Source organism: Wyeomyia smithii, chromosome 1 (genome assembly GCF_029784165.1).
Source record: "Wyeomyia smithii strain HCP4-BCI-WySm-NY-G18 chromosome 1, ASM2978416v1, whole genome shotgun sequence".
In the NCBI taxonomy this organism is placed as follows: domain Eukaryota; kingdom Metazoa; phylum Arthropoda; class Insecta; order Diptera; family Culicidae; genus Wyeomyia; species Wyeomyia smithii.
The window spans coordinates 151,886,640-152,030,818 of NC_073694.1; the positions used below are offsets into that span (position 1 = coordinate 151,886,640).

The 144,179-nt window shown below is 38.9% G+C and overlaps 4 protein-coding genes across 15 annotated transcripts; 1 reads left to right on the forward strand and 3 right to left on the reverse strand.

Moving 5' to 3' along the window:
• Window positions 1–4,616: 4,616 nt before the first annotated feature.
• LOC129729508 (translation initiation factor eIF-2B subunit alpha) lies at window positions 4,617–5,983 on the forward strand. 2 transcript variants are annotated; one of them, XM_055688165.1, is made up of 5 exons: window positions 4,617–4,776; window positions 4,833–4,934; window positions 5,023–5,392; window positions 5,462–5,732; window positions 5,797–5,983. In XM_055688165.1, the coding sequence occupies exons 1-5, from the start codon at window positions 4,752–4,754 to the stop codon at window positions 5,941–5,943; spliced, it is 915 nt and encodes a 304-aa protein (XP_055544140.1). In that variant the 5' UTR covers window positions 4,617–4,751; the 3' UTR covers window positions 5,944–5,983. The 2 variants fall into 2 exon arrangements, with proteins under 2 accessions (XP_055544140.1, XP_055544220.1); XM_055688245.1 differs by having other exon boundaries at window positions 4,639–4,776; window positions 4,844–4,934.
• An 842-nt stretch (window positions 5,984–6,825) lies between these two features.
• On the reverse strand, window positions 6,826–109,623 carry LOC129728740 (tyrosine-protein kinase Fer). Of its 11 annotated transcripts, none has more exons than XM_055687369.1 (15): window positions 109,483–109,623; window positions 105,309–105,386; window positions 104,445–104,885; window positions 91,528–91,718; window positions 31,775–31,868; window positions 31,448–31,643; window positions 30,727–31,185; window positions 29,759–29,936; window positions 19,143–21,209; window positions 17,732–17,758; window positions 9,511–9,708; window positions 9,275–9,451; window positions 8,914–9,217; window positions 8,726–8,854; window positions 6,826–8,656 (listed from the first exon to the last, which is right to left on the reverse strand). In XM_055687369.1, exons 3-15 carry the CDS (start codon window positions 104,638–104,640, stop codon window positions 8,328–8,330), a joined length of 4,545 nt encoding a protein of 1,514 aa, XP_055543344.1. In that variant the 5' UTR covers window positions 104,641–104,885; window positions 105,309–105,386; window positions 109,483–109,623; the 3' UTR covers window positions 6,826–8,327. The 11 variants fall into 11 exon arrangements, with proteins under 11 accessions (XP_055543344.1, XP_055543293.1, XP_055543195.1 ...); XM_055687318.1 differs by having other exon boundaries at window positions 105,298–105,386; XM_055687220.1 differs by having other exon boundaries at window positions 105,083–105,386.
• A 6,878-nt stretch (window positions 109,624–116,501) lies between these two features.
• LOC129717279 (uncharacterized) lies at window positions 116,502–118,528 on the reverse strand. The gene is made up of 5 exons (XM_055667140.1): window positions 118,301–118,528; window positions 118,023–118,223; window positions 116,927–117,969; window positions 116,697–116,861; window positions 116,502–116,634 (listed from the first exon to the last, which is right to left on the reverse strand). Exons 1-5 carry the CDS (start codon window positions 118,325–118,327, stop codon window positions 116,502–116,504), a joined length of 1,569 nt encoding a protein of 522 aa, XP_055523115.1. The 5' UTR covers window positions 118,328–118,528.
• Window positions 118,529–125,640: 7,112 nt separating this feature from the next.
• LOC129733929 (phosphopantothenate--cysteine ligase) lies at window positions 125,641–130,048 on the reverse strand. The gene is made up of 3 exons (XM_055695556.1): window positions 129,669–130,048; window positions 129,271–129,499; window positions 125,641–129,216 (listed from the first exon to the last, which is right to left on the reverse strand). The coding sequence occupies exons 1-3, from the start codon at window positions 129,801–129,803 to the stop codon at window positions 128,591–128,593; spliced, it is 990 nt and encodes a 329-aa protein (XP_055551531.1). The 5' UTR covers window positions 129,804–130,048; the 3' UTR covers window positions 125,641–128,590.
• Window positions 130,049–144,179: the final 14,131 nt, after the last annotated feature.

Below are 144,179 nucleotides of genomic sequence, written 5' to 3' on the forward strand. Positions count from 1 at the left end.
GTTTGCGCTGGTAAAAATATAAATTTACAGAGAACGAAAAAAAAACAATAGATACCTACAATACAAGTTTGATCTTCTTACATCCTGTTCTAAAATATGTAATATGAACATTAGGGTGGGGAATCGTTATATGGAAAAAACGAAACTTGATAGCAGAAAGCCAGAACCAAGTTTTTTTTGTTATATTTGGGGCCCCAAACAATCCTAAATTTATCGGAAGTCGATTGGTTTGTCTTCGCTTGGCGCATTGCATTTCAATTTTATATGGAGATTTGTATGGAAAATCCAACTTTTTGCATTTTCCATTCTAAAGAGCTCAAAATGGCCAAAATCATAGGTTTCATGACTTCAAATGGTAGGTTTTTTGATGTCTAACAACTTGACCGAAGACACTAAAGAGCTGGGGTGTCCCAAAAAAATACTAGAGCTGTTCAAGTTGATTTTGTCGAAATTTATGTTGCAAATCATTTTTTCTGCCAACACTGCCAGTGTCCCAACGTCAGTCAGATTTCCATCAGAAGTAACCTCTGAAACGCGTTGTAGATTCTACCTACGCCTAGAATATTGACCTAAATTTGGTTGCTTGATCCAGCTGAGTGTATAAACTCGTTACGACAGGTTACTTCTGACGGGAATCCTACTGACACCAGTGCGTTGGTAATGTTGGCAGAGAAGAAGATTTTCTGCATTTGAATCGAGATACTCAACTTTGAACAGCTATAGCTCTTTTGAGGAACATCCTAGTTCTTCAGTGTCTTTTGCAAAGATATGAGGCATCTTAAATACTATACTTTAACATAATGTAGTGCATTATTAGAGCATTATTGACCTTTCTAGAAAGGTAACTGCAAAAAAGTGGGTTTTCCCATAAAAATTTTCATACAAATTCGAAATGCAATGCGCCAAGCGGAGACAAAACCAATCGACTCCCGGTAAGTTTAGGGTTGTGTGGGGCCCCAAAAGGAACAAAAAAAAACTTGGTTCTGGAAAATCGATCACTTTTCCCCACCCTGATAAACATATTTGATTAGCATAGTCATTGTCAGATTAGCTAATATTTTATCTTTCTGCTAGAAAGGTACAGTAACAACTGCAAAAACCGAACTTTGGAATGAGCATCAATATTTTATTCTTCCTTGTAAATGTTAAGTAAAACTAGAGAAAACCAAACTAAGAGTGATAAAAAATAACCAGATCAAAACCGAGACAACCTCCAATGGAGCTGTTGGCATATGCGTGACAAGCAAGGATCAGATCTACGTAATAAATTATTTTGCACGGGATTAAAAAAAAATATTTTCACTCTTTCAAAGTGATTCTTTACCAGCGAAACAAACAAGCTTGATAACAACAGTCTGATTCAGTCTCACTGGCCATATCATAAGGACTGGGACTGATATGCGATTATTTCAGTTCATTATATCAGTCCCACGGTAATATATTCCACTGTGATTGTTAAGAACTGATTTTTAAACATGCTTTCATTTGAGGTAAATTTATATGACATTAAATATACTTTTAAGGGCAATATTACAGGTAACGTGTAAGCATTAGAAGATAGCATTTTACTAGCACTTTCCTAATACCAAATAGCTCTGTACCAGTTAGCCTAATGCGTATTAACTTTATTTGAGCATTACTAATGTTTACCAACATTATGGCAAACTAGCATTACTGAGAGCAAAATATGCGCTTTTAGCGCTACCGTGAGCGATAAAATGCGATGTTTGAATGCATTTGGAAAACACTTTGAAATTTTTCGTGTTTAAGTCTCAAAAACAAGCTTAAAACGAGCGGAGATTCTTAAAGTACGGGTATTCTCTGCTCATTCACATACTCCAGAAGCGACCGAAACCGAATTTTATTTGCTATTATTTTGAACATCAAAATAATTAATGTTTTTTTTTGTTTTTTTTTTTTCTCTCAAAGCAATTATCGAGAAGTGACAACTCGAGATTGCTCCAAATCTAGGCTCCAAATAAGCAATTATGATGCATATCGATGCTTGCCACCTGCAGCACTTTATTGGCTCGCGCTTACGTTTAAAACGACGGTTTCAAGTTTTTACACATTCTTTGATAATGAAATGAACGTCTGTTCTCTGTGATTTTATCGCAATCTAGAGAAGTGACACCCAGAATTTCTGCCCTGGGTCTCACCCAGTCATGCTACGCCACTGTATTTTTATGAACAATTTGTACAATAATCAATCAGATCGACTATTCGTTTTTGATCAATAATTGGATTGTTTAGCTAGAGTAAGGAACGGCTTAAGCAGCAGCGCCTATTTTAATCAGTCGAAGAAAACAGGCCTGAAACTCCTGCATTTCGATCAATATCGACTATTTCAATAATGGAAACGAAAACTTTGATTGTCTAGCTGTCTTACGAATATAAAAAATACCGTTAATCACAAAGAAATCTGTGAACAAAGATCATTTGAAACAAATCGACCTATATTACAGCCATTCAGGAGCCACTTCGGGTGCTGAAGAAAAAACGCCTGCAAAACAGATGAAAACTGCGTTCGGGGTGATTGGAATAGTGTCCCTCGATTGGTAACTTTAATTGATTATTGTTGAAGTTTGCTAACTTAGTTTTACAATCTGAAAACGAATTCTGGCAGACAAAACGATAGAGAACATATTGATATAATATTGTTTGAATTTCACCCAACACATTTCGGGTATTTCGTCTGAATACACAGGCGGTTCCTAAAGTTGCTTAGAATATGTTCCCTATCCTATATCAGTTTTTTATATCATCTGAAAGAGATGCATTTTTAAGCAAAACGTGATTTTAAAAAATTTTCTATCGTTGTTCTTCGATTTTTAAATCACAAATTAAAACTGCTCGAAATCTGCTCGAAATCGCTACAATGACAGTTGGTATCACATACATAAGACATACGTAACACGGGCGTTTTTTCTGGTACACGTTGCCCCATAGTACTCCGTACCCCTTCCTGTCAAACTGCTCGATAAATAATGAACGAAATGAATTTTCTTTTTCTCAGCTTTATCGGACCCCAAAGAAAATCCCATATGAAACTGTCAAAAAGTTATTCACAAAATCAATGCAGCACTATTCGAGTAGGAGCGAGACAAATGCAGGGCTGCGCAGGTACACTGCCTTCAAAAACAACTCAAACAGTGATTTTATTCAGAGTGTGGTACCATTCGAGTAGTTCATTTTGTACCAACTTTTTTGTAAGATTTCTTCCTGAGTGTTACGTATGTCTTATGTATGTGGTTGGTATATGGGCGAACTGTCATTGTAGCGATTCAGAGTGATTTTTCAATATACATTTGAAAATCGAAGGACAATGATAAAAAAAGAATTAAAAATCACGTTTTGCTCAGAAAATTATACTCTTTCAGCTGATATATAAAAATCAGAAATCCGTGAATAGCTAAGCAACCCAATTGGTTTTTTGATATGCCGCAGGCTAGGTCTCGGAACCATTCCTAGAACCGATTTCCGGGATTCGGCCAGTAGTGGCCAAAACACGCTCAAGTGGCCAAATACCGATCGCCTATAGTGTTGCTTTGCAAAAACTTAAGCCTGTATTACACTCTTTGACCGAGCGTCAAATATTTGTCACTTTTTGACAGATAAAAATTTGGTCAAATATAATTGTTTGTCACTCACCAATTTTAACATGGGGCAAACAACAACCATGATGTCAAATGAATTTGACCATTATGTCAGAAGGTCAAATATATGACCATTAGACAAAGAGTGTACTTCAAAGTTTGATATGTCGCAAGCAGAGTTTCGCTACCGTTTTTAACGAGCCTTTGGCATCCCTATACCGAGTAACAGTGAATGGCAATGAACTCATGTCCTGGGCTCAAATTAATTTGTGCCCACTGTCAACAGTAAGATAAAGATGTATGAAAAGAAGCGGTGATATGCTATCTCGTTTACACATATGTTGAGATGTTAGCCCTTGAAACATGGCGTGATGCCAAAGGGGTGGTTTTTAATCTAGGCTGTGTCCAGCGTTGCCAGGTCATTTTTTCAAAAATCTGGAAAAGGCAAAATAAAAATCTGGAAAAAATCTGGCAGTCATTTCGTGGGGTGAAAGGTTTATTTTTCGAATAAAAGTCTTGGGGTACGCAAAATTTGAGGTGACAAAATTGCAAAATTTCGCGCTAAAATTGAAGTGATGACCTTTTTGCGGAACAAAGAAAATAAAATCTGGATAAAATCTGGATCATCCATGAAAAATCTGGATAATTGAACATCAAAGCTGTCTACCTGGATACATGTTCAAAAATCTGGATAATCCAGCTAAATCTGGATACCTGGCAACGCTGGCTGTGTCTCTGGAAGGGTACCTACCCCACGGTTCCCCTCGATAAATCCGGAACAACGGAAAATTTCGAAATGTCCCCTACTGTCCCAAAACCTATGATAAATTTGTGATCTTTTGAAAAAGGTTTGATCAAAAACGGTGCTGATCTTGCGGAATGGCAGGTAAAAGAATTTTCATTTTTTTCGGCTTCGGAGGGGTCGGGTACGCAAGTGATAATGCAAGTTTAAAATCTACCTATTACTCAGTTTAGAGTAAAAATGAAAGAGCGTGTACGCGAAGATAGTGACGTTTAGGAACGTCAATCGTTTTCAGTTCTGTTTTCGTTTTGAAGGAGTTCGTATTGTTGTGAATTTTGTGACTCTTGCGTTGTGTTTCCCAAGTTGTAACGTGTGAAACAATATCTAGTGATTTATTTTGTTCATTCTCAAACATGAATCACACAGACGATAAATTCGGTGAGTAATTTCTTCTTTTTTTGCATTCTGAAACTATGAATATTTCTCTGACTTAGATGTTGAGCAGTACTTCTTGGGTATTTTGGATAGCGATGATAGCCTTTCGTCTGGAATTGCCGCTATCAAAACGCTGCTAATGGTTCTGGAGAAGACTAAATGTAGGTAGAATCTTTGATTAGACAAATCAAAAAGTCTGTATTGAATAGTGCTTTAAAGTTGATTCATACACTCAAATCTCAATTACAGTTGACACGGTTCAGGAGCTGCATTCGACTATTCAGGCGGCGGTGCAAACAATGAGAAAGACGGACAAACCAATGACGTCGGTTGTGTCTGGAAGTGAGCTATTTTCCCGATTTATCACGTTAGCCAAATTTGACGATAAAACCATGGACGAGGTGCGGCAAATCATGTTGAGCAGAGGAAAATTGTTCTTGGACAACCTACTGGAAAGTCGGCACATTATTGCAAAGCAGGCTACCAGCTTCATCAGCGACGGATGTCGAATTCTTACCCATGCGCGTTCACGAACAGTACGTGATACGCTTATCTTAGCAGCCAAGATGAACAAACGTTTCCAGGTTTACTGCACCCAGAGTTTCCCAGATAACCAAGGGTATGAGATTTGTGTGTTTTAGATTTGCTGTTCTGAATTAAGCTTCATTGTTGAATAATATATCCACAGTGAACAAATGCGTCGCGAGCTACAAGCCGAAGGAATTGAATGTACGCTTATCCTGGACTCTGCTGTTGGTTATGTGATGGAAACCGTTGATCTGGTGTTTGTCGGCGCGGAGGGAGTCGTAGAAAGCGGCGGTATTGTTAATCGAGTCGGTACCTTTACGATGGCAATGTGCGCCCGAGAAATGAAAAAACCTTTCTACGTGCTAGTCGAAAGTTTTAAATTCAATCGGATGTATCCGTTGAACCAACGGGATTTACCAAACGATTATAAGGTGAGCCAATTAAATGGTATATCATAAGAGGAAAAGAGGTTGCATCTATGTTTTATTTCTGCAGTATTCCAAAAACAGCCTTACAGACATTGCCAGAGCGCATCCACTCGTAGATTACACACCACCCCTCTACATTACGTTACTTTTCACTGATTTGGGAATTCTGACACCATCAGCTGTTAGTGATGAGTTGATAAAACTGTATTTGTAAAATTTACGAAGCTATGTTATATATTTTGATAGTGAAATAATGTGTGTTTTGTAATTGAAAGAACGAACTAGAAGTTATGTGATCTTCCAGTAAAGTATGGTTTTCTCTTTGTTAGTTACCCTTGCATTTGTTTGCATTGCAAAAATGTGTAACGATTGTATGAACATTTTTCGTTTACAACTATACCGAAACCCAATTGCCTCGAAAATATTTTCCAGATCTACATTTTTGAATTTTTCTATACAATATTATTGAACTCCCTAGAATATTTGAAGTTCAATACATTACAGAAATGCTGGAAAAGGTTCACGAAGAGCTCCTGCTTCATATTCTTATGTTCGACAAATTTGGGAAAATTAGAGAACGGGCCAAAAAGCCCATGAACTAGACAAATAACACGGGGTTTATAAAAATATAATAGTTTAGGCTTCACTGCACAGTCTTTTCATTTAAAAAGTCTAACTGCAACCAACGTTTAAAAATTTTTGCATTTGATAAACGTTTTTTCAACAAACTTTTTTTTCGTGAAACATGTTGTATACATTTTCATTTATAAGTTTTCAATGGTTTTGCAATGTACCTGCCCCTTATGGCGATAAACTGGCACTCTCTTTTCCTGTTAATGCGCCAGGTTATTTGTGCACGATTCCTAGTGTATGTTATGGGTGGTACAACCGAGAAAACAAATCTCGGGAAAATGTAACAATCGGGAAAACAGAGTCGGAAAAATGGTACAAGAAAAGTAGTTTATTTAGAAAAATGTTTGAGAAACGGGAGGTGAAGACACGGTTTTCGGGCAATGTTACACCTTAACGCTCTATGTTTTGAGTGTTAAAATATGGTGCACGTGAGATAATCACACAGTGAAAATAAGTCTTAAGATTTGAATATTTGTCATTATATTAAATAGTATTGTAAATAAAATTAAAAAAGTTTTTATTGTTAGTCAAACTAAATTCACGTTCAAGATGCGTTCGTTGAAGAGCTGCTTTTTCGTTTCTTTTGCGATCGGAATATAATGAATACTTATTTTAGTTCGATTATATTAACATTGTGTGATTGTTGTTTGCCAATAATTTCCCAAAAAAAGTGAGTCACTTTCGTTTAACGTTCACTGGAAACCTTTCAAGCTTACTTTATTATTGTTTACTGCTGATGAATAAGTCCTATGAATAGTATATCTAGTGTGCGCTTTTTGTTATCGTTTATTATCTTTATGTGTTTATTTATTAGTGAAAATATCAACAGGCCTTTTGTGTCGATCGCTTTACTGAGACATTTTACTGGTTCGTAGCTTTTGAGCGTTGCAGAAAGATGTGTTAAAAACTCCAATAAAAAATCCTATCGAGCAGATAAATTTCTAAACATAAACATAAAAACTCTATCTTATCACAAAATACTTCTATTTTTTCTATCTACAGTATCAATTCCGTACATTGTTGGCCACATTCGAATCAGTGATTCACTTCCTAAAACCTAGCATTAACTGCTCTAATCTATCGATCAAAATCTCGACTTTCAGCACTTACATAAAATCATCGTTGCAGTATGTTATTAACAACTAAAATCTTTCGAAGCGTTTATGCTAAATTAAACATAATTAATCTAAACGATAAATTGAAAATTGAATGCACGCATAATAAAAAAGAATGCAAATGTGTCATAATGCCACATGCTCAAGTGTTCGCAAAGACTTGAAGAAGAAAAGTATTAGACTTCCGTTCGCACAGGAAGAAGTAAATTCATTGCAGACCATACAAAACATTAACAGTCTTTTTCGGCGAATTTCAAACCCTTGTTCGTATTGTCGGTGTTACAGTTTCCAATGAAAGTAAATTCGTCATTTTCAATTAATATTTGTGTAAAATTCTTTGCTTATTGTAGGAATAGAATTTCAGATACGCGAAATCAGATCTACAATATTTTAACAGATTTTCAGTTTTTTTTGCGACGTATGAAACACAGTCCGTTCAAAATTATCGTCGTTGTAATAACTATTATTATCATGTAGCACGTAAAACCTGGATTGAAAAGGAAGTTCAATTCGAGAATAAACATTTATCATCTGGATAATAATCTACATAAGCAAACACATGTGTTATGTAATACGAGCACATTTTTGATTTTTTCTCATACTGTACAACTATTTAAAATTGAATATAGCTTCATACAGTCAAATCGTTACGCCTTTAAGCTTTTGCAGTAAGCAGCACCACCGACAGGGGAAAATACCGGGCATTGGCAGTCGCGTCCGGTGTTGCTTTCTGCCATCGCCTGTTCCGGCCACTGCGACTTGATGGCTGCAACACTCTGTTGCACGAAAGACAGTGTGTTGACCGATTCCTTTGGGGGTTCGCTCTGTGCCGAAAGATTTTCGCTGTTTGCTAGTCCTTGGCGCACAGCATCAGAGCATCCACTACGGTGAAAATTTCATCGAAATGGGGACGGTTTTCTGGTTCGTATGACCAACACTTCAGCATTAGCCGGTACATTTCTGGAGGAGTATTCTCCGGTGCCGGCATTCGGTAACCTTCGTCAATGCGTTCCCGGGCACGAGAATTACTTAGACCCGAGTACGGGGTGTCTCCTCTGCTGAATATTTCCCACACTAAGATACCGTACGACCACACATCGCACAATGAGGTGTATTTACCGAAGTTGAGTGCCTCCGGTGCGGTCCATTTTATCGGGATTTGTTTCATTCCACCGGATACTAAAAATAAATACCAATCAATGTTGATCGCTCGACGATGGTTCGTTTAGAAATAAAAAAAAACCTTACCGATATACTCTTCTTCTTCACGAGACATTCCGAAATCGGAAATTTTAACGATATTTTCATTACCAATCAAACAGTTCCGGGCGGCCAAATCTCGATGGATACAGTTTTTAGACTCAAGATAACGCATTCCTAGAATTGAAAACAAAAATGAATCAACTTTTTTAAAGAAAATAGGACATTCAACCAACCCGCCGCAGCATCCCGACACATGGCCATCAATTGCTTTTGAGTAAGTGTGGCAGCATTTTTACGAAGAAACATCAACAACGACCCGCCAGACACCAACTCCATCACGATCATAATTGGTTGCTTTTGAACGCATATTCCGATAAGTTTCACGATGTTTGGATGATCGTATTGCTTTAGAATGCGACCCTCCTGTAAAAACTTCCGCTTTTGCTCTTCGGGCAGCGTCATTCGACAGGTTTTTACCGCTACAAGTGTGTTCTTCGAGGACTTCAGCTTGGCCTTGTACACATCGCCAAAGTTACCCTATCAAAAGAAATATTGAATGAAACAAATCTACATGTTGGCTTGTTAGCGACTAACTCGTCCAATTTTATCAAGAAGTATCACATCGTCATTGCTGAGTTCCCACCGTTCTCTGAATACTGGCTTGCGGAGTACTGCGCCGGAACGACCTGTAACTGGCAGTTCCGATTGGTACTGATGTATGATTAATTCCTGTATGCTGGGAAATGCTGGACCTTCGAAGCGGAAGTGACCCTGAAAGGTAGAACACAAAGTGAGTTTGGCATAGTGTAGAGTACTTTGATATGAACTACCTCCGCTGTCGTTTGTACGATGAAGTGCTTGTGTCCGTTCCAGCAAACACTGAGTACGGTTTGGCTCTCGTCGTTCCTGGTGGTCTCGCGGACCAGAAAGTCACCCTCGTTTCGCAGCAATCGGACCACCTCCTCGCGTGGTAACACCCCGTGGAACCATTCTTCTTCGTACAGGGGCCGGTTCGTGGAAAGTGTCATCTGTCATGTGGTTAGGAATGCAAAAGAAAGAATCATACATGCAGTGTCATTAGCCTAGTTCAAATGTCGATAAACTTGTGGATTGCCGACGACGGGTCGATCGAAAGGTCAGGTGCGGTTTTCTTGAATGACAAGCCATACATTCAGCGAAACATTTGCGGTTTGGCAGGAAGATGCTCAGGAGCAGCTGTTTTTCTTATGTGAGGGAAGACAACATGCAGGGTGGTGGGCAAGCTGGGTCTCAATAGCGTCATTTTGCGTGCATAGAGTGGGTTATTTTTAAATCATGCATTAACGTTTACACACGCAATCGCCATGAATGCGACAGAAAGAGTTTCGCTTTAGGGTGATTGTGGATTTGTGGATGATTTGATTCAATATCGCTTGGCAATGGATGAATGAATAGGCCTGTGTGCTGGTAATCTTTCAAGATTCGATTAGTAATTATCGTGCTTGAGTGAAGTTTGACATTTACAATGTAAAAAGACATAAAAGTAAGAGAGCTGGTGTTTGGCAGTTTGCCTGTAGACGACGAATAAGACGATTGAGAACGGTAATACCTTTACATTATAATTCTAAATCGTCATTAAATAACTGATACTGTCAATGAATCAGGAATGCCATAAATCCTGAGTTGAAAGCAAGCTTTGGAATCGTAATTGAAGGTCCACCAAATGAGGTATGACAAGAGGTTTGCATAGATTTATTACTGTAAGTCACAACTTTGAAATTTACAGAGTATCTCATAGTACTGTTTTTACAGCGACTTTACACTGCGGAGATCTTTGTTTCATGTAACGGTAATGCTTCCTTTTTTGCAGACCAACGTCTCTTAATGTAGTTTCATTTAACGAGAACTTGATTGCGCTGGTCATATAGGTAAAAACGTTTTGGTTTCTTTTCAATTTTAAACAGTGCCTACCGTTTCAAGTATAGTTGTCCTATGTTCTACACAAACTATATGCACGCTGGGACAACTATGCTTGAAATGGCAGTACAGTCATGTTGAAACATAAATAGTTGTCCTATTTTTTACCGTATAATTAGTCTTACATTATGAGAGAGAAGTACAAAAAAATCTAAACGTTAAGATTGTCACGAAATTGTCAAATTCAAAATGCTTGCAATTTTAAAAAAAAAGGCGAGTGTGTTCCCTGATCTATTGCAAGAAATATTTTGACATGAGACAATTTGTCGTAATTCCACGTTAATCTTGCGGTCGTGCCTCATACACAACCTCTCCCACTTATTTGTTACAATCATGCTTAACATTGCTGTAGTTGTTTTTGATTGAAAAATTTTGGGCCAGTATTTTTTGTTTGACCTTTACGGTGAACTTTTTGAAAGTTCAAAAAAACGTTGTAGTTTAAAAGATTCTACATATTTTCAAAATCTTGTTACTATTGAGTTACTGTTACAATTTTACGCCGACTAATGGAAGGTAGTAGGCCTCTCTTGAGCTTGAGCATGAGCTCAAAAGACTGCACATTTTGTAGTTGCTCCTCTGTGATGGATCTAAGCTAGTGAAGTTGTACAAAGGACTACCGTAAGATGGCTAATTTCGGATTTAGTTATCATCTTTAATGTACAACGTTACAGACGTAAAGTCGTTCAGAGGACCAAATGTTTAAGCGGATTACTATCTCGTGGTATCCAAGATCCGCGCCCGGTTATCCACAAGTCACATGTTGGCTACGGCTGTGACACCCCAGAGCGTAAGGAGATATTGAGCAGCTACAGCCGCTGAAAAAAAGAGACTATCGCTGGAAGAAACGTCAGCATTGGGAGCGTGTTCTTGGGAAGGCGGAGGACTGTCTCTATAAGCACGAAACGTGTCTGCTCCTGTCATGTGCAACGACAGGGAGGGGAACCTGATTAACGATAAATCAGAGGTGGCTAGGCGTTGCAAATAATATTTTAGTGTGCTATTGAACGGCGAGGAAGACAGGGGCGTCGAAAGGAGCAGAATTGATATTGAGAATGATTGAAAAACTATGGAAGAAGGCAGTTAAAGAGCTGAAGAACTGCAAGGAAGCTGGAAAAGACGGCATTTTCGTCGAGTTTCTCAATGTCGGGAGCGAACAGCTGCATCGTGCCATTTATCAGATCATGCTGAAAGTGTGGGCTGATGAGAATTGCCCTCAAACTAGTTGGAGGGTCTCATATGCCCGACTGTAGTACTTATCCAGGCATAACTCTTCTAAAAAGCAAAGCAACGCTACATTACGATTCGGAACTCGACCTTCTGTTTGTTATACACAGACTTCTTAATACGAAATTCTCTCCCGAATCCTGTACCATCGACTGAGACAGTTGAAGGAAACCCGGAGAAGCATGCGATCCGCCATAGACAGCACTGCTGTAGCGCTACTAGATACAATGGCTCCGAATCATAGAAATGACTGGTTTGAGGGCGATTGCAAACAGTCGAGGAGGAGAAAGCAGCAGAAACGAGAATGCTGCAACACCAAATGAGAACAAAAATGAATCGCTACCGACGGGCACAGAACACCCAAAACTCAGTCCATCGAAGGAAGAAGCGCCAGGAAGGGGACCGACATCGCGTAGCGATGGAAGAGCTGTACCAAGCAAACGACACTCGGAAGATCTACGAGAAGCTGAACAGCTCCCGTGTCGCAAGTCGATACTTGCAAGAGTTTAGACGGCAACCTTCTTACAGACGAGTGTGACGTGATTGATACGTGGAAGCAGCACTTCGATGAGCATCTGCACGGCGATGCAGGAGAGCGCGAGGACGGTATGACGAGGATTCTGGTGCACGAGCAGAATACAAAAGGATTTCAGCCCCCGATCTCCTCGAGGTGGAGGAGGAGATTGGCCGGTTGAAAAACAATGAAGCTGCCAGAGTGGACGAACTTTCCGGCGAGCTGATGAAATATGGAGAAACACAGGCTAGAGCCGTGTATGGGTCAAGATTAGGGAGAAAGAACGAGTACGCGAGGAGTGGATGGAAGGTATTGTGTGTCCCATCTACAAAATGGGGCGACAAGCCTTTGCACCATTTGCGAAGCAGTTCGTGGGAATTCATGGATGCTCGCACCATCACGGATCAAATATTCGCGGTTCGGCAGGTTATCCGAAATGCCGCGAATTTAACGTGCCCACACACCATCGATCGAGACTAGCTATTGCAAATTATGCACGACTACGGATTTCTGGACAAACTAACGCGGTTGGACAAACCGACCATGGATCGAGTGATGTGTGTAGTTCGAATATCGGAGGCACTCTCCAGCCCCTTCGAAACTCGAAGAGGTTTAAGGCAATGTGATAGTGTCTCGTGCCTACTGTTTAATGTTGCCCTGGAAGATGTCATTGCCCTGGAGGGATTAACACGAGCGGCATTATATTCCAGAGTCGGTTCAACAATTCGGCTCGACGCATTATGGCAGGTAATAGCACATACCATGGTCTCCGGAAGACGCTTCGATCGAATAGAATTCGCCGCCGCACCTAGTTGACCATCTACATGACCCTGATCAGTCCTTTACGACCATGAGACATGGACTATGCTTGTGGACGCGTTGGTCTACGAGCGACAGGGGTTTGCGTACCATCTTCGGTGAAACACAAATGGAGAACGGAGCGTGGAGAAGGTGACTGAGCCGCGAACTTCAGGAGCTGCTTGGGGAGCCATCTTTTGTCTACAGCGTCAAGATTGGTAGGTTGCGGTGGGCTGGGTATGTTATAAGGATGTCAGACGACTACCCGGTAGAGAAGGTTCTTGAAACCAATATGTCATGGACGAGACGGAGAGGTACACAGCGGGTAAGATGGATCGATCAGGTGGAAGGCGACCTTCGGACTCTACGCAGGCTGCAGAGCTGGCGAACTGCTGCTATGGACCGAGTGGAATGAGGACGACTCTTACGTACAGCAGATGCCACACCACGGCTTGAGACTGTTTGGTAAGGTAAATATCGACATCATTGGTTTTGACCATAGAGTGTAGGAAGATGCCCTTGAATCTCTCAATAGAGAAGCTGCAAGAATTGGGCTTGTCATAAACTCTACCAAAACGACCGGCACATGGTGGCTGGTAGAGAGCGTGGTAGATTGTAGCTGAAGAAGTCGACGAATTTATTTATCTGGGTACATCAGTGACGTGCGACAATGAGGTTAGCCGTGAGATAAAAGGGCGGATAGCGGCCGTCTACGGATTGCCTGACCAGCTGAGGTCCCACTCGCACAAAACTAGCACTCTATAAAACATAGGTTCTGCCGGTGGCCCTGTATGGCCATGAAGCATGGACACTGAAAGAGGCTGATCGGTGAGCTGTTGGTGTTTTTGAGAGTAGAATCTTGCGGTCAATCCTTGTCGGAATACTGGAAAATGGTGTTTGGCGCAGAAACATGAAGTGTACCAGGCATGCAATTCGGCGGATATTGCCAAGCGTATAAAACACGGCAGGCTACAGTGGGCTGGGCGTGTAACTAGAATGCCGGAGAAGCAAAGCAAAGCCTTGGTGCTACATTCCGATTCGGAACTTGACCTTCTGTTTGTTATACACACAGACAACTGTTGGATGTACAGGACAATTGCGGGGCTAGCGCTACGATCCTATTCACACTAACTGTTAGGCCAGCATCGTACCTCGAAACCAACTGGAATGCCGGAAAAATGATCAGCAAAAATTATATTTAGCAGAAATCCCGACAGACACCGTCGACTTCGAGGTAGACCCCGCACTCGTTGGATGTGTGCTGACGACGAGGATGCCCGCATAATAGGTGTTAGAGATGACTGGAGGAAAGCAACCTGAGACTGAGAGATATGGCGACGTAAAGTAAAAGTAAGTAATGTACAACGGTTCAATAGCTTCCGCTTTGTCGGTTGGGTAGCGATGGAAAAATGGAAGTTTACCAATCGCTGTTACCAGAGACCAAGTTTGACGACTATGACGGAAAGGAAGGTTACTTTGTCACGAGTGGTGGATTTTTGTACTTCTACGCTTATATATAGACTCTACTGCTATTCTTTAGCGAGCCTAGTATAACTACGTAAAGAGGTATTCGTTCAACTGGGTGTGACTTTTTTCTGGAATTCAGCATAAGAGAAGAGTCAAATAGGGGGACGGAAGGGAGCTTCAGAAATAAAACATTAGAATAATTTAAATTGTTTGGACCATCACTGAAAGAAATGTAGACAAAAACTGATTTTAAAGAGGGGTATTCCACGAAAAACTCTATTTTGTCGTGTCCAACGTACATACATACATCGCAGTATTCGTTTTCTTTTCTTTAAATTTTTTTTACAAATTCGCTGAAGTAAGCAATCTGGTCTACATTGGAAATTAGAAAAAAAAAATCATATTTGAGTTGATCGAATAACCGAAGGCTTCAAAAGCAAGGTTTTTTTTATGAAACAAATTTGCTTAAAACACTGGGCACACAATTTTTCACAGTCAAATCTAAAACGATCACGATTTTGCGTGTTTAGTTTAGATCACTGTGCAAGTGTGCACTGTGAAATTTTCAAATAAATCTTTGCACCAATTTTAAATACCATGAAGTATAATGCTTTGGATGTGCAGAAACATTTTGAAAGCTATTTCATGAAATGATGGTTGAAAAAATTTTTGAAATTTTGACCAGAGATTCAGTACGTCATAACGAATCGAACCGTGCGACTCCATCAAGTATTTTAGTTACCAAGCGCTTCCATTGAAAAAGGTGTGTGGAACAATATCAAGCGAAAGAAACTTCTGAGTCTTGAACCCCTAAAACGGCAAACTATGGTTTGTAACCATTTTTTGGCATAGGTATTGTCATTTAAAGTACAGTTCTTAATTTTTCCTTAAATTAGACGGCGTAAAATTGAAAATTGGTCAAATGCACAGTGTTTTATTTTGCCGTTTTCGTGCGATTAATTAAATAGCGTTTCAAATGTTGATTATAGCTATAATGTATGTTCGGAAAAACTTTGAAAAACAGGCGAAAAGGCTACTTACATACTCTTACATACCAAAGTGTGTACCTTTAATTGAAAGTCTGAAGATAGTTATTTCATCGTATGAAACTGCCACGTGCGTAAAATTGCGTAATTATGAGATGGTTGAGGTGAAAGTTTTCCCAAAAATATCGAAATATGTCAAATAACTTTTTTATTTTAGGAGATAAAAAATAACGAAATTCGGAAAAATCTGAGAAAAAAGTTATAACGAAAATTGTGATTTTCAGTACCTCTTCATGGAAAACATTATGTTGCTCGTAATATATAAGAGATAGAAACATGATGTCTTCGGCAAAGTTTCGTGGTTTGAGATCACCTAAAATTTTGCCGAAGACACCATGCGTCTATCTCAAGCCGATAAAAAAGTAAATTTTCTATCTCACTTTTAGGTGGATTGATCACTCATCTTCCTACATATAAAGATGTATTTTCGAATATCTTGAAACTTCTCCGAACATACATTGTGGCTATAATCAACATTTTAAACGCTATTTAATTAATCGCACGAAAACAGCAAAATGAAACACTGTGAAATGGTTCAACAGTAATAAACTTAAAAAATTGGAACCTTCTGAAAAAAGTCGAATAAAAAAATATTGGTCCAAAATTTTTCGATAAAGGAAAACTATAGCCATTTTGAGCAATATAGGAGCAAAACAAAGCGGATAAAGCTTTTTTTGCAAAGGATTGCTATATTACTTTGTGATTCATATCGTAAGACGTTTGACGTATGAATACAACTTAATTATGACATGGATGGATGAAATATTTTTTCACAGTGTTCCAATTCAAGTGAAAAACTGAGTTTTTGCCGGAAACAGTATTAAAAAAACACAAATTACATAATTTGGATCCTGAAATAAAATATGGGAGCTTGTTTATTTTTTTATTAATTTTTTCCCAAAAATATCTACACTGAAGAAAATTATAACCGATTGAATTCATCACACATTACTTTTTCAAAACTAACTAACATTAAGGGTGCTTCGAAACTCTCATTTTATTTTAATACACGAGGAAATATAAAAGTTGGCTTCCGGCAAATGTGTCATGTTTTTTTTGTGTGGTACAAGGACTTTTATGTTATTTTTTGGATTGTACATAAGAAAAATCCAGAAATTTAAAATAAATATCGTGCAATTATATAAAAAACAGGTAATCGTTTCATTCGACCGTTATTGGTCGGACATTTCGGAACATTGCGTAGTTGAGCAGTTCCACAAAAAATGTCCAAGTTCTAATTTTTTTGAAATCGCCATTTTTGATTTGGCTGAAACTTTGCATAGACGTTTCTATAGGCAAAAGATGCTATTTTGTGCTCCTGGTTTATTTTTTTGAAACACGACTTATTTTTGAGAAGCTATTGAAAAATGCTATTTCGGGAAGGTATTGATGATTACAAATATTTGAAGAGTCAAAACGGTTTGTTTTATCGGTGTGACGATGAAAATTTAAGAAAACTACAAAAGGATAGTTAAACATTGATGGTTGTCTGATCATGTAGAAATGAGAAAAAAGTTGGGATTTACTAAAAAAAATAAAACCAGAACGATTTGTTTAATTGATGTGATGACTTCGGTAAAGTTGTAGAGAGTGACTTTGTCCCTCCATATTCAACTATACACCTTGAGACAAAGAAAATGAGAAAAAAAATGTTAAGGGTGGCGAAAACCAGTAAAATCGGAGAATGTCAGGGACCTCATTTTTAAAACTTTTTTGTCACTCTGATTTAATTTCTGATTAAATAGAATAAAAAGTTTTTAGAAACCGACTTTTTTAAATCCTGATTTTTTTCTTAATGTAAGCTAAACATTGATAGTTTTTTAGAATAGTTGTTTGAACTAAAAAGAGCTTTTCCAATTCACGTGTAACCGAACTTTTCAAACGTCATGTGTCAATTGTTTCGTGTTTTGTGAACCATGAATTACGGCCTTAAGCAAGCAAAATACATTTAAATGTTGTCGAGGATTGATTCAACTTTGGGTCTAACAAAAACGTGGTAGCATTCTTCAAACTGTTTTGCAACAAACGCAAGCATTAATCGCTTACCAACGATTTAGTTGCCTGGCTTATTTTCTATACGATTCAGCAATTCGTCCGAGACGATAAATTTTCGGTAGAAAGTAAGAAAAAAACACATAGATGAGAAGTAAATATGAAACAGTCCGTTATATACACAAGGTTAGCGTAACACTCAACGTTGTTAAACTTTGAAGTACATATTGATTTTGTGAAAAACCGAAAAAAATATTTATAGTTTTTTTTTAAACTTTCATAGATCACAAATCGCTGGCGGCAATGCTTGCGTGCAAAATGTTGTCATTATTTTACCATCAGCATGGTCATGATTCGTTTCTTCCGTACGGGTGCTCTTGGTTGGTAGTTGCTGTAGTGGCTATCCGTATCGTATGACGAAGATGTACTCGATGCCGTCGTGCTAATTTCTGTGGTACCCATTGGCCTTCTTGCTTGTGAATTTTCACCTATTTTTTTGTTAGTTTCGCACTTTGCTATTATTGCATCACAATCAGGCACGGGTGTGGACCAATTTTACACTCCCACTCGTATTGGGTTTAGCATGAGGTGTAATTTACCGCGACGAAAATGCTGCAAGATAAATGTCTTATGACGAAAAACCTGATATTACTGATCGCGAACGTAAAATATTTCACGGTGGAATTTATTCCGTCAGAAATGTTTCTGTTGCCCAAAATCAAGGGCAAGCATAACAAGACAGCACTTTGCGGCACGGCCGAACTATGCTAGCATCGAAAGGGAAATTCTCAGCTAGATTAGCACGAGGCAAAAACTTAACTTGCAATATTTTAAACCGCGAGCTGAAAGTGCTAGGTCAAAACTAAACGTAAGGAAGAAATTACGATCGTAGCAGAACATGAGAAACTCGTACTACTACAACAATCGGCTCTCTTACGCGCACACTTAAGTAATACGCGAATGTTTATTGCGCTTCTGTTGCTCATTTATATTTACAAGTGATGACAGACAGAGCTTCCGTTGCCTAGCGTTGGCTATTCTGAAATGTGTCCATATTATATTCGTACGTAAATATAGAGTGGAATATAATATTCCCCTGTTCCTATACCTATTATAGGTACCTTTCATTCGGACCGAAGTTAAGTACGTTTGGACCTAGAAAGATGCATGTTGGTAACATTCTCATTCAGCACCTACTCGAAATGATTGGTGCAGTTTCTACTGTACAGGTGCACTGAATTATTGACAAGCGTCGTTAATCAAAGCTAGTATATATATATTATATTAAAGATCAGTTGGTAGTGATTACGAGCTATCAAAAGCGTTAAATTTAAAATTAAAAACTGAACTACAGTATAGTTTATCAAATGGAGACGCCATGTCACCACTAGCGGCGATGTTACACTGCGTCTCCATTCGATGCTAGAAGCATGCAAAACTACAACACAGCTGTATCAATACTCACACCATCGCCATCGTTATCATCACTAGCAGTAGAGGTGGTAGTAGTAGAAGTAGTAGTAGTAGTAGCGTCATGGGTCTTAATGGTAATAACATCAATTTCCTCATAATCAAGATTTACCAGCTCCGATACACACCAGCGTTCGTCATATCCGTTCCCCGGCATTGCACCCTCCCCCTCCAAATCATCCCCTTCTCCACCGTGGCTGCGGCAGAAGCGTCCCCCGTTGGGAAACTCTTTGGTAAAATCCAGTACCGTCTTACTCGGGTGTAATCGCTGGAAATGACGAGTACAGGCACGGCAGAGCCTTGTGTTCTCTATAATCCTTCCGGCTGGAACATCGGGGCTGGGTGGCGGAGTGTTGGCTAAAAGTTTTGGCATTTTCTGGTGCAGCTTCGTAAACCGAGTTTTCAAATTGTGTTTATTAAACAGCGAGGAAAGCTTCGATGCTGGTGCTTGCTGTATCGTTAGTGCGCCTTTAGTGCTGCAATCGGTGTCGGTAGTATCGAAACATCGACCGTCACTTTCGATCGGTAACGAGTAATGTGATTCCTGCATTTCACTAATGGTTTTTCCGTTGGACCGAAGGTGTTCCGGTGTTGCAGGAGCTGACCCGGAATCCTGTCGGTTATCGGAGAATATAAATTTGATGGTAGTTAGCCTGTTGGCGTCTTTGGCGCTAATTAGGTCTAGCTTTTCCTCTTTCCCAACTGTTTGCTGACGTAGGGCTATGTTCAGTGAGGAATCCTTAACTTTATTAGTGGAGTGCATTATCTCTCGGAAGGTCGACATTACTGTGCTCGAAAAGGAAGGAACTTTAGAAGCGTCTTCATCTGTAGAAGCGCTTGCTGGTGGACTGGACATTTCATTTAGTTTAAATTCGTCCGTGTCCTCCGCAAGGAGCTCATCTTCCGAGAATGTATGATTGCGATTTTTACTGCGCTTCTTTTTCTTTTTCTTCTTTTTCTCATCTTGGGTATCTTGGGGAGTTCCCACCAGTCCGGTTTCGTTCTTCATCAGTTTGAACTGATCATTGTCGTGCTTTTTCAAATTGGTTACTTTACTTCGGAATCTATTTGCAAAACTGTTTCCCTGTTCATCTACTTCATCTAACTTTGGCTCTTTTTCAGCTTCGGAAGCAGAGCTTTTAATTTTGATTTTCTTCTTTATCTTATCACGAAAACTGGATTTCTCAGGGTTTTTACCATTTTTGGGTGTTAAAAATATTTCTGAATCGTCTACGTTTGCTGGAACATTGATGTAGTCGTTTTCTTCATTCTTTTTCTGGAGTAACTTTTGATCCAGCTTATTGTTCAACTCGTCGATACTATCCAAATGAGCGTCAATTGATGATTTCAAGTGTCTTCTGGGCTCTTCATAGGAGTCTTCTTGAAGTAAATTATTTTTTGAGTCGTTCATTTCGTTGGCATATAACTCATCCGAAGTGGACTGATTTTCCGGGGAATTTAGGGAATTCAATAGCATAAGTTCACTTTCCTCATTTCCTTTTAAACGCTTGTAGCTACCTACGGCATCCTCGCAGCCTATTAGCTGCTGATGCGGAAAGTTATCGCTTTCGAACATTAGTCTCATCAAACAGTTAGTATTACCGCTAGCTGCAAATGTAGTGGTAGTGGCAGTACTAGGAATAGTATTAATGGTAGTAGAAGCACACTCAAACTCAGTCTGCAATAGGTTAGCTTCCATATCGACATAGGTGTTAGTGGACACACGGTTCTCCTCATTGGAATGGTTAGTATCTTCTGGCGTCACCGACGGGGGATCGACAGGTTCAAAGTACAAATTCTCAACACACTGCTCGGAGGGCACATCACAATGAGTGCTATTTACCGTAGAAAAACCCTCGCTTGGATCGGTTTCGTTTTGCTGCCGATGCCCACTGCGTGGTGTCGCTACCGGTGTAACGGCGGAATCTTTTATCGCTAGTAGTGAGGAGGCCGATGCGGGCCCAGATTTGCGCCGAAATTGATCCCGGATTAGGGAAATCACCCCACCGGCCGGTCCTTTGGATGAAAAAAACGGTACGGTGGAGGCGTTGTGCGAATCCTCCTTTGTTGCGATTGAATTTTTTGGTTTTTTATGATTGTTTGATTGCAACCAAGCACCAAGTGAATTTAGGGAGAGAAAGACAAAAAGAAAGATACATAAACCATCACCAGCTATTACCCAAATATTGAAGCGTTGAAAGCATTGGGATCGAGGTAGTGCATTGTTGGACCTGAGTGTTTCATGGTCATCAACTTTTTTATACAGATTTTTTATTCGTGAAAATATTTAGAAGCAGTCTATTGTTACCGAAAGTAAAAAAGTGTGTGAAAAATTCGATCTTTAATTTTTTTTTATCTTCAATGTTTTTGCTTAAAGTCATTTTTCATTATTATAGCGATAGGATTGGTACTATTTAGTTTGAGGTTTTTTAATCAACAGAAATCTTACTAGCTTTCCTGGAATAGTTTGCAGTATTTTTATGTAGGTATTTTTGTGTTATGATATCAGTACAATTTTTTCGTTATTGCTACCATTTTTTATTAGCTGGCAGAAAGTTACACGGACCAACATTCGCATACATCGAATCGCGGAAAAACGCTGTAGAAGATTTTCTATTTTGGTAATCTCTATTGAAAATTTGGGTAAAAGTAGTATAGAGTGTATTATAGTATAGAGTGTATGTGAGTTTACACTGTATTTTTATTGCTGTTTGTTTCTTGAAAATTGGAAAAAAATGGCGTCATCCGAAAAGCAAAGTCACGTGTTGATTCTGTACCTGGAAAACCCTCAACTGTCTCATCGGAACTTAGGTAAACAACTCAGAGTCATGCAGTCAACGGTGAGTCGTATATTTGAACGTTACTATGAAACCCTGAGCATCGAACGGAATGAGAAATGCGGTCAGAATGGAATGCGAATTCTTCCGTCAGGAATGTGGCCAAAACGTTGAATCTGTCCAAGGCTTTCGTTCGTTCAGAGAACCTAGGACCGGGAGGGAGGGCAAACGTACAAACTGCAGAAGGCTCCAAATCGTTACGAACTGCAAAATACGGTGAGAAAGCCACGTGTCCGCAGGCTGTACACCCAGATGCTGACGAAGCCTTATTGTCTCATAATGGATGATGAGACTTACGTCAAGGCGGATTTCTGGCAGCTTCTGGAGCTACTGTTCTTCAGTAGTTTAGTAGTTCTTGGCCAGTCCATCTAAGCACTGAAGCGCCAAGTCAGCGCCTTACTTACGACTTACCGAACTGGTAGTCAACCAACAAGAGTAAATTCAACTCCTCAAGCGAACCGGTCAAGCCAGCCAACCGGGAAGCGAGAAGATCATCGAATCGTTGGCCATGCAAATTGACGATTTTTGCTACGATCTTGGCGGTGGAGTGTTTTTCGCCACATGGTTTGCTCGCTACGAAATTTCTTTAAGGTCGACGGTAAGAATCCAGCGAAGGTGAGGCTACTCTTGAGAAAAATCGGCACCCAGTTCCACGAGCGGTACGTAAATAGTATCCTGCAAAAGCATCCCCGCGATTTTGGCCTGGACGAAAAAGACGTTAAGAATGAAGCAGACGATTTTTCGAGTTATGCTGCCTCTGTGAACAAGCATTGCGAAGCATCCAGCTCACCAAGCTCACTGACGACCAACTCAAGGCGCTACGTTTTGTTTGCGGTCTACAATCTCCCCGGGATGCAGACATCCGAACTCGATTGGTCGATAAATTAGAGCCTGAAGAGAATGCTCCGCCAGCAGACGGCACAAAGCCCACCTTGGAAAATCTCGCCGGGGAGTGTTATCGGTTCAACAGTCTGAAGTAGGACACCAAGATGGTAGAGAAGCCCGTTCCGGAAAAATCCGTCATCAACGCCGTTTTTACCAAGCCTGCTAAGAAAAAGCAACAAGTGCAAACGAAAGGGGCATAAAAAATATTACTGGTCATCCGCTGAATCAAAAACAAAACCAGCAAAGAAGTTCGAAAAACAAAAGTACAAGGCATTTATGAAGTCAAAAGGGATTTCAGTGAAACGCATCGATCTTCAAGTGAAGAGGAAATACGTTACCGTTGGAATCAATGGCAAAGAAGCTGTCCTTTAGTTAGATTGCGCTTCTGATATCATCAATATTTCTACGCAAACCTGGAAGGCGATCGGTAAACCAGACATAAAAAAGCAAAGCCGTGGTGCTACATTCCATATCGGAATTCGACCTTCTGTGTTACTATACACAGACTTCGCAGCCGACTGTTAAATGTACAGGACAATTGCGGGGCTAGCGCTACGGTCCTACTGACACTAACAGTCTCTCTCGAGCCGGGACTCGAACATACGACGACTGGCTTGTTAGGTAACCAGACATCAGCGAAACTAAAATAACCGCCATCAGCGCTTCCGGAGACAAGATCGACATAACTGGTGAGTTCCTTGCAAACATAACCATCCGAAGGGTGACAAAAACTGGCATTGTCTATGTGTCGTCAAGCCCGGATTTTAATGTCCTCGAAATTGAACGGAGAATTACGGCTGATAGAGAAAGAAGCTTTGGCACTGGTTTTTGCTGTGACACGATTCCATAAGATGTTATTCGGCCGAAAGTTTACCTTCCAGACTGATCACCAACCACTTCTTAACGTGTTCGGGAGTGTAAAAGGAATACCGGTATACACGGCTAACCGGCTCCAACGTTGAGCGCTTACGTTGATGCTGTACGATTTTGACATCCAGTCTGTGCGCACTGAAGACTTTGGACACGCTGATCTCCTTTCACGAGTAATGAAATGCTATTCAACAACTGACGAAGAGTATGTCATTGCTTCTGTCCGAATGGAAGCTGATGTCAACACCGTTCTCAGTGATTCTACTTCAAGTCTTTCTGTAACATCTGAAATGATTGCTACTGAAACATCAAATGATCCTGTTCTCCAGTCGGTGGTGTTCCATATCAATGAAGGTTGGCCCAATCATTCCAAAGCAATTAATGATCCAGTTGTCCAACAATTCTTTATTCGCCGAGACAGTCTGCTGATCGTCCAAGGTTGCATTATGTTCGGCGATAGAGTCGTTGTGCCAAACGGCTTCCGCAAACGCATTCTGCGGCAACTACGTCGAGGCCATCCGGATATGGAGCGAATGAAATCCCTAGCATAAAGTTTCGTGTACTGGCCTAACATCGGTGATGCCGTCGAAAGATATGTTCGATGCTGCAGACCCTGTGTTAAAGCTGCTAAATCACCACGCAAGACGGAGCTGGAGTCGTGGCCCATTCCATCGAAGCAGTGGGAACGAGTCCATATCGATTATGCTGGCCCGATTAATGGATACTACTACTTTCTGGTAATTGACGCATATTTAAAATGGCCAGAAATCTACCGCACTCAAAGTAAAAACACAAAGAAAACGTTGGAAATGCTAGACGAGTTTTATTCAAGGTTCGGCAATCCTAACAATTCTCGTTTCGGATAATGGTTCGCAATTTGTTAGCGCCCGGTTCAAGCAATTCTGTGAAGAAGCTGGAGTCACCCTCTTAACAATTGCGCCCTAGCATTCACAGTCTAGTGGACAGGCTGAGCGCTTTGTGGACACTTTGAGAAGAGGACCCAAGAAGTTACGAGAGGGATGAAATCCAGCAAATTTCTGACATCCTCAACCTTTTTTTCCGTTTACTGGTCCATGCCCAATCGAAGTGCTCCTAATCATAAGTCACCTGCAGAGCTTTTTCTAGATAGACCCCTCACCACTACACTGGATCTGCTTAAACCTCGAAAATCGAGCACATCAGCTATAAACAGTAAGCAGAATAACCAGTTCAATCAACGCCATGGTACCGTCCAGAGAGAGCTTTCTGTATGTATGCTGTACTTCTGGACACCGGTCGTCTCATCCGTTATCATACGAATCAGCTACGACAGCGTCATCTGGAATCTAGTAGTAAAGCTACTGAGTTAAATTTACCATGGACCGTGCTGCTTGAGGAATTTGGAATGCAAAATCTGTGTACTCCATGTCCTGATGAAACTGCCGATCCTGATTCCGCCTGAAATGCTGCCCGCAGTGCCACACTCAATTCAACAGTTGCTTGAAGTATTGCATTCTGCCGAACCAACATTGGGCCAAGGAAGCACCAGAAGTCGTTGAAGGCATCATTCCGCAGTGCTCTAATCAACCCGTTCGTAACCGAAGGCTTTCGGCATGGCTCGGATCTTACGATCTCTTATAAGGGGGAGATGTTCCACCGCAATCACACTCGAAGACATTGACCTTAGAAGCCTATGAATTATTAAGCTGGTTGACAGCACAACTTTTTCTGATCTTATTTGTTCCAACCTCCAAAGAATATAGACGTTAAAGCTACAACCAAGTCTTTTATCTGTTAGAGCCTACAACATATATGAACAATAATATAATTGCAATCATTTCGAAGACAGCTATGCTTTACTGGACCACTGTGCGTTCCTCAGTGATGGTTTCGTTCGGTTTCGACAGCTCATAATAATTAACCCCTTGACTTGATCCTACTAAATACACAGCATACCCTTCGCAGCGTGTATATTTCGCCAAACCGACGACGTAGCAAATGACCGGGTAGTTCCCATGGAGTAGTTGTTCACAGGCGAAAACTCGCCGCTCACCGTCCTATGGCTTCAAATCATAAGGAACCCAAGATCCTTGTTTCTGAATCATTCCCAAAGGATACCCAATCAGAAAGGCAAAACAAAAATGTAACAGAAGCTGTTAGTTTGTTTTGACAAAAACTATTAAAATTGGGTTTTCAATTTGATCTCGTTAGGTGTTAAAATAACAGAAATTATAACAAAAATGATTTTACTTGTATCAAACCTCTATCAAACTTTGTTACTAACATATCAGCTATTTAACAACATAAGATATAATGCAGAACAGTGGAATACCAACCATTGTTAGAAACAACAGATGTTGATAGGGACAAAAAATTAGTTAACTTGTTTCAGAACAACTCATTTCAGGATCTGTTATTATAATTCATTCAGGTCCTTTTTTTTTTTCAAGAGCATATGGTAAAATACAAAACCGTATTAAAATAAATCATTTGTATCTGTTATTAATAAAATTTTGTAATTTTCTAGTTATGCACTTCTGATCGGGTACAATCGCTTGGAAATGGCAGGGCGGGTACCTCCTCATACTCATACGCACTTGCTGCGTTCTTAGACTTAGAGGGAGCCGAAGATGTTGTGATTCTTTTGAGGGGGAAATTCGACAGTAAAATATAGGAAAGAATGCGTACCATACTTTAAAATGGTGTAGACAAGATGGGCTGACCATTAACCCCTCTAAAACAACCATTATTCCAAGGTACCTTCCTAAAGAGCCTGAAATTGGGTGAGACTACCTTGGAAAAGTTTTGGATCAGAAACTCAACCGGAATGCACATATTGAATTTGGGCGTGTAGCAAAGCTTTTGGGGATTTGGGGATTAAGGCCAAGTAAGATTTACTGGTTCATCAGGCAATAATAAGACCAAGAATAACGTATGCCTCGCTAGTGTGATGATCTAAAACTAAAGAAAAGTCAACGCAGAACAAGTTTAGCAAGTTGCAAAAGCTAATTTGTAATGAATAATTTAACCGGAGTAGGTTTGAATACTTGTTATTCGGATACCGTTTGGCCGAAATATTTGCAATATATGAATATGCACCAGTCTGTTTGGCTAGGAAATATAGGCATGCTAACATATGCATTGGGACTTCCGGTGGTGTTGGTGCTGAAGTGGAGATTGATGGGGAACGGTTTGAAGTGGTTGATGAATTTGTTTATGTTGGTACGCTTGTGACATGTAACAACGATATAAGCCGCGAAGTGAAACGACGAGTTGCAGCTGCGAACACGGCCTTCTACGGACTGCGTAATCAGCTAAGGTCTCGTAGTTTGCAAACTCGCACAAAACTAGCGCTGTTTAGGACACTGATCCTCCCGGTTGCCCTTTACGGACATGAAGCATGGACGTGAAAGAAGGCTTATCAAAGAGTGCTTAGAGTATTTGAGCGTAAGTTCTACCATCAATTAGAAATTGGAAAATGGAGTGTGGCGCAGACGCATGAATCACGAGTGGTACCAGGTATACAAACATGCAAACAGATACGCCGAAATTATATTCAGCAAAGAACCAGGAAGAGGCCGTCGACTCCGTGGTTGGCCTCGCACTCGGTGGATGTGCGCGGTGGAAGAAGATCGTGGATGTGCGCGGTGGATGAAGAAGATCTGCTGGTATACGAGGTGAGTGAAGAACAGCTGCCCGAAACAAAAGAAGCTGGACATCTCTAATACGTTCGGTCTTTGACCGGTAAACGGTCAACGATAGCCAAGCATCATTCAACGCACTTTTCTCGACTCAGCACTGGGGCACGGTGTATCGTTTTACTCATCATATAACATACTAAATGTGCCAAAAACAATATCGATAACGAATTCTCTCAACAAATCTAGTTGCTAGCGTGCGATATTGTTTGTTTTTACTTAAGCTAGTATGGGACTGCATCTTTTCACTGAAACAACTGGCATAAAGGAACCAAGTCTGGATATACTGGGTTGCTGTTCACTGCGGAGTGGATGGTTAGCCAGACTTGACCCAGAACCGTCCTGTGGGCTGTCATCAAGCGCCCAGAAAGCAGAACTGAAAAGCTGGGAACATCAAAGGTAATATATTTCATACGAAATCCATTAATAGTGATATGTCTGCCACGAGTGCCTAGACTAAAGAAGAGGTATACCACAAAAGATCAAAATAATGGTCGCAGTGGTTCAAATTTTACAAAAAAAACTCCTCATACTGAAGCAAGCTGTCTCTACGTTTAACATGAATACTCATTGAGTTCAGCGTCTTCAAAGGTTTTTGGCCTGCCTTCACGTGGATAGTCGTCAACAACGAAATAACCATCTTTAAAGCGAAGGAACCAATCACGGCACGTTGTAGAGGAGCATTTCCGAAACTTATTTCAACTCTCGATTCAGCCATTGTTTTCTTTGAATAAAATAGGAAAAGCAATACTTCCCGCAAATGCGGAGGAGAATCAGACGTTTTTAGACACAGCTTAACCGTTATGTACTCGGCAGGGTACCCAGGTACCTTTTTAGTTTTTATTGCTTTAAAACAAGGATAACCTCAACTCAGCCAGCTGAAACTTATAGAATGCTCCCAACTAGTGGAAATAAACCATTTTCCATCATCAGATTGCTTATAGCAGCAGAGTAGGCCGAAGGGGGGGACTTCGAATTTTTTTACCCCATAAGTACTCGGCAGGGTCCCGGGTATCCACAAAATGGAATGCCTCTTGATTTTTCATTTCTTGTCCGATTTTCGATCTTGATCCGTCAAAAGATAGGATCCGGGACCGACATGAACCTGTGATTAATCCGGATCTTCGGGAGCATGTCTCGATGAGACAAAGTAGTACAATTGTCAATAAAACCGAACAAAATTGGTATCAAAGTTCATGAAATCATTCCAGGAGTTGATCTTCATTCATTTTGAGTCCATCTGATAAGTTGTCCGAAATTGTCATTTCGGATCGGATTCCCGATCTTGAACATGGTCCCGAAGTTCCGGATTTACGGGAACCATATGGGACCAATGGCTCTTTAGGTCCCGTATATTAAAAATAGACAAATTTTCCAATCTTTTGACGGGTTAAGATCGAAAATCGGCCAAGAATTGAAGAAGTAAGAAGCGTTTCATTTTGGTGGGTACCCGGGTACCCTGCCGAGTACTTACGTGTGTTAAAATTGCCGAGTACATAACGGTTAAAATCACTAACGTGTCGGAGTGTTTTTTAACATACGTCTCAGTTTGGTTCATCACGGTTTTTATATATCAAAATCAACCAACACTTACTGCTGGTGCCATCTATTGTCAAATAGCGAAAGCTTAGTTGCACATCTAATGAATGTAATCATATTGTTGTCCTGTGTAGTTGCTTTATTTTTTTTATTTTGTTTAAGATTAAAAAACATATTTGTCTTTTTGATACTTTAGATAGATGTATTAAAATATTCTTTCTACTTTTTTCTTATGCTGTGACTTTGCTTTGATTACCATTGTTTACGTCAACGCCAGATCTAGTGCTGTCACTTTACTGACATCTGACTGACAGCGGTCGCAGATAACCCTTATGTTCGAAGATCAGTGTTACAATACTATAGATTATTTTTAATTGTCATACATATAGTTACTATTCTTGGATCCGTTTCTAAATTCAATTAGAGTACTGATGATATTGAAAATGAAAACAAAATTAGAACAATAGACTGCTTCACACACCTTTAACACCGGCTTACCTTTTTAACGCAAATACCCAAGAAATATTCGAAATGATTACAACCATATTAGAACAATCCATATGGAGATTGAAACTACGCAAAATTCTCCTAAGGTGCAAAATTCTTGTTTCAGCAAAACATATTCTGCCTATCTATTTTCTGTAGATTTATAATTCCAAAGTACAGTTTCGACTGTCGAATTCGTAAACAAGGAATGCTTAGAATTTTAGTTTGTGTTCTTCAACATGATTTTGAGTAGTTTCAACCTGCATACTATACAGTCTGTTTACGGTATTCCGTGCAAAGTTGAAGCAAACACTTACCGATAGGTCCTGACTGGCGGTCTTTTTGTTCTCAATTAGATGCTCCATCGACGAAATGTCGTCACATCCGGAGGGAAGCTCCTCGCAGCCAACATCGTTTAACGCCGCTCGGATCATCTCGACCTGTTTCTGCATCTGCCGTTCGTGGCATCGAAGGGCGACTAGTTCCTTGGAATTCCTATGTTGAAAGAGAGTATAAAACTTAGACTCTTTTCGTGGGTTGTACTAGGGCAGGATGTTTCAACTGGCTTCTCTGTTCCCAGTTCTTTTTTATTCTATCATCACCAAATGCTAACGAATTTAAAAATTGTTTTTCTTCTGTAAAAAATATTTGTGCCGAGAAATTGTATGGTGCTACCTTTATAGTGTAAATTTTGAACCTTCCAGTTAGTCTCGGGGTTCAACAAGCTAGTCATATGTTCGAACATCGGTTTGATAATGGCTGTTAGTAGAATCGTAGCATTAGCCTCGCAATTGTCCTGTACACTTAACAGTTGGTTGCGAAGGTATATGTCCAATAAACAGAACTGCACGAGCTCCCTCGGCTCTAGTTCTTGATAAGAAGAAGTAGGTGAATTTTAAAAACAGTAGTTATGAAATTTGTGATTGTTCTCTAATATTAAAAAGTCCTTCAAAAATGTATAACAAATCACGAGTTTATCAGCACCGTGTAGAGAAACAGTGATGACGAAACAAAACCTATTTGTATCACGGTCATTTGTACTACGGGCTTACACTTCGAGTAAAAGTTGACTGACACACTCGGAACCTAACTGCACCTTTCCCTAGATGCTGCGTTTTTCACAGGTGTGATTTTGCTAGATAGAATTTGTTTACATTTCAAAGTGAACTAAAATTAAAACGATTATTGGCTCGAAACTCTCAAAAGAGCCTAACAGAAAAAAAAACTTCAGCAGATGTCCAGTTGTTACGCCCCATCCTATTGCTGAAAGAACTTGAATACTCACTTAGAACTGCTGTCTTTGATGGCGTTCCCATTAGATCCGTTCAGGATAGGAGTAGATGGTATACTGCCACTTCCACCACTGCTTCCATTTGTACTCGCAGTACCATTGCCAGTGTTTCCATTAGTGATACCATTTTCCTGGCAAAGTTTACTTTGCACTTCCTGTAGATCCTTGATCGACGCTTCCAGCTCTGTTTGTCGCGTTTTGAGCCAATCCACTGTCAGATTGTCAACTGTCAGGGTGTTGGCTTGTAGCTTTCCCAGACTGTCTTCAACCAGGGATTCGTCAAACTGAAACTGCACAGGTGCGGTAGGAGTCGTCTTATGCTTTTCCGTGAATTCTCGGTACTCCTCGGCTGGAGTGATGCTGCTGATGTTGGACTCTATTCGTTTTTGGATTTCAACAAATTTGTCGGACGTGTTATCACCTAGTCGGGAAATTTCTTGCAGCAGATTGCGCCTGGAAGCAAGAACGAAGTGTGTAATGCGGAAGAGTAAAATTGTAAAGTTATGCGTGATTGGTTGGATGATGATGCGTTTTATGCCCTGCCGGATGTGATTGATCAAGTTTCTATTTCGTCTAACAATGATTCATTTGTAAACGACGAAGTAAAAATAGCATCGAAAACATGTAAGTGGGAAACAATGTATTGAATTTAATTTCCTGTTTGTGAGATTGTCTACTAAAACTATTGCGTTTTAGAAAATTGTATTCAACTCACCACGTTAGAATGAAACCTTCCTGCTGGGACTGCTGGTGCTCTAACAAACCCGGCAGAAGTATCGTTCGGATGTCCTTCTCGATTTCGGCTGCTTCACTTAGCAGCAGTACGTACTCATTGTGCGCCAGGTGAAGCTTGCGGCAGGCCTTCTGGTACTTATCGATGACGTCGTCTAATTTGCGACCGGATCTACCGGCTAAAAGTAGTATAAATTATGGTAAGGATGACTTGTGGGAAATGTTACTGCACGAATTAGCGAATAAATAAGCAACGTCATCAAAACTAATCAAATAATGCGCCGTGCTTGCTAACGCCGTGTAAACTTACATTTGATGATCTCCTCGAATCGCCCCCTCAGCAGCTTGTAGTATTCTAAATGCTTCTGATATTCCGTCTTTTTCCTGGCAACATCCTCTGTTATCTGGAAGCGAAAATAAAATTGATAAAAATAGCTGTTAAAATAGGTGATTCGAAAAACGACTACTTCAGATTAATAAATAAGGTTTACAATTCGCCACTCTGCGCAAATGTAAAGCAACATTGTAGTAGTTGTCGGATTAAATATCTCATTAATATAATGATCACCGTTTTTACGCTTCGATGGTTATGGTTCGACTAAAACTAAATTATATTGCTGATACGCAGCTGGCATAAATATCCCATTGACAGGACTTTTGAACCGTTCGATGTCGTGCGTGTTGCACAACATAGCGTAACAACAAAGGTTTGCGTTATAGAGCGTTATTGTTCGCGTATTGCCCAACTGAACAATTGGTCGGTTAACGGTCTACGAGGATATGCAGCCTAAACCATATTCACTCGGAAATAAACGGGAAATACATAGCTGTGTTGGTCGCCATTTTTATTTATGTCTGGTACCTGTTAGTACAGGAGAGTTAGCCCTTTATGAGATTAAGTTAGCGATTATTGTTACCGGCAGGGGTACTGTGAAAGGACTGACTTCGTTTTTGGTTCTATCTATATTTACAGCCTCATTATTTTAGCTCGTGTATGTTCTTATGTATTTCTCTGCTGCTAAAATCATGATATTATAGTGCGGCAGACACGGACATACCCAACATATTTACTGTTGTTTATTATGTTTTTATCGCCATAATTCTTTCGTTGTAATTTATGTCACATGTAAATGTTGCCATATTTGGAATTTCGTAGGTGCATTCCCTTTGCGCGACAAGCAAAATAGGTGATTGATAGTGATGCCCCGAGAGACTGATATGTAGTCCACGCGATAAAAAACTAACGAATATTCAATCTATCAATTTACGCGAACAAAATATCAGATCTTCAAATACTATAGACTGTTCCGAAAATTATAAATACATCTTCTTTCTTGAATAAAACAAAAAATACAGGATTTTTCGGGTCATTTTATTCTGAAATATAGATAATAAGTGTTTTCTTTCCAGTTTCAATTCAAGTTGGGATTATTTTTCGCAGGATACGCGAGTTCTCTAACTTTTCTCTTAACACTACTCATAAGCTTTTGCACAGTGTGTTCTCCGACCATTTTTACCACTTTAAGCCAATCTTTTTTAAATTTTTCAACATTGTCCGCTGATTTGACATATTTCCTCAGCTTTGCCTTGGTCAAAGCCCAAAAAGTTTTAATAAGGCGAATTTCAGGGCAGTTTGGAGGATTCATCTCCTTTGGGACACATGTGACATTATTTGTTTCATACCACCCTAGTGCATCCTTAGAGTAATGGCAGGAAGCAAAATCGGGCCAAAAGATTGGAGGATTGTTATGCTGCTTAACCATGGGTAACAACCTTTTCTGCAAACACTCTTTCACGTAAATTTTACCATTCATTGTGTCATTCGTAATGAATGGACGAGATATTTTCCCACATTCACAAATGGCCTGCCAAACCATTACCTTCTTGCCGAATTTTTCGGTGTAAATGGCTTTCACTGGTCCAGGGACATCCTTTTACTTCGGTGATGTATAAAATTGCGGTCCTGGCCTTATAGTCTTATAGTCTTATAGTCCAATTTTATGTAGGTTTCGTCATCCATGATAACACACCCCATTTTTTGGTCAGAAGTTTGTCATAAAGCTTCCGAGCTCTCGGTTTCACAGATTCAGCTTGTTTTGGATTTCGTTTTGGCTGCTTCTGCTTCCGACGGGTCTGCAGACCCATTCTTCCCTTGGCACGCATAACGTTACTCGCCGAGGTTCCAAGCTTTCTCGCCACATCTCGTACTGATACTGAAGGATGCCGCTTGTAGTACCTTTTTGTCCATTGTGGGATCAACAGGCCCGGGTTTTCTACTACGTCTTGGGGTATCAGTAAATGTGCACTCTTCACAATACTTCCGCAATGCGGTTTGAACTGCTCCGACACTTATAATTTCTTCTCTGGCTAATTTTCTTATAGAAAGACCACTCACGGTGCCCCATTTGTGCACAATTCGCCACGCACACACGCGCACACGCCAATTCGCCACAATGCAACGCATTTTCAAAATTTCGCACTAAATGTTAGAAAAAATGACAGCATATGTTTCTTTTGGATGTAAACAACAGGACGCAGCCAACGTTTGGTTGAATACTGCACGTTATTTGAAATGACGGTTGATTCGTAAGTGTATCGGAACGGTCTATATTGTATTGATTCTCAAAATAAGAAAGAGAGAGAGACATAAATTTGTATCGCGTGATTTTTGGAGTCCTGTTGTTTTTCAAAGTCTACACTCAAACAGATAGAATAGAATTCTACAGTTTGCTCTCAAAAGTAGGGTGTCATAATTTTTTGAACACACAAATTTTTACAACATAAAATTGGCCGAAATTTATTAGCTCAATATGTGGCTCAGCTTTAGTATATGCTTATAAGAATGGCAGCGAAAAAAGGTCATGTTAAATTTCCAAAATCGACCATGTACATTTTGTTTATTGGCTCAAAAAATCATCTGTGTAAAATTTCAGCTCAATCGGACATAATTCAGTTGTGATTTTTCGATCCTCGAAAATCTACCAAGTAGGGAAGTACATGAAATTTGGAAAATTGATTTTTTTTCCATACCAAATGACTTAAAAATGCAAAAACCGTCAAGATCTGTAGTTATTTTGAAAAAAATTTTTGACCGAAAATCGATCTTCTGGGACTCAGTCGTTTACTGGGCACCCGAAGGCTTTATATGGAGTAATTTCTAAATGACTTCTAAAATGACTCACAACTGGTTCCAAAACAGATGAAAATTATTTTAATGTTCATAAGGTATCTCATACTTGATCATAATTAGGATGGTTCCAAACACAATTAAAATTCAATTTGAAGTGGTTTAGTAAGAAAAATGCTCATTTTTTTTCCTTCTTGACATTTTATAGTTTACCTACTACAAAGATGGACCAACTAGTTTCCGTAAGGGTGATGGTAACTACGAAAACCATGAAACTTTATGATATTTGAAGAAAAAGTGAAACTTAACCTCTCTACCCTTACACGCGCTGTTATGTTTTGTAAAAAACTCTTTGTAATTTCTTATTTGAAAAATATTGCTAGTCATGACGCGAATAACGCCATGGTAATGACAGATGATGACAGATGATACTATGATTGCTGTTTCCTATTCAATAACAAGAAAATACATTTTAATTGTTTTTGAAACCACCCTGGTAAAAAATGAATGAACAACCCTAATAAAAATTAAGTTTAAGATACCTAATTAACATTAAAATAATTTACATCCGGTTTGCAACGAGTTGTGGAAATTATCAGAAGTTAGTTTTAGAATGTTCCATATTTAGCCTTCGGTTGACCTAAAAACGGCTAAGTTCCAGATGGTCAATTTTTGATCAATTTTTTTTCGAGATAACACCAGATCTTGATGTTTTAAGCATTTTTATGTCATTTAGCACCGAAAAAATAGGTTCGATTTCCTCAATTTCATGTACTTTCCTCCTTGGTAGATTTTCGAGGGTCGAAAAATCACAACTTTGAGCGCTTTGAGGCATCCCTATATCATGTCCGATTGAATTTTTGAAATTCAATGAGATGAAATTTTTTCGATACAGTCATTGCCGCCCCAATGTATATTATTTTACAATGCAGTTTAAAATTTATCATTCGTAGGCGAGATTAGCGAGTATCTAATAGCATCGCCATCGAGAGTCCTGATCGGACGGTTACGGACATTTTGCTCGTTTTTTTGCTCTACATTACTACACATAAGTAGTTTTTTATTTATTTGTGTTGAAATTTTGTTGGTCGGCGTGATAATAGTCCATGATAATTAAACTTTGATTGTGATTGTTTCAGCATTCTATGAATAAACATAGAACTATGTTTTGTTTCATATCCATATATGCATTTAACTGAATTTTTGGGTTTTGAACGCATGGAACTTTGTCAGTTTTTATATTCAGTAGGTATCGTAGCTTATTCATTTGACAAATAAGAGAAAATCGGTGCGGATTGTCGTGTCCCTGCGTGTCTGCGTCGGTAGGAAGGAATACAGCGGTCGTGCATAATGTTCTGGTGTAAACGCGTCTTCGGCCCGGGTGAATTCTGCTCATCTAAGGGGTTTCCGAGTGTAGTGACTTTGCGAGGTGTAACCGTTCATTTGTTCATGTCTCACGGTGACCATTCAACTCGTACGTTGCTTTTTTATAAGCAAATCGCAAATCGGAGTAGGTTTCGTTCAGTCGATGAATATCGTAATTAATCTAATGATTACGCGATGTATACCTTTTTTTCCCTTGTAGAAGACTGAACCACTGCGACCATTGTTTGATCTATTGTGGTATGCTTCACCTTACTCTAAGTGCGTACGAGCAGGTACATCACTGTTTGGCGAGTTGATGTCCTTGCTACATTGCACATTTATCCCAGTTGGGCAACGCACTTCGTATGAAGTTTATTACCTCACCAGGACTTTCCCTCCAAATTTCGGTAGGTTCTATGTGTCCCTTACCGAAGATACGCAATCTGCGTTGTATTAATACTCGGCATTCGCAGAGTAGATGTTCTGAAGTTTCGCTTTCGATGCCACACAGGCGACATTTATCATCATCAAGTTTGCCTATCTTCTTGAGATGATACTTACTCGGACAAAGCAAAGCAAAGCCTTGGTGCTACATTCCGATTCGGAACTCGACCTTCTGTTTTATTATACACAGACTTCGTAGCCAACTGTAAAGTATACAGGACAATTGCGGGGCTAGCGCTACGATCCTACTGACACTAACAGTCTCTCCCGAGTCGAGACTCGAACCTACGACGACTGGCTTGTTAGGCCAGCATCGTACCTCGAGACCAGCTGGGAGGGTCCTTACTCGGACAGTGCCCTGTAATAAGACCTGTGAATGTCCTCAAGTCTTTCTTATTTAATCTGAGCAGCACGAGGCTCTTCTCGCGATTTGGCTCTATGAATCTTTTCGATTGTCGTAATCCACTTATGACATCCCAGTTTGCTTTGATGGTCGCTTTTTCCCATTCACCGAGTTCAGCTTTTAGAGCGCTCGGGGAGATTCCACAGAAAGGTTCTGGGCCAACAAAGTTAGTAGATGACCCTTGTCTGGCTAGTAAGTCGGCCTTCTCGTTTCCTTCGATTCCACAATGACCAGGAACCCAGTATAAGTTCACCTGGTTTTTCATAGCTAACTTTCGGAGCGACAGGATGCATTCCCACACTAGTTTAGAGTGGCAGAAAGGAGAATTCAGGGCTTTAAGTGCTGCCTGACTATCACAGAAAATGCATATATTTGCGTGTCGATAATTTCTTTCCAGACACGTATTCGTGCATTCTATTATCGCGTATATTTCCGCCTGGAATACTTTTGGCCAGTGTCCCATGGGAAAAAATTTATTAATTCCTGGTCCTGTGAATCCTATGAATTGTGGGTCCACCTTGTTGCCAACTTTCTCGTTCTATCTCTACTGTTCTGTAAGGAATTCCGAAATTTGGTTTACTCTCCAGCCAATCCTCCTTACTTTGTATTAGATTATTTATTTGGAATGTATACCTTTCAAAGAACCGCATCTGTGTTTGCTTTCTGAAAGGTATTCAGCATTGGTAATAGATAATTATTTGAATGTAATTAGGGTTCATCCACGAATTACGTAAGGGTTTAGGGGAGGAGGGGGGTATTCAAATTTCTTGCGAATGCTTATCAAAGTTTCAAGAAAAGTCCTTACGTGATTCGTGAATGACACTTTAGATGCTCCGAGTGGTGGATGATTTTTACCCACGTCCTGCGCATAACATCGCCGTGTTTGACAAAAAAAAACTCAATGTTCACGCGCAGCATCGTTCGAATCCCTCATTTATCACGGAGACATACTAGCACACCTTTCCGCCGCAGTCGTGGAAATGCATAGATAAACTCAATTTCGGACTAACCTTTCAACCGGAGATTGCTCGCGCGTTGCTTTTATAGATGTGTCGCAAATCGAAGTAGTCGATAAATATTAATCTAAAGACTAAGCCATGGCTACCTTTCAATGAACCGCGTCTGCCGAAGTGCATTTGCTTTCCCGAGGGCATTCGGAATTGTTAAGCGAAAATTATTTAAATACTTGGATGTTTCGGGTGACGGATGATTTTCGTTCGCGCCGCTCGCAAAAAAAATCGCGGTGTTTAAAAAGAAAGGTATCCATCGTTCGTCTTTGTAATGAGTTAATTCGCGCGTAACATTGTGCGTTTCCGACCTTTACCACGGTGACACAACCCTTTCTTTTCGTTGCAGTCGTGGAGATGCAGAGATAAACTCGGTCTCTGACAACAACGACTGTTACACTTTCTTACCCTTAGGATCATGAGAACGCACAGTGCAGCGTGCCGTAGAGAAAATGCTACAAGGTATACAGCCCTAGGGGTTGTGTAAAATGGTGACGTAGGACAAATATAAATATTGATTTTAAGTCTCATTTATTATATTTCACTACGCCTGTTATACACCGTGTATCTCACACAGGTATAAAACACCTTCGATATTACTGAGTGGTTTTCATAAGCACCAAACGAAAGTTTGTGCTTTGCCGATGCGAGAATTACTCTGGTTCTTAGATTAACTACTTTGCGTTATTGATATTTGACCGATAACGGTTTTCGAGTGGTCTCAAAGGAACAATTACTCAATTTGGCAGTGAAACTTCTTGAATTGAGGGTTATATCTTGCTGCGATAAACTTCATAGGAAACACTGCCGTTTATCTTTGATGCCCTGGTCGATATTGTAAAAATGATTATTGAGAAATACATGACTACATGAAAATTTCACACTAGTAGTAGTTGCCAAAATTCTCATAACTCTTATCTTGAAGTATTTATAGTTCTGAAAAGAACCGATTCCATAATTTTCAGCTAGAAAGGCGTGCTACATAACGTTGGTGATCGCACCACCGGTAGCATTGAATATTTTGCTCTTCGCTGTGCCCTCTGGTAGCTGTGTCAGCAAAATATCCTGCATCATACGATGGTGCCTGTTGCTGCCGTATGCAAAATAAAGGTAAGGTGTTCCGCAGTGCCTGGAGTTGACTTGTAAGCAGCTCTCGTTTCCTATTGTCGCGTACCTCTAACAGCCTCCTCTCGCTACTGTGTGACAAACTAGAATGAAGTTGAATTTTCTATACGCAGTCTTTTGTATCGAGTTCAGCATAGATTTTTGCATTGAAGGCGTGGCCACGCAGTCTCGAGAAAGAGAAACGAAACAAAACACTTTCGATTGAAGACTGTTGTTTTTGCAGCTTTTTGCAGCTTTTCCCTATGAAAAAGTTGAAAGATTGCCCAAGGTATGTTCGGCAGAATGATGTATTTATTAAATATGGAAAAATGTCTAGAGCATTGCAGGTCTCTAAAATCACATCAGAAATTTTTTTATGGTATTTTTCGATTTTTAAAAATTTTAAGAATGTCTGTGTATAAAACTACCTGTATGTGGTCGATTTTCAAGACATTGAACCAGAGTGTTTTCAGCAAAGTTTTTCTACATAAGATTGTGCTGAAGACTTTATTTTGATTTGATTAGTAATAAAAAAAATAAAGTTTTCATCTCACTTTCAAATGAATTCATCAAAGATTTATTTATTCGTTGAATACAATATACCATTTGAATGGCATTTTTTTTTTGAGTAAAAAGCTAACGATTAAGTTTTTCGTGTTTTGAACCACTGTACAGCGGTCATAATTTTAAAGACGGAAGTTGTGAAACGTTACAAGTGAGCATCCAGACCGAAGTACACAGCGAAGGAGGTGCAGGGTATCCCGCAGAAGTGCTTTCAGCTGCGCTGAACGTATGGGTAAAAATATATGTGAAAATGATAATCCGTCAAACATGCTTGGCCAATTGAGTCGTTTTGGGTCTAGTGCTGGGACTTTTAACCGGATATATTCGTGATCCGGTAATCCGAAGCTCGGATTACGGATGTGTAAACGAATACTATTCGGATGTCCGGATATCCGGATACCGATAATCGAATAGTCGGATATCCGGATATACTATCCGGATATCCGGATTTTTTTTTCTAGCTTTTAGGCCCGTTCGAATGAAATGTAACGCGAAAAATGGCTTTTCCACAATCCCCCATCCCCTCGTAAGTATTTATTTACATTATTCTCATTAAACTATGTCCGGATACATTATCCGGATATCCGGATATCCGACTATCCGAAAATCCGGATATCCTGTCGGACAATATCCGGATATCCGATTAATCCGTATTTTGAATATTTGTCCGATATCCGAGGTAGAATATCCGGATATTTTAATCCGGATAATCCCAGCACTAATTGGGTCATACTGTTCCAGTTGGTGTATGAAAATAGAAGCTACCTCAGCTCCAAATGTACCGAGAAACCAGGGTTTTTAAGCGAGGGCCACTGTCTAACTGTCTTTTACTTCAAACGCATGTTGTATGAACTTGTGAAAATGCATTAAAGAATAAAATATAAAGAAAATAAACCGTTGTTATCGAACGTGCTTTTCTTCAGTCTCACGCGTTAGTTATTAAACGATGACTCATCCGTTAGTTACTAAACCAGATCGAAGAATCTCAACTAGGGATCAGAAAATATTATGCTTTAGAGCACTTCAATTTTCCGAATCAAACATGGTTCCGTATGGTTCATTGTCTCGGTTGTGTACTCTTTCTTCGAGTGAGTTAATTGAGTTCTGTCTGGCCTATTTCGAAAATGTCTTCCAGATAAGGCTGACAAATCCTAAAGCTCACGGGCGAAATTTATGTCCCATAATGTACACTACATGCGATGACAAGACATCCATGCACCAAAACCACATACAACATCCTGCTGTGCTTTCTACTCCGGAGAAAACAAACTATACGTATATGGGTAAAGATTCCGCAATTGTGTGGTTGGTTTTTGGTTGGTTCATAGGGTCGCCATGAAGTGCAGGCTGAAGTAATTCATATGCCTATCCGTAAATCACACATAAATCCCTTTGTTGTATTGTTATACGAGCATAGTTTTGTCGCTATATAGAGGCGAATATTTTTTTTGCATTAGATATATCAATCAATCCTGTAAGCTATTGTTGTTCAAAATTAAATATAATTTTGATAGAGTAACTATGTGATTATTTTAATATGCAAAATTGGTGTGAAGTAATTCAAATCTCTTATTGACTTTTTAGCCCATTGGCCATCTGCAAACAACAAAACAACCATTTCTATACTAATCAATTGCGAAATGGTTCGAAAATTACAATCAATCTTTTTTAATTTCCACTTACAATGAACGCAGCACCCTTTCAGATATACTAGATTTTCATCCTTGTAACAAGCTGTCATACTCTGATGAAATATTTCACTCGTACCGTTCGTGGTCACGCAATGAAATTTGCTGAAAATTCAACCAAATGATCTTCATCGTTTTTTTGATAAAACGAAAATGAAAATCCCCAACAAGCGTTATCAAAATAGGTGAAATGCAGAAATTTATCCAACAGCGGACTTTCCTAAGCCGGTTTCTTTCAGGGTAGTAATTTTTTCATCCATCATAAGCCGCAGAATACCACTGTACGGTACACAACCAGGATTTACAAAATTACAGTTCACACAACAAAATTCATATGTTTAAATTTCCAGAAAATTTGAATTAAACGAATATATTTTCACTGCTATTTTTTACGAATAACCAAAACACGAAGGAAGAGAGAATGAACATGAACAATGGTGAATTATTTCCTTGTCATGGTGGGTGGCTATTTGTCACTTTCATGAAAAAGTGCTAACAAATATCCACTCTGAACCTTGGTATTATGTACTAAGGGATTCTCTCCACGTCTTCTTGATCGAATAGATATGGAAACACTAACCAAACTAAAACTTTTCGTTTCACATGCTTGCAATCAACCTTTTCGAGCACGAACTAATAAATAATTTAATTCACACTTTGCATTTGTTGAAAACCGCGTAAAGGCAAATTGAAAATTAATATCTCGATTTACTGGGAATGAAATAACGCTGTAAGCGCCAGTTGCATTTGCCGTGTTTTTTTCCTAGCAAAGACGGGGCGAGGCGAGGATTGCAATAATTGAATTTAAACCCATTCACATCAAAAGGCGATTCACGGTGGAAAAGTGTATTTTGTTTGTTTTTCCTCGTGTTATTTCGCATAGTTATAATAAAGTTACAATGGTTACATTTATGACAGGTGCAAGAAAGCCATAATCAATTTTTGGAACTGCTGGTGAAACAATGATAGGCAAACCAACTGAGATCACAGAAAAAGATTGGTTTTATAAGTGAAGTAATAATATTTTGTCCCAATGTGTGTTACTTGGGATTAAAAAGACATCGGGTACGCACGGAAATAGTATCATTCTGTTAACACCTTTGGTTAAGACTGTCATCTTTTTGTTAGCATGGATAATTATATGTAGGTGGCAGTAAAGTACCACCACAGACTCGCCTCGCATTTGATTATTTTTCTTGTTAGTCAGACATATCCTGCCTGTCTTTACAAGTACCGTGGTGGCTGCCTCAAATACCCACATCTGCAATTCCAGGTCAGTCTACTATCAATCGTTAACCAACTTGGGTTGCAAAACATTTGCTAAGCCTATTAAGTCAGCCTGAATCTGCGGGCCGTGGCGCGATATGATCCCTCATCACACAGCCATGCCAGCCGTGCTGTTGACGTGACATCATCTCTGTGCCATGATCTTTAAATCTTGCTCACACGAGGCAGCAGCCAGCGTACCGCCGGTTCATATTAATTGACCTATTTGAAAACGGATCGCATCACATTCGCTAACGCTTCTAGTAGACGGTGCGTTTTTTCCCTTCATTCTTTCATTTGATTTGTGTTAACAACCACCTTTCAGCCGAAGTAGTGATGAAATATCGAAACAAGGGAAAAATTCGCTCTTCTCTTGGGAATTCCCATGTTCGGTTGTTATCAAGTAGCGAATGCGATGCCAGAAGACGAAGGCTGATTTTCGCTAATTGTTGGATGTGCACTAGTTTGCGAAGAAGAGGCGCGGCCATTGTTTCTTTAAACTGGATGTTATGTTTTATAAGAATTGTATTGCTCAATGAGCAATTTTCATTGTTACTCAATCATGTGATGGTCTTCGTTTTGGCTACTGGTAAAACAAACAAGCGGTATTAATTTATTATATATACGTAGAGAAGCGTTTCTCGCTATATAATAGGTAGTCAAATAACAGGCTTTAAGATTGATTTTTTCTTATGAAATACATTTTAAAAAGCATATTCGATGACCTGTATGTTGGCTGCGATTGATCGCTGGCATTGCAAGAAGAACCGTTTAAATGAACGGAGCAGTCGAGGGTAGCGAAACACAATAAATTTTCCAGTGATCGATAACTGACCAAGCCTAATTCATTTACACTTAATTTGCTATGCCTGGAACAAACCGTAAGACACTTTCGAAAGCCTCTGTGCGTGTACTTAGTAGAATTGAAATTTCACATAGTCACGTAGCACTTAGAACCACTTAAAACTAGTCACTGTTGGATTGCAGGTTATCTGCTATCTTTTTTTTGAACCAAAACTTTTCTGGGGAGTCTCATCGAGCGCTATAAAAATTTGGTGAGTGGAAAATGACGGCAATTAAAGCTAACTGCCATGTCGTAAGCGGATTACAACAATCGAAATGACTAATAAAACCAAATCGTGAGAAAAGCCTCGCACTTTTTAGATTCAATAACAGAAACTTATGAACGATCACAGGTTTACGCATTGGGCACTGTCCGAGCAAGTATCAGCTCAAGAAGCTAGACAAGCTTTTTGATGATAACTGCCGGTTTTGTGATCTTGAAAGTGAAACCTCGAAACAGTTATTCGGTGAACGCAAGGGGACAAATAGTGTAGATTTCTGTTAATTTCATATTAGTTATTAGTTATTAGTTTATTTATCCATCTAACATAAAGTCTTTATAAATGTGAATATATCATTGTCGTCAACGTTATAATGTAAAACAAGCAGATCTTGCTACTCTACTCGAGAAACAACTGGAACGCTCACCAAATTCGAATAAATCTTCAGCAGAAGTAAATGCACGTATCATAGAAGACATAGGCTCATTAAATCCATACGCTGTGCGATGAAACCATATTCGGAGGAGAGTAGAAGTCCTTAGAGCACGCGATGGGACACGAATTTCAAGTAATGATAGCAGTCTGGGACAGTCTACTTCGTTGTTCAGAAGCTTAGCGACAAATATTGCCTGCTAAAACTTCCGTCGTCGAGCTAGGGTGTCAAGATTGATAAGTGTGCACCGATAATCGTATGGAGGTGAATTCTGTGGGTCATGCAATGACAAATTTCTTAAAGCAATTCGGACAAATCGTTTTTGAGCTTTTTCGATTCGTAAACTCCATGTCAGTTGATGTGGAAGCCAAATTAGTGAAGGATTCACTAAGATGGGTCGCACTAAAGAGCAATACAAAGCTTTCAAGCAATACGGATCATAAAAATCTTTGGCTATTTTGTTTATAAACCCCAGCTGGCGATTAGCCTTAGCAATGGCGGCCGATCGATTATTAGCAAAGGAGAGTTTTTTATCCATCACTCATCTCTTCAATCCTATTGAGCACGACTATATCGATGTGGTAGTTGAACATTATAGGCTGCGAGTTCCGATGAAATGTAATTACAAAGCATTCAGGGATGCTGACAATCAGCTTATTACGATAGCACCATTTTACACACATATCCAGTAACTGCTGGAAACGGTGACAATCTTCTATGCACTTCACGACGAAATATAGTTTTAGGTCATCCGCCGATATAAGTTTACATCACCAAGCAAAATACTAACATCATTTAAAAATATTTTAAAAAGAAACGGTCCCAAGTTACTTATTTGAGGTACACCACTCAAGTTAACGAACGGAGTTGAGATGCACACTCCTAATTCCACCCGAAGTGAGCGATCGCACAGGTATGAACTAAGCCATGCAACTAAGCTGTCATAGACAGACACTTAACATGATACTATAAAATGATTTCAAGTTCAAGAGAAGATAGTGCTAATCTCCCATCTCGACAATCTACATGGACTATGCTTATGGAGCTCTTGTGATCTTCGAGTATAAAGTGTTGTGTACCGTCTTCGGTGAGCTGCAGATAGAATGAACCACAAACTGCAACTGAAAGCTGCTTAGGGAGCCATCTATGCAGGAGCAGGTTGCGGTGGACATGTCTCAAACATGTCGGACAAGCCTGGTAAAGATGGTTCTTAAAGCCAATCTATCAGGAACGGGTTTATGTTCAGAATAACGTTTGCGGTAAAAAATGGACAAAAAATGCCGATTTTTCATGGGTTTACCTTTAATCGCACTGACGAAACTACTCATGCATCATCATAGTAACCCATGAGTGAGCAAAAAAAAAACAAATTGACAGCTCTATCGGTCAAACTCTAACTGTGATGGCGAAAAAAGTAAAGCTACTTCCTTCAGAGGTGTGCGCGTTAAAAGAACGGTACCCCGCCGCATCAAAAACGGACATCGTGCGGCACTTTGTGGACGCCGGGTATGCCCGTTCTGACATCTACAACATGTTGACACTTTTGGAAAACGATCAGAGCATCGAACGAAAGCCCGGTTCCGGACGGCCAACGATCCTGAGCGACAAGAAGCTTCAAAGGATGCTGAAGAGGAAGACCGAGGCAAAAGTGGCTATCGCTGAGCGCACTTGGCCTGGAGGTTGGTGCATGCGGTAAAACAGTGAAAAAGTATCTGGTGAACATGGACATAGATGTCAGGAAGCGGCAGTCCCGTCCACTGGTCTCGGAGCTGCAGGCAATGACGCAGCGACAGCGGTTGAATAAGATGGCCAGGACGACGAGACCTATCTTACACTGGATGGCAACGACTGGCAGGGTACTTCGTATTTCACTTCTCCACGAAGGAAGTGAGCTTCGAGGCGATATTTATTTCACACACCAAGTTCCCCAAGAAGGTGCTGCTGTTGCTGACTATCAGCGAGAAGGGGATGTCAAAGCCGCTCTTCTTTCGCTCCGAACTGGCCGTGAACGGGGAAATTTATAGTACGAAGTGCCTGCCAGAAGTTGCGTCGTTCATCAAAAAATACCATAAGGGCGAAGACACGGTGTTTTGGCCAGATTTGGCGTCGGCCCACTACTCGAAACGATCGTTGGAGAAATGGAGCGGCTGAATATCGATGTGGTACCGAAGTCGGCGAATCCGCCCAACGTCCCCCAGCTGCGTCCCATCGAGAATTTCTGGGCAAACTTGAAGCGCAAGATCTATTCCAACAATGTTGTCGCGAAAACAAGGAGGAATTAATAAAAATAACGAAAAAGGACCTTAAAAACATGCCTACACGCATGTTTTCATCCGCAATGGCGAATGTTCCGGTTAACTGCCAGAAGGCCGCTCGCATGGGCGTAGATTTTGCAAATAAGATAATATAATTACCATTAATGAGAAATTTATCCAACTCAATTATCTGACTGTCGCCTGTTGGTTTTCTGATAGGTAGTCATAGAAACAGCTTCGTACGAGATAAAAGTTCGTATAGGCATTTTTAAAACATACGAGTGAAATAAAAAAAACTGGCTACACTGTATGAACTTGCAATATTATAACTTCAGCTAATCACACATGTGAACACAAACTATCCCCTTAAAGAGACGTTTTGTTGTAGCTGTTTTGGTCTGATTTCCGGAGTTTCTGAAAATTACAATTATACCTGTTCGAAAACTACAGTTACTCAGTGATAACATAACCTAAGAAACTCTTTAGAATCTAAGAAATCCGTAACTTGAATTCGAAATACATGTGGTTACTCCTAGGATCCGATGGTAACTCGTAGTAAAATTATCGTTGGAAGATTATGATTTGGGAAAAGTAATGGCTAAAAAGAAAGAATTACAGCAAGAACAACGAAAAAGATGATTTACTTCGTTCATAGGTTGCCACTAATTCTCTATTCATCCAGTGCGAACTTTTTCCCCACATGCGAAGCAAAAATTTGCACTTGAGTATTTTTCCTAAAAAATGAAATTCTCATACTACAAACAAAAATTCGAAAAATCCTTGTAATGCGTTTGATAATCGTTCCAGTCATTTTTTGGCCGCTCTATTGACATCCCTATACCGAGTTACAGTGAATGACAATGAATTCATGTCCTGGGCTCAAACTTATTTTCGTTTATTTTTTTTTCGTCAATCATATGTAGACTGGTTACATTATTTTCTTAACTGTAGGGTAGGTGAGCCAGTTATGGCAAGTGCACCAGTTATGACTATATCGCATAAGCGTAATGGTACCAATTATGGCAATACTCCATTTAAACTCCATAGGCCATAATTGGTTCATGCTATTACTAGTACATTTTTCAGGGATTGCCATAACTCCTCCCCTGCATAAATATAAAACAAATTAATTTTGTGGGACATCGCAAAGTCAATGGCTTCGTAGTGTCGATTATAAGAATTCAACATACTATTTATAGGTCCATTTTTTGCATATTCCGTACGATGATGTTAAAAGTAAATAAGCTACGGTGTCGAAGTTGCCGAATGTGTACATAAAAGTTCAATTTAGAAAGTAGTACTGATGAGTCAACGTGCTGCGAAACGATATCGTTTTCAAATGAAGCCATCGCGTACTCTCGCCATTCTTTTAATGTTAGAATGTCAATCAACATGCAGCGAGCTTTATATGACGGAAGACAATGTTAGGTCTATCCTAGCTTACGAAGAGGTTATAGTAGAAATTGCTTTTGTACTGATTCTATTCTTTCTTCATGTACGTCAGGACGAGGAGACCACACAATGCTACAATATTTCAGTATTGACCTCACATAGGCAATATACAAAGTATCGATAGTGTACGGGTCTTGGAAATTGTAGTAGAAACGTTTGATAAAGCCTGATATGTTATTTGCTTTGTGTATGATAGTGTTATAGCGGTCGATGAAATTAAGTTTAGAATCTAAGATTATTCTTAAATCCCTTACTTTTTCCCATTTTTCTACATTCTGCTTTCCTAATGCAATTATAATTTTGGGTGTTATTAATTTTCTGCTAAAGGATATTACATTGCGTTTTTTCACATTTAATACCAGTAGGCTTTCTATACACCAGATGTAAAATGTGTAGATTTCATTCTGAAATACATTGATGTCTTTTTGATTTTTCATTTCCAAAAACAGTTTCGGCATAGGATGAAGAAAATGTCGTTTACTTACAAAATAAAAAGAAGTAGTCCTAGGTGGGGGCCTTGAGGAACTCCTGATGTAACTTGAATGGGATTTGGCTTCTTTCCAATAAATATTATTATTTGTTGCCTGTTTGTTAAATATGATTCAAGCCACTTCAGGAGATCAGACTCAATTCCAATTTTTTGTAGTTCAAAAAGTAGCTTTTTTATGTCAATACGATCAAATGCTTAGTTAAAGTCTGTATAGAGAGCTTCAACATGGTTTCCATTATCCATTGTATTCAATGAGTAATCTACGAATTCAAGTAAATTTGTGGATGAAGAGCGGCCTTCGAAAAAGCCGTGTCGCTTGTCTGTTATTCGATTTTTTATTTGAACAAACATTTTTCCATTGACAATTGCGAGATAATTACGTATGTCAGATTTCCGCCCAGATTTTCATATATTTGGGAAAACTCCAGTTTTAAACGACAGCCAGAACAAAAAAGATGTAAGTTCCTTCGCAAAATTTTTCATGAGTGCTGGAGGAATTCCATCAGGTCCAGGTCCTTTGGAAGGGTTTAAAATTTTAAGACCCTACAAAACATCCTGTACCTGAAGTGCCTGCTGTTAGCTGTCAGATTAAAGATGTGTTAAAAGGTGATATGCTATCTCGTTGACACATACGATGAGATGTTAGCCCTTGGAACATCATACAATAGGGCTGCTCAGGGCTGATAGCTCCAATCCAATCGTTGCAGTTCTTAATTACAACGATAAGCTAAGTTTATAATCAGTAAGTTTTAAGTTAATGGGGCGTTAAGTTATATAGTTTTAAGTTAATGGGGAGCTCGTAGTCTAAAGGTTTCAGAGTCCGCTTTTTGAAAAGCGAACGGTCATCAGTTCGAATTTTAGTAGAATATGGCCGATCGATGTCAGAGGGATTCTTACGCCTGGTATTATTCTCAGGCTCCATCCCATCTCCCTACTTGATCCTTCTCTCACGCTAAAACATTTAGAAAAAAAAAACACAGAACTGATGGTCCAATGATAATCACCTCTCAAGGCAATAGTAATTGCCTATACTTGGCAAGGGTGACAAAAGAGGTTCGGTAAAGAAGAGCAGCAGAGGAAAGGGTAAAAATCCGTCACGTAGCATGGTGGCAAAACTACCCTTCCTTTCTGTAAGAGTCGTTAGAGATGCAAAGGTAAACTCGATCTTTGGCATCAAAACAACAATTGTAACACTTCCTCCTTTCCTTCCCTAACCCTAACCGACTAACCACAGGACGTAGCCGGCGCTGTTATCGATCTATACGAAGCGAAAGCTACTGAATTGTTGTACATTGAAGATGGTATATTAATCTCATTTCAGTCATCATAAGGTAGTTCTTTGTGCAACTTCACTATCCCAGATCCATCACGAAGGAGCAACTTCGAAATGTGCGGTCGTTCCAGCACAAGCTCATGTTAAAGTTAGTTTAAGTTAAAATTCCAATTTTTTTTTTTGCCTAACGAGTTGGTTTAAATTATCCTACAATTACATTCTCTTAACTACGAAAGTAAACAAAATCAACCAATACAAACATCTTCCCACCCTTGTTAAAAAGTGGTCGAAAGTTTCAAACGATCATAAAGTATGGCCAAAATACAACTACTGCAGAGTTATTAACTTTTTTCAGTTTTTGGTTATGTTTGCCTCTAACGAAGTCTAGCAGATGAAGTATGATAGCTAGCATGATTCTGTTGGTTTCTCGAAAATGCTCGAAAATACATAAAAATCACTAATGTTGAACAGTTCTTAAGAGTAGTTATCTATAATTTTTAATTTCGGAATTTCTATCTACCGGTTTACTAGAATTGAAAATGAAGAACTAATTTGCTGCAAAATATTTATCAATTGTCGCCGGGCACATGTTGTTAGTATAAAAGATTCGAAGGTTTGAAAATTTGTCAATGTTTACAGCACTCTCAACATATGTATATACCGTTTAAAGTTAATCGAGTGATGACATTTCGTAAAGCATTTATTTAAGCTGCAGAAAAAAATATAGCGGCACCAAAAAGCTTAAAAAAACTTTTTTCTTATTTTGGCCAGCTTTTTGTTCTAGGTACTCCTCTGTGCGTTGTCAAAATGTATAACAGCACTGAAGTAAGCATTACACGAAGCAAATATTTGCTTGAAATGACGGTCAATATTTGCTTGCCGCGTAGTAGCGAATTATTTGCTTCAAATACTTGTCAAAAACATTTGCTTTTTTTTCAGTAAACGAAAAGTTAGATATATATTTGCTTCGTCTAACATCATTCTTTGCTAGTCAGCTCACTACTGAGCGAGTTGCTTGAATTTTTTCGTCGTTTATTGATAAAAAATTTCGAGCCTATAAATTGACGAAAAAAAATTTGAAACCCGGAAATTAATGCAACCAGCAATAAATAATTTGATAAAATTCAAAGTCAGTGCAATTAAGGTCGTGGTCGTGATTAAACATAAAAATCATCTTTGCGGGTTGATTGCATAGGCATTCAAATGTTTTAAAACTGACTTATTTTGAATCGCTAATTTAGTATTTTATCGTTTCCTGCCGGTTAGTCTCGTTCATTCACAGAAAACTGCCGAATGGCGGAATAATGTTCCAGTTAATCAATCAAAATTTTCACACAGAATCCTACTGTCAATTGTGACACCAACTCCAAAAGAGTTTGAGATATTGTTCTGCTAATGAAAACCTACGCAGCTTATTTTTCAAAAATAGTTCGCATCGTGTAATGACAAACCAAATATATTTGATAAAAAATGAGCGATGAGGCAAATATTCGCTATAGTGTACCCCAAGAAATGTGTTGCCTAAAAAGTCCGTACCAAATATAACAAATTTTTGCCTCGTCTAATGCCAGCCTAACATTCAGTTTTCTCTTCAACCTTCTGAATATATCGGAAACTACAGTTTCTAATGAAATGTAGCAAGAGCTGAATTCAGTGACCAAACACCAGCGGTGATTCAGCGAACATAACCCCCTAGTGCCCAAGTTAATTTTCAGACGGACTTCGTAAAAATCACTGTGAATTTTTATAAAAAATTAAGTATTGATTTTTTAGAGGTTCAACTGAAGACCGTCTAAAGGCGGCACTGGGCACTAAAGGGTTAAGTAAAGTTTTACAGGAGGAAATTACATTATTTTGGCTCAACGAAACATTTTCAGCGGATCTGAAGCGATTGTTTGACGACATGAAAATCCTGGAACCTCCTCTTCTGCAAAAAAGTAGCCTTGGTACTACATTCCGATTCGGAACTCGACCTTCTGTTTATTATACACAGACTTCGCAGTCAACTGTTAAGTGTATAAAACAATCCTACTGACACTAACAGTCTCTCCCGAGTCGAGACTCGAATCTACGACTGGCTTGTTAGGCCAGCATCGTACCTCGAGACCAACTGGGAAGTTGGTTATTTGCAACATAAATCGATCGCGAATTTCTGATGTAAACTTTAATTTTGTTTTCAATTCGTTTTTCGTGCGAATTGATAATGAATTTTTAAACGATTTTTTACCAACAATTTTTTTGCTAACAATTTTTTTACATTTCCGGATCTCGGGAATCCCCGGGAAATGAGATCATTCCCGTTTTCCGGTAAATCAATTCCCCAGAATATAGCGAACCTTAATATAGTATTGGCATCCATCTTTTATGTAAATATTTCGAGCGATTCATTTTCTAATATTCATAATCTTTCTGCTTATTACCATCTGTTTCAAAACGCAATTCAAAACTAGTTTTGAGAGGTTGAATATAATACCTTCAAAGCATAGATTTTACTATCAGTTGATGTGAGCATACCTCCAGCCAAAACGAGAGGAGTAGAGGTGGTAAAAAAGACAAACGGAGAACTAATTTTAGCACCTTCTCTCCCATTAGTGTGTAGATTCTTTAAACGTACAACTTTTTCGCTAATTGCTGCATAAATCTTCGGGCGTGGTTTCGCATGCAGTGCAGTGCCCGTGAATACTTTGAGCACTGTTCTGTATCATTTTGGGTTCTCGGTATTAGACGCGGTTGTACCAAAAAGTGCACTGAACTCCACTTTGGCAGCTTACCTACCAGTGTCCTGCTTTGCGCGACAAGGATTCTGCAGTACAGCCATAAAGGCAGCAAGTTTTGCCATGCCCACCATTTGTGCATCGGGGTTTTTGGCTCGGTTTGCTGGGTGATTTATCTTTTTTACTGTTCGGTACCTACGGTTGTTGGGAAAACATTCTGCGCCATATTGTCGTTGTTTATTAAACGGAATAAAAGAGTTGAATTTTAGCATTATTTGTACATTTACAGTACTTTTTTCTATTCATATACATAGAACCATGCCAGGTTTTCAACGACAAAGTGTAGAACATATATTTCACTTATATACCAACAGCTGAACTAGCACAATGCAAATTCGCTAACCACTTTGAACTAGTCGCATTGGCTTGAAACTCACGTGCCCAAGAAAAAAAGATGCATTGTTGTTCCCGAATCAATTTTTTTTGTTTTTATTTCGAGCTTTTAAAGATTGCAATGGGCACCAATTATATAACCCTACAATTGCTCAAAATAATGAAATATCAATGTAATTCTGGTAAGCAATCTTACCTACTGTTATTACCAACAAAACGCACAAAAGTTTGGTTGTTCAATGCTTAACCAACTGCAAATATCGAGATAACGGTAACCTGATAGAGATAGTGAAAAGTCACACAAACTATCCAGATTTGTGAATGTCACAAAGAAACTGTTCCATTTTCTTCGTCGGTGTTTTTGGAATCATGATTAGCTAAAAGCGCTTTGCTACGAGAAGAAACACATGTTGCTTTCTACCCTTCAACCGTTGCCGAAATTGTTTTTGTCGCCTAATGTAATTAACCTTAATAATAACCACACCGGTCAGTATTAGCAGAAAGTTTCCTTATACAAAGAATACAGTAGGTACCTGCTGAAATTTATCTAGAATTGAACATAGCTGATTCATTACAACATTAGTTGATTAGTTTATTTGCTGTGGCCAATGGAACAAGTTATCGAACAACACAACGTTGCAGCGCATCTATTAATTACTAAATTGAGGAACTTTATGATACAATTTGCGTAAAACATAGAACGTTTTCATTTATCATTGGGCGATGAATTCGTTATGCAACGACAGCAGGAAACGAGCTAGTGCTCCAGAAATTCGATGAATCAATTTTTCCCAGCCTGGCTGGGGCGCATGGAACGTGTCTGGAAAGGGCACAGAGTAGATAGCTTTTCAGACAGGTTTCTCTTTCGGCGGATTTCTGTGTTGAGGTAGGTCAGGTCATCACCGAGCAACGTGTTTTTGCTTTGCCCGTTACACAGAAACGTCCAGTAGAAGTGGTTTTCCCGTGTCGGCCTCGTTGTGGACTGTTGTTCCGGCAGTCTGATTTTGAGAGGGAAACTACGGAATGGTGTGCGATTTTCCAGTGATTGCCGGCAGTTACCAGCGTTTGTTTGCTGTTCCACGCTCGAAGCAGACGCTCGTCAGAAATGGAGAGGAAAGTAGTGGGTTATGGGAAATTTATGCGTGGACTGTGAGAAGTAGCAAGTTTATCTAGATATCTACTCGGTTGTACACTTGAGAACCATACGGATGTGTTGAAATATTCAAACTATTCGTTTTTAAATAGTATGCATAACTACATAAGAGGGGTTAAGTATCAAGAGTGGATCTATCCGAAAATGTATCATGAATAAACTAAATTCATCATCAAATTTCTTTTCGAGGCGATTCAAGAAGTTTCATTAAAAATAAGTTACATTTAAAATAAGGAAAATAATTTAACGTAAGCTCTTTTACAGACAGGAAAATTTAGGTGATCATCACACGATCGCATTCAAGAGCAATCTAGTTGACACTATTAGCAATATTTAATCGTGAATTATGTTAATTTTTTGGATGACGAAACTAACAGAAATTATGCTTCCATAACTGTGCTAGGCAGGAAATGTGGATGCAGACATCGTAACGGTTTCACATTCTGCAGGTTCCTCATACTCTCGGCAAACTGGCTCCACCGGGTGGGTATACCTGCACATCCCAGAGCTGTGATAGGCGTTCGTTTATTCATTGGCTGTATGTAGATGCAAAATAGACCGTTCGGATTATCGTGATAAATTGAAATTTTCTCGCCAAAGTGATTTGTTTATGCCAGCCACTGCCCCCGATCGAAGCCGTACCAAGCTTGTCAAACTGGGCGTTGTCGTTGCACTTGTAGGAAAAAAGATGACACTTTGCATAGCAGGAGATTCATTAGTGGTTAGATGAGGCTTGTTATGTAGTTCGAAGAAGAAGTGTCGGTAACCAACCTGGTCTGGATGTGTGTCATATTTACATGTATGTACAGTAGGATTTCAGGAAAAAGGAACATTTCAATCCTGTTCCTATCAATTGGTTATTTGGAATTTGCATTAGTTATTTAGATTGGAATAGGATTTGGGCATAGATTTTACTTAGACTTGAGTTTGGATTGAAGTTTGGATTTTGCTTGTAATGGTTTTTAAAATTATACTCTTGCTAAAATTCAGAATTGGACTCAGGTGCTTAGAACTAAATTTTATTTGTCATTCCAGGTTGAAATTTGTGCTATGATTTTGAGCTCTGGTTCAGTTTTTGGCAAGGTTTCAAGATAATTAGGTGAACTTAAACTGAGGTTTGCAAACCTGTTTGGTTCGCTTTAGACCTCGAACATGTGTTCTGATTTCAGCATATTCTTCGTTGATTTGCACTTGTTTTTTGCTTTTTGGGTCAGAATTCGTGAAACAGATCACTAAAAATCGCGAAGTCTAATTTTTTCAAATCAATATCAAAAACTCCGAGAGTTTCACTCGGGAAGATGATGTTCCAATTTTCATTGAATTTGAGAAAGTTTTCAAGTTGTTATTGTCATTTGAAATTTAGGTCAATATTCTTTTTAAATAGACATATCTGCAAAAATATTGCATCGAATTTGATGAAATTTCCTTTGTTGTAGTTTATGAAAATATTTTTTTTTTTGGAGAAAAAAATATTTTTTCAATAGTAACTATTTAAAACAATATGTTGAAAAAGTATGTTCTGGGGCACTAAAAATCTGAAAAAAATCACAAATATTTTTGACCAAATTTTAAAACTGTCCAGAAAATTTCGAGTTGGTGTTATTTTTTGTTCAAATGGCTTTCAAATTCAACGCAGCACATGTATTTTCAAGCGAGAAACGCCGCTAAACCCAGCGTGCTTCAGTTTTCATACCAAAAAGTGCACCATAATGACTAAAAGTAAGAGCGTGGGCAGTCTTAACCTGATTGTGCGTTCTGTACGGTTGTCCCCGAACTAAATTTTAGGCAGACTTGCGAGTTGTTAGGGGCATAAGGTATACTATCTTCCTCATTAAGTTGAGTAACAGACGAAAAATATTCTGACCATATTGCGGCTAAAAATCATTTATATAAATTTAAGTTTACAAACCTTGCAGAATTTTCGCATATAACTGAAAGTGGGATTGTCAATAGTAGTAGGTATTGCTGCTCGCTTCTCGCTTGAAAATGCGTTGCGGCACCAACTTTAAAACTCCATATCTTTTGAACAAAAAATAACACCATCTTGAAACTTTTAGGAAAGTTTCGAAATTTTGTCAAAAATACTTGTGAGTTTTTTCAAAATTTTCAGTGCCCCAGAACTAGTTTTTCAATATATTGTTTCAAATAGTTACTATTGAAAAACAAAAAAAAATTTCTCCGTAAAAATATTTTCATAAACTACAACTAAGGATGCAAGTGCTGTGAAAATTTCATCAAATTCAATGCAATATTTTTAAAGATATATCTATTTATCCGAGTGAAACTCTCTGAATTTTTGATATTGATTTGAAAAAATTAGACTTCGCGATTTTAAGTGATCCGTTTCACGAATTCTGACCCTTTTATTAAATTAAAATAGGTTCTGCGATACGGATTATTAGCCGACTTGTGTGTGCAATGCAAAATTAACTAGCTACTGAGCAAGATCGCGCCAAATGACTTATGGTCGAATATCGACCATTTTTGATTTGAATGAAACTTTGCACACGTATTTGGCTAAGCAAACTGAGCATTTTTCACAGATGGAGAGATTTTTTACACCCATGAGTTACATTCTAAAAGGGCGTATGCCTTTTGGCATAGGTTTTTTTCGAAGCATTGTAGCCCAGGAACCGTTGGTTGTATAGAAAAACTGTCTGAGAATGAGTTGCAGGGAATTAAAAATGCATCATAAAAAAAATATACACTGTACAAAAAAAACTTTTTTGACCAAAAAAAATTAAAAATAAACATTAAATTTCAATTTAAAAAAAAGAGTTGAATTTTTTTTAAATTTTTTTTTAAAGAAACTTGACGTTAATACGCAACTTTAAAAAAAAAGTCCAGGATGGAGAAATGAAAATTAAGTTTTTTATGGTAGATTAATTTTTTTATAAAAATTCTAATTTAAACATTTTTCAAAATATCTGTATTCTGATGATTTTAAAAGATGCAGAAAGTCATTTTGAATCAAAAAGCTCTTGGTAGTAAACATTCTAAAGGCATCGGTTTAATTTAAGCTCGAAAAATTATTAATATTTCGGAAAATACACGTTTTTCTTAATTTGTCCATGGTTCTCCAGCAAAACCATACGTTCATTGGAATGCTTGATCAAAAATATACAATTCATTCTCTGAAAAATATGTTTGTCGTGCAACACTACCTACTTGTTTACTAATAATAACTGTTTGTAAAGTACGCAACCAATGTACGCAACTACTGGGTTACCTATAATATTTTTTTTCGTATATAAATACGATTGCACTACTCCAGATGTGTTAGTAACAGTTTGCATTTTGTGAAGATGAATAAAGGTAAAATGGAATACACCAAGCACAAATGCTGATCATCGGTGCTCATCAAGCTTACGCAAATTAAACGAAAACGTTATTGCAAAATTAAAAATATTGAACAGTCAAGCTCATTTATTACGTTTATCATTTATTTACGTCTTTATCAATTTGTGATTCGTGTAGTTATTGGAATGATAGTCAAGCCACCATTCATCCCTTCGTTGTTTACTATTCAGAATCTGGAACACTTAAGAACATCAGCTTCATCTTAATATCGGAAGTACTCCATCATGATACTGTTGCGGTTCAGGTGTTCTTTGCAAAATTATTGAGTTTTTTGAAAACAACAATAGAGTTGAAAAAAGCGATATTACTGTCTGATGGAGCTGCCTCACAATATAAAAATAGAAAAAACTTTGCAAGTCAATATATAATGTCGATGCAGAGTGGCATTTTTTTGCGACTTCTCATGTTAAAGGCCCATGCGATGCAATCGGTGGCATATTAAAACGTATGGCAGGAAATGCAAGTTTAGCTAAAGAACATGAGCATCCCATCACAAGCGCAAAAGAATTGTATGATTGGTCTAATCAGAAAAGTAATAAAAATTCATCAAAGATGTCATTTAGTTGGGTATCATATGAAGAATATGAACAAGAAGTAACAGAATGGAGCAATATTTTCAAAAAATCTATAATAATAGCTGCCACACAAAAGTATTACTCTTTTGTTTCGATTTCAGAAAATAAGATACAAACGAAGCTGTTTTCAAAAGATGACGAATCATTTACTTATAATGTATATAAAATATAAGGTGAAACTAGTTCTGTAAAGTATCTATGTCATAAAAAAATATGTTTCTAAGATAATAAAACTCGAAAATAAATATTTGATTCTTATATATATTTATATCACTTAGAACATTCAACTCATTTCTTGAGAACCGTTCGCCCAATCGTTTTGTTGTTAAAGAATGAATTGTATATTTTTGATCAAGCATTCCAATGAACGTGTGGTTTTTGCTGGAGAACCATGGACAAATTAAGAAAAACGTGTATTTTCCGAAATATTAATAATTTTTCGAGCTTAAATTAAAAATAACTCGAAAACCGATGCCTTTATAATGTTTACTACCAAGAGCTTTTTGATTCAAAATGACTCTCTGCATCTTTTAAAATCATCAGAATACAAATATTTTGAAAAATGTTTAAATTAGAATTTTTATAAAAAAATTAATCTACCATAAAAAAATTATTTTTCATTTCTCCATCCTTGATTTTTTTTTAAGTTGCGTATTAACGTCAAGTTTCTTTAAAAAAAAAATTAAAGAAAAATACAACACTTTTTTTTTTAAATTGAAATTTAATGTTTATTTTTAATTTTTTTTGGTCAAAAAAATTTTTTTTGTACAGTGTATATTTTTTTATGATGCATTTTTAATTCCCTACAACTCATTCTCAGACAGTTTTTCTATACAACCAACGGTTCCTGGGCTACAATGCTTCGAATAAAACCTATGCCAAAAGGCATACGCCCTTTTAGAATGTAACTCATGGGTGTAAAAAATCTCTCCACCTGTGAAAAATGCTCAGTTTGCTAAGCCAAATACGTGTGCAAAGTTTCATTCAAATCAAAAATGGTCGATTAAATTTTCGCGTATTTCCAGTCGATTTGAAATGATTTTGTTCTACTCCTATTTTCTTTTATACCAATATTGCTATTACAATTCAAATATGCTGTCTCTCGATGACCGGATGTCCAGAGACCATGAAATACCCATTAGGGTGTCGCAAAAAAATCGATGTTGAAAAAGTCAAGGTGCTCAACCCTAAAATGAAAGATAATGCTATTTATTGAATTTTTGTAGTACATTTCTACTATCTAATAAATCGTTTTTTAGGTTACCCAAACGTGATTTATGAAAAAATGACTTTTTAAAGCTACGAAACCACTCTCTTGCACTTTTTGTAATTCTGTTCGATTCCCATATTCTTCCATTTATTTTTTATTTTTGTAGGGTTAATTTTGAATATTTTACATGGTATGGAACAGCATTGCATTCAGTCATTTGACTCACAAAGCCCATCGAACATTGCAAAAAAATGATTTTTCCCCATAATTTTTTAGATAAAACTCTTTGAAACACATACAAATAAAATTTTCAGTTCAAAACTTGAATTATTACTGAAACACGGAGTTTATGACAAAAATTAACATAAAAAAAAGATCCTTGATATCTTACCGGGAGGGGCTGAGATATTGCCATTTTTATTTGTGATGGAAAACTAAGCAATTTCACAAATATTTCAAATAACTTTTGTATTCTGGGAGCTAAAAAATAACAATGTTCAGAAAACATATGAATTTTTGGGTGGCTGATAACTTAGTAGAAGGTTTAAAAATTCGGAAAAATCTAGGAAAAAAGTTAGAACGAAAATTGTGATTTTTAGTGTCTTCTCATAAAAACCTTTATGTTTCTTAGTTTCTTAGTTTTTGCATATTTTGCTCTCGGCACCCAGAACATGAACATGTTATGTTGTTATGTTATATTTTAAAATTCCATCTGACAATTTTTGTCTAAATGAATAAAATTAACAACTAGAGACGATTAACAATAAATAATTATTGAGTCCGCAGGCGACGTAAAAAAGTGTTGATGGGTTCGTTGAAGTCGAACAGTTCTGCAACCTCGTTGAACCTCGTAGTTATAAACCTAATTGCATCATGCTGGCCGTACCGACTATACCTTGCCTCCAAGTTCAAAAGCTGACGTCTCCGCAGATTCCTTTCTGGAGCGTAGAGATTCAATTCTGCGAGAATAGCGGGTGAATCGATTTCATTTTTCAGGACCTTCGCAACAAAGATAATTTGTGCGTTAGATCTTCTTCTCTCCAACATCTCAATTCCCAATAACATGTAGCGGTGCTCATAGGGGGGCAACCTCGTAGCGTCATGCCAAGGAAGATGCCTTAGTGCCATACGCACGAATTTTTTCTGAACAGCTTCCATGCTATCAATCCAGACCTTGTTGAACGAACACCAAGCGACAACCGCTGATTCGAGCATCGATCTTACCAGGGCGCAGTACAAAGCTTTCATGCACAGTGGATCGCGGAATCCATCGGCAATTCTAAAAATAAATCCTAGTTGCTTGTTGGCTCTTAAGATGACATCTTCGTAGTGTGCCCGGAATGTAAGCTGACTATCCAAAATTACGCCAAGATCTTTAACTTGGCTTACCCGCTGAAGAGCTTGCCCAGACAAGCTGTATGGAAAGCTAATTGATTGAAGCTTTCTGCTGAAGGTAATGACATTTTTCTACACTCAGGGTAAGAAGGTTACGGTTGCTCCAATCACTGAAGGCATCAAGCAACTTTTGTAGTTCCAAACAGTCTCCAAGACAGGCTATAATCCGAAAGATTTTTACATCGTCTACGAAAAGGAGTCGTGTACTTCGCGGTAAAATTGTAGCAACGTCGTTTATAAACAGTGAGAATAAAAGTGGACCCAGGTTGCGCCCTTGCGGCACTCCAGAAAACGTTGTTAATGGCTCGGAATGTGACGACCCAAGACTGACACATACAACTCTGCCGGTCAGGTACGAACGAAGCCATTTCACGAGCATAGCGGAGAGCCCCAGTTTATCCAGCTTTCGTAGAAGGATGTCATGATTAACACAATCGAACGCAGCCTTGAAGTCCGTGTACACAGCATCCACTTGCATTCCCGCGTCCATTGAGCGAGAACACAACGAAGAGAACTGTGACAGATTGGTTGTGACGGATCTCTTAGGATAAAAACCATGTTGGTCACTAGAAATATAGTTTTTGCACGATGAAAACAGCACTGATCTGACGACTATTTCGAAAACTTTGGAACAAGCACATAATGGTGTAATTCCTCGGTAATTAGCTATGTTGCACTTGTCCCCTTTTTTTGTGTATCGGTGTGAGCAATGAATTTTTCCAACTAGTAGGAAACAATCCTTGCTGCAGAGAAAGATTAAACATCTTTACAAGAGGCGCCACCAGTTTGTTCGAGCAGTTTTTCAACAATGATGTCGGGATCCCGTCTGGCCCAGGACAAGAGGAATGTTTCAGCTTTCGAATTGCACTCAAAACGTGCGCTTCTGTCACTTGGAAAACTCCACAATCGAAACTCTCCTGCGTAGTATCGCGTATTGCAGCATCAATCTGATCTGGCGTAGCAACTGAAGACGAAAAAGCGGCTTTAAAATGCTCAGCAAATAATTCGCATTTAGAAGAAGCTGTGCTAGCAGACAAATCACCGAGGAACATGGAAGCTGGTAATCCATTTTCCTTTCGTTTAGAACGGACAAAAGACCAGAACTTTTTTGGATGTCGACGTAAGCTTCTTTGAGTTCGCTCAATGTAACGAGAGTACAGAAATTGATTGTAAAATTTGTATGTGTTGCTTGCGAGTTCAAACCGTTGCTTTGCTAGAAACGTGCGATTTGTTTGATAGTTTCGTTGAGCAGCTCGTCTACGGCGCTTCAGCTCACGGAGATGTCGATTAGCCCAAGCAGGTTTCATCGGCGGTCGTTGCTGTGGAACATGAGCTTCAATTACTGTTCGAATCGTTGCGGTAAACATGTCGACAATGTCCGTCAGATCCTCTTGCGAATCGATGAATTGCCAGTCAATTGCTGATAACGCTTCGTTCAACACATCGTAATCAACATGCTTAAAATTCAATCCCCGATGTTGTGGAGCTAATTCAAGTGCAATATGCACTACTTCCGTCACAGTCACGTCCAGAGCGGGATGATCCGGGTCAATTCTCACCATAGGATCGTCGGCCTCCATCACAGAAAGATTTTGAAGCGCTGGCTCGTTTACCAGCACTAGGTCGAGAGTTCTAGCACGAGCGTTTTTGACTGGATTTGTTTGCGTCAAACCGTTAAAACAGAATGCGTCGTACAGAGCACTTCCAGCTGCGGTTAAACGTGATCTACTTGTATCAACAACAAGGCCACTGCTTTCCGAAGGTACCCAATGTAGCTCTCGGTGGTTATAATCCCCAAAAAGAGCAGCAATGTCGAGGGGATTCAGACGGGATAGAACGGATCCAATTGAGTCAGCATGTTTCTGAATAACATCAAGATCATTTCGACGATCAGGGGGCAGATACAACACTCCAATGCTTACGGATTACCTATCCAGTTGGATTTTTACCCACAGTTGCTCAAGCGTGTTACTAATCGGTGCTGGGTCTACGCAGCAGCAGTGCCTGGGGAAACGTTGCTCGTGATATGTAGGAAATAAAATCATGATGTCTCCAGCAAAGTTTCTTGGTTTGATATAACCTAAAATTTTGTCGAAGACATCTTGCATCTATCTTAATCTGATTGAAAAATAAATTTTCTATCTCACATATTGGTGGATTAGTCATTCATCAAAGCAAAGCCTTGGTGCTACATTCCGTATCGGAAATCGACCTTCTGTTTTACTATACACAGACTTCGCAGCAGACTGTTCAGTGTACAGGACAATAACGCGGCTAGCGCTACGATTCTACTGACACTAACAGTCTCTCCCGAGCCGGGACTTGAACATACGACGACTGGCTTGATAGGCCAGCATCGTACCTCGAGACCAGCTGGGAGATGCTAAGATGCTAGTCATTCATCATTCTACTTTAAAAGATGCATATTTGAATACCCTGAAACTTCTCCGACCATACGTTATGGCTATTATCAACATTTAAATCACTATTCTGGTAATTAATCGCACAAACGGCAAAATAAAACACAGTACTATGGAGATATTGAGCTTTAGTGGCCTTTTTATACAAATGCTTAGTGTTCCATCACATGTAAAAATGTCAATATCCCAGCTCCCCGATAAGATAGCAAGGAATTTTTTCATGTAAATACTCGTCGTGAATTCCGCTTTCCAGTGAAAATTTTTATTTTGTAGTGAAAATTTTATTTGTAGGTGTTTTAATGGGTTTTATATGAAAATTATGGGAAAAAATCACTCTTTTGGGCTCTGTGAGTCGAATAACGCTTAACCAAACCATGTAAAATATTCAAAAAAAAACCTCACAAAAATAAAAAAAAAATTATGAAAAAATGTAGGAATCGTGGTTTTGTAGCTTAAGAAAGTCACTTTTTCATAAATCACGTTTGGGCAACCTGAAAACAATTTTTTAGAAAGTCAAAATGTACTACAAAAATACTATAGATAACATTATCTTTCAATTTAGAGTTGACATTCGTTGTTTTGCTTTCGTCTCGATTAGACGCAAATTGTTCATCTCCGTTTGAGTTTGCAAAATAACAATACACGAGTTATCGTACGGGTGTTTTTTTTGTCGATTAGTTCTTGTGCTGCGCGATAACAATAGCCGGTAGTTTATCGGCAGAAACATCTTCTGCACACTGGTAGGGGCAGGCTACCCCGCCAGTGATCCGATACGCAGCTGATATATCAGCAAGAATAATTCTCCCGCACCGCTGTTACCCCGCTAGCAGCACGGACCACCATACGATCGAGCGAGTGGAAGTCAACTACAAGTGGCATCTACAAGGTCGCGTGTAGGATACGGCCACTGTGTCACAACACGAAGCTGGATCGTCATTGTTTGTTCTGCGGAGACGCTCGATTAATCCTACTATCAGCCGTGAGGTCGTGACTTAGACGTTCGGTGAAGTATTCACTTTAGAATTTTTATCATTATTATTAATAGTATTATTATTATTGTTATTATTATAATTATTATTACTATTATCATTATTATTATTAATATTATTATTATTATTATTATTATTATTATTATTACTATTGTTATTAGTATTAGTATTACTGCTTTTTTTTTTATTTTGATCCATTGTAGTTTGAGAAATTGTTTTTAAAATTTAATAGCAACTACTTGACCCCCCCACATTCGAATATTTATCGTTTGTGTGCGGTAGAGCGTAACGCTCCCGCAAAATGGACGACATGCAGGTGCAACTATTCCTGGATGTGGAAACAACTGGGGAAGAGATTGAGATCTCCCCCATCAATTCCCCTCTACCTTCCCCGCTACCTAGCCCCGTACCAAGGGTACCGGCAACACGGGTGAAAGCTTACCCAGATGCTTCGAAAGGTCCGTTCGTAGTTTACTTTAGGCCCATAAAGAAGCCTCTAAATATAATTCAAATCGGCAAGGACCTGGCAAAACAGTTTTCGGACGTAACCGAAATTACAAAGGTTAGACCGAACAAACTGCGAGTTGTTGTGAGTAGCTTGAAGCAAGCAAACGCAATTGCTAGCTACGAGCTCTTCACGAGAGAGTACCGCGTGTACATCCCTGCCAAGGACGTGGAGATCTACGGTGTGGTTACCGAAGGAAGCCTCACGGTCGATGACATTTTGCGTCACGGGGTTGGCTGCTTCAAGAACCCCCTGATTCAGGATGTAAAGATACTGGATGTCAAGCAATTGCATTCAGTATCCATCGAAGAAGGGAAGAAGAAATTCTTCCCTTCGGATTCCTTCCGTGTAACATTCGCCGGATCCGCACTGCCGAACTACATCTCTTTGGACAGGGTTCGCCTGCCTGTACGCCTGTTCGTACCGCGGGTCATGCATTGCCAAAACTGCAAGCAGTTAGGTCATACAGCCACCTACTGCTGCAACAAGGCACGCTGCAGCAAGTGCGGAGGCAATCATGCTGAGACCGCTTGCAGTGAGGATACTGAAAAGTGTCTTTACTGCGAGGGAACTCGGCATGACCTTTCGGCGTGTTCCGCGTACAAACAGCGCGAGGAAAAAATAAAGCGTTCCCTCAAGGAACGATCAAAGCGCTCTTTCGCAGAAATGCTGAAGAGTGCTGAGCCACCCTCGACAGGAAACATCTTTTCCTTTTTGCCAACCGATGAGGGTACATCTGACGATCCCGTCGAAGGGTGTTCTTATGCCATGCCAGAAGGATCTAGGAAGAGGAGAATGATTAACTCTCCTAATCTTTCTCGCAAAGGTCGCAAGATAACCCCTAGCGGAATGACCAATAAGCCAACACAAAAAGGAAGCGGCGAAGAAAAACCGAAGCAAGTACCTCCCGGTTTTAATTTTAAATCAAACCAGGAGTACCCACCGCTTCCTGGGACACCAAAAACCCCTCGTGCACCCATTTCTCGATCAGAAGATAAAAAAGAAACAGGGTTCATAAAATTTTCTGATATTGTGGACTGGATATTTAAAACATTTAACATACCAGATCCCCTACAAAATATTCTTCTTGCCCTTCTTCCTACAGTGAAAACCTTTTTGATGCAACTAGCAGCAACTTGGCCCCTCATTTCAGCTATCATATCTTTCGATGACTAATACGGCGAAAGAAGTTAGGAATTTTATCACTGTATTACAGTGGAATTGCAGAAGTATCATCCCCAAATTCGATCTATTTTCTCATTTAATAAATACATACAATTGTGACGCATTTGCGCTCTGTGAAACCTTTCTCAATTCAAACGATCAACTCAATTTCCACGATTTTAACATTATTCGTCGAGATCGAGACTCACACGGTGGAGGGGTACTTTTAGGGATTAAAAAGTGCTATTCCTTCTTCCGAATCGACCTCCCCTCGATCTCGAATATTGAAGTCGTTGCCATTCAAACGAATATGAATGGAAATATTGTTTCGTTATATATGCCTCCATCCGCGCGGATTGAACAGAAGCATCTCACTGATATAGCAGAGTTGCTTCCCGCGCCTTTTTTGATATTGGGAGATTTTAATTCTCACTGTTCGCTATGGGGGTCGCTGTACGACGACAACCGATCTTCTTTAATCTGTAACTTGATCGACGACTTCAATATGACAGTTTTGAATACTGGGGAAGCGACACGTGTACCTAATCCTCCAGCACGTGAAAGCGTGCTTGACCTATCCCTTTGCTCGACATCACTAGCGTTAGATTGCCGGTGGAAAGTAATCAACGATCCCCACGGTAGTGATCATCTTCCAATCGTTATATCAATTGCTAATGGTTCAACTCCCCCGAACCCAATCAACATTTCCTACGACCTTACACGAAATATTGATTGGAAGTGTTATGAGTCTATTATAGCGCAATCTATCGAGACTCACGAGGAACTTCCTCCGGAGGAAGAATACGCGTTCTTAGCTGGCTTGATAATCGACGCCGCGACTCAAGCTCAGACGAAACCGATACCCGGGGTAACGATTAGACAGCGCCCTCCCAACAAATGGTGGGACAAAGAGTGCTCTGAGCTGTACGCGCGAAGGTCCGCGGCGTATAAGGACTACCGGGAGTACGGCACTGTCAACCTGCTTCGAAAGTACGAGGCACTGGGCAGGCAGATGAAGAGCTTAGTAAAGGCGAAAAAACGCGGGTACTGGCGGCGGTTCGTAAACGCGTTGTCCAGGGAAACAGCGATGAGCACTCTTTGGGATACCGCCAGGCGCATGCGGAACCGTGACGTTTCGAATGAAAGCGAGGAGTATTCAGATCGCTGGATACTCGATTTTGCCAAAAAGGTCTGTCCTGACTCTGTACCGGAACAGAAAACCTTTCGCGACGCGTTATTAGTAACTACGGAAGAGCCTCCATTTTCGATGTTGGAATTTTCAATGGCTCTCCTGTCGTGCAACAATAAGGCTCCAGGGTTAGATAGAATAAAATTCAACCTGTTGAAGAATCTACCCGACTCTGCAAAAAGACGCTTGTTGAATTTGTTCAACAAGTTTCTTGAGCTAAATATTGTTCCGCATGACTGGAGGGAGGTAAAAGTCATTGCTATTCGGAAACCCGGGAAACCTGCCTCTGATCACAATTCATATAGGCCGATTGCGATGCTCTCTTGCCTCCGGAAATTAATGGAGAAAATGATCCTCTTACGGTTAGACAAATGGGTCGAAACAAACGGGTTACTTTCAGATACTCAATTTGGCTTTCGCCGGGGCAAAGGGACGAACGATTGCCTAGCGTTGCTTTCTACTGAAATTCAACTCGCATTTGCTCGAAAAGAGCAAATGGCTTCTGCGTTCATGGATATTAAGGGGGCTTTTGACTCTGTCTCTGTAGAAGTTTTAAGCGCGAAACTTCATTCGCAGGGACTTTCACCAAATTTGAATAACTTTTTGCTCAATTTGTTGTCAGAAAAGCATATGTATTTCTCACATGGCGATTCGACAACTTCCCGAATTAGTTACATGGGCCTCCCCCAGGGCTCATGTTTAAGTCCTCTCTTATATAATTTTTACGTCAAGGACATCGATGAATGTCTTGCAAATTCATGCACGCTAAGGCAACTTGCAGACGATAGCGTTGTATCCATTACTGGTGGCAAGGCTAGCGATCTGCAAGGACCATTACAAGATACCTTAGACAATTTGTCTTACCGGTTGCTAATTCGATGCACAGTTATGAACCTATTAGTAATTGAAAATTTCGAGAGGTTGGTCGACCTTCAATCTCAATCCAGATTTATGACTTTATATTTTGACTATATGGCTCAAGATATTAATCCTTCTTCATACGATTCCTCCAATGTCGCACTTTTAGCTACTTCTAATAATGCTATATTCTTCGAAACCACCATGAAACAAGACATTTCTGGTATCCCGGATCAATTGCGACCCCAAGAGATCCCTAAGATTTTTTCCAATAAGTTTAAACATGTTAGTTATGATAAAAGGTTTTACACTGACGGATCTAATCTAGATGAGTCCACTGGCTTCGGTGTTTTCCACGAAAATTTTACCGCCTCCTACAAACTCGATGCTCCTGCTTCCGTGTACGTCGCAGAACTTGCTGCTATTCAGTACTCTCTTGGAATCATCGAAACCCTACCCATAGACCACTACTTCATCTTCACAGATAGTCTCAGTGCCATTGAGGCTCTGCGATCAATGAAGCCTGTGAAGCACACCCCGTATTTCCTGGGGAAAATACGGCGGTTTTTAAGTGCTTTAACAGATAAAAATTACCGGGTTACCTTAGCGTGGGTCCCTTCTCATTGCTCGATTCCGGGTAACGAAAAGGCTGACTCTTTAGCTAAGGTGGGTGCTATTGACGGCGATATTTATGAAAGACCAATTGCTTATGATGAATTTTATAGCATTTTGCGTCAGAGAACACTCAACAGTTGGCAATTATCATGGAACTCAGATGAACTGGGACGGTGGCTATATTCCATTTTTCCTAAGGTATCGACGAAAGCATGGTTCGAGGGGTTGGATGTAGGTCGGGACTTCATTCGCGTGATGTCCAGACTTATGTCCAATCACTATACGTTAAACACGCATCTCTTTCGTATAGGGCTTGTAGACAGTAATCACTGCGTTTGTGGCGATGGCTACCATGACATCGAGCATGTTGTTTGGTCGTGTACCGAATACTGTGGTGTTAGGTCTGAGCTTATAGATTTCCTTCGGGCCCGAGGAAAACAACCGAACGTACCCGTTAGAGACATTCTGGGAAGCGGTGATCTCCAGTACATGACACAGCTATACGTGTTCATAAAACACGCTGGTATTAAAATATGAAACTCTTCTATCTATTTGTTAGATTACCATTCCCGCTACACGCTGAAAGAAGATGATACACTAAGCTGGAGACACTCAAACGAAGACTCGGCATCTTTATGTTCACGCAGACACCTCAGTCCAAACTGCTCAAATAGAACATCACTGCTTAGCCATGTACAAATAAATAAATCGTATAACTCAATATAGTTAAAATCAAAATTGTAACTCCCCTCCTCTCACCTTAAATCCCCACTAGCTCGTAGTCGGCCGCGAGAATAAAGGAAAGGCCACCCTCTTTTCCCTGCTAATTTAGAATTTAAAAAAAATGTACTTGGCTCAGTTAAACATAAATTGTATCGTGCCGTGTCAAATAAACTATTTAAAAACTAAAAAAAAAACTTTAGAGTTGAGCACCTTGACTTTTTCAACATCGATTTTTTTTGGGACGAGCTTCTGCAAGAAATTATTAATATTGGGAGCAGGGTTGCAAATTTCCACTGTTAGTGATAGATTCTCAGTAGAAAAATAACAGAGAGGTTGTGTGCAAAGCCATGACTGCAAGGTTGACGTATAACAACATTTAAAAGTAATTGCAAATTCTTCTAATGACAGATGCTGAGCATGCTTGTCATTCTCCTCAGTATGTGAAAGGAGAGGAGAAAAAATTCATCGCGCACTTCCCTTCCAGTATGTGCCTGCGTGTAGCAAATGCTTTCAACACACTGCTCCTTTCTCCACTCCAAAGGGTCTCAACCAGCTTACAGAGAGACAAACACACTTCCAGCTCATCCCACATCTGATAGAAACAAGAGGGGTGAATCACTCTACAGAGAAAACGCAGAAGTACACAACAGTGTCCACTGGCGAGTAGTACGGAAGGTGAAAAAAAAACTACCGGGCAAAAATGTAGTCCTCGTGTAGCTACCCTGCGAAAACGAACTCCACCAGAGTAAATTCGACCGGCACGAGCGACACGAGCAACGCAGTCTATTTTTTTTTCTCCCAATCTCTTTTCCTCTTCTGCCATGCTCAAGAAACCAACTGTGAAACGCACCGCAGATAGCTCTGCAGTGTAATTATTGTGCGTGATGTCCACACGTGTGAGAAAGTACACCATAGTTCATTGTCTCGCAAGAGAGGAATTTAAGATTTCACCGCAGTGCTTTCAGGAAGCTCAGCAGATAAAAATCGTTTGTCGCTCTCTTCTAGCATGAGCGTTGATTTGCTCTTTAGTGTGACGGCAGTTTTTTTTTCGCAGTGCAAGATGTTCTTCTGCACTCTAGAGGTTTTCTGAGGAGAAAAGACAAGCATGATGCCGAGATTACGATAGACTATCTTATCTCAATGTTAAGAACTTTTATACAACCAAATTTATTCGTGTAAATCTCTGGAAAAATGTGGTGGCCCGAAGAGATTCAAAATGGCAACTGGGGTCGATTCACCAAATTCATATCATCCCGATTCCAGCAATTCTAATTTAAGCTGGTATTTGGCCATTTTTGGTGATTTTTCAGAAACCGGAGGTCAACATCTTGAGTTTCAAAATGATCGTGACTCGACTCCAGGATCCATTTTGAATCTTCTCATTGTCATCACATTATTTGATTAGTGCTGTACTGGATGAAAGTAATTGTTATTGATAACTCTCAAATCAAACAATATAAGTAATGTAACAATCTTATGTAGTTCTACGTAAACCTTGCGGTTGTGACTTTGTACGCTATCCTTCTGTTACTTTTGTGTTGCATGCTATTGTACGAAAAATATCTCTGTGATGGAGAAATCTTCATGCGATTCGCTAAAATTCCCTATCTACTTCAAACCTGTACAACTTAACAAAATCTCAAATAGAGATAAGGACACTGGAGAAAATTACGAAATTTTTACCCACTAACAGCCAATCCGACAAGAAAGACAGATCAAATGAATGCCTACTGTTCAATCTACTATACCAAACCATTTGGAATTTGACATTTGATTTAGTCCTCTGTCGACTCAAGAGAAAACAATTGGGTTATTTAGCTATATCAGTTTTTGTGCGATCTGAAAGAGCTGCACTTTCTAAGCAAAACGTGAGTTTCAAAAATATTCTATCGTTGTCCTTCAATTTTTCAATCACGAATTAAAACTGCTCGAAACCGCTACAATGATAGTTCGCCCATCATGTACCAACTGTCATTGTAGCGATTTAGATCGATTTTTAATTCTTCATTCAAAAATCGAAGGACTATGAAATAAAAATTTAAAAAATTACGTTTTGCTCAGAAAATTACACTCTTTTAGCTGATATATAAAAAATAAAAAATCCGTGAATAGCTAAACAACTTAATTGTATTTTGTTTATTCATTGTTTGGTTGTTCTGAAAACGCCAGTTTGATATTTCATTTGAGGAGAATAAGGCATTATACCGACACAACCAGTGGTGGGCATCGCTCATTGATGAATTTAGCTCGATAATCGCTAAACACTAAACTGATATTAGTGAAACTTTCGCTTATTGCTAACCACTAACTTATTATTGCGTAGATTGTCATAAGGTTGCATTTATTAATCATAAATACAAAAATAAGTGCATTCGAGGGCTAATGGAAATCGACTTCCGAATTCCATTTAGGGGCAGGGCTAAAAGTATCGTCTTCTTGAAAGAAGTCCTCATGCAAAGTTTCTGCTCAATTAGCCTTTGGGGAGTCGTGCCTTATAGGGGTAAAAATTTCACTTTTTTGCCCGATTGTAAGAAAGCATGAAACCTTTATTTGAGACTACGAAATTTTTGAGCACTACTACCAAAAAAAAATCGAAGGTCAAATTTTTCTCATTCATTCCATTGGTGCCCTCTATTTACAAAAGGAGGTTAAAAATTGGCAAAACGGTGTTCATACTTAAGGTTTTTGTAAAAACAAGGTATAACGAAAACGATTCTGTGTATGTAAAATACATACAAGAAGCCAGACTTGCATTTGTCTCGATAAAAGAGGAACTCTAAGCGGTTGAGACAATTAAGCGTTATTTTAATAAAACATACGTTTTGTAGGTAATGTTTGCAGTGAAGCATGTTCATCACTCGAAGCTATTTATATGTGCAGCTCACAGTTTTTGTAAATAGTTGTTTGCCGCTTCTCTACAAATTTAACGATTAGCGTTTCGAAGACCAAAACTCTAGCGACATCAATAGTTCGCTAATTAGCTAAAAAATGAGCGAAATCGCTAAACCGCTGACTGAAAATTAGTGTCGCTACCACTGCCGTTGCAGCTGGTGCTACCGTTACCGCATCAGCTGGCGCTGCCACTACTGCTGCTGATACCCGCTGCAGCGTTTCTAAATTCTAGAAAAATCCAAAATAGTAAATCATCTCAAATTGAGTTCACAAAGGGGCTAGAAGAAGTTAAAAGAGAAAATGATCCAAAACTGAGCTCAGACTCGCCAAAACGTGTTTCTTGGACTGGACTGGACTTGAAAAGTCCAGTAAGAAAATGATCCCAGATTGAGCTCAGAATCGTCAAAAAGTACTTTTCAAGGTAAAAAAATAGTAAATGATCTCAAGTTGATCTCAGAATCACCAGAATGTGCTTCTAAACACTGGAAAAAGCCATAATAGAAATTTAATCCATTTGAGCTCAGAATCCCCAAAATGTAAAGGTTAGAAAAATCCAAAATAGAAAATGATCTCAAATTGGGCGTCTAAAGGCGAGAAAAGGCCAAAACTGAAAATGATCAAAAATTCAAAATAATAAAAAAATAGTAGGAGGGTGGTATCTGGGATACGACCGCATAGTTGACGTATGACTACAATAGTTTTAAATTTCCCTTTGAGGCTCTGTTTGATTTGAGCTCGTTTTACTTTTAGCATGGTTCGATTTTGGCACAGATGTGCCAAAACGAGCGATTATGTTTTAACACATTTCTTAGTCTTCTTGTTTATTTCAACCAATTCAAGCTCAACATCCCCCAAAATAAATGTATTTTGGTTCTTTATGTTGCCGAAGCGAATGACCGAAATCGGTAAAACGGTTCCTGGAACATGACCGGAACTTGTGTCGGTGATATGTATAATGATCATGATCTAAGCCTCTTATTATTCGGGTTGAAATATCAAGTATCTAGGTCATCAGCCTCAATTCATCAAGCGACACCTCAAACGACTTGGAACTAAAACTAGTTCATTGGTGAAAATATCTATGAAAATATGAAATCTATGAAAACGTCATGAAAACCGTTCATTTTTGGCAAATTCTGCCATGTCGTGTTTGGCAAAATCGAACGGGGTCTGTATTTTGATTATTTATTTGCAGCACTCTATTCTAGAAGAAAAAATATTCTCTTCAACATTGATGAATACATTTCATTCTAGTACAGTCAATTTTGTTCAATACGCGAAAGGGCAAGCTTCTATACAGACCTAAATTGAGTACGATTTAGTAGAAATTAAACAATATTTATTTGTCTTGTGAAAGATGGCTCACTCTCCGATCACCAAGCGGCAAAGATGTTATAAAATTTTCCTGCAGTTACAAGTTCGTGGAAAAAATAACGATAAAAAATTACAGTTTTTGAACAAAAATGTATATTCACAGAAAATTCAAAATGGACATGAGAAAAACAGAGTGTAGAGTTCAAAAATAAACAACACATTTTATCTGTTATTTATATAATAGAGGCAGCTAGCAGGGTATATAATTTATATACCCTGCTATCTGCCTCTACCGACACATACAGAATTTTGTTGTCCCCGGTAGCGCAGTGTATTTTGCGGCAATTGAATAATCATATTGAATTCTGATATTTGCTACTACATATACGAAACAAGAAGAAAAAGAAGAAGACAATTCAAACGGCAATTCGATTGTGTTTCAGATCGCAAACGATACCTACGCGTTAACCCAACACGCCCCACTATGCGTCGACAACGGCAATGTAGTCTTCACTTAGCTTGGTTGCACGCAAATGAATATCGAGTTCTACTGCACTGATAGACGACGAGTGACCAGTATTCATACATTGCTCGGTGCAGTACCGTTGCTTGTGCCAGCATGTTTTCCATCAAGACATCAGTTTTAATAACATTCTAAGAGCAGAACGTAAAACTGTCTGATAGTGGAGGTGGTTACGAACTTTCCGAAAAAGCTTCACCTTCAAGACATCAATATAGTCTAGGCTCATAGAACCAATTGGGACGGGGAGATTCTGTCAAATTTTTTTTGCCGCTGCTTTACAGGATATCACAGCAAACAATTGGTGTCTATTCATGAAGTCTGTGCCAGGGGTGCTCGCATGTGATTGGTACATTGTTCGTGAAAATTCGACCTTGAAACTTTTATTCAATTTTCACTGTTAAACAATGAAATGATAATGATAACTGAGAAATCACAAAATTGTCTATCATTTTATCAATCCAACGACATATTGATTATTGTAATCCATCACGTGGTTACATCAGCATAACCGTTTGGAATCTTTCATTCCAACGTTACACCTTGGTTTTAGTTTCCGCAGAATGTATCTCCATATAGTGCGGTTAGACGTAGTCCTACGTCAAAAAAACAAATTAGAGAAGCTTAAGCCACTTTTAGCGGTTTTGCTGTTTAGTTTTTGCATTATTTGCTGCAAAATGCCCGAAATGTAATTTTTATTTTTGTCAAACATTTAATTTTTTCGTTTGTTCTCAATCTCTTCGTTTTACAAGGTGGTGTTTGAGACAACGAAAAAAGTGAAAAAGGTGGTTCCAGTGACAAAAAAAAAACACAAAAAAGCAGCACAGAAAACAAGCTCCGTACCGAAGTCATTTGTGCCGTACATATTCGACAGACTGTCTAAAATGGTATCCCAAGAAAAGCAGCAGGAAAAAGTCCACACTAAAAGTTCGCCTCCTCCCCAGTGAAGTTATCCTCGGTATTTTCTTTCTGCTCGATTTGAATTTTTACAACTTTGGTTGGCTGCTTGTGTAGATTGAGTTGGCTAGACACCTCGAGGGGTCAGCTGTAAAGCAAATACCGATTTATCTCTAGTCGATTTTCCCGGAGCTGCATGTATTACGATAGTTGAGCAATTATGTAGACCCCTCGGAAACAGAAACTAGCTTCTTGGCGAGACAGGAAGGTCATAAAGTTCCTTTTACTCCACCGGAACAGTACTGCCCGCACCGAAGGAAATGTTTCCGTGCAGGGAGATACAATGCTTTCGTCTTTTTACCGTTCAGATTTGGGAGGAGCATAACAGGAAGACCGAACTGTTCTAGATTCTTCATCGTCTGGAATGCTCTTCTGGAATGAATTTCATTCCGAGACGAAGAGAGTGGGCGTTACACCCAATTCGGCGCTACAGCGAGGAAAATATTTCTTAATTCCGGAGGAGCAATGACTTGAATGTTATCGCGTCTCACGTCTCAGAAACGTCTGCTCTTGCAACGCTGTTAGTTTTTGACTTCGACGGGTAGTCGATGGGTTTGAGTGTTTCTGGGCGCGCTGATGTAATTTTCACTCGCATCGCCTGTAGGAGGATCTTGAACAAAGACCAGATGCAGAGGAAGTTTTATATCTATTATAGCAAGTGCAGCTCTGGTCTTCGACCCGAATCGGGGGAGAGTTGCAATTCCGCTTTTTTGTCTCGTTTCCAAAACCGGTGGGGAAAGAACTGTGTAATCTATCCCTGCAGTCTGGCTCGAGTTTTGTAGCGTGAGGATAGTGGAATGGTTTCGATAGCACGGATCTGTAGCTTTTTAGTTTGGTGTGAAATGAATTGCAGAAACCAAAAGACAACTGCAGTTAGTCGTTTCCGGAAAGAGTGAAACGGTAATTGGTCGGGACATTGTTACAAAAGATAAGTACAAATCGTGTTACAGATGAAAAGGACGAAACCGTCAATCTTTAGTTACTATAACAGTTATGCTTCCCTACGACAAATTCACCATTTGGTTTCACTAATTGAAAAACATTAACAAACAAACATGTTTTTATGGTTTGCCTGGGCTTTCTGTGAGCTTTGCTTTTTTTCGCATTGCTTCGACAGCACATATTTGATTCCGTGCTCCAAGGGGGGTACTTAAAGAGCTCCACATCTGCTGTCTAGAACCCAGTTCAGTACTGACAGCTCCGTTTAATTGGAAACGTAAATTCAATTAATATCAATTCACTGTTAATTGTTGGCAATTGTTTTCGAAGCGTCGATCGCAGGATTATTGTGTCGCATACATTGTATAGCAGAATCCAAATGCATGACAAAAAGTGCCCGGAACGGTGTGGTAGAATTGTATTTAAATGACTTCAATTTGTTTTTTCGAACGAAAATGTTCGATGAAGTCTAGGTCTAGGGAGTAAGGTAATTGCGCTTCACTAAGATTACTGTTTTCTGCTCTTATTTTTTTCAATCGAAGCAAAATTTCAGAGCCAACAAAATATTAAAATTGTCCTATGTTGGTTGGAATTGTTAAAAAATCACAAAATTAACATGCCATGTAGTAATACAACTCGGAGAAGAAACGTCATGTCTATTCTAAGTATTTCTGCACTTGAGTTGAAGGTTTAATAATGGTTTTAAAATGGAAGTACCATGAATGTACTACTGACGTATTTTTTCTGCTAGTCAAAAGGAAAAAAGGAACACACAATTTTCAGTCACTAAATTGTTTAAATTTTACTGTCACATATCATCTGCTGTGTTTAACTGCTCTGAAAAGCCGGTCTCAATTGGGTTAACGGATTTCGTTTGAAGAAACTTGGGTATCGAGTTGACATCTTCTTCTATCTGCATTGAATTGCGAAACCATTTTACGTGCTGCCTGCTGCATGACGCACTGCACCGAGCCAAGAGTTGCACGATGTGCTCGCCAGACATGGCATCGGATGTAACACGATGAAACATCAGGCCCATATTGTTTGTGTACGCACATAAATCTGTATGAGTGTATGCCAATGTGACCTAATTTTAGCGCTAATACAGTTAGTAATATTCATGTGAGCAGAAAGTTTCATGTTCTTTCGGCACGATTTAGCTAACGCCAAATGTCAGACGTTTGTTGGCAGTAACAATTTAATCATTCCTTAGCAGTTCCCGTCAGCTGCTTTGTTGACACATTGGAAAAGAGGAATATTTTTGATAACATGTTAACTATAAGAATACATAATCATAAATGTTACTTTTTCGAACTGTTTTTGCAAACTATAGGACAGAGTAAATCCAGATTTTCAACTGCGTTAGAACAATCACATTTAAACTCGATACTATCATATCAATCTTAGGAGAACCCGATTCATTCAATCAATAGGCGTGTAAATTCATTAAGATTTGACACCTACATGTTTATGTAGGGCAAAAATAAGAAACATCGCAGACATCTATTTATTTCCAAGATGAGCACGATTCGGTTGATTTCGCCAGATTGTTATTGATATCCGCGCAGCCCATGACGATATTTTTAACCATTTATAGGTCAACGCTTGTCAGATGCTGGTTGCAATGATTGCTTTTCAATTGGAACTGATAGTTAGTTTATATGTGGCAGACAGAATCATAAATTAGAATTGATAGCCTACTAGGTTTCCAAAGTGAAAGATGATTTCCTAGGGAAGTGTGTTTTTGGAATATTGGAAAAAAAACTTGTTCGAACATATAACAGTACCTATATTGTTTAGTTATAAACTCGGTGTAATATGTCGGAATATCATAGCGGAATCAGAATGAGTGATTAATTTCCTATTATATATTCGAGTGACCATGGTGCACTATGTGAGAGACTGTTCTCCTGATGGTTTTGTTGTAGTTATGACGTCTTAAGATGGTCAGGCGCAGCATAAAAAAGGTTGTTGCAAAAATTACTTATAGCTATCTATAAAACTTCAACAAAAGCTGGTATAAAACCAGGAAATTCAAATCGATCCCAATACGGTAATTTATAATTTGAGAAAGAGCTGATTGGCTATCGTTTCTATGGTACAGGACTACTGATTGATGTTCGTTTATTAACTAAAAATTAAACTGAATTTACTGCTTTTAGTTGCAAAGCGCAATAAGGCTACATCAACCTAATACTGTTCTTTAGAAGGTAATGGGTAACTTGACTGTAAAGTATAGCAAATATAGCAATTATCAAGGCTTCAGCGGGTTCTTTATTTCAATGAGTTTTGAAAATTTGTCATAAAATTCAATGACAGAGTGTAAAAGAACTCAGCTTGAGCTGTTCGACAGTTGGTTGCTTTCGGATTGGTTTTTGACTACCTATTATAATAGCTTCAAAGTCATCTTTCAAAGACAACGTGAAGGCTAGTTTATATGTGTGTTTATGTGTTTATGTGGTTGGAAAAAGAAAGGAAGGCATATCCTTCTAACTCTAGCGTTTGCAGTGATAATTTATTTGACATTTTGTCTGAGCAAGAAGCCTTCGAAATTGAAATGATTGACAATAAAACCATTCAATATTTCTTTCATAAAGGAGAAAGCCCCATCTATTGTGGTAACTATTACTTCTGAATTTTACATTTTTTAAAGGGGACTTTCAACACTTGCTTTCAAATTGAACGAAGTGGTGAATGCAGCTTACTGGCCCAAAATGTTTAATTTGAGGAAACTCTTCTCACCAAAAGGACACATGTCCAGTGAAAGAGAATTAAAAATTTTGTTGTGCCAATTGTACCGGCAAGCATATGTTAAATTTGTATCAATGCCCTGTCGGTTTAGCTATTATCAAGACAAGGCAAGTTAGACACAATTCTATTTTCCAACTTTTTTTCTCTGTGTGGACTCATCACTGCGACTAGAGACATTTGATCTATTGTAATATTGCCAAGGTGTTTTCTGTACACCGCGCTTCATATTATTGGCAGTATCATTATTGAAGTAAATGATACGCTTTTCATTTATATCCATGCTTGTGTTTCCCCTTTCGTTTCAAGCTTACTGTTACTGCTCTACTATACCGAGCCTCGTTCTATCCTACCAATATCGCCGAATTACGATTCCTTCTGTAGTGAGACTACACCTAACGTTCCTCTCTGGCCAGGTTAATTCTAAGAGGGACTTATTATGTCAAGAGGAAGGAGTATTATCGAAATCTCGTTCCCCGTGCCAATATCGCCATTTACAACTCCCTGGAGGGGATAAATATTCCTGAGATCAGTTTTATTATAAGAGGTCTTATCGAAACCTCGTTCCTCCGACCAAAACCGCTCCATAATTATAATTCCCTGAAGAGAACTATTATACGTTACTCGTCAGAATTCGAAATCTTATGGATATCCTGGCAGAGCAGGTGTGCCTCAAGGTTCAGTCTTGGGTCCAGTCCTGTACAACATGTTTACTTCCGATCTTCCTGATTTATCTCCAGGATACACAACATCATCGTTCTGCGATGACAGAAGCATTTTCGTAAAAAGAAAAAGTCTTCGTGTCATTTGCAATCGATTGCAAAAAAGCTCAGATATTTTATCTTCTTATTTGCAAAAATGGAAAATTTCCCCAAATGCTTCTACTTAAGGGGTAATATCCACCAAATGCTCTAAAAACAAGGCTTTTTTCATGATTTTTTTGAAAGGACATTTGAGATGTGAGGTATATAAATAATATATCGTTGGATTTAGGGACGTTGCGATACCATTAAACATCGATACTTAGGATCGATACCTGTATCGAAAGCATGTACTGATATTCCGATTGTATCGAGGCTAATGTATCGATACCGGATTGTATCGTTGTGCGATACCAGTTCATTCAATTAAACCATTCATATAGACCACTTTACGAGACGTTTCTGAACTCAATCTATGAATGAAATTTTGACAGAAAGCTCTGAACTGCTGACATAACGCACGTAAAAGCAACATCATTAACAGCAGAATACGTGACACCTGTCAGTTCGTAAAATGGTCTATAAATCTACTGAATCTAGAAACACAAGCTTCTGCAGAAACTTAGTCGAAAGTCGATTACGCTTTTCCTTAATAATTGATCCTGTTTTCGAAAAGAGCCGCTTGCATGGCTCTGAAGATTTCACCTTCGGATCAGCATGACCGTAGAGAAGGATCGTTCCCGTAGGTTAATCTATAGAAATTTCTGTTAAATTGGCATTGCCGATGAGATGGCATGCATGCATACGATGCATCAAAATGGCACAGGAAACAGCAAGTTTTCTGCTTCGTTCGTTCTTCTTTACAGGGTTGTTTTGAGTCTTTTCGATACTGAGAGGTGTGTATCGATATTGATGAAGTATCGCTGGTAAAACATCGATACCAAATATCCGAGTATCGGAAGCAGAAGGATCGATTCTGTATTAGTAGCGGTGGTATCGCAACGTCCCTAGTTGGATTAAGCAATTCTTGGAGAATAGAAAAAAAATTGTATTGCTACTTTTTTTACAAAATTGCGGCTGTGCAGCGATTGCCGTAAACCGCTTTTTTGAAAGTTCTTCCGCGGCGAGCAGTTGAAGTCGTGCCCAACGCCACCCATAACCAAAGCAATTTTTTTTTCATTGTCTACATGAGTGTCGCTAGTGAAGTACACAAGATAATATTTTTAGAATTTAGAATGTACTTCACTAGATAATCTAATGAAGAAGCTACAGTTAAAATTTCAAGTCAATCGGATGTAAACTGTTTCAGTTCTACTGCTCGCCGATTTTGAAAACATGGTTTTGAGAAAAACGCGTTTAAAGTTTCGTTTTTTACTAACAAACCCCATCTTGAGAAAAAAGTAACAGAACCTTTATTATTACTGGGAATTCGATAGATATTTTTCTCCGAGAAAGATGCCTGCACCAAGCTGTCAAATAAGAAATAAATTCGAATCAGTGCTTCTAACCTGCTTCTCGAGCGATAACAAATACAGCTGCTCTAGCTGCAATTAGACACTTGTTGAAGGCATGAAAACGTAAACAACAAACATCACACTACCAGATATTTTTCGCACTTTTTCTCAGGTCTGTGGTGGCTGAAGGGATGTCAAGAAATAGCGGGTAATACGCAATTATCTATGCTAAATTCAAACAGCAAATTTATTTATTTCTCTCCCTCTTCTGGCGATGCTTTTTGGCCATAGTGAATTCAAGCGGTTGTTCTTAGGCATTTGATATGCAAAAAACTAGGCTAAATTGCAACAAATAACAATGCCCAACCCAGCATTCGCTATTCTGCTGGAAACCGATTTTATTGAAACTGGATTTCAATTTCATTTCCCCTTCGAAAACGGTTATCCAGCACTGTTGAAGTATTGTTTCCCATCTAGCAGTTTAGGGGGTTTCAGTATGCGAGCATTTAACTGTTTTAGTTCATATATAGTTTTTTTGGTCGATGAAACAAGAGCATAGAGAGGAAAGGTAGCGGCATAGTATGCCAGCCCGAAGCAAATCGGGGCCACCTGCATAAGCTTAACGAGTGCCCGTATGTATACAGCCAAATGATAAATTAGGTTGCTTTCATCGAATTAAAAGCCACTTGAATGTCTGAAGAGTGCAACCCAAGAATGTTTGTTTGTGCATGACCTGATGCAGTTACTTGAATGCGGATTTCAAGTAGTTAGTTATCGACTGTTTACGTACATGCAGTTCAGCGGCTTGGGATGTCTCCGGAAATAAACATTTCCACAAACAGTAGAGTAGTGTGGGGCATAAGTTCACATAGAACAATTGATTTTGATTGTGTTGATTTTTTTTAAATATACACTATACGAATCTAAACAATTCTAACGTCAGCTGATCGCTGGTCGCATATAGGAACCAATAAGGAAAACTAGTGACAGTTTCCAGTCGTTCTCGAAGGTTTGCCCCATATTACTCTTAGTATCGACTACTATGAAATGGTAAACATAAAAAAATCGATCAACGTTCATCAACCAATTGCTGTTTGTTGTAATCAAGAATAACAGTCCTATTTAATTTAATCACACATTGTTTCCAATACACCAAAAATAAACGTGTTTGACTGACCAAGGGGGACTTACTTGCTAACATATGATACTAGACAGTTCTGTTACAGATATCGATCAAACGGACCCATCAGCCACCTGTCGCAAGTGACAGTCTTACTCCAATTAGACATGCAAACTTAACAGCCTGCTGAGTGATGATGGTATTTGACATGCTTTTCAACATGACAGTTGTCCGGGCTACAACATCTGCATAGTGGATTCGCTATTCTGTTTACCGAGCGATATTAAATATTTACTTCACTAAACGAATATAAGTGAGATACGAGGAGCAACTTTCGTGCTTGTATTCATGAAATGAATACACATCAAGTGTTGTAAGGAGACGGTTAAAAAAAGAAAATACTAATGATTTGTAACATTAGAATACTGCGACCAATAATAGATTTAAATAAAACTTTCACTGCAGTCACTGTACGTTGCAATTCGGCATTGCTGTTTTGGGCGTAGTCGAGTGATTTTTGGGCCCATACCAACATTATTTTCTGAACCAGAGGCTCACATTTTCAGCACACAATTTTATAGGTTGCAACTATCCTATAGGTTACTTTTGTTAACATCAGGCGAGGTACATTTACGGTTTCGAATAAGAAAAATGCATGATGACATATCCAAACGTTTCGCATGTTTAGTGCCGAAATATCATCCGGCAGAAACAGCTTGCAACAAAGCGAAACGAAACGCACGGTGGTCCACTGGATGTCAAAACGTGGAAGTAGAACGACGGTGTTAAAAAAGGGGGACGGTAGTTTATTAACAAATTAGTTTTTACTCTTCTCGGAGATAAATTTGTGAAGCGGGGCATAACTGTCTTGTAAAGTGAATACTTATATTTTTTTAAGTTTTATTTATTTTGGAAATATTAGTATTTGAGAAAAAAATATTAGGATTTCTGATTGTTAGGTAGTTTTCAAGTCTTTTATAACCACTTGTAGCCAACAAAAATCTGAAAATTCTTGAGAAATGGTTTTCGTGCATTTTTGCTGTGATTAATTTGATTTGATTTGATTATTTTAATTTGATCAATTTGATTTGATTTATTTGATACTTTTGTGCTCTGGGACATAAAAGTGGAAGTTATCTATATTTTCACTAATCTCTTCTTCGTACCTATAAATTAAACCACTGTAAAATGTACGATCTTCTATTTATTTATTTATTTATTTATTTATTTGATGTTTTCATCTGGCTAAATATGCCTTAATGAATTTTTCGTGATGAGGAAAAGCCCTTTGAGTCACAGTTTGTTACTCAAAAAGGCATAAAAACCTCATATCTTTTCTAACTCTACATCTTTTCATATCTTTTCTACTCTCTGTTTCTTTGAGATAATTCTTAAAAATATTTTTTTGAATTAAAGTAACGGGGTTTTCTCTCTTCATATTGTTCCGTTCTGCAGTAATGATAAATTGAAAGTAATATGATTTTAATTTTCTCGAACTAATGGAAACATTCGGGGAGACACTTGAGAAGCCTCCCAGCCTTTCGCCTACAGCCGCCGAGTGAAACAAAAAGCGTTATTTTGCAACAAAGACACAAAAATCGGGGTTTGCTCCGGAGTGACACTGAATGAAAACTTCCCCCAATTTTGAGCGAAATTCGTGAATATTATTTTCAAGTGGTTATACACTTACATTATTTGTGAAGTAATGAGAAATAGCAAGTCACCCGCACGAAATTGGGTTAGACATAACTTTTTGAGTATCGATGAAATCTTTTAAAGAGAAGGCGACACAGTATCATGTGATTAGTTCAGGCTGTGCGTATAGACTTGATACAACACAAACAGTGTTGGTTGTCACACTTGTAGGTATACGCGAAGTTGAAATAACTTTTTACTCCGATACAGTTTCACGTTTTTGTCTATTTAAATATTTGGGTAGGCTCGATATAAATATATCGACAATCAGGAAAAAATGTTAACCTAGATGCGACTTTTTATTTAAACGTTTTTTTAGCGCTAAAACGGATTTTTTAGCATAAAAGACTAATGCGGAACCCTTACTGCTTGATTTAATATCTAATCAAATATATGTTTCAAAGTTGCTTTCAGCTACATTGCACTTTTTTGCGCTAAATGCTGAAAAATATCAGGAAAATTCATGTTATATTCTAGGGAATATCGGGCAGTTTACATTTGAAAGTTTTGACGTAGAACTACGTCTCTCAAGGAGTTCGGCTAAATAACGAAAATCTAAAAACGAAAAAAATGAAAAGTATGTTCAATTTCAAATGCTAATAAATCGGTTAGTTTTCGATGGATTCGATGTTTTCGATCCTTCGTTCTTGCAGCAATCGATGGGAAAATCTTCTATGCATCCTCCTGAATGCAGAAAATTGTAATTTGATTATTCGAACTATTGTGCTATTGAACATTCCCAAGCCTTGTTAAAACGCAAAATTTGACCTCTGATTGGTCGTTATATGATTGCTTTCCAAAGCAAGGTCGACAGAATTATAGACCTAGTATTTCGGAATGTATTACTTGGCCTATATAAGAGCCTGTTTCAGCCGAAACTGCTCATATTAGTTCTAGACAGTGACTACAGTAGTCCTTGCTTAGTAGCCGCAGCAGTGGCAGCGGATAGCAGTAGCAGCTGTGGATGCGAATAGCGGTTGCAGCGGGTATCAGCAACGATAGTGGCAGGACCAGTTGGTTCAGTGGCACTTCCTTAAGTAAAATGCTGCCTTTGTGCGGTAGTGGGCAGCATCAGTAGGAGATACAGCCAATGAAAAGATACCTCATTTTGACAACACACTAACGTTCTGGAATGCTGGCATTCAAAATATGTACATGAGTCGTCAAATTTTCAGTGTTAAAACAGCTTTCTATTATGTTATCAGAAGGAATACCTTATTCGCACTGTCGGTGATAACGCAAACATGCGATTTGCATTACATCCGATATTGAATTAAACAGGAAATTGTCCTTTTCAGGATAAATCAAATGCCATGGAACGGGTTTTTTTTTTTTTAATTTTATTCTCGCTTATTTTCCGTCGGTCTAGTTCCGCTACTGTTGTGGCCAATCACCGACGCCCAGGTAGGCGACTTCACACCCAGGACCCTAACTCACGACCCGTTTATTAACGGAGCCAACGGCTTTACTTCCTCATGCGATGGAAGGCGTGATCCCAGAGATTTTTCGCCTCAGAAAATCTCCCGGTGTCGGCTAGGATTGAATCTAGACCAGTTGGGTTGGTTGTGAGTGGATCACGCCACCTCACAACCATCGAAACCTATGTCGGCGGTGGGATTCGAACCCAGGCGTCGAGCGTGGTTGGCGGAGACGTTACCAACCACACTAGGCCCCCGCTACCATGGAACGGGTTGAAATTGATCAATTTTTATAACAATTTCTAGCTGTTATATTAATTAACTAGCTTCATGTACATTTTTCCCGAAATAGTATAATTTTAAAACAAGTACTGGAGCGGGGCCTAGTGTGGTTGGTAACGTTTCCGCCAACCACGCTCGACGCCTGGGTTCGAATCCCACCGCCGACATAGGTGTCGATCCCTGGGCGTCGGTGATTGGCCACAACAGTGGCGGAACTAGACCGACGGAAAATAAGCGAGAATAAAAAAAAAAAACAAGTACTGGTATGTGCTCCAGTAAACCTCTATGGCTATTGGTGAAATTTCTATCGTCTACTTCATGAAATAAATTCGATAATTTATAAGGTACTATGAGGTAAATTGGGGTGGAATTGATCACCATTGAAATCGCTTATTTCAAGATGGCTTGACAAAGTATTTTTTTTTAATTCTTTTAGCACCAATATTTAGTGGTTAATTTGTGGTTTCGAAATCCAATTTGTGGTAATTTGTGGTTGAGTAATTTCTGAGAAATTTTCAGAAAACTGAGTCAAGCCATCTCTGAAAATGATTTCGCTTCAAATGAATCGGACAACGATGATATATACATCAATCGAAAGCTCCTAATTTGTGGTTCACGAAAATGTAATTTTTGTAGGTATACTTCATAATAAAATAATTAAAAAACTATTATTTAAATTTTTGAACATTGTTTACATTGTTTTTGCGAAGCACTTCACTATTCTTAAGGACTTTCACCGTCACCACCGATCATACAAGTCGAATGTTAGTCAACATTGCGCTTTGAGAAGAGATCTGGCACCTCTGACATATGGAACCCAGTTGCCGAATTGGCGATTTTTTCCACCGCAAATCTCTTCCTCTGAGTATTTCTAGGTGAAACAGTATGTAAACAGCAGGGATACTATATGTGCTAAATAAAAATAAAATGCTGCCTTTGTGCGGTAGTGGGCAGCATCAGTAGGAGATACAGCCAATGAAAAGATACCTCATTTTGACAACACACTAACGTTCTGGAATGCTGGCATTCAAAATATGTACATGAGTCGTCAAATTTTCAGTGTTAAAACAGCTTTCTATTATGTTATCAGAAGGAATACCTTATTCGCACTGTCGGTGATAACGCAAACATGCGATTTGCATTACATCCGATATTGAATTAAACAGGAAATTGTCCTTTTCAGGATAAATCAAATGCCATGGAACGGGTTGAAATTGATCAATTTTTATAACAATTTCTAGCTGTTATATTAATTAACTAGCTTCATGTACATTTTTCCCGAAATAGTATAATTTTAAAACAAGTACTGGAGCGGGGGCCTAGTGTGGTTGGTAACGTTTCCGCCAACCACGCTCGACGCCTGGGTTCGAATCCCACCGCCGACATAGGTGTCGATGGTTTTGAGGTGGCGTGATCCACTCACAACCAACCCAACTGGTCTAGATTCAATCCTAGCCGACACCGGGAGATTTTCTGAGGCGAAAAATCTCTGGGATCACGCCTTCCATCGCATGAGGAAGTAAAGCCGTTGGCGCCGGTCCGTTAATAAACGGGTCGTGAGTTAGGGTCCTGGGTGTGGAGTCGCCTCCCTGGGCGTCGGTGATTGGCCACAACAGTGGCAGAACTAGACCGACGGAAAATAAGCGAGAATAAAAAAAAAAAAACAAGTACTGGTATGTGCTCCAGTAAACCTCTATGGCTATTGGTGAAATTTCTATCGTCTACTTCATGAAATAAATTCGATAATTTATAAGGTACTATGAGGTAAATTGGGGTGGAATTGATCACCATTGAAATCGCTTATTTTAAGATGGCTTGACAAAGTATTTTTTTTTAATTCTTTTAGCACCAATATTTAGTGGTTAATTTGTGGTTTCGAAATCCAATTTGTGGTAATTTGTGGTTGAGTAATTTCTGAGAAATTTTCAGAAAACTGAGTCAAGCCATCTCTGAAAATGATTTCGCTTCAAATGAATCGGACAACGATGATATATACATCAATCGAAACCTCTTAATTTGTGGTTCACGAAAATGTAATTTTTGTAGGTATACTTCATAATAAAATAATTAAAAAACTATTATTTAAATTTTTGAACATTGTTTACATTGTTTTTGCGAAGCACTTCACTATTCTTAAGGACTTTCACCGTCACCACCGATCATACAAGTCGAATGTTAGTCAACATTGCGCTTTGAGAAGAGATCTGGCACCTCTGACATATGGAACCCAGTTGCCGAATTGGCGATTTTTTCCACCGCAAATCTCTTCCTCTGAGTATTTCTAGGTGAAACAGTATGTAAACAGCAGGGATACTATATGTGCAGATTTGCTGCGAAATGCAAATGTTGATCAATTAGCAGATATTTGTAGTTGACAAGCCTCCGTGTGTTTTACGTAAATTTCCTCAAAATAAGTGAAGTTTTACGTAGACATGCGAGCGTAATTCTCTCGATCTTCGGTCGAATCATTTCCGGAAATGTAGTTTTGCCTTTTACCGATTGTTTGAAAAAAAAATCTAAATTAATACACCTAGGGGTGTGATCTGGTCTTTCTCATACAAAATCTATTATATGTTAAAATCTATTAGCACATACGTTTTAACTCTTGGAATAAATTACAGCCTGATAATAATAGAGAACAATTTTTTGTTTCGATAAATATAATATTTTGGTAACCAACTACGCAACTGTATTCGACTGTTGGGTATTTCAGAAACCGGAATGATGCCTGAAGGTCGAGAATGGGTAGGGAACGGTTGAAACGCATGGTAAATGCCAAAAGGTGTGAGTCCTGACTAGAATTAAAATTCGATATTTTCTCGTCTCAGGAATATGCTACTACAACTACCCCCGGAATAATAAAACAAAAAAGCTTTCAACGGCAGCGACAAGTGTATGTCGAATATATGAACGACTGTCGAAATGTTCTAGATAACCCACTAGCACTAACATCGGCAGGTGCCAGTACTATGCTCATCCAACGCCGCGTACGGTTGGTGTTGACAACAAGAGGTAAACAATGTTCAAAAATTTAAATAATAGTTTTTTAATTATTTTAATATGAAGTATGTCTACAAAAATTACATTTTCGTGAACCACAAATTAAGAGCTTTCGATTGATGTATATATCATCGTTGTCCGATTCATTTGAAGCGAAATCATTTTCAGAGATGAAAATTTCTCAGAAATTACTCAACCACAAATTACCACAAATTGGATTTTGAAACCACAAATTAACCACTAAATATTGGTGCTAAAAGAATAAAAAAAAAAAACTTTGTCAAGCCATCTTGAAATGAGCATTGAAATCCATACATTCTTTTGGCAATGTGCTCTTTTTTCGATATGCTAAAGATAAATGATGATTTCTGTACTGAAAAATATCATTAACAGCTAGGTTGGAAACGAAAATAACGATATTTCAGGTTAAAATTTGTTTATTTTAGTTAACGAGCTGCATGTTGCTAAATTTGCTCTTATTTGATCGTCGTTAGACCGATTTCAATTCGGTTTGTTGCAAAAGCTCAAAAACTAGCTCTGAAATCAAAATCTTTGTGGTTTCCTGCAAATTCATCAGTATTTCTTTGATGGTTTGGAATGGTCATTGTAGAAAATACATTTCTTAAGCTTTTATCAAACTTTACTCACTTCTCCAAATTTAACGTAATTAACCCTCAACTAAGATTACTTTAAGTAAATTCATTATTTTTTTTTTGTTATTTGAAAACTTGTTTGATCAAATTTGATTGAGTTTTGACTGAGTTAGAGGATTTTTCCGAAAATATGAAAAATTGCACCGGGCAAGCAAGAGTTAACTTGACAGGTATGTGAATCATGCAAAAGTTGCGTTTAAGGACACGTTAACATCTTTTGATTAGTATTTTTTATCACGAATTTTCAGGTGATCAATTCCACCCCACTGATCAATTTCACCCCATTCCACGGTACCGATTTTAAGAGTTAATATTTTCTCTTTCATTGATTACACTTTATTTCAAATGTTGAAACAGTTATAAATTTGTCTTTCCTCAGAACGTACTGAATTGTCTCTTTCTTCAGCAATATGCTACACCCGAACAGCTTCTGTTATCCGTATAAACCCTAAAAATTGTCAAGATTAAGTTATCGCCCCTTTTAAATTGGGAAGGTACTATTTGGTGCACATAATAGCCTTCTAGACAGCGACTAGGACAGTCCTCACTTAACAGCAGTAGTAGTGACAGCGGATAGCAGGAGCAGTGGTAGCGGGTATCAGTAGCAATAGTAACTTTTTTCGAAATGCATGTGCATTGGAACTATTTTATCGATGAAGTTGTAATTTAGGGGTCTTATTCCAAAATACTTTGGCGTGAAGATGCATTTTTTTGTTTCGTTGTGCTCATCATTCAAAACTAGCTATACTAGTTGGGAATAAGTGTTAATATTTCGACATAGGGTTCTTGAGTTATAGTTTATACCACGAACATTATATATTAGGGTGGGGAAAAGTGATCAATTTTCCAGAACCAGGTTTTTTTGGTTCCATTTAAGGGCCCCAAACAATCCTAAAACTACCGGAGGCCGATTGGTTTTGTCTCCGCTTGGCGCATTGCATTTCAAATTTGTATGGAAATTTGTATGGGAAAACCCACTTTTTTGCATTTCCTTTTCTGGGGAACTCAGCTCAGCATTTATAATGCACTACACTACGTGAAAGTATAGTATTTTAGATGCTTAACAACTTTTCCGAAGCTACTAAAGAGCTAGGATGTCCTGAAAAAATGCTATAACCGTTCAAAGTTGAGTATGTCGAATCAAATGCTGAAAATCATTTTTTTGCCAACACTGCCAGTGTACCGCCGTCAGTAGGATTGCTATCAGAAGTAACCTTTCGTATCGAATTTATACACTGACTAGACGAACAAATTTAGGTCAATATTTAGGGCACAAGTAGGATTTACAACATGTTGCAGAGGTTAATTATGATAGATATCTGATAGACGGCGGTACACTGGTAGTGTTGGCAGGAAACATGATTTTCAGCATTTAGTTCGACATACTCAGCTTTTAACAGCTATAGCATTTTTATGGACATCGTAGCTCCTTAGTGTCTTCGGCAAAGTTGTTAAGCATCAAAAAACCTACCTTTCGAAGTTTTTAAACGTATGGTTTTAGCCTTTCTGAGCTCTCTAGGGAGCAAAATGCAAAAAAGTAGGTTTTCCCATACAAATTTTCAAACAAATTTGAAATGCAATGCGCCAAGCAGAGACAAAACCAATCGGCCTCCGGTAAGTTTAGTATTGTTTGGGGTCCTAAATGGAACCATAAAAACTAGGTTCTGGCTTTGTGCTATCAAGAGTCATTTTTTCCATATAACGATTCCCCACCCTATTATATATAATAATAAAAAACATAGTTTAAAACAAGTGTTGTAGTTAAGGGTTTGCAATCCTTAGAACAATTTCCCGGAAAATACCTTCTCTCGTGACTCGGAAATAACAGAAATATGAATCCCCGGGATTATCGAGTTCCTCGGCAAATTTCCCAAAATTTATTAAAGTTTTCTATGCAATAGTGCAATAAAGCTAAATACCCTATCAAAACGCGAAATTGATGTCGTCAAACCCGTAGTTAACAGAGAAAAGATTTAAAGCGTCACTAAGTAAACCATATTGAATATTTTTTGTAGCATATACATAACATATGTCCTAAAGTACTCACGTAGGATATGGATATATCGAACTCAACTGAAGAAATTTACTGAGCTGATTTACTGAGTTCCATGCCCATCAACGTGCGATTGTACTCCCACAGTGTGGTGCGCATCAAGACGCTCACCACTCGTTGACAGTAATTTTGCAAATTCTCAAACCCACTCTCGTCTTTAACTTACGGTATACTTTTTCTCTCACCATGCTGTCAAGTAATAGTAGGAATCTTCGTTCGAAGCAAGCTGTCGTCGTAACAGCAGATCGTAAAACGAACAGCAGGCTGTTTCGTGGTCGTACGTAGGTGAAATTCTGAAGAATTCGGTTTATACAACCATTTTTTCTACTGACAAAAATGGGTTATGCTACCCTAGCGTATTTAGTGTTGGATGTGTGAGTGTGAATAAATGTGCGAAACTGGCAATGTATATGTTTTTAACGGTAAATGTCGAGCTCGTATCCAACCGTGTGTTGGGTCTACTGTTGTCGGATGGATGACAACAAACGTATAATAAAACCAGCCACAGCAACAACAATAACAAAACAGCAGAGGCAATAAAGCGCATGTTGGACATCGTTTTTCATAGACCGTAGTTTCCCGTGCATGGTTTGGCTAGGTGGAGAAAGAGACCGCGTACAATGTAGAGAGAACACTCATAAACATCGGTACGCTGGTGTACTATAAATGCTACAAGGGAAATGCAACACGGAGCATCCGCGTTGGTAGCCAACCTGCATTCTACTGTTGGTGAGATACAACAAGGTTTTTTTCCTTTGCGTCTTACTAACCAATGACGTGTTTCTGCAGAAATGACGAAGTAACTTTTGAATGAAGGTATTTTCTTCAAGTGGTTACTCGAAAAAGTTTGCGAATAGCCTCGTTGGAACATTTAAAAATATTAGCGTTGTAGCTCTTAAATGGTGCGTCATTCTTTCTGATAACGGATTTTTTTAAGTTTACTGAGGTTAAAATAGCATCGTTGTCGCTATTCACATTTGATCCGTATTTTTGTTCGACGGGTTTGCCTATGCACCTTTATGAGTCATCCCATAATTTTCTCGCACAATCGCAATCTTATCGGTAGCCGAGAACAGCATTAAAAGCGCGTGATAGATGTGTATATTAGTAGGTACTTACATGGCTGAATTTTGTTGCAATCTTGGTGTGCTCTTCCTGATACTGTTTTCGCACTCGACGTTTGTCCTGGTACAAGTGAGCCAGCTTGTCCAGACAAACGGCTTCCAGCTGCTCGGCGTTTGCCTTGATTTGCTTGGCTGTGTACTCCAGCTCCTCTAGGTAGGATCGCCAGGCACGGGTTACGTGACTGCCTGTGAACGGAGAGTACAACGGAATAAAAACAAATTAGTAATTGTGCATAACTGAAAATCATAAGGGTATTTGACTACTTTGGCAATGGTTTTCTTGTGCAGGTTTTGCATGACACTGCTGACGTAGTGCGATACCCTGTAATAAATCTCGAAAAACGTCTGAAAAGTACTTGTATGACAAATGCAAACGAATCAAGATTTAATGCTTTTTAAAAAAAAATTATGCCTAATTTACACGGCAATAGAATAAAACTCGACCTTCTGATTTTTATACACATAATTCACAGCTTACTATGTGATCGGCCTTAGTGTACAGGACAATTGCGACGCTAACGCTACGATGTTACTGACACTAGCAGACTCTTCCGAGCCGAGACTTGAACCTACGACGACTGGCTTGTTAGGCCAGGATCGTACCAGTTGAGAGATAATGCTTCTATGAGGTTATTTTTAACGAAACAAAAAAAAACTCCTATTCATCACAATTGCGATGAATTGTTAAATATGCAGGGCCTGAATCACAATCTGCATAATTGGTTGATGGGCACCTTTCATTATGTAGACCAAACAACTGCCTTACGACGCGTTTCTATAAGCAAAAGCTTAGGCTTTTGCTCGATAGGAGGAGTTTTGCTTGTAATTTAGATATTTTATAATTAGTTATCAGCCAACTAGTTGGCCCGTAGTGGCTAGCCACTTTCAAATGCATTTTGGACTATTAAAAGTTGGTATTCAATTATTTTTTTGAAATATATATATTGATATATATTGAAATATATATATTGAAATTGAAATATATAGCTGTTTTCTCCAATATCTAAAGACTTTTTCTCCATTCTTTGATTATTTTCGAAAAACTGTTTCCTAACGATGGATGTGATTGAAATAAAAAACAATTTACAAAAACCATTGCTCATGAAAAAATACTGGATTGCTCAAAAAAATATTCACACATGCAAAAGTTTGTCTCTGCAATTTGTTATTAACAATAGCAAAGCTTGGAATAACTAATACCCCGATATAACTTCACACATGATAAATGACGCACATGCAACATCTGTCATCTGCGTTCCATCACAGTAACCTTTTCTAGTGTTGCGTAACAACATAACAATCCTCATTCCATCACTACCACCTTTGTCTACTTCTTTGTTTTCGTCTTCTTCTACATAAACAAACAAATATTATTTGATAAAAAATAGAAAAGTTGGCTTACTGTAGCGCATTTGCAGTAGAGTAGATAAACCTATGTTTAATTTTTGAAACTCTGAAAATTTCATGTCGATATTCAAAAATATCTTAAATCAAAATAGTACATAATGTTTGAAAATAATGACCAATAGCTTAACCTGATCCCGGCGGAGAGAAATCAGTTTTTACCTGAAAAATGTACTTCAAACTTTTATTACTCATCAACAATTAACACAAACTTTATTGCATATTGAAGATCAATCTGTTCTCTAACCTTACTGAATAATATCATCGTGAAGATATTCTAGTATAATTATTGAACTTGAATCAAAGTTTGAATGTCACCCGTCGGGAATGGGTTTATCTAATACTCTAAATTTTTTTGTAACAGCTAAAATTTTCACATATCAGCAAATAAATTATCCCTTTCTCCTTAATCTTGAACGTCGTAGTATACTTAAAAAATTAATTTGTGGTACAATATGTGCAGTATGCCTCGTGTAGGTTAAATGTCTTTCCTATTTTTAAAAATATGAAAAAAAGTCATATTGCTCTATCTTTATTTAAAACTTCTTGAGAACATTTTTGTAAATTTTGTTAGAGCTTTGAGAAAGAAAGTTGGATAGATTTCAAGTGCGGCTTGTCACGCGTCATAAGCTTAACTTAAAACTCGATATGGTGTTTTGCTGCCTTCCGCCCATTATTACGTTTTTGGCGGTTCTTATCGATGCACCTGCATCAGAACCTATAGCCATGTGCTAATTTAACGCGTGTACCGAATATTAGTTAAGACGTAGTTAGCTTTGATTTCCTTGCGACTTTCTGCATACCAGGCGAGAGGAGGTGAGTGGAGGACTAAAAGCAAAGGTAACTTGTAGTCAGAACAGGAGTGTTTGCGTTGCTACACTAAAAAAATAACATACATTAGTGTACCTCAGGTTCAGAGTTTGCTTGGGAAAAAGGCAATTTGAGTAACTTTCGTTTGTCGTGCGCGTGACTGAAAGACAAGCAAACTATATATATTCCGATTACTTTGAGTGGTCAATTACAAATGATGACTTCGTAACTTGTTAAGATATGTTTGCATGTTTGTAAGGAAAAATTAAATATTCTTACAGTTTACCTAATTGACTTTCAATTTTTTTTTGTAAGATTTGGACCACTGCGACCATTATTTTGATCTTTTGTGGTAATTGACTTTCAATAGACCTTATCGTAGCAATTAAGGAATGCGACGAAGGCGAAAGTTGGTAACTCATGAGTAAATTTTGGTAATGAATTACACAACATAATCAAAATAACCATCACAACTATCGAAAAAATTAACTTCAAAGAAAATCCAGTATTAATTATTCAAAGAGCCTATATTTAATAGAGCAGTAATAGCGTCTAAGTTCAATTCGTCCTACTTTTGGACTGATAATCGTCACTTTGATAATATTAACAGATTTAAAGCCGTAATGTACTTAATAGTTGAGAAAATAGAATTTGTTTATTGTGCGATTTTCTTTCGATATTTACTCAATGTTTACATCCTGTCACATGGCCCCTTTTTGCAAGTTTGGCGAGAAATGACATTGTTTGTGTAAAAAATCGATGGTATAATATAACACATCAACACAAAGACATAGTTTTTATTAGCCGTAACTGAACAACCGCACTTTGGCTGAAAGCGATGCTCGAAACCCAGTACAACACACGTCAACCTTCGCTTGTCTCATCATTGCATGCCAAACTCCAATTGACGACCCACGGGCCACGATTATGCACCAATACGGACATTTCCGCTTGTTTCGATTCTTTGCGCATTAAATTGTATCCGAGAGCGGCTGGCGACGCGTCGTTTACGGGACCGGTTTCGGTTGAATATTATGTAAACGAAAAGAGCCAGTTTCGAACTCCTCCGTTGTAAGCAGTTTTGTGCGGTACTGACAGTGACAGGTGCAGACTTCCTAAACAACGCATGTACCAGACACTGAAATCAAAGTGTTGTTGATAAGTCTTTTTCCTTGATTGTTTGCTTCGTGCAGTAACTGAGGATTCGCGGATTCGTAATCACTCAATCGTGAGTGGAACAACTCCAATTTGAAACTGATTTTAAAGTATGAGCTCTGTAGAAGACCATAGCACTTGTTTCGTTATGCTTGATACTTGAGCAGTATTCATGCCATTTAGTCTTTTTTTTTTCTTCACAAATTTATGCCATTTAGTCTTGATAACTAGGAATTTACTTGTCAATTAAGGAAAATCAATGGATTGGTTTATGTTTGAGTAAAAAAAATTGGCTTTTTGTTGCAATATATATCGACATGGTGAGAAAAAGTAGGTGGAATTTATTTCGTACATTCCAGGTGCTTTTTTTATTTAAAACGTAGGATTACGTCTTAGTTTCATATACTGGGTTGAAGTCTGTGAAAGAAGAAAAGAAACCAATTTTATATTATATTTGAAACAGTAAAAACTGTTCAACCACATAACTGAGTGTCATTGTGAATAGTTAACGAACAGATAAAATGTAAAATAATTTTTCGATACATTAATTATAATTTTTTGTGCCCTGTAGCTTTAGTTTATATTTCTCTGCTTGCAATTTTACACTTAAATGCATTCGGAGTAGGCTTAGCATAGCATCTAGTGCCCTTGAGGGCGTACTTCGAATTGCTCTCGTGATGGAAAGTGCAGCATGCCTTTGCAACTTTTCCAGCATTTTCTGAGCATAGTTATGATTTGTCTTTGGTCACCATACTAAGGACGCATATGTTATTTTGGGTCCAACGATAACCGTATACCTAGATCCAGTAAATCAATCAATGCCTATTTATTACCAAAGGTTTTTTGACTAATTCATATACTGCCGGTACCCGGATAACTGTCCCATAATGAAAAACAACATGTTGAGAAAACGGCGATTTAATATTATCCGTGAATTTTCGGATTTCCAGCAATTACATCCAGAACCAACGACCATAACAGTTTCATGGCAGCACAAGTTTATCGTTGAGAACAAAAAACCATGGATGGAACTGGTTTTACGTTATAAAACTTGAAAATAAGACAAAATGGGACAAAATATGCGGGTACATTTCGAAAGTACTCGCATATTTTGTCCCATCACATATAAATTCAACCAGCAACCGGCAGTATCATTGGCAACGTAGATTGTACTACAGAAAAACAACACTAGCCTAGTTAATTAAATGACATACTTCTATATGCCTAAAATAATCCGATATACACTAATCTGGAGCAAAAATATATGTTTGCCATTTGCACCACTATGCAGTGGGACTGTAATGCGGGTACTTTCAATATGGGACAAAAACAACTTGGTATTTTTTCCATGTTTTTCCATACAAAAGTATCAATTTTAATTTTTTTCCAAAAAATATGATAACAGTTAAGTCTATTCCCGATGATAACTCAAAAGTGACCAAAATCAGTATGGGACAGTTATGCGGGTACCGGCAGTATAGCACTTGCAGCCTTACTCATTACTTTTTTCATATGTAAACTCCAGTTTAATTTGCTATCTGGAGTTACCATTAAATAAATGACTTCTCGAGAAAGTTCTAGTTTCGTTCAATTTAGACATAAGTCAGCACTCTTGATTTTTTTCTTGCGTGTAAACTTCGGATTGATTGATAGTTTCTCCTTTTTACACCACATTGTAGTTAGGTTTTGAGCATGTTGTAGTCTATCTTTTCTTACGTACTCATATTTTTTTCCACTAACTGGAACTGCTATATCGTCAGCAAAACAGGTTACCTCAATACCTTGTGATTCTAGTTGGGTCAGTTGAGATGTGGGCATCCTTTCGCGGTCCTTATTGTGACTGTTGAGCTTCTTCCATGATTGCAAGTTATCTCTCCTTTTTGTAACATTTTAAAGATCCAATCAACGATAGTTGTGTCGGTGTAAAGTGTTATCATAACACCTTTCATTGAGTTATGGGATATATTATCAAATGCGCCATCGATATCTAGGAACTTAGGACCTTCGCGTTACCAGCACTGAGCTCTGCTACAAATGTTCTACATAATGGAAGCAATTATCCCACAACAGGTCTAGATACTCAGATGATCTTGTGATAGAACATCTACTTGTTACTTGGTAAGAGACGTTTTCAAGTTCTCTGTTTGTGGTTATGGTATTTTCTGGGAAGTAACGTCTCGCTTAATCATTGAAACAGTATAGCCCCCAGCTCGTTTACTTGGGTCCCGGAATGTTTCTTTGATAATGTCTCTAATGTGTCTGTGGTCGAATAGCGATACCTCATTGGAGACATGTCAATTGTGTATATATTCCGGAAAGGTGTTACTGCAGAGTGGTAAATCTAACACTTCTAGTCTTATGGAACGAAAGTGAAGTCAGTAGCTTTATTACAACTATCTATATTATTTTTAGTTATATATCCTGGCAGGTGCTCACTTCTTTTGTTAATTTCGTTGCTGCTCCATACTATATGATATACGTTTGCATCGCAGTCTATGATGTTTATATGGTTTATTTTAACTTTTATAGAGTTACACGAATGCTGAATCTTCTGGTGGAGGCGCCTCCTCTACGTTTCCAGGAAAATATAACGAAGCTATATATATTTTCGTTTTTCCATGTGTGGCTGCCGCCACGATATCACGTTTAATAAATTCCGTAATAGGTAGTATTTTAATTTTGTTGCTAGTAAAAATAGCACATCTGCGAGATTGCAAAAAAGCACACCTGCTCAGACTTACTCGATTTAATGTCAAGACCCAGTATTTTATTCGTGATTCAATCATAGCTTCTGAATAAAAGCGATATTCAGTTAACTTTGAGCGAATCTCTCACAAAGTACAGCGTGATGGTGATACGAGCAACCAAGGGAAGATCGATGAACCCGTGGGAACTTGGTCGTATGACAGGGAAGGGGGAGCTATTCTCCTAGGAAGGATGGCAGCTTACCTGAGCGTCTATTCTCCATGTTAGGGGCGGCAAAAATAGCGTGTGATCCAGAGCGGACGGCTGAATTACGAAATGCGGTGTCTAGGCATCCGAAGTCCTAGTAAGGTAGCATGCCGAAAAATAAAATACTACAAACAATCAAGAATTGAATTCGGACCGGAACAATCGGCAACGACCTAGGCGACGAAATGAGGGCGACGATTGGAAGCTCGGTACATGGAACTGTAGACCGTTGAACACTTCGGGTGGAGACCGGATTCTGCTGGATCAGCTAGAATCCCGTCACATCGACATAATTGCACTCCAGGGGATTTGCCGAAAAGGAAAGAAGGTAAGGAGAATTTGTGGCCGCAGGGCACAGTACTACCAGAGCGGCGGCACAACCAATGAGCTGGGTAGTGCTGGGCAGGATGGAGAGTCGTGTGATCAAGTGGCAGGCGATCAGCTTGCGGCCGGTTCTACCACTACACTGGCCTTAATGTTCACTGACCTCACGAAGACCCGAGGTAGAGAAAAAAGCGTTCTACGCACAGCTAGAGAAACTCTACCATAGCTGCGCGCGACATGAACGCTTAGATCGGTAGGGAAGACATACAAGCCGGTGATCGGCCCGCACAGTCTGTAACCGTGACGAACGACAACGGCCAGTGATGTGTCAATTTCGCAGCTTCCCGAGGACTGGCAGTCCGAAGTACTTATTTTCGAGATCTACCTGGAGAACACCTCACCAACGTCCAACAAACCAAATCGACAATGTTCTCATCGATCTTCTCAGACATTACAAACGTACGCACCAATCGCGGTGCGGGTATTGGCTCGGACCACCAACTAGTTGCAGTAACTTTGTGCTCAAAACTGTCGACCGTATACCACGCGTTTGACGCTGAATGCCAGCGAGTGACGGAAGAGAAGAACCGCGCCAGGGGTCACATGTCAGCCACGGCTGTGACTCGTCAGAGCATGGGTAGATATCGAGATGCAAGAGCCGCTGAAAAGAGACTCCATCGCCGGAAGAAACGACAGCATTGGGAGCGTATTCTTGCGGAGGCGGAAGGTTGCTTCTCCAGGCACGATGCGAGGAGCTTCTACAAGAAGGTCAACTGAATCAGGAATTGAAACGTGTCAGCCCCTGTCATGTGCAACGGGGAACCTGATAACCGATAAAACAGAGGTGGCCAGGCGTTGGAAGGAACACTTCAGTGTGCTGTTGAACGGTGAGAGAAACTGTGGAGTCGAAAGAAGCAGGATGACTATTGAGAATGATGGTCAAGCTGTGGATCCACCATCCATGGACGAGGTGAAGAAAGCAGTGAAAGAGCTGAGAAACTGCAAGGCAGCCGGGAAGGACGGCATTCCCGCCGAGCTCTTCAAAGTCGGGAGCGAACAGCTGTATCGTGCCATCCATCGGATCATGCTGAGAGTGTGGTCTGATAAAGAATTGCCCTCGAACTGGTTGGAGGGTCTCATATGCCCGATCTACACAAAAGGCCTTCGCCTGGACTGTAGCAATTATAGGGGAATAATTCTTCTCAATACCGTGTACAAAATTCTCTCCCGCATCCTGTTCCACAGACTGAGGCCGTTGCAGGAGACCTTTGTTGGCGATTACCAATGCGGTTTTCGAGGGGGACGCTCCACGACGGACCAAATGTTTACCTTCGAAATCCTCGATAAATTTCGAGAATACAACTTGCAGACGCACCATCTGTTCATAGACTTCAGGACAGCGTACGATTCAGTCAAGAGAAATGAGTTATGGCAGTTTATGATTGAACATGGCTTCCCAACAAAGCTGATTAGGCTGATACGTGCCACCCTTGAAGGTTCTACATCAAGCGTCAGGATAGCCGGTGAGATATCGGACTCGTTCGTGACGTTAGATCGTTTGAAGCAGGGTGACGGGCTGTCGAACTTATTGTTCAGCATTGCATTGGAAGGTGCTATACGGAGGGCTGGTGTGCAGAGAAGCGGCACCATCATTACGAAGTCTCACATGCTTCTCGGTTTTGCGGACGATATCGACATCATTGGTATCAACCGTAGAGCTGTGGAAGAGGCCTTCGGAACTCTTAGGAGAGAAGCTGCGAGATTAGGGCTTGTCATAAACTCTGCCAAAACGAAATACATGGTGGCCGGCAGAGTGAGTGGTAGTCCGTCGGAGGTTGGTGCTGCGGTGGTGCTAGATGGGGAAACATTTGAAGTAGTCGACGAATTTATTTACCTGGGAACATTAGTGACATGTGACCACGAGGTTAGCCGTGAGATAAAGAGGCGGATAGCAGCCGCAAACAGGGCCTTTTACGGACTACGTAACCAGCTAAGGTCCCGCAGTCTGCAAATCCGTACTAAACTTGCACTCTATAAAACACTGATTCTCCCGGTGGCTCTCTACGGCCATGAATCATGGACGCTGAAAGAGGCTGATCGGCGAGCTCTAGGTGTTTTGAGCGTAGGATTTTGCGTTCAATCCTTGGCGGCAAACTAGAAAATGGTGTTTGGCGCAGACGCATGAACCATGAAGTTTACCAGGCATACAAATCGGCGGATATAGCCAAGCGGATAAAACACGGCAGGCTTCAGTGGGCTGGGCATGTAAAGAGAATGCCGGATTAGCGCCAAGCGAAGGCTATATTTAGCAGGAATCCCGATAGAGGTCGTCGACTTCGAGGTAGACCCCGCACTCGTTGGATGTGTGCTGTCGACGAGGATGCTCGCGAAATAGGTGTTAGGGGCGATCGGAGGATAGCAGCCCAAGACCCAAGGACATGGCGACGTATTCTGGATTCGGCACTGGATCCATAATCGGTCTGTCGCCTTAAAAGTAAAGTAAGTAATACCACGCTCGACATCGCCGAACCCCGCGGCTTAACATCAAGCTGCTCCGGGACCTCCAGACTGCGGAGGAATACGCGCAACAGCTCGAAGCGGTACTAGCCACGGCGGAGGGGCTTGGCGCATCGTCTCTCGAGGACGGCTGGTGTAGCATTCGCACAGCTATCGGGGGGACCGCAACGGCAACGCTAGGAGTGGAAGCACCGAGTGGTAGAAACGACTGGTATGACGGGGAGTGCGAGGCAGCGGTGAATGAGAAGAACCGGACAAGGGCGATATACCGATATACGAAATACGAGAGAGAACAAGGCCAATTATATACGGGCACGAAACGACATGACCACGATTTTAAGACGGAAGAAGCGCCAGCAAGGGGATCGTGAAAATGAGGAACTGAAGCAGCTGTGCCGTGCCAGTAATACGCGGAAGTTCTATGAAAAGGTAAACCAGTCTCGCAGAGGCTATGTGCCGCAAGCAGACATGTACAACGACGTGGATGGGAACCTTTTCACGGATATCAACGAGGTGGTCGACAGGTGGAAGGAGTACTACGATGGACATCTGAATGGCGATACAGTAAACAGAAGCGGAGCAGGAGCTGACCTAGGAGCACAACTAGTAGATGACCGAGTACCATTACTCGATGTTCATGAAGTTCTTCGTGAGATCGGGAACCAAAGCCGCAGGTAAAGACGGACTGCCGAGCGAGCTCTTTAAACATAGGAGAGAGGCACTGGCTAAAGCCAAAAACATCATGACAAGAAGACTGGCATCTCTGGATCGATCCCATTCAAATTACAAGCGTCAAATCAAACAGCGCACTGCATCTATTAAAGGTTTGCTATGAGAGTGCTGGTAATAAGAGCGGGGGCCTAGTGTGGTTGGTAACGTCTCCGCCAACCACGCTCGACGCCTGGGTTCGAATCCCACCGCCGACATAGGTGTCGATGGTTGTGAGGTGGCGTGATCCACTCACAACCAACCCAACTGGTCTAGATTCAATCCTAGCCGACACCGGGAGATTTTCTGAGGCGAAAAATCTCTGGGATCACGCCTTCCATCGCATGAGGAAGTAAAGCCGTTGGCGCCGGTCCGTTAATAAACGGGTCGTGAGTTAGGGTCCTGGGTGTGGAGTCGTCTCCCTGGGCGTCGGTGATTGGCCACAACAGTGGCGGAACTAGACCGACGGTAAATAAGCGAAAGTAAAAAAAAAGAGTGCTGGTAATTACATCGCTGCGAAGATAGAGTGTGCGTATGTGGTGGTCCAGCCTGTGCGTTCGGCTTGCATTCGCATCGCCAGCATGCGTCAGTTCCACTTTTACTCAACAGACTGCGCTGCCAAAACTGTCACTCTATCTCAGGCAGAGTTCCCAGTCTTCTTCATATGATGCTTTTGCTAGAGCGCTGCAATAGGTCATTTCCAGGATTTGGGAGGAGGAAAATTGCCAGATGAGTGGATGGAGGGAGTTGTCTACCCCATCCACAAGAAAGGCGACAAGCTGAAGAGCCGCAACTACCGCGATATGTCACACAGATCTTGTTCCGTCGTCTATCACCTTCAACCAGGAGGTTCGTGGGACAGTACCAAGCGGGCTTCATTGGAGTCCGTACCACTACGGACCAGATCTTCTCGATCCGACATTTCTGTAAAATATCACGAGTATAACTTGTCCACACATCACATCTTCATCGACTTTACAGTCGATCGAAAGCAGCTATGGCAGATCATGCACGACAACGGATTTCGGATAAACAGACTCGACTAATCAAGGCCATCATGGCACAAGTGATGTGCTACATGCGTGTTTTGGGGATACTCTCGAGTCACTTCGAATTGCGCAGAGGGTTAAGACAAGGTGATGGACTTTCCTTTTTAACATCGCTCTTGAGGGTGTGATGCAAAGGGCGGGCATCGACACGAGGGGCACGATTTTCACAAGGTCTGTTCAGCTTCTGGGCTTCGCCGATGACCTTGACATCATAACACGTAACTTTGCGACAGCGGAGGAAATTTACGTCCGACTGAAGGCCGAAGCCGGACGAATCGGATTGCGTGTGAATGCGTCGAAAACGAAATACATGCGAGCGAGGGGCTCCAAGGAGAATAACATCAGCCTCCCAACTAAAGTCTCTGTAGACGGCGATGAGCTTGAGATGATCGACGAGTTCGTGTATTTGGGGTCACTGGTGACCACCGACAATAACACCAGCAAAGAGATCCAGTGACGCATCCAGGCTGGAAATCGTGCCTACTTTCCACTTCGGAAGACACTTCGATCGAGTTGAGTGCAAGTGTACAAAATCCTGATAAAACCGGTAGTCCTCTACGGAATCGGGACAACAACGCTTTTCGCGGAGAACCTTAACGCGCTTGGAGATTTCGAACGGAAGTTTGCGGTGAGCTGGTCATGTCGTCAGGATGCTGGACGGCAACACTGTGATACCACGTCTCCTCTTCAACCCTGTCGGCATCAGAAATAGAGGGGCACAGCGTGCACGATGGCTCGACCTGATCTAAAGAGACTTGCGCCTGGGGAACTGGCGAAACACAGCCCAAAACCGAGCAACATGGCGACCACTTCTTGATATAGCACGAGCCACCACGACTCTCGTCTGGTTGGAAAGGTAAGGTATGTTGTCTGTAAAAGAGCTATTTTTGTTTTGTTTTCTTTTTGAATGAGTCATTTTAGTATTCTGGGCGTCGGTCGGTCTGGGATATTTTGATTAGTGTTGTTTTCACCCTATATAGGGTCCAGTTTCGTAACGAAATATACTACTGATACTGTTGGTCTCATTGTAAATACGTAGCGTCCTTACAACAGAACAACTTTTTGCGTTGCAATCAGTTGCTGTATTGACAATTCTATGTCCGAGTAGTTTTTTTGGAATATACCCCACCTTCACATATCTATGCGACAGTTTCTTTTTGATTGTCCAGGTCCCCTCTAATCTGATTCAAGCGCTGCTGGATCGACGTTGCGTTCAAAGGCAGATTTGGCCTTGTAGAGGGACCCTGCTTTTTTGAACGTGGATTTTTACATCAGCGTGAAACAGAAAAAACTTAGTCACTGGAGTGGCTGTTACTAACTACAGAGAGAAACGGCATTACAGTTAAAGACGTGCCAATATATGACAAGACTACATTTTAAGTTTAGTGCAATGTAGTTTAGTTGCAATGCTTGTAATTTTACGAGTATGCGGGACCTTCCGGATGAGGTATTTTTTAAATTAATTCGTAAAGAGTCTCCATTATTTAATACGGTACACTCACACCTAGGGTTCAGAAGGAGCGTACCTTCTCATGACAACTCAAAAAGTAAAATGAAGCTATGACTCGTTACACCTAAGCATTATTTTATTTAGGAAAACCTTCACTTCATTACTCGCTGTGTGGTTTTTCTAACAATGAATTGGTTCAATTTAACAAGTCTTTTGACTAAAATTACGTGAGGTTTGAGTGGAATAAGCGGCATTTTTAAATTAATGTGATATTTTAAAACTCAACTATTCTTCTTTGTAAACAACCGGATGAATCAAAAGTTAACGATTCATTTCACTATTCTATTTATTATTTTTTTATGAAGGCTTTTAGCTTTTAGCGAAATAAAATTTAAAAAACTTTAAATGTTTTTTTCGTTTTGATGATAGTTGTTATATTAGGTTAAAACAAAAACTTTAAACTAATATAAATAAAACATCAACGTTATGTATATTGAAGCGAAAACTTTCAATGAAGTCCTATAGCACAAAACCTAGTCTCACCTTGTAAGTCATCGCTGCGGTCGATCTTGAGGCCCTGTTGAGTGACGGCGGCTAGTGAAGCCGCGTACTCCTTGTCGCATTTGCTCTTCTGTATCATGCAGCGCTTCATCGTTTCCAGCAGCTTTAATTCAGCTTCTTGGCGATTCAGCAGCGCTTCATGTGCCGCCCTGCCTTGCAATGCCGATGAAAACCCCATTTCAGCTGCTCTAGTTACACTCTACCTTTCTGTACTAACATTCACACGATGTTACACTTTTTTCACTACTCTTTGATTACCTATTGACACTCATTCACTTTGCACATCTGCATGGAACACTTTGCGATTCGGAATTATTTTTCGCTGCTTTTTTACTTTATTCGATTGTGAACAGAGTGAACAGAGTGAATGAAACTCCTCGATTTCCAGCGTGCTCCCGTTGTTAAGTTGTTTCCTACAAATCACTGTTTTTCGATGACAATTAAAAACAGGTTATGGTTATCATCCAAACTGGACCTGCTGTCACAAGGCACACACAGACTGTGAAGTGACACCGGCAAGCGCAGTGAAAGCGAACCGTCACTGCGTAGTCTTTCACTTCGGCCCCGCTGCTGGGGATACTTCACCGTTAAACGACGTTTTGTGTCATTTTTTTTCTTACAATTTTTTTCTTTCACCGATGCAGCTAGTAACTACGAGACGTGCCGTTTTTGGTTATCGCGTATTCCTGTCACATCATCAAACGACAAATTGCACTTTTTACTACACTATCCTCAATCCCACCGGCTGTACTTCTTTCGGCCACACTACCAAGTGTTTTTTTTTGTTTCGAAGGAAGGAGAAAAACGGCCGTCACAACCCCCCGCTTGTGTGTACCTGGAACTCACAGGCTGGTTGACCTCTCTTTCTTCGTCGACATCAATGTGCTGAAGTCCAACAGACAGATGTTGTCGATGAATAAAAGTCTGCGAAACAAAAAACGATTCTAATTAGCATATAATTTTAGCGTCCTATAAACTATAACCGCAATCGACTATAGTAACAGGCAATATTAACACTGTTAATTCTTATATCACCTTCTTTTTACCAAATTTTTGGAATATTCATTTACTCTTTTTATCTCAACTTGTTGCAGAGTGCAGAACTTCACTCGAAAACAGTCACTTTTTAGTAGATCTTTAATTACTGGAATACAGTCACTCATAGACAAAATGGTAATGAAAAGTGTCATATTCTCTTCGGCATGTATCTAGCAAATTTCATCTAAACTCATATGGATTTCTATAACAAGCATGCAGATCAAAAAAAGTTCATACAATGGACTCCTCGAGTATGATTCACCGTTTCAACGTTCGATACAATGTTCACCTTAACCATGGAAATTGTTAGCTTCGAAAAAATTATGTTTCGAAATACCATAGTGAGCTTTTTCTCTTGCTAAAGCAGTTTATTGCCACCTCTGTCTTCACTCCCTGGAATAACAGCTGATAAAAATTGTCATTGTCTCTTGGCTAAATCATTGTTATTGCTTTTATGAAAAATGAAAACTTTTATATTTTCTCAAACTCTCGTGTAGTAGCTTTAGTACTAGTTAAATTTTTTTGACCCCCCTCCTCCATCGTGGCATTTCGTCACAAAGTGTCAGACACCCCTCTTGATTATTACTTAGCTTCATAACAACCCCCCCCCATGACAAATGAAGTGAAAAACAAAAAACAAGAAAGCAATTAAAATGACCCTAAACAGACAAAACAGTGACAAAAAAGAACAACTAGAAGAAATCAAAAATTTTTTCTTAGTGTTATATTTGCTACGTAGCTTGGCCTAACTCCCCACCTTCCCCCTCGTCACATTTCGTCTCAAAACTGTTGTTTTAAATAATACTGTTACTAGCCTATATTGTTCTATTCCGATTTCTTAGAAGGATTTCTTGCCAACTGCCAATACGCTGTTATTGAAGCTGCTATACCTCCCGAACCGTCAGAGACCATTAACGTGAGGCTCTTTTTATGAGTTAACTTAGTTGTTGGATGGCTACACACATTTTTTCATCCCAGCATTCATCCATCCGTCTTGTCTCTAGGATATTAACCCCAACTTGTTGCTTTCGTTGCTCCACTCATTGGTCGGTTGGTAGGCATAGTAAGTAAACACACCGCACAGCTTGTACCAACAATGTTTGCAGCAAGCTAACTTATCACGGTATCGCTCCGGTTTTGTGCGTCTTCTGAGAAGAATAAAATAACCCACCACCGTCGACATCATCGGGCGCAAAGCTTCCATTCCAGAGTACAGCTTCATCTTCATCAACGCAGGGGGTTGCCGAGCCGGGAAGGTGCGAAGCAAAGTTTCCGCTGACTTGGTTGGATACTTCGGGTTTTATTGTAGTGGTTGATGTTGTGTTGTTATTTCTTTGTTTTTGTCTCTCATTCTGCTGTTCGGTTGCTTTCTTGGTGAAGCTTGCAGTTTTGAGTTTTGTTATTTTTGTTGCGATTTTAAATCATTCAAGCTAGGCCTTCGTGTGCATAGTTAAACTGAGAATTATGTTCATATATGTAGTGTGCGGTATTTTTCTTCATTTTGAATCGTTTATCTGAGCTGAGCAAATATTGTACCAATGCCTATGTATATAAAGTATAATCCAGAATATATTTCATACTTGGAAATTCATTACTCGGAGCAGTACTAAATTTCAAAGAACTACATACAGTTGCACAAAATACTTGCGGAATACAAGCGACAATTTCAATTTTACCATATGACCTAATTTAACGCAACCGTAGTATTATCCCCTATTATTAGATACTGCCCAACTTATTCGCACAGCGAGCCAACATCGTTCATCGCAATATTTAATAATACACACGGCGCTTTGTTTTGGCAAAAAAAGCCTGCACACATACAGCGTATGAGACCACCTCCGGGAAGCTCCACAGTACGGCGCGTTTACTACTCCATCTACCCTGTGGTTGTCGCTGCTGCCGCGGCCATTTGAACTCCAAAGTCTCAACCAGCGAACCTGTAGTGTGTTTGTGTGCATACCCGCATGGAACTCAGAAAGCAGGAAAATCAAGTCAATCAGGTTCTGATTGTGTTTTTCTTCGGCTTCTTTTCACACCGATACCCATACTTGCATACGGTTCCGCAGCGCGCCATCGGTCGGGCACTTCAAATTTAGACTTTGCTACCTTCCACACGGGTCCAGCATAAAGCAGTCTGTGGGGCCGTTTCTCCGCCTGGCCCTGCCACCTTTTCGGTACTCGAAGAACTGGTTCTAGCCAACAAGCAGGGAATATGTTTTGCTTCTTTAGATATTCCTCCTTTAGATATCTCTCATGGCAGCACAACTAGTGAAGGTAAAGCTGCAATTAGGAACCACTTACTCTGAGAAACTCTCGACTAGTCTTCTTCGTATCACAGCGATCAAATTTCAGGAAAATCATCCACGGCGTGAGTTGGAAGAAAATCTTGCCTCAATGTTGGTGTTTTACCCGTTTCAAGATGTTCTGGGTACTTGGTACTTGGTTAGATAAAAAAGCTCGAACCCGAGATGATTACCAAAATTTTCGATGAATATTTTATTTCGAATAATTTTCGAGTTTTCACATACGAGACGGATTCAACTTTCATATTTGTTTTGCTTGCATACAAAAAAAAAACAGTTCAAACATTGAAAACAGATTTCAATGGATTTAAAATTACCAGTACGGAATCAAAAATTAGTTTTCAATACTGATGTAGAAAATATTTACCGTAAACTAAAAAATGTTCAACACTGATGTAGAAAATATTTGAACTTAGGCTTCATCAATTTGACTCGAGAAGTGATAACACTTTTTAGAACTGATCGAAATATTACTTTAGAAGTTTGTTACAACTGGTTTTGTACCAACTTTACTACCAGGACTTAAAAAGAGGTAATTGAAAGCAAAAATTCGTATATAGAACTGTACTAACAAGCGGAGATTTCCAATCAAATGATAAAATGATGATAAAATGATCAAATTGAATATAAATCAATAAAAATGATGACAATAACAGAAATTTTGTTGTGTTATGTTAAAAAAATTGAACGGTTTCAATTTCAAAGATAACTTTCTCTGTAGTTGGATGAAGCTAGAGTTTACTTCAAAATTTATTTTTGACGTCTGTCTACTGCACTGCTTCATTTCACGACTGACAACTCGAGTACCTACTGCTGATATTCAAAATGTGTACTTGCAACCATCCGTTACGCGTATGAATTCCATTCGGAGACGATAGGTAGTAAAGTTCCTTTTTTCATTAAACATGCTTTTTGCCTTGTACCTTGTGCGGTACAAACATGTGAGCAAAAAGTGATGGCCGATGTCTGCCTGAGCCGGTATGTTGTGCTAGAGGTTTTTTCATCGCCCATCCGGCAGTGATGGTGATGAAATATAAAAATGGTCGCTATTGAATCATTGCCACGAATAAACACCGACACCGCGCCCCGAAAAAACTTGGCTAACACTGACACTTCTTGTTTATTTCTAAATTTAAAATCACTTTCTTTCGAGTTAGTTTACTTGATCACTGGTTTGATTATTGCACTTTCTTCGGACTAGAGTTAACAACACGTCTAGACATTGATAAATCATCTGTATGCTCAGCTGGCGTAGCAAATCACATTTTGTAAGACTCGCTTACACCTGTTCTATTTGCAAACCAATTGTTTTCGACATCGGCGATGTTTATTTAATTCTATTACAAATTAGGATATTTCCACAAATCAACAGTACCTACACTTGCAATGCAGGAACACTATGGTATTTCAAATGTATAGCACATCACTGTGGGTGAACCCAATCACAAATACTACTATTATCCCGATCAACCGACAGCCGAACAGCGAGAAGAAATAACAGAAACCCAATATAAACAGAGAAAAAACCGGACACTGGTTGGCCGATTCCAGCACACTGCTCAGCTTAGATGCTTTTCTTCTGTGGGTACGTTTCTAATGTTGATGTTTCCACTGTCTGTTTTCGTGGATTAAACGGCTACGATGGTAGCCAAACGGGCAAAATAAACAACACAAACCTTTCGTTTCACAGCTCTTCACCTCCCACGCTCTCTCAAGACACCATGCTGCCGATACACACAAACTGCACAAACTTAACTCGAAGAAGGAAGTGTAGCACGGAGTGCAGCACACTGCTACAGGAGTTGAATACACTAAACAGTCTTTTCCGAAAACGTGAGTACGATCGCAACCGACACGCGTCCGACCTGTCGAAAGTCTGCTACACGAATGAATGAATTCAATCTGCTAGCTGCGAAGTGCGTGGTCGCGAGAGAATATCTGCATCTAAGAGCGTATACAAAACCCAAGAAGAAATTTCGCCGGAGAGAGCGAGAGCTTCTCCATAGCGAGTAGAACCGGGAACGAATAACCAAAATAAGCATCGCGTGAAATGCACATCAGCTGTTCCGTTGGCGTAGCAGGACCGTATTCAGCCACCAAAAAAAAAATGTTTAAATATTTTTCGATATAATGGACATTGTCTGTTACAACTATTTTAATTTTAAGCATAGTTTACAGTTCCAAGCGAAGTGAAAAATTTGACAAGTGAAAAAGCGTAAATTTTCGCTTGCGAAATCTGTCGTGAAAACCCGTTTGTGAAACACGCAGGTATTTCACCAGTCTGCAGTTTACAGTTTAAGTAAAGCGAAATTCACGAGTTTACACTCCGAGTGAAGTGAAAATTGGTTGCAACTGACAGAATAAAAACGCACGCAAGTTTTCGCTTGCTGCTGCCTTTTTCACTAGCGTTTGCATGCGTGAGAAAAATAAACCCAAATGAAAAAGATGAGATCCACAACCTTCGATTTCGCTGGATCGAATTTGTTTACAGTTCCAAGCGACATGAAATTTTTGCAGGTTGCATTTTTCACGAGCGTGAAATAATGAACATTTTGTATGAGATTTTCACTTCGCTTGGAACTCTAATTAGGGCTTTAAGCATAGTTTACAGTTCCAAGCGAAGTGAAAAAGTTGACAAGTGAAAAAGCGTAAATTTTCGCTTGCGAAATCTGTCGTGAAAACCCGTTTGTGAAACACGCAGGTATTTCACCAGCCTGCAGTTTACAGTTTAAGTAAAGCGAAATTCACGAGTTTACACTCCGAGTGAAATGAAAATTGGTTGCAACTGACATGCGTTTGCATGCGTGAAAAAAGTAAACCCCAGTGAAAAAAATAAGATCCACAACCTTCGATTTCGCTGGATCGAATTTGTTTACAGTTCCAAGCGAAGTGAAATTTTTGCAGGTTGCATTTTTCACGAGCGTGAAAAAGTTAACATTTTGTATGAGACTTTCACTTCGCTTGGAACTCTAAATAGGGCTTTAGGCGGAAATCGGGGATACCGTAAACTTAGCTTACGTGAAAGTTGTGGTTTAGATTTACCACAATAGCGAGCGCTTACGAATATTATATACATTTTCTCCTATTGGTTGCATTTTCTGCAACCTAGAGGATAAATGTAACTGTTAGTTTGAGCAATTCGAGCTATAACGGGTGACAACTAAAAATTTGGAATTTTTTTCTACAGCTGTCAGAAAAGTGAAAAAACTTGAAGAGAAACTAATTTTTTCTCATGAAGATACATTCATTGTGAATTAACAAAAAATATTGAACATTTGGCAAAAGTCCGTTATCGACCGCCCGACGAAGTTATCTTATGTCGAATTCGTTTTCGCGGTGTAGCTACACTTTTCCGGACTACACTTTGCAGTTTCAAATGAAACATTTTCAGTGTAGTTGCATTGGTATGCGTAATAATGGGGTAGATGTCAATTTGTTTTGTTTTGGTCATTATCGCCATAGTCATTTTGTATCGTTTCCATTTCCTATGTCCATCTCGCAAATGTACTGAAAAAAAATTACCTGACACTTTACCACGTGAAACGAGAACCAAAACAAACCAGTTTTGACACATACGTGTGAATGTGTTGGTAACAGGGCTCTAAATTTTCGGAACAAAACAATGAAACTGATATACTCGCGCTGTCATTTCGGTTCGAACAGTTCATTTTCCCTTGATTCTTTTCGGCTACTGTCAACGAATCACTTCTTTCTCTCTTTTCCTCTTTCTTCACGGTCTTTCTTCAGAGTCACGGAGATAGGGACTCTTTCCTTTCCTTTAGCGTCTCAATGGGGTCCTAAAGTTTTAAACGGTTTTTGATTTTTATATATCAGCTGGAAGAGTGTGATTTTCTAAGCAAAACGTGATTTTTTAAAAATGTTTATCGTTTTCCTTTGATTTTCAAATGAAGGATAAAAATCTGTTCTCTCATATACCGTACATAGGCGAAACGTCATCTAAGACCTTTCGAGCAGTTTTTTTATTCTTCATTTGAAAATCGGAGGAAAAAACTAATGTTTTTTAAAAATCAGAATCACGTTTTGCTCAGAAAACGCGGCTTTTTCAAATGATGTATAAAAACCGGTATAGCTTTAGGACCCAATTGAAATTAGCACCGCATCGCGTCGTTTGATCATAGTTTTCTAATACCGCAAGCCGCAGTTAGAACGGCAATGGCATCCAATAAATACGTTACGCAAGCTCCGATCAATATTTCCTCCCTCTTTCCTATATACATGCGTGAAATACTGTATGGAAGCCTTCTGTCTCCGTCAGCACTCATTGTCATTTTCAATTGAGAATCGTCATGTGAGAGTGATGGTGATAATCTCCGCTTTCAATTGAAAAGCGTTTGTATCAATTTCAAGCCCTTCAGTTGTCAGAATCACAGCAAGAGCTTTCGACTGAGTGTCATGTGGCTCACGAAGTGCTCGAAAATGATACAAAAGCTTTTTAATTGAAAGCGACGGGTCAAAGCGTCACTATAACCTGATAATTGTCAATTGAAAATGACTTTGTCAGGCTCTGGTTGGTAACTTCCTACAGTACACTCTGCTTTTTTCGGGTGTAGTCCGAGGCAGAAAAAGGGTAGTAAAGGGGTCCGGAAAGTCAAATAAAACAGTTACGGTGTCAAAAGTGTAGTCCGTGTGTAGCTACACCGCGAAAACGAAAACGACATCATGATGCCAAAATAAGAGCGTTGTACGGCCTTCAAGTTCGCTTTTCGAATGCATCTCAATGATCGACTGTTCGCTATTCGTTGATTTCCAGGTAATCTTGCACCGAGGGAACTCAAAATCTTAAAGAAATCTTCGATTGGACGACACTGAGGTGGGTTTGTTGGTTTGCGTATTTGAAGTCGAGATGTTGTTCAGAAACATTTGTGTTTTTTTGACGTGCTGTGATAATATTTTCTCTAGCCAAATCACATACTTTTCGTCTGTATCGTATTCTGGAAGAAATGGAATCATAATGTTGTTCAAACATTCATTCTGGTATATATTTTGATTGATAGCCAAACCACAAGGCTTGAACCATGATTTGACAAAAAGGAAAAATTCTTTTTCTGACCAGTCTCCCACTACCTTCCTGGCGGATTATAGTTGAAGGTCGCAGGAAGCCATACATAATAAAAACCGGAAAATTTTCGCTTTCAAAATGGTTTACCATGAACTTTTTGCCAAAATTGTTGTGCAGTTCATAGCGAACTGTACAATGCGCTTGCGGAATGCTTGTGGTTTGGACGCCAGTTTGAACCGAACTGAGCATGCATAAACAAAACCAAAAATACAGGCATAAAGAGGAAAGATAGAGTTTTCATATACCTATTGTCATTCCTCTCTAAGTGCAATTGTTGTAGAGTAAAAGAGTCCCGAAAAAAATCCAGATTTTTTGTTGTCACCCGTTAGAAAAATTGATGTATTGCCATACACTGCCTTAAATTGTTGGTTGATATTCACACACAGTTTATACTCTCCTAAAACAGATTTTCAGTGCTTTCGCTGGTACTGAAAGTTATTATATTCACCACGATTGGGATAAAAACGATTAAACGAAGTCGTCGGCCTCTATCCGGTTCTCGTGATTCATGCACCTGTGCCACACCCCGTTTTCTTGTTTCCCACCAAGTATTGATCGCAGGATTCCACGCGCGAAGACCCCAAACGCCCGTCGATCGGCCTCCTTTCACGTCCACGATTCATGTCCGTGGAGCGCCGCCGGTAGGATCAGAGTCCTATAGAGTGCAAAATTCGAACTGATCGCAGCTGGCTACGCAATCCGTAATAAGCCCTATTCGCTGCCGCAATCCGTCTCTTCACCTCGCAGTTCTACTCGTTGTCACATGTTACGAGAGTACCGAGATAAACTAATTCGTCGACCACTTCGAACCACTATCCTCATCCACCGCAGCACCAACACTCGCAGAACTACCACGCTTTTTGCCAGTCACCACGTAATTCGTTTTGGCAGTGTTTTGTTGTGAGTCCAATTCCCGCAGCTTCCCTTCTGAGAGCCGTAAAGGACTTCTCAACTGTTCTACGGTTAACACCAATTATATCAATGTCGTTCGCAAAGCCTAGAAGCATGTGGGACTTTGTGATGATGGTTCCGCTCTTCTGCACACCTGCCCTTCGTATTGCACCTTCTAAAGCTATATTGAACAGAAATTCGAGAGTCCGTCACCTTGCTTCAGACCATCTAACGTCACAAACGCGTCTAAAAATTCGCCCGTTGTTCTAACGCATGATGTGAAACCGTCAAGCTTCGCACGCAACCGTTTAATTAGTTTTGTTGGAAAGCCATGTTCTAGCATTATTTGCCACAGCTCGTTGCGTTTTACTGTATCGTACACAGTCTTAAAGTGAATGAACAGATGATGCGTCTGCAAGTTGTGTTCTAGAAACTTGTCGAGGATCTGTCTCATGGTAAACAGCTCGTGGAAAGCTAGATGGTAAAATTTCGGAAGCTGATAAAAATGTGTCCTGTTTGGGCATTTTACAAGGAATTACTTCCAATTTTGAACACGAAAATGTAATTTGGAAACAAACAAAAAATTCAAGAGCACTAAATGACAGCTAGCCGCGATGTTCATGTTTAAATAGTATTGTCTGCGTAATTTTTACGCTTTTTCATAATACGGGAGCTGGTAGTCGCAAGGTTACAGAGTCCGCTCTGATAAGCAGATGGTCGTGAGTTCGAATTTTGTCAGAAGCAGGCCATGATCAAAGTACTTAAGGAGTAATATCTACCAAAAAAAATTTTTTCTTGTCATTTTTTTTTATTTGCTTAAATCATGCTAAAACTATCCTAGAATCAAAATCTACATCGCCCAAGTACTGATCTATACTCGTTTAAACGAGTATTTAAACCAATTTTTACCGAACAACTTTTATGCTTCAAAATAACATTTTTCGTTTATTTTGGCGATGCTCGTTTTTCTTTTTATTTCGAGGCTTTGTAAACTAACAAAAGTTACCTATGATCGTTATAGTGATTCGTATTTGAAGTATAAAGGTCGCTGCATCAAGTTTCGACCGTTATAGCGTCTCTACAGCATGTGTTTACTCACAATTTCCCTTTGTTTAGTCGATCAGCCATTCTCGTTGTGTACGTTCTTTGTTTGAGTTTTGCTATACGTTTCAACTGTGAGTTATGTTCAAAAGTGCTTAAATGTGAGTGACAAGTTTGAGTTTTCCGTGAGATCGGACGCCAACCGCGTCAAAGTCGCTGAGCATCGCATGTCTGATATCGCGAAAGAGGCTTGGCGCAGCCTTACATCAGATAACAGAAAGGAAGGGGAGGAAAATAAAGCCCAGGAATGACAACTTTACGGCGCAGGGATAGCTGACTGAAGGTAAAAAATTCTTCAGGGGCTTTATTATTGCGATTCTTAAGATTTATAGCATTTTGAAACTTTATACGCGTTTTTCTCAGAACCATGTTTTCAAAATCGGCGAGCAGTAGAACTTAAAAAGTTTACATCCGACTGACTTGAAACGTCCTTTAAAAAAATCATGAAAAAAGCCTTGTTTTTTTGAGCATTTGGTAGATATTACCCCTTAAGTATGGGTTCATTCTCAGGGTCCTCATTACTCCCATGATGAGTAGAACACGGTGTAACGGTTAACCAAAAACTAGGCGCGGGGTGAGGGAGCGTTTTTTTTTCACTTCAGAGGGTTGGAGACGAAGCATCACTATGCAACAGCGAATAACTTTTTCGTGTTTGTTGATATATCCTTACTAACTAGGCAATTGAATACCGCAAATTGATGTGTTTTTAGTTGGAAATTGTTTCTTAAAATAATGAACATTGGTAGCAAGGTATTAGAGATGTTCGAGTTTCGGGTTTTCAAACCCGAAACCCGACCCCAACCGGTACCCGACGGGTTCGGGTTTGAAAATTTTTGAATGTGTCGGGTACGGGTCGGGTCCGGGTTTGGTGAAAAAAAAATTTCGGGTTCGAGTCGGGTTCGGGTTTGAAAATTTCGGGTTAAGGTCGGGTTTGGGTATGAAAACCCGAAACCCGACTATAAAATCTATGAAACCTCGGGTTCGGGTCGGGTTCGGGTTCCACAATTTCGGGTTCGCGTCGGGTTCGGGTTTCATAGAAGTAAAATTTTCGGGTTCGGGTCGGGTTCGGGTTTGAACGAATAAAAAAAGTTCGGGTTTGGGTCGGGCTCGGGTTTCGACAGAAAAAAAATTCGGGTTCGGGTCGGGTACGGGTTTGAAAAACATCAAACCCGACCATCTCTACAAGGTATGTAGCATTGCCATATTTATAATTTAAATGCATCTAAATGATATATTATGAGATGCGATAATTCTTATGCCCTAGTTGTTTATAAACAAACCTACTCGCTGGCAATTTTTTTTCCTATATGGCCGCTCCTGCTTTTGACATACCATTACACCATGTCTTTATACATCATGATCACCACTACTTCCACCACCTCACTTGGTCCAAGTCTGTATGCTTTTTCACGATGGGGTGGGGTGGAGAGCACTTGTATGGTTCTGAGACAACGTCGTTTTCATCAATAGAACTATGCATCGCGGTTTTTGTAATGAGGTGGTTTGCATGAACTTTAAATTTTTGTTCATACTGTTGAATATAGGTACAGAATAAAAATAAGAAAGAAAAATAAATCCAAAAAACATATTTGTTTTTGTAAAGATATATCTACATGAAATAATTTAATTAACATATCCCAATGATTTCAAAACTCGTTTCAAGTTACTTTTGCAGTTGCTGTCCATGTCCTTGTAGAAGTATTCGTTGAAAAATTTATGCTTTCGCAGCATTTTGTACAGTCGTTCTCCGAATTTCCTGTCAAAAGAAGCCGGTAAGTTGACTATTTTTAGTTCGTATCTGATGGACAGAGTTTTTACCTCGTTTCTGCATTTTTATCGGTAAGAAACTTGGCCAGCATATCGAGGATTGCCTTACGCGTTCGCGGGTTGGCGTAGGTTCCCAAAATTGCATCCAGCCCTGACAGTGCACAGACACATACCAGAAGCCTTGCTGTAGCGATTCGAACCAAAGGGTTTTTATGCCTAAAATAGTAAACGTGTATCAATTGGGGCTAATTCAAAGGCACAACCATGGAGCTTTAACTTACACTGGTCCTCGTGCCGAAAGTGCCCTTATAGTATGCGAAGTCGAAATGTACGTTACTAGCTTATCCAGTGCTATGTTGGCGTCCTTTTGGATGAACCGATTCGAGTCCGCGGTTTTACACAATAAGATGTCCACGATTTCGTCAAACTCTGGTCGTTTGGTGGATTTCGCCTCCCGAAAGAGCTCCCCAGTTGCTTGACATGCCGAGCGGCAGAGAGAGGACCGTGGACTTTTAAGGTAATCGATCAATTTCCGATTGATGATGGTTATATCTTTTTCGTACTTTTTCCAATCCATTTGGCTGGCCGTTTCCATCAACTCACGAATCCCCTGCAGATTGACCTCCCAGACGTTATCTTGAAGTTTGTCGATAATTTTGTTTATTTGTATGGTATCGTGAATTGAGCAGTCAGCATCCAGCAAGGAGTCAGTGGATTGGTTCGAGCTCTCTGAACTAGTGATACCGCAGTCTTCTTGGGAACTGCTTTCTTTCCTGGTGTCGTCTTCGTGATCTGAGCTTTCTGATTTGATGTTGGGATATTTGGATTTGCGTTTTGGCGATATTAACTTTGTTAGAAAGTAATCTCGTGAGCGAATGCTTCTTGTATACTTTCTTCTGGATGATGGTCTTTTCTTCTTAGAACTGAAATATGGTGTTGTCGGAACAGATCGATGGTTTTTTGGTTTGATCAGAATCATTTCCACCGGTTTCGCTGTCGGTTTATTATGGGATTTTTTCGAGACATCAATCACAGTATACGATACATTGCGATTATCGGACGTGATGTGCGCTTCGGAATTCTGCTCGCTAACGCAGTCTGATTCAGATTTGCACCGGGATAACACGGAGCGAACGTCTCCCGTCCGCTTCTGGGTTTCGTATAACTCGACAATTGTTTTGCTGGTTTGACTATGCATATGCCGGGGAGCCATTGGACGGCGCGACTGACTGTATGAGTGGTAGGAATTTTTCTTCGTGATGAAATTATTCGGAAAGCGAAACGTCTGTTTGACGTTCACCACTTGCGGGTTTTGTTTTTCGGACTGTGAAGGGATATTATTGAAATAAGATTTAGAAACAGTACCGTGGTTCTTACCTTGATGGAGATTGGCTCTAATCGAATAACGTTAAGCTCTCTTGATGTAGCCGTGTTACTGGAAACTAGTGCGCTAGAAAGCGATTTTTTCTGCTGTTCCAAGAAAAGTTGATCGTCGCCACAGCGAGTTTTTCTCGACTTATCCAGCGCGCCTGACTCAAACAAGGGAAAGTCCTTTTTCAAATCTGGGAGATCACAGTTCTGTGGGTTGTGACCAACATATTTTTTTAACAATCGAATGTGATGGCTGGGTTCCGGAGGGCTAGTGAGGTTCTTACCAAAATATTTTGCAGATAATCGTTCATTTTCTGTGCGACATGTACCAGCAGCAGCAAAAAACAAAGTGAAAGTAAATTCACTACTAAACAACAGAACCGTCGACAATTTAAAACGTTGAAGGTCGTGCTTTGAATTTAAATTTTGCGTTTGAGGGCAAATTTTGAGATCGAATTACACTTTTGAGTGTCGAGTGACAGTTCACATGGAAGTTAAAAATAACGATCAATGGCGCGTGGCCTGCTAGTTCGGGTACTTTCAGTTCGCTTTTGATCTAGAGAAAATGAACGAATACCCTCGAAAAGTAACTATTTTTCCAATGTAGTCTCACAACAATGTCTTTACCATGATGTAAAAAGACATGGTGTAACGATATGTCAAAAGCAGAATCGGCCATATTGGAATAAAAAATTGCCAGCGAGTAGGTTTATAAACAACTAGGGCATAAAAATTATCGCATCTCATAATATATCATTTGGATGCATTACATTATAAATATGGCAATTCTACATACCTTGCTACTAATATTCATTATTTAAGAAACAATTTCCAACTTAAAACACCTGAATTTGCGGTATTCAATTGCCTAGTTAGTGAGGATATATCAACAAACACGAAAAAGTTATTCGCTGTTGCATAGTGATGCTTCGTCTCCAACCCTCCGAAGTGAAAAAACGCTTCCTCACCCCGCGCCTAGTTTTTGATCAAACCGTTACACCATGTTGTACTCATCATGGTCTTTACCTTCTGCATTCAAAAACACGCTCCTCAAATCCGATACATTTCGGGTGTAGTCAAGTTCTCAAGTAATGGTAGGAAAATAGAAAAGTTTGTAAAATAAAGCCTGTTTAATAAAAATTGATTCATTTTCCGTGAAGTTCTGACTATGATGAGTAACGTGTAACGGTTTGACCAAAAAGTAGGCGCGGGGTAAGGAAGCGTTTTTTCACTTTGGAGGGTTGGAGACGAAGCATCACTATGCAACAGCGAATAACTTTTTCGTGTTTGTTGATATATCCTTACTAACTAGGTAATTGAGTACCGCAAATTGATGTGTTTTTAGTTGGAAATTGTTTCTTAAATGAATGAATATTGGTAGCAAGGTATGTAGCATTGCCATATTTATAATTTGAATGCATCCAAATGATATATTATGATATGCGATAATTTTTATGCCCTAGTTGTCTATAAACAAACCTATTCGCTGGCAATTTTTTTTCCAATATGGCTGATTCTGCTTTTGACATACCGTTACACCATGTCTTTATACTTCATGGTTCTGATCATTAAAAAATGGACAAAATTTTGTTTGTCTCAATCATTTTGTCTACCCCCTGTATACGAAAAAAAAGAAATATTTTTTTATATTTTCGAAATGTACAGAATGTGAAAAGAATGTACAAAAACTTGTGTTTTTACGGAATTCAAAAATATTTTTCATCCAGCTTTCCACGAACATCAATAGCGAACAGTGTAAAAGCAAAGCAAAGCCTTGGTGCTACATTCCGATTCGGAACTCGACCTTCTGTTTACTATACACAGACTTCGCAGCCAACTGTTAAGTGTACAGGACAATTGCGGGACCAGCGTTACGATCCTACTATCACTAGAGGCCGAAATACACATAAGGCGCCATGACACCTTCTCCATACAAAATAGGAGGCGTGATCGCTATCCCGCCTTCCATTTTGTATGGAGAAGGCGTCATTACGCCGTGTGTGTATTTTGGGCCTTAACAGTCCCTCCCGAGCCGAGACTCGAAGCTACGACAACTGGCTTGTTAGGCCAGCATCGTACCTCGAGACCAGCTGGGAGGGTGTATGTAGCCCATTTTGACGTTTTCTGTAGGCCAGGGAACTTTCAATCGCAATTGGCGATCTAACGCAAAACTAAAAACGACCGTGTGACTTCTGGATTTAAACTCCAGAACTAGAAAACTGATGATAGATTTAATTTTTAGCCAAGGCTGATATACACAGGAGACTGTTTTTCGTGTGGTATTTGCGTAAAATGGATGTTCTTGGCGTCAAGAAGAATACAGCTGATTAGAAACTTTCAGCAGCTTCAAGTAAACTGCTTCCGTCAAGAAAATACATATGAAATTGCAAATATATGAGATCCGGTTTAGTTTCTAAGGGAACATCCATAAATGACGTAGCATTCTAGAGGGGAGGGGGGGTTTGCAGTTTTGTGACGAAATGTGACAAGGTGGAGGGTGGGGGGTCATGCCAAGCTACGTAGCAAATACAAACTGAGAAAAAAATTTGGATTTTTACTAATTATTCTTTTTTTTATTAATGTTTTTTTTTTCTGTTTAGGGTTATTTTTATTACTTTCTTGTCTTTTCTTGATCATCTATGATACAATGTTTTTTTTCGATAGTAAAATTTGCAAAAAAAAATTGTCATGCGGGGGGAGGGTGGTGTTATAAAGCTACGTCATTATCTAGAGGGGGGTCTGACTTTGTGACGAAATGCTACGATGGGGGAGGAGGGGGTCAAAAAAACCTAAAAAAAAGCTACGTCATTTATGCATGCTCTCTAATTTGAGGTTATGTTTTACAGGATTTGGCAAGTACATAGCGTGTTGAAATTGTATTTTCTTAGTTTAAATCTACCGTTTAGTGAATAAAATTTAAATTTTTAAAGTTTCCCGCTACGTAAACTGGTGATAACTCACTAAAAATTGAATCTTGATAGGTTAAAATGCTGCCTACAAATCATCATCACCATTTTTACTGCAGCGCCAGCCGTCAGTCAGAGTAGAAAACATAACAACGTCGTAACGTAGCATAGCAACTTCAACAAACAATGGGCGTTTTGTTATTTAAATTTCATCGTGCGAATGCGCGGATCAAAATAAGCAAAACTGTTTAGTAAAGTTCATATGCTACGTTGCAAAATTTTTATGTTTTTCTACGTCCAATGTCCGCCATTACCGCTCTTGGAAAGCTGGATAGTATAATGCCCAGAAACGTTTTTCCCTACCACGTGGTACCGACTGGGATACGAATAACCAAGGAAAGATCTGTGAACCGATGGGAACTTGGTCGTATGCTGACAGGGAAGGGGTATTTGTTCCCCAAGAAACATTTTTTGGCTAAATAAGCGCTTTTATAACTAATCTTATTCTGCTGACAGATGAACATAGGTCGAATAATGCTTCCGGCTTCCTGTAGAAGCGATTATTTATTCTTTGTACAGCTTGTAGAAAAACTGTTTTACAGCCAACAGTAGCTGGCTTATAGTCTAAATAAGCGCCTATTCCATGGCTAAAATTGTACATTCTGTCTTTCTGAAAAAGTGCTTTTTCAGCTTTATTACAGCTACGATAAATATAATTTAATATATATATATTCGTCCTAATTAGACAATTTTTTTATAGTTTAGGCGATTGAATCTTTCGATTTTTTGCACTTTTTGTGTATTTTTCATCGTTTATTTTTATATTATTGTTAGTGAAAATAACCTTTTTAGTATCCAATTACTTTACTGCCAGTCTCGAATCTCGAACTCTGCTCATGAGGTTGCTGGTAGAACGCGTTGCTGATTCGTCTATTCAGCCCAATTGTTTGTTGGGTTCTTCTTGGAGAGCAGCTTGCCTGAGCGTCTGTTCCCTGGTTAGTGGCAGCTCAAACAGCGACTGATTCGGAGCGGACGGCTGAACTATGAAATGCGGTGTCTCGCTAGCTACACCCAAGAAGGCAGCCCCGTCGCGAGCCTAGGCATCGCAGCCCTAGTAAGGCAGCATGCTGAAATAAAGATACTACGAACAATCCAGCGAATGTTATGTATCGGAACAATCGACATGGACCTAGGCAAACGAAAAAGAACAACGATTGGAAACTTGGCACTTAGAATGTTAGGACTCGAAAAGTGGAGGTAGCAGCCTTACAAGGCATGAAACCGGAGAACGTGAATTCCGGACGGTTGATCTAACAGCGGGAACTTCTTTCGAGTCTCTACTCCACAGGGGAATGGCCATCTGTAGTACTCATTTTGCACGTCTGGACATTCGGAAGCACACTTGGAGACATCCCAATGGAGAGGCCTGTTCTTAGATCGACCACATGCTGATCGACGGCCGGCACTTTTCAGACGTCATAGATGTGCGGTCCTATCGAGGGCCAAACATCGACTCGGATCACTATCTTGTGGTAGGGAAGGTTCGCGCCCGGTTGCCCACCGTATTTGAATCGAGGCTGGCGAGGAAGATACGTCTGGACATCCAGAGGTTATCAACAGAAGGAGTTGCTGTAGAATATACTCGGAAAGTGGTGTTGAACGGTGAGGAAGATAGGAGAGTCGTCGTGGGAAACAGGATAAAAGTTGGGGAAGATGGACAAGCTGTGGGCCCAACAACATTTGGCGAGGTGAAGAATGCTTGCAAAGAGCTGTAAACCACAAAGCCGCTGGGAAGGACGACTTACCGGCCGAACTTTTCAAAGTCGGGAGCCGTTGGCTGTGTAGTGCATTTCACCAGACGGTCTGGTTGGAAGGACTCATATTCCCCTTTCTACGAGAAGGGACATAGACTCGACTGTAGTAATTATCGAGGCATAACCCTCCTCAATTCCGCTTATAAAGTTATCTCCCGTATCCTGTTCCAGCGACTGAGACCATTGCAGGAAGCCTGTGTTGGAGATGCGGTTCTCGAGTGAGATGATCTACAACGGACCAGATATTTACCTGAGGCAGATTCTCAACAAGTTCCACAAAACACATCATCTGTTTATTTACTTTAAGGTGGCGTACGATACAGTGAAACACAACGAACTGTGGCAAATTATGCTTGAAGTTGGTTTTTCAACAAGGTCGGTTTCACATCAAGCGTCAGGATAGCTTAAGAAGGTGCAATACGGCAGGTGTGCAGCGGAGCGGTACCATCATTACGAAGTCCCATATGCTTCTAGGCTTCGCGGAAGGCATTGACATGATTGGTGTCAGCCGCAAAGAAGGCCTTTGCGGCTCTCAAAAGGGAAGCTGCGAGAATTGGACTCACCATTAGCACTGCCATAACGAAGTACATGGCGGCTGGCGGAAAGCGTGGTAGTTCTGCGAATGTTGGTGCTGCGGTGGAGATGGATGGAAATACTTTCGGAGTGGTCGACAAATTTGTTTATCTTAGTACTCTAATGACATGTAAAAACGGGGTGAAGGGACGGATTGCGGCAGCGAATAGGAGTTATTACGGATTGCGTAGCCACCTTCGATCCGTACGCAATGTGCGCTCTATAAGACTGTGATCCTCCCGGTGAGGCTCTACGGGAATGAATTGTGGACGTGGAACGAGGCCGATCGATCATTATAACTGATACTCCAAACCTTGAAACATATATTGAAGAAAGCTTTCAGAAGAGATTGCTACCCATAATACGTCAACATACAGGCTCTGTAGTGTTTTGGTCTGATTCGGCATTTTACCACTATGCGGAAGCCACTCAGAAGTGGTTTGAAGACAACAATGTCATTTTGATGCCAAAGTACATGAATCCGTCAAGTTGCCCGGAGTAAGCCCCAATTGAGACATTTTGAGCATTAGTGAAGGTCAACCTTAGGAAACATGTCAGAGCAGCAGATACAGTGCAGTACCTTCTATCTGTGCAGTACCTTATGAAGACGGTTAGAGTGCCTATACTTTCTGGTGCGGTATGATAGTATAAGGAACTCCGAACAATGGCGATCACGCCTCCTATTTTGTATGAAGAAGGTGTCATTACGCCGTGTGTGTAACTGAGCCTTAAAGTGGTTCATCGTCTCATGGAAATGTAAAAACCTGATAGCCAGAACAAAAGTTTATTGAATTCATTTGGGGCCTCAAAAATTGTAAACTTATCGGTAGTCGATTACTAGTGACTAGTTCGCTGAGTATACTGGTGACCTTAAGGAGTATTGTGCGCATCTGTAGTTTTGAGCTGTTGTCAAAATCAACACCACGGGCTTATAGACGAATGGTAGTATGACGCAATGTTTTATAATAGAAACAGATTGCGTTTAGTTAAAGTAAGTATTAGAAAGGCAATGAGCAAAATACTCGAAGAAATTTTTTATTTGACCGACACTGGAAAAGCACCATCTCTTGCGATTGGACACTTCAGGTGTCCCATTGCCTTCATTAGGTTTTTTTTAAACAAATGTACCCGATGTGTCCTCCACTTTCATCAATGACATCCGCAAGACAATGCCGGAAGAAGAAGTCTTCAAACTAGGTTATGACAGACAAAGTCTTTAAATTAGTGTAAACTGTTTTGCAGGCTAGTGCTACACTATAGGTCCAAATTGAATAATCCAACGGGTTACGTACCGGATTTCTAGGGAGCCTTCGGACCAAATCTTTATATTTTCCATCAACCATCGTTGGGTCCGATGTGACCTGTGACATGGCGTTCCATCCTGTTATATAACACATTGATCCTAAGAGAAGTTGGCTTTCGCCCAGGGAAGCTCTTGGTTCTTTTAAATAACGATCTACACTACAGTATTGACGTAGCCGGATTTAGGGGGCCATGGGCCCGGGACCCCAGACAAGTTCATTTCTCATGACTCATTACTAGATACTAAAGATAAAAAATCCAAAAATTTTCGTGATACATTCAAATACCTAAATCACAATCTTTCTATAATCTTCCTTTAACTTATATTTTGTATGACATATTTCTTAACCCTCTCTCTATCATGGTTGCTCTAGAGCACCACAAGTTTGCGAAGTCTTTCGAAATATTTACCAATGCAACTCAAAATGCTTATACCTATTCTTGAACGTTATACTGATTGTTTAAAAATAATAAATAATGCATAAATAATGCATTTTGAGTAGGATTGGTAAATATTTGAGGTTTTTTTGCATCCAAACCTATGGTGCTCTAGAGTAACCATGGTAAAGAGCAAGTTAATTGAAATTTTGACAGCTGAAAACGCCCCCCCCCCCAAGGTACTTGGCTCCCGGGCCCTCAAAATTCCAATTCGATCACGTTTAGCGCACATGCGGTCCGCGTTCTTCACTTTCCAGGCTCCGCTGCTTGGAACCATCCTGTAGAGAATTTTTGTTGCGATAAATTGACATCCTATTGCTCTTGAAACCTTGAAACCTCCTTCGGCGTCTTGTGGGAGAGCAGCAAACTCGTAATACTATCTTTGGCGTTCATTTACTCGGATTTGCCATAAATTTCCGATTGCGATGTTCCGATGCAGCACTTGAAAGTAAACGTAACTAAATACACTGTCAACAGAAATAATCATTAGTTATACAACTCCTGTCGCACCCTGTACGTACTTAAATTGTGTGAAACAGGTTAACGAAGCGAAACGAATCGACTTTTGGATTCTGATCAAAACTAATTTATATTGTTTAAATTAAAGAAAGGCTTTTTACTGACATTCATTTAGTTTATTTTGGTTTATAGTCACACAGTTAGTCATTTATCTTGGATTTTATTTAATTTGTCTCTTAGGAAAAAGTCATCTTTGTTTTATTTTTGTGTTAATAAGGTTTAGACCTAAATACACTGCCATACGTAGTTACTTTCACCATATATATGTATATGATACCTGAAGCGTAAAATATCTGCATTTGGGTTGATAACATTACATCATGTACAACTGTTCAAGATTGGGTTGCTTTGTGAAAAGAACTGCATTTATCGGAAGTGCAGCTATGGATCTGTGATTGCATATACTTTTTTCGTTATTTCGGTCCTGACGCGGTATGCTGTACTTGAATCGCATATGATTGATTGATCAGTACTTAATTTAATGTTATGATTGTGTTGTCTAACTGACACTAGAAGTTCAGGAAACAAACCAAAGCTGATATTGATTTTCACGGAAATACTGCTATGCCCCTAACGAAAGATTCAACTTTTGATTATGGTGTGACTGGTTCTTTTTCGTCACCTAAAATTTTGAATCGTTTAATACAAACTAATAAATATTTCTGCATAGAAAAGAAAAAAAAAACAAATTTGACTGTTACTAAACTGTCATTCTACTCATAACAGGCTCTCGTTGAAAGACGGAAAATGATTATCAACAAGTTTTAGTGTTGGAACAATAGTTGAAGATATAATAAGAATGGCCTTTTGCATTGCCAAAAAAGCAACCTGTTGGGAAGAAAAACTAACAAAACAATAGGTTGGTGCAAGTAAAAGAAAACAAGATACTAATTACGAGTAAATGCAGCTAATGCAGACTCATTAAGTTTAACTCGCAGCTTTGTTTATTTCCACGATATAGAAAACTTTCGATATCCCAGGAATGCGCAGTGTAAATGAAATTATATCCGACGCCTAGCCTAAGCTTTATGCGTTTTCTCGTTGGTTATCTTTACTCAAAGGTTCAGTCAAAAAATCTCGGTCTAAAGTTCTCTGGAAGTAGTACACTAACTTTTTAGTAACATACACTACGCTATACTTTAGAGTATGCTAATTTATGGTTTGGTTGTTCACTTTTTGTTTGTAAGTTTGGTGTATAGGACCCTCATGTTTAACAGTTTGGTTTTTCGTTCTAAAATGAATTTCACAAATATAATCCCGCTGTATACTCCTGGGTTTAGGACTGGTAGAATTCGTTCTAACGCTTTGCCATGGCGGATTTGATTATTGTTGCTATTTTTTATCAGATTTTATTGGTTCATCTAACATTCTCGTCTTAGCACTGGTTAATAGTAGGAGCTACCATTCTAATTTTATCATATATTAGTAGATTCAGCTGCAGAGTATGCCCGTTTTCACATTACTAAACAATAAAGGCGCTTTCTCGCTTAACTTGGTCATACTGTTGATATGTAACCGAATCGTGTGTGTAGGAATTATTGGTTATTTCCTATTGTGCTTTAATTTATGCTGTATGCCGAACTATTCAGAAGGAATGGTTAATGATGGAATGGTTGCTGTAGATGTTTCCAAAGTTTAGTCATTGTTTTAAATCTGATGGATCTGGCTAGGCTCATCCGACTATCAGATTCAATAGTACCTTTTCGCATTTTTTTTTTAGTTTTAGCTACACATAGTAAGATATATGGTTTGAAACCAGAGATGGAAAAATTGCTTTCAGCCATTAATACAGATAAATATATCAACCATCAGATTCACTGCACAACAAATTTGTTCGCCAATACTTTTTGTAGGTAAATAAGGTATTACCACTGAGTCTACTAGATTTTCATTCGACTTCTGATGGCATCGAATGATGCATTTAACTCGTTATCTTCAAAATTTTTGTCGGAGGCATTTATCCCTCACACTTACATTCGAAGTGTTGGAATTTTGAAACGTATCAACATCTGTAGGTTTATCAACTAGAGCATTTACAATTTAAGTAACACTTACAAGTAGGCAACCAATACGGTCGAAAGTATTCGGTAGTAAATATTCGTATTTATTTTCAAATATCAAAAGAATCGGACGAATAAATAGCTATAAATGTAATTCTCGAAATAATCAATGATTGATAACCCAAGAAGAGTGATAATACTTACTCTAAAATCTGAACAAATATGAGAAGCACTTTCATTAACAAACTGTTTGCTACTATTGTTGAACTTTTTATCAGTCCTCTCAATTTTTTATGAAACTTGTACCGCGACCTAATTACTTTGTTGCATTTCCGAATGTGTCTGGTTTAGGAAGTAGGTATGTAGAAAACTTTACATTCTGAAGCTGACTACTGCAGATGGTGAGAGTAAAGACCACTTGACCGTAGAATTCAAATCCTCGTTAATTTGTTCCAATATGCGACAATAAACTTTATTCGAGATCAAGTTCAAGTGCAATACATCATTCAAGTCTAACGTTTCTAAGCTAAGCGTTTCGCAGTCAAACGATCTAACATATTGAGACCCATTTTTCTAGCGAAAGTTTCTAAGTTTTTGATAGTAAATTTTAGTTTTTAGCTTTAAAGCTAATTCTTCTATCTCGTATAATTCCTACACCTTTTGATACTAACAGTGAAAGTCCACTTTTTACTCTTGAATATATAAATCTATCTGTTAATGTCTTCATGTGTGCACCGCTAATATTGATCAACAACCCAAGTTATGACCACTTGCAAAAGTACATACAATAACCAACAATTCCCCATAACACGACATACCATGCTTATTATCAAAAACCAAAACCCCTAACAAAGAGTGCTTTTACACATGCACACACAAAAAGCTTAGTATTTTCTCCCTGGATTCAGCACCTTGCAAAAATGCGGCAAAGTCACTCGGCAGTCCCCTTGGGACTGCTGCTGTTGTAATTGTTGCTGCGGGTGCCCCGATCCCCCCGAGAAAGCCCGCGATGAACGCAAGGGTCATTGCTGTTGCTGCTGTTGTTGTTGCTGCAGCTGTTGGAATTCCTGCAATTCACCATCTCTAACAAATTCCTGATGACGATCGACAACATCCGCCACAATTTGTTCCTCAATTTCCTGCCCCTTGTGGGCTTGTTCCTTTGATAGTAAAACATCATACGCTTTAGTAGACGTCACAAACACTACCCGATTCTTACGCGTCTGTAGGATATTCGCAATCACTAGCTTGTGTTTGTATTTGTTCAGACTTTCGCGGGATTTGGCAATCAGGAGGCTTTCATCTGTTTCAAGCTTGAATGATACTACGTAGGCCAATGGAACCCATAGACTTACAAGCGGTGCCAACATTTTTGGTACAAGCTGCAATGAAATTGTTGGTGCCCCTTGTCCAGACTGCATCTTATGAGTTGGCATTTCATCCTGAGGAACGTAAAAATCAGACACAGCGGCTGCCAGATAAAGAACTGCATCCCGTTCAAATGCAGCCAAGCACTCACAGGCAGCTCGCAACAGCCACATGTAGTCAACTACGCTGGTGAAGGTGATATAAAGCATTCGATTCGTTTCTTGTGCATTCTTGTATTTATCCAATATCGGAGCAAGAACATCCACAGAATCGGGTTTTACTACAATCAAATGTGCGGTTAAAATTTTTATCAAGCATAGCCACAATTATTTACCGGTAATAGTAGTGCTCATTCCTTCTTCATGTAGTTCCAACATATCTAGTAATTGCTGTCCAGTAAAATGCCTCGAAAATGGTTCCAGTGATTTTGTGCGATACATAAAAATCACAGCGTATCCGTGTTCTAAAAAATACTCAGCTGAAGCGGAACCACGATTTCCTGCACTGAAATTGTCAACGAAACGAACGGTATTGTGCTCTAATGGCACAGTGGTTCCACCAGACTGCAGCAGTGAAAAAAAGTGTTTATTACATATTATAAAACAAGACAAAACAATAGTTTGGTCAGCTATTCTGGTGACCTACATTATTTAACCTTGACATCCTTCCGCCACTCATCTTAGCCGACTGAGAATCTAGACATGTATGGAACATGATTTAGAAGCTACTCACCGTAATAAGCACGATGTTACTCTTCAATTTGTAGTGCCGATCGCAGAATTCTTTCAATAATGAGCGATTGTCCTCGAAACAGTTGGGAGGCAAATGAGTCGCGTAAAAGTCCTCCCAGTGTGATGAACTCATCATACTTTTCCTTCAATTCCTGACGGTTGTTCAATAGAATGTAGGGGACACGATTGCTAGCACTCGGTTTGAATTAGTTTTTAACTTTATTTGAAAATATAGAACACAATTTGTTTCAATTCACACAAATTGGGCTTGTTTTCGATAACAATCAGAAGAAGCAAACTAATATTTATGTAAATATATTTTTTCACCTAATCGAATACTTTTTTGTTGCGATCGTCGTCCGATGCGCAAAGTACACAAATTCGTCCTGACAAAACGGTGACAACCACCAGGGATGCCAGCTGATTTTTTGAACCATGAAATTTTTGCGCGTATCGAAATAACGCCCCAATTCACGTGACGAGAAGAATACGTAAAGATTATTTTCGGACTACTTCGTCATAAGCAAGAATCAAACAGAGATTTTACTGAAAAATATTAATAAATTGAGAGCAACTACCTATTTGCAAACTTTGAGAAAATATTGCATCTCTATTCTAACTATTCAAAAAAATTCTACTTCTAAGTTGAAGGCGAAATCTAATTCATTTCTAAATAAACAAAACCTTAGAGATACACCCGTTTTGTTTACATTAGTGAAAGGCGTTATTTGACTCTATGCTGGTAAGTGGGCGAAATTCGAGTTATTGACAAAATAAACAAATAAGCGAAAAGTGTATCCGAAACTATGACGTAAACACAGTGAAGGGCGATACTGTCGAGCAAATGGAAAGAAGGCGAATGGTAAAGGGATGATATTTCACAATTTTACCAAGTTTATACTGCAGCTCTGATAGGAGAAGTCAACTCCTTCATGAATTCGGTTCAATGGCTCAAGACGTTAATTTCGTGATTTTGTTGTCGCAATTGCACTGTAGTTTTGTTGAATTGATGATAAATTAATAAAACTTTTTAAATCCGCAATCCAAAATTAAAATTTATTTTTGGAAAAGCAGTTAACGTTCGCTAGTTTATGGTAAATCGATTCATTTTACTGATGTTCGTTGGAATATTCTACTGGAATTTTCGAGCAATTTCATCGTGAAAAATTATATTTTGAAAATTTCGCCGGCTTAATTAATCCATTATATTAGTAAATCAAAATTCAATTAATACTTACAGCATTTATTCGTTATTCATTTCATCTGACTGCAAGTGAAAAAAATTCTGCAAGCATACCCCGATGCTTCTGTATAAAGAGGTTGGAAGATTAGGGGTACTGGGGGTAAGCCCGGCCCCCTAAGGAAAATGATTTTTTAGCAGCACTTGATGGCGAATATTGTTATTTTTTTCACAGAATCATTGCCCAGATTGTTTTCTACAAGATATGAAGGTTTTCAGTGCTTTCAAACTGTTATTTTGCAAGGAATAGTGAAGTTATGAAACTAAGATAAAAATGACGTTTAGCAATCAGTGCGGGTGAAACCGGCACCCCTTGGGGGTAACACCGGCACCTATGTTTGTTCATGAATTAACTCGAATTAACTGAACCAATTTGAATTCGGAAACCGCCGAATGGGAAATCTTACAATCCTGTATGTTACTGTTGAATTTGGTTCTTGTCGGTTAGCTGGTTCTAGGCAGATTGCCGGAACAAGTTCCGGTGAACATTGTTTATAAACAATGAAACAATTTGATACTCGGCAAGCCTATCATGTGGCACTTTAAATCATATTATTAACTAGTTTCATTGAAGTCAGTATCACATTGACCACACCGGAGCATATTTTAAATACCACCGGGAAAGCCGTCAGTTTTGTGACTCGATTCAGTACATTTGGCACCTCTAATAACCCTTGGAATCATTCATAAATCACAGAAAAGCTTGAGTGCATGGTTCTAAGTCGATTAATTACTTTATTTATTAGCGAGACATCGGTAATAGATGAGAAATATGTGTCAGTAACATCCAACTAGCCTCAGACCATGTCGGGCACTGGGTGACGGTGTTACCCCGACAGCACACATTTTATTTAAAAGAGTATTTCTACAAATTTATCGCTTCAATTTACCTCAGATCGAATTCCTGTGATTGTTAACAATACAGGCAATAAATTGTAGAGTAACGAAAAATTATTTTAGTCTTTTCAAATGAATGAAAGCTTAAGTTCCACTCACGAAAAACTACATCCGTTTACGCATCAGCTGCAGTAGCTTATGTTTTGTCTATTATTTTGACGTTTGACGTTTCACGGTGGCTTCGATGTGTTTTAAAATGTCTAAAATATTAAATACCAACACTTCACATATTCCAAAACACAGTTAATTAGCGTTTTCTAGTAAAATCCTAGGGGTGACGGTCTTACCCTCAGTGCCGGGCTTACCCCCAGTACCCCTACATTTGCTCAAAATGCAAAATACATGGCAGCTCTGTTTGTGAGAACAACACATCATTGACTTGTGACTTGAAGTAGACCGGTAGCGGCGGGATCCGACGAAGGCAGCAGTTTGTATCAGTGTCTATACACTGAAACAAGTCGACATATATTCTCTATTAAATTTGTCTAATGAATTTACCGTACCAAAAGATCTCTTAATTTTAGATGATTTCATTAGAAATTCATTTGTAAATTTAATGTGATACAATAATTCCAACTAATCGCACAATGAAATAATAATTATAGGATTTTCACATCCATTTTATTTGATATTCATTTACGTCTAACATGTGTGGTAAAATTTAAATTTACAGGCAATATTTCGGAATACATTTCATAAAGTAGATATCGTCAGTTGAATTCAATACTGGCACAACTCAAAATTTTGCAGTTTTGAGTTATTGATTTTTTTTTGTTCTCGCTTATTTTCCGTCGGTCTAGTTCCGCCACTGTTGTGGCCAATCACCGACGCCCAGGGAGGCGAGTTATTGATGGCAAACGATGCCAAATACAATAAAGTTTCATATCACAAAGACCCGTTTTAAAATTCAAATGATTCCAGAAATGGTAGTGCAATATGTAGTGATTACAGACGTAGTATTTATTTTTTATATTTACAGCTGCATGACGAGACAACAAACGTTTTGTACCGCGCGTCTATAGCAGATGTGCCAGTAACAATACTTTCATCCATATGATGAATAATCTTATTTTAAATTTCTACAGATATATCTTGAAGGCTGCGCAGTGGGTGAAAGTGTTGTGACAAAACGTTTGTTCACTCCCTCGATTCTCAGGGATCTGTTGAGTGCTTTCGAACTGGTAAAGGACATTATTAATCGTGCAAAAGTTGGAAAGTTATCGGTATAGGACGACAACACGAGCTAATGGGCATAGTTGCGACTTGGCATTTGTCTTATAGACAAAGAATTTTAAAAGAAGATTTGGCCGAGTATGCATACGCTATCATAGCGACATTTCCACATGAAAAAAGGTAAATTTGATTTACATACGAATAATATATTTCAAGCAGGAATAGACATGTGAAGGGCGATTTCGCGATTGCCCCACCAGGAACTTGTGATATACGGGCCACAAATTTGTTAAAATAAATATTATTTTTATAATAAATTCTTATATCTTTTATTAACAAACACTTCGATTTGTTTCCATGTTCATATCATAGAAAACAGTCTTTTTAGTAAAGTTATTTCTATAGGATAATAACAAGGAATACATGAGATTTTCCTATGAAGTTGTCATTGTATGTCAAGATATAAATTATGGCATTTCCAATGAGTCTAATCGATTATATGTTCTTTAGTTTTTGAACGATTTGCTTACTTATTTTAAAAACTTGGTAGTAATGTGAGTATATCAGACGATCCTATGAAGAATGCATGGCACATTTTCGATCACATCGTTTTGATTGGAAGTTCTAAAGGTTCTAATACACTCTTTTACCAAGCGTCAAATATTAGCCACTTTTTGACAGATAAAAATTTGGTCAAAGATAATTGTTTGTCACTCTCCAATTTTTACATGGGACAAACACGGACAAACAACAACCATGATGTCAAATAAATTTGACCATTATGTCAGAAGGTCAAATATTTGACTATTGGACAAATAGTGTAATACAGGCTTAATAGTGCAAATTTATAACACTCCCATATAATCTGAACAGGTGAGCTTATTTCAGTGTAAGCCTAAACACAATGGGTACGTTGCGGCTGCGTTTGCGGCAATTTGGCAGTTAGCTCATACATTTTCTGTCAAATTTATGTCAACACAACCACAGAACGGAAGGTCATCTGTCATTCGAAAACTACTGAGTGCTCAATGAATTTTGCAGCGCTCCCTTGTGGTGGAAAGAATGCATTTTACAGGGAAAATAAATAGAATTTATACTTCTTTTCTTGAAATCTGTCATACACACTGGTATAAATCTGCCTTGCGAAAACACTACAGGTGCATTTTTTTAATGCGGTTATGTGTTTATTCTATATTATTACTTTTAAATTCTCTCAAGTTTCCCAGCAATAATGGGTATCACAAGCATTTGAAAGATGTTTTATATTACACTTTTGACGTATGAGTACGAATAATATAATCGATCTAGAAAATTTGCAATTTTTTACTACTGAAAGGTATGGGGATGAAAGGAATATTTAAATTGCGTCCGTCACGAAAAGTGATAAGGATTCGAATGCTTATAGAATCTGCGATCTCGAACCGTCCCAGATGGTCTCGAGGTACGATGCTAGCCTACCAAGCCAGTTGTCGTAGGTTCGAGTCTCGGTTCGGAAGAGACTGTTAGTGTTAGACTGACACTGTCAGTAGAATCGTAGTGCTAGCCCCGCAATTGTCCTGTACACTCAAACAATTGGATGCGAGGTCGGTGTAAAACAGAATGTCGGGATGTGGTAGCAAGGCTTCGCTTTGCTTTAGAATCTGCGATTTACATAGTATCGCTGCACCAGAGAGATTGCATATCCTATTTGCTAAATCCTTTGTACTACCATTGAAAATAAGATATTGGTTATATTCACATAATGTAAAAAATCATTCTAAGGCTTATTTCAATTTAATATAAAAGTGTTCTAAATTAGTTTCGCTGCGACGCATATTGATTTTGTGGAATAGAACTCTGTGTGAAGAAGACCTGCTTTTTCGTGTGCATTTTTCGAAATAAGACCAGTAAAACAGGAGGTGTGAAACGACCCGGGGACAAGCTATTTCATTCGCACTCCTGCTCAACATGTCGACGGGCTTTGGCAAAATGTATAACTGTGTTATTTAGGCCGAAGAGCAAGACTTCACATAAGGGTGTGCGAAACGGCTCTTTTGCAAAAGCGGCTCTGAACCGCTCACTCACCGATCCGAACAGACTCATATGAACGGCTCATGGTTCACAATGATTCACGAGCGTTGACAGTTCGTATTTTCTCGGTAAACTTCGGATTCGCGCGGATCTATCAGTTCTGGTGCGCTAAAAAAACCGTGGCTCTTTTTCGTGAGCCGTTCATTCTTTCGCTCTTTTCTAAGAACCGGTTCATTCACACATTCAAATAAAATCATGATTTAAAAATTTTCTATCTTTATCCTTCGGTTTTAAAATTCCGATTTAAAACAGTTCTAATAAATCTGCTCGAAATCGCTATAATAACAGTTCGCCCATGTACCAACTGTCATTTATGCGATTTAGTGCGATTTTTATTCTTCATTGATAAATTGAAGGACAATGATATAAAATCACGTTTGTTCAGGAAATTACACTCTTTTAGCTGATATATAAATATCAGACATCCGTCTATAGTTGATATCGAAATATCGTTCGCAAAATTATTATGCTACAACCACATTAGGGTAATGAACTTCTTCCAAGCACCATTTAGAATATAAGTAAATATTAAACAAGCGGTGCGATCATATATCGCATCAGCATAAAACGACGGTGCGATCACCCGCTGCATCAGCAGAAAAGGGTATTGCTAACGACGTGTACAATAAACTGATCGCTGAGTGCGATCCATTCGAGTACCAACGTTCGTCGTGTCTTTACTGCTACATGACACTCCCGGGTCCGGCTAGGAAGCCGGACCATTTTAGTTACCTCATGGCGACCAGTGACCAGGCCCCGAAAGTTGAATTGCCGTAATTATTAGTTAAGCTGTAGTTCAAGTGAGTGAAAGCTAAAATTGGACAATTTCGTGTGTTCAATGGTTAAATAAATGTCAGTGCCCGAGCTACGATTACAAAAGCATTAAAAAGCTATCGGATGGCACAGTAGCGACGGCTGCAGAAAGATTGCGTCCGAAAAAGAAGTTTATTCCGAATATATATTGATTTTGAAAATGAGAAAGTCGCGGTAAGCCGCAGAATTTCCAGCTTCGTGTGTCTGATTTACAACAGCTACTCATTGAATGCGTTTTGATATCGGTTCGTCATGATATATCGGCTCTAAAGTTTAAAGTGAGGGAGTTTCATAAAAAGCTCAGGAAGAAAACGAAGCATTAGTGATTGCAACCAAAAAACGAGCAGCCCCCCCCCCCCCCCCCGCCACTCTGCCACGCATACTTTGCTGCCCTCACCAACTAATCAACACTTCTGATGTACAGTCAATTCCTCGAGCGACACCCAGCATGTACCTACAACAATATGCACACATTTTGCGCAGCATTGCAAAACGATAACGATGTACTGCAACGTTGCTGAAACCTCCACAGTGGACCTTCCTACTTATTTGATGGATGCAACACATTAAAAAGTGTGGAATAACAAAACTAGTACTACCAATAACCGCGTTGATCTGGTGAAGCATGACTTGCCTGCATCCGAAGAACGTCGCGTCATAAATCGTATCGAAAGATTAACCATTTGCAACTATTTGTACAGAATAATCTAAAACGTTGCGATTTATTCAATAAATCTAATCTATCATTTCGTCATCTTGTCGCAGCAGTAAATCAATCGTGCGGCGCAAATCTGGATGTATGAAGTCAATGTTAATTATACCACGCCGTCAAATATATATGAATCAAGTGAAACTGAACAGTAGACATTTCAATAAGATTATGTGAAGACAAGGAAGTAAAAATAAACTATGCGGGAGTTACGCAACACGATTGCCAAGTGGAATCAAAGCTTCTGCGTCTAACTCAATGCGATGTTTATCGATAAAAATGAAGCAATACCTATGTAAACATAGTATATAAAATATAAACAATGGTATGATAAAATATCTCTAGTACAGAAAAAAAGTAAAAGCTTGTTTCATGCCAGATTTACAGCAGGAGGAGACAGGTTTTAGGAGCAAAATAAGCGAAAATGAAAAAAAATTTAGATGGTAACAGTAATGAATAATTCAACCATTTATTGCCGTACTTATAGACAAAAAAAATAATATGCATGAATAATTTATCGGAAGACACAGATTACACATGTATTACTGTTATAGTAGTCTCTTGAGCATTGTGAGATAAGTTTAATTGTGAAACCGTAAAGTAGTGCGTATTCGGCATTAATCAAACTTCTCTAAATAATTAAAAATTTGTTAAATACACACAAATAACATGAAACGAAACGAATTACCCATTAAGAAGCAACTGCAAAAAAAGGCAACGATAATACAAGTAATAATTTGAAGCTACTGAAAATGGTAGAGAATAGGTTAATCATTAATCATATCTGAGGCTATACGAAGGTGGAAATAGTGAATGGATAAATACTTAGAAACATGCAAGCAACCATAGCTATTATCAAAAAATGAATTTTTAAAAAGATGCAGAAAAAAACAGTGGCGAATACGAGAAACGCAATACTAATAGTAAGCAGTAACAGAAAAGGAAGAAAATTGAGTCACCATAAAACAAATAATCCGGATTCAAATCGATTCAAATAAAAATAATAATACAAAAATAAAATATTTCATAACGAATAAAGATATCTCAAATAAAAGTACAGAGAACAGTTTAAAAATAATAATAATAAATCAGGTTTATTCTAGGACAAATAACCCATTGGAATAAATTACGGGTCTTGTGCGTTTTTATTTTAGTTGAAAAAAATGGAAGATTCAAAATTAAAACATGCTGGAAAAACATATCAGCAATTCAAACTTAAATATTTAACTACTAACCAGCCAAAAAAAAAATCTAAACTAGGTTAAAATCAACTTTCAGTTAATGTCAGTTATGTTCAATTTCATTTTCACCCCCTACACTACAAACTAGTTATGCTCCTCATTCATTTCTTGCAGACAATTATTCTATATTTTCAAAAAAAAAAATCTTTATGAATTTCACTTTATTATAATTTTTTTTATTCCGGTACACGAGGCTGGTCACTTCTGTGTACCCGAATAAAGAAACAGCTTTCATTTTCAGCTTGACCAGCTTGAAGTGCGAGTAATATCTCAAAACTAACTCTTTTTGTTCAGCGTGATATGTCATGCAATAAAATTTTCATTAATTTAAAATATTTTTTTGTAAACTTTATACTAACGAACTATGATGAACTTTAAACTCTGAGAGCGAGGTGGAAGCCCGCAGTAAAATAAACAAATATTTATTTATTTATTAAAGAGCTGCTAGGTGAATTGGCTCAAAATCCCTAGCAGCCTGCCCTGCTATGCGAATAGGCTAAAAATCCATAGCAAGGCATAGAAATTAAGAAAAATATATTCCTGGGAGCCATGTTATAATATATAGTAGAATAGGGTAGCAGGCCTGCACCCAATCAATGAATAAAATATTAAAAATGATTGGATGGAATTTTGCCCCAGATGCCCGAACCAAAAAGGTTATCGGATGCCCGGGTGAATAAGAAGTGCACGGACTCTAGCGTCTCGTAGCCATAATAAGGTAATTTTTTTAATACCCCGGATGCCTGGCACTTTAAAGATGACCAGAAGGACGTCACAGGATTAATAAGAGATTTAAACTTTAATCCTTTACGATCTTTTTTTTTCAATAACTATTGTGTAATAAACATAATTATAACTTTATAATATCATAAAAATATTACAAATTTTTAAATTAAACACAGCAAATAGAAAAGCAGTCCAATTATATACCTTAAATTAAGTAATTTCATAACCTAAAATTTATACACTTATTATTAGTTAACAGAATATTGCTTACCTTTTCATTGGTTTACTAATCCTTATTATTCCTTATTCCTAATTATATTTCTAAATATATTTCAATTCGTTTTAATATTTTTATCTAAATTATCTTTATCCAACAAATTTATTCAACAGTACCAACTCATATATAACCATAACATTACAAAATATGACATAAAAACAATTATCACATTATCCTTATTTTCACAAACAAAGCAATAACCAAACTAAAACATTACATGACATTAAAACAAACGTTAATAAATAACCTTACCTAAATTAAAAAAAAAACACACAACAGAAAAGTTTTTCCATAGTCACGAAATATGGGCTAAACAATTCTGCTAAACCTAACTTTAGATAATATAAATTTATGTGTTTATGTAACATTGTTAGAAATATTGCATTCATATATTTTTGTTCTCATCTGATTATACTTAGAGTATAGTCTGACAGAGCAACTATATCGATGCAAATTCTACCAAATTACATAATCATTGTCTCACTAATTTTAAAAACTCAAAATCTAATTAATATTTTTCAATTTAAAAAAACATTTATAAAACAAATTACTTAAATCAGTCATAAACCGAACAGATTTGCAAAAGACTCATTAATAACACTGTGATATTTTCTTAAATTCATTTTTTTAAAAGATCATGTAATATTATTTTCATTTAATTATAATCCGATAACTTTCACAATACTAGCAACAACAACAAAAAGTTGCAAATAAAATACAGAATAAAAAACACAAGACGAATCTCACATCTTAAAACAAAAAAAAAACTTTCTAAATACCTATAAAAATATTTTCCTTAAAAAAAAAATCTTTAAATTTAACTTAAGACCTCCTATAACAACAATAAAAATAGATATTAAAATAAATGAAATATGAGAATATTAAACGTTCAAGAAAAAAAATTTTTTTTGTTTATTTTTCTTTCGCAAATGACTAAATTATAATTACCCATAACAAAACTTATTCAACTTGTAACGAAAACAAATTACCACCAATTAAATAGAACTAATTATGTAGATTAATTAAAACACCTAGAATTCAAATAATCCCTAAGTACAAAACCAATTTCAAAACCTTAGCCAACCCTACATTAATTACATAAATACATTTCATCAATTGCACATTTATTATCTATACAGCAAAATTTTATCCTTACTGTAAGATCCAATATATTCAATCAAAACAAGTTCAAATACTTATTTCAACACATAGCGATTCAACGTTGCATAATTGCCAATTATCAGACAATCTTTATCATCCACAATAGATTGGAGCGTTGGAGATAGATCACAGACATCTCAATAAGTATTTGAGATCTTTACCCAATAAGCACCAGTGGATTGGGACGATACGACAAAATTCTTAGCTACACCACTAACTACTATACCACAAGACAAAATTTGAAAAAAAAACTAACAGCGAAAACTAGTAAAATAAAATAAAAATAAGTAATAGGCAAAAAGAATATAACATTTACAAAAAAAAAACAAAAAAAAATAATAAAAATATCAAAAAAAAATTACAATCAACGTTCGACAAAAATCGACATCGACATTACATTAAAAACATATATGAAAAAAAAAATTTACATTAAAAATATATTTTTAGGCATATTTTCGGATATGAAAAAATTTCAGAGATAAATCAATAAGAATTTCAATAGTAGGAAAATACATAAACAGGAAAGTTATTTAGTATCTGATTTTGGTATTTCTGATGTAGATTTCAAAATAAATGTAGAAGAAAGTATATATTTTAAAGAATATTTGAACAACAAATTGAAAAAAGCAAAAACAAAAAAAGCTGCAATAACATACTAAGGAAATGAGGTAATACATCTTTTACAATTTTTCTGCATAACCGATTATATGAAAATAAATTTTTAACAAAATTGAATTTATAAAATTCAAATTTTTCCCTAAGAGGGGTGGTGTAATGGACTTCTTCCAAGCACCATTTAGAATATAAGTAAATATTCAACAAGCGGTGCGATCATATATCGCATCAGCATAAAACGACGGTGCGATCACCCGCTGCATCAGCAGAAAAGGGTATTGCTACCGACGTGTACAATAAACTGATCGCTGAGTGCGATCCATTCGAGTACCAACGTTCGTCGTGTCTTTACTGCTAGATGACACTCCCGGGTCCGGCTAGGAAGCCGGACCATTTTAGTTACCTCAAATTAAATTGATAATTGTGAAGAGGTATATTGAATTACTCCTATTTCGAAGTCTCCTATTGAAACTACTGATATTTTTTGACAAATATATCACTCACTGTAGCTAACAAATATGCGTATTTTACTTTTAATAAAGGAACTAATTATACTCTCCCAGGTTTACTGTACAGTTTAACGTGTAGGTAATTTTCAAGCTATTTTTGATAGAGCATAACCTTGTTTAAGTTTGTCCATTTCTATGACAAATTTTGTTACCAGCATCAGGGACAACTTACTACAGCACATGGATAAAAAAAATAGGCATTATGGTATGATTTTTCTCTGCAATATCAAAAATAACGAAAGCTTCCAAAAACGATCAATGATCCATTCTTGGCCGCATATCAAAGCAATTCCATAATTCATAATCCTAATATTGGCCATATGTAAACAAAACCATGGTAACGTATAAACATTGATGCAAAACATGAAAAGTACGGAGTTTTCGGGCTGTCATACGCTATCGCATAAGTTTCGTGAAAACACAAAACTGCTTTTGGATAAGAAAGATTGTATTACTACAGCACCGCTATTTGATATAATGCGATAAATGAAAGTCCAAAGTACATGACTGATGACACACGGTTGAAGGCACGTTGAATACCAATGATGGCACTGTTTGCACTGTAGTTGGTGCGACGAAAAGGCAGTTGCAACGCAGATGACCTCCGCAGAGTTTTGGATGGCGCGTTTAGGTTGATTAGGCGAAGAATGGCCGGGCAATCAATCAAAACATCCGAGACTACCATGGCTGGCGCTGTTTCTGGGCGAATCTGAAGAGTATCGAGCTGGGGAAGCTGGCAGCGATCCTCGTATCGGGTGTTACGCATGGGTTGCCGCCAGGGAAGCATTCTAAGAGCGTAACGTACGAATCGGCGCTGGATGCTTTCAATGCGGTGGATTGCATTATTGTAGTGAGGAATCCAGACAGTGAAACAGAATTCAAATGAGGACCGAACAAGCGAGCAATAGAGTGTTGTTATACAATGTATATTAGTTTAGTTAGTTAAATAACGAGGATTTTCTGCTGATGAAATACATCTACATGGTAATGTCAAATTATGAAATAAATTCGTGTGAATTCAACTTTTTCGCGAATTGGCCAAAACAGGACCCCCAAGTGGCCAATTTAGAAAAACTATGGCCAAAATAAGATCCTAGAAAAAGTTTTTTGGTTGGAAATTATGTAAACAAAATAACATAATTTTTTTATTTAAACCCAGTTTTTAGTTAGTGAAAAATATAGGCGAGTACATCCGATTTCAACGTTGAACTGATTTCATTACACATTTTGCGAAGGAAGAAGGCCAAATATCTTTCATTAATAACATACTATGGCAAAAACCGGTGCTTTTACCCTAACCGTTGTTCCAGAAGGTTATCCAAGTTTATCTAATCTCATCCTCCTTATGTTTATTCCATCGGATGCATCTAGCATCAATAAGTCCAAAATCGATATACCTTCAGAGTTTGGATCTCGGGTGATCGATAGAACATGTGATATAATGTAATAACAGGATGAAACCTGTTTAGAAATTTTATCGTCGATCAAGGTATTGATTTAATATTATAAAATATCTAGATATTTGCCTAACAAAATTTATCTGTACAACATCTTCTTACAACACAAACTAGCACTTCCTTTAAACAAAAACAAAAAAAACACTTCATATTTGATTCATGACAACGATAAAGTTTCAAACTAATTTTTATAAATAACTGTCGCTAACACATGATACAATCGTGAGAGGAAGACCTTCGCAATAATTGCATCATTAACAGTTTCGAACACCCGGTTTTGAATAGCATTGATTGTGGTTCGTGTTCCAAACCAACATGTACAGGACATCAGATAGCTTGTGTTGATACTTTCACTTACTTCCACTATGCCACATTATAGATTTTCGAATATAAAAAATTGCACAAATGTGAAACTTTGCTGTTTTCGCACAACGTTTTTGCATTGCACGTAAAAGTGCGAATTGAACAGGTTAAGTTCACTGTTAAACTGTTGAAATAACCGTCAATTCAAAACATCGAATAAATTATGCCACTTTATACCACTGTCGCAGTGGCATAAACGTATGCGACAAATATATATTGGTGAGGGCATCTTCAGCGGTGGTCTATTTTTGAAACAACTTTATACTAGATTTACACCAGCGGAACCTGAATAAAACCAGCTAATATAGACCAACTTTTCGTTCTCCCCACCGGTGTTGTATATCTTGTTGTTTTAAACCGCTGACATCTGTCACACTGTCAACAATTAAATACCCCATGCTATCAGTTAATGAGACTTGTTATAATAAAAAGCACTTAGTATTTAACAAACGGAAATTCGCTAATTTTTCCGCACATTAAACGATTACTTTGGCAAGACACTTTATATCCACAAGACTTTATGGATTTGACGGTTTGACCCGAGCGTCAGTGACATTTCTCAGGATGGATTGGTATGATCGAAAAATTTCTGCTACAAGTAGGGCTTCGGAGGATAGCGAAAAATATTTGATCGTGTAGATGTTCATCTTCCGTTTTCGTCTCATCAATCCTTCAAAATCTTGCAGTTCTTCAAACTTGGGTTGAGTTTTGAGGATATTGGGTGGCATTGCGCAGCTCGATTCGAACGATTTTCGCTATTTTCGAGTAGGACACATACTGCCAGATATGCTTCAAGCTTAAAAGGAGCTGTCATTGTCATTTGTCCTGCAGCTCATCTAACCCGCAGAGTCGAAAAAATACGAAAAACGAAACATAACGCCCCCAGCGATCATTTAGTTTTGTTCGAGTTGCTCGAAACGAAATGCGCAATGTCATCCCAGCATTTTGAACGTTTTCAGTTCAGTGTCTTCGAGGAACATTGTTCTGGCCTCTCAAGGTCTCCTCTAGTCCCACTATAATTGAGACGATTAACAAATAGCCAATAGATTTGTCATTCTGGTGGCTGATGGTTGCAAACCAAGTAGTTGAACCTACGGTTATGGTCTTTCAGAATTCCCCCTTTTGCTGGTCGGTTTCCTTGAAGCCAAAAACGACAAACCTGTTCATATTCTTCTCCAGAAAAGCCACAAAAATGAATTGTGAATTGTCATAAAAAAACTTTGTTTTGTTTATTCCCCAACACTAGCAAAACGCTTATATG

Coding starts and splice junctions, on each gene's coding strand:
- LOC129733929 (XM_055695556.1), bottom strand. CDS start 129,803: ATGATGAGTTCATCACACTGGGAGGACTTTTACGCGACTCATTTGCCT. Junction 129,500..129,668: donor GTAACATCGTGCTTATTACG/GTGAGTAGCTTC, acceptor TCACTGCTGCAG/TCTGGTGGAACCACTGTGCC. Junction 129,217..129,270: donor AATGAGCACTACTATTACCG/GTAAATAATTGT, acceptor ATTTGATTGTAG/TAAAACCCGATTCTGTGGAT.
- LOC129717279 (XM_055667140.1), bottom strand. CDS start 118,327: ATGAACGATTATCTGCAAAATATTTTG. Junction 116,862..116,926: donor CTTTCGGCACGAGGACCAGT/GTAAGTTAAAGC, acceptor TTACTATTTTAG/GCATAAAAACCCTTTGGTTC. Junction 116,635..116,696: donor GATAAAAATGCAGAAACGAG/GTAAAAACTCTG, acceptor TTCTTTTGACAG/GAAATTCGGAGAACGACTGT.
- LOC129728740 (XM_055687369.1), bottom strand. CDS start 104,640: ATGGGGTTTTCATCGGCATTGCAAGGCAGGGCGGCACATGAAGCGCTG. Junction 21,210..29,758: donor CCGCCAGTCAGGACCTATCG/GTAAGTGTTTGC, acceptor ATCGCAACAAAG/GAGGATTCGCACAACGCCTC. Junction 8,657..8,725: donor TGAAGAAGAAGAGTATATCG/GTAAGGTTTTTT, acceptor ATTTATTTTTAG/TATCCGGTGGAATGAAACAA.
- LOC129729508 (XM_055688165.1), top strand. CDS start 4,752: ATGAATCACACAGACGATAAATTCG. Junction 5,393..5,461: donor AGTTTCCCAGATAACCAAGG/GTATGAGATTTG, acceptor ATATATCCACAG/TGAACAAATGCGTCGCGAGC. Junction 5,733..5,796: donor ATTTACCAAACGATTATAAG/GTGAGCCAATTA, acceptor TTATTTCTGCAG/TATTCCAAAAACAGCCTTAC.